Source organism: Scardinius erythrophthalmus (genome assembly GCF_964197995.2).
Source record: "Scardinius erythrophthalmus genome assembly, chromosome: 12".
In the NCBI taxonomy this organism is placed as follows: Eukaryota; Metazoa; Chordata; class Actinopteri; order Cypriniformes; family Leuciscidae; genus Scardinius; species Scardinius erythrophthalmus.
The window spans coordinates 20,615,538-20,759,716 of NC_138232.1; the positions used below are offsets into that span (position 1 = coordinate 20,615,538).

The 144,179-nt window shown below is 38.7% G+C and overlaps 4 protein-coding genes across 35 annotated transcripts; 3 read left to right on the forward strand and 1 right to left on the reverse strand.

Annotated features, from left to right (window-relative positions):
* Positions 1-4,212: 4,212 nt before the first annotated feature.
* pkn2b (protein kinase N2b) lies at positions 4,213-50,512 on the forward strand. 2 transcript variants are annotated; one of them, XM_081381677.1, is made up of 22 exons: positions 4,213-4,648; positions 21,575-21,875; positions 32,312-32,466; positions 35,293-35,416; positions 35,511-35,668; positions 37,284-37,497; positions 38,130-38,315; positions 39,377-39,486; positions 40,965-41,108; positions 41,207-41,282; positions 42,865-43,042; positions 43,296-43,422; positions 44,846-44,967; positions 45,066-45,141; positions 45,340-45,431; positions 47,458-47,634; positions 47,723-47,785; positions 47,871-47,947; positions 48,038-48,180; positions 48,502-48,609; positions 48,794-48,874; positions 48,972-50,512. In XM_081381677.1, the coding sequence occupies exons 1-22, from the start codon at positions 4,628-4,630 to the stop codon at positions 49,173-49,175; spliced, it is 2,937 nt and encodes a 978-aa protein (XP_081237803.1). In that variant the 5' UTR covers positions 4,213-4,627; the 3' UTR covers positions 49,176-50,512. The 2 variants fall into 2 exon arrangements, with proteins under 2 accessions (XP_081237803.1, XP_081237804.1); XM_081381678.1 differs by having other exon boundaries at positions 35,514-35,668; positions 48,972-50,500.
* Positions 50,513-54,050: 3,538 nt separating this feature from the next.
* On the reverse strand, positions 54,051-93,248 carry LOC308699776 (kynurenine--oxoglutarate transaminase 3). 22 transcript variants are annotated; one of them, XM_081380767.1, is made up of 14 exons: positions 91,274-91,398; positions 61,449-61,539; positions 58,434-58,498; positions 58,209-58,353; positions 57,980-58,129; positions 57,020-57,106; positions 56,819-56,944; positions 56,629-56,749; positions 56,454-56,530; positions 55,211-55,300; positions 54,933-55,119; positions 54,753-54,826; positions 54,592-54,678; positions 54,051-54,392 (listed from the first exon to the last, which is right to left on the reverse strand). In XM_081380767.1, exons 2-14 carry the CDS (start codon positions 61,509-61,511, stop codon positions 54,336-54,338), a joined length of 1,329 nt encoding a protein of 442 aa, XP_081236893.1. In that variant the 5' UTR covers positions 61,512-61,539; positions 91,274-91,398; the 3' UTR covers positions 54,051-54,335. The 22 variants fall into 22 exon arrangements, with proteins under 22 accessions (XP_081236893.1, XP_081236894.1, XP_081236892.1 ...); XM_081380768.1 differs by lacking the exon at positions 91,274-91,398 and adding an exon at positions 68,818-68,926; XM_081380766.1 differs by lacking the exon at positions 91,274-91,398 and adding an exon at positions 61,615-61,987.
* On the forward strand, positions 76,013-95,126 carry lrrc8c (leucine rich repeat containing 8 VRAC subunit C). 2 transcript variants are annotated; one of them, XR_014031215.1, is made up of 4 exons: positions 76,013-76,417; positions 82,752-82,893; positions 91,041-93,375; positions 94,147-95,126. XR_014031215.1 is itself a non-coding variant. In XM_081380749.1 (3 exons), exons 2-3 carry the CDS (start codon positions 82,756-82,758, stop codon positions 93,279-93,281), a joined length of 2,379 nt encoding a protein of 792 aa, XP_081236875.1. In that variant the 5' UTR covers positions 76,013-76,417; positions 82,752-82,755; the 3' UTR covers positions 93,282-95,126. The 2 variants fall into 2 exon arrangements, 1 of the variants encoding a protein (XP_081236875.1); XM_081380749.1 differs by having other exon boundaries at positions 91,041-95,126.
* Positions 95,127-98,423: 3,297 nt separating this feature from the next.
* lrrc8db (leucine rich repeat containing 8 VRAC subunit Db) lies at positions 98,424-117,226 on the forward strand. 9 transcript variants are annotated; one of them, XM_081380744.1, is made up of 13 exons: positions 98,510-98,546; positions 111,190-111,268; positions 111,925-111,971; positions 112,091-112,163; positions 112,442-112,805; positions 113,004-113,169; positions 113,325-113,341; positions 113,411-113,456; positions 113,560-113,641; positions 113,971-114,311; positions 114,491-114,621; positions 116,474-116,559; positions 116,658-117,218. In XM_081380744.1, exons 3-13 carry the CDS (start codon positions 111,944-111,946, stop codon positions 116,776-116,778), a joined length of 1,455 nt encoding a protein of 484 aa, XP_081236870.1. In that variant the 5' UTR covers positions 98,510-98,546; positions 111,190-111,268; positions 111,925-111,943; the 3' UTR covers positions 116,779-117,218. The 9 variants fall into 9 exon arrangements, with proteins under 9 accessions (XP_081236866.1, XP_081236867.1, XP_081236869.1 ...); XM_081380743.1 differs by lacking the exon at positions 111,190-111,268 and having other exon boundaries at positions 98,493-98,546; XM_081380746.1 differs by lacking the exons at positions 98,510-98,546; positions 113,325-113,341 and having other exon boundaries at positions 111,028-111,268; positions 113,004-113,173; positions 113,395-113,456; ... (2 more) ...; positions 116,474-116,569; positions 116,658-117,226.
* The last annotated feature ends 26,953 nt before the right edge of the window (positions 117,227-144,179 follow it).

The window sequence follows — 144,179 nt, forward strand, 5'->3', positions numbered from 1 at the left end:
CAGATCCACTCGTGTTCACTCAGAAGGAATCACTCACATTTTCTGTGCACTTGTAATGACACATCAAGGATGTTAAGAGGCTAAAAGCAGGTTTAAACATTGCCCCATTGAAGTCAACAGGGTGCAAATTTTAAAAATAGAATAACTCGGTGTAGGCAACACCGATTTTTGTCGTTGTTCTCTGTATTGACAGCACTCCAAATGCACAAAAAAATGAGCTCAATGTTAAAATTGACCGGAGTTCTCCTTTAAGTGTGCAGAAAAAAAAAAAGAAAAAGAAAAAAAATTATATATAGAGAGAGAGAGAGTATATATATATAGTATACTAGGGGGGGGGAAATTATATCTGGTGTCTGAATAATTTTTGGTTTGACTTTGTGTGTGCGTGTGTGTGTGTGTGTGTGTGTGTGTGTGTGTTTGTGTGTATTCAGTAGAGTTGGTTCTTAGGTGTCTGAATCTTACAGGGAAATTAGTTTATCTATTATGATTGTGCTTCTGTTTCACCAATGAAAATATATAAACATTAAACTCAGGTGATGTTTCCTGACTGAAATTTTTATCAGGAATGAGGAAAATCCGACAGGGCTCCCTCTGGTGTACACAGAAAAAAAAAAAACGTATCTCTAAACTAGAACTGGGGGGGGGGGGGGGTGTGAGTAAAAGGTGGCTAATTTGTACGACCTCACTCATACGAATTCGTACGATTTGTCTAAACCCACGTGATGGGTAGGTTTGGGGGCGGGTCAGGGGTATGGGTCATTGGTAAGAATTCATACAAATAGGGCAACTCGTAAAATATGTAGGCTACGATTTAGCAAAAATCGCATTAATTCATGAGTGAGGTTGTATGAATTCAGTGACCATTATTGTCTAGAGCCATGTAAACTGTTAGCATCTATAGGCCTGTAATGATAACTGTATATGGTTAATTAAAAAAGCATAAAAACATTCCTTTCCCATTTCATTTCAACGTTTTATGGTTTTAGTTTTAGTTAACTATAATAACTGCATGCTCCTGAAAACTCGTTGTCATTAAAGATAGGAGAAAAATCGAGGAAGCATACAATCAATGTCTCATTGCTTAGGCTACATGTCAGATCTACAAATTGTGTTCTTTATGTCACAAATATTGTCACACGTGTTCTTTATGTTTGCGTGATCTGCCCACACATAGATTAAGGAAGGGATAGTTCACCCAAATGAAGCCCATTGAAGTCAATGGTCACCAAAACCGTTTGGTTAATTTACCAACCAACGTTCGTATCTTCTTTGTGTTCTGCAGAATAATTTCTTAGAGATTACAATTTACCACACGATGGCGCAAAACACATGGGAATATATATATATATATATATATATATATATATATATATATATATATATATATATATATATATATATATATATATATATATATATATATATATTATTATTATTATTATTATTATTATTATTTCCAGAGTTATACATTGTATAATACAGCATACACATATTTCGCATATAAGGTTCAAAATGAACCGTGAGCATCATAAGATACAAAGAAGTAACACTTATATCAAAGATGCTAAACAGTCAATTCACATATTAAAGAAAATAAGAAAAATAAAATAAAAAATAAGACATATCAAAATAAAAAAATAAGACATAAAAATAAGACAAATAAAAAATAAGACATAAAATAAGACATAAAATAAGACATAAAAATAAGACATATATATAAAACATTCCTTTTCTCTATGTGGACTCCACTTAATATATTAAATAAATATTCCACATCAATCCAAAAAAAATTCACATACATACATTCAAATAAAATATGCAAAATAGTTTCAGTATCCTTTTTACAAAATACACAAGATTCAGAAAGGTCATTCTTATACCTTTTTAGGAACTGGTTTGTTGGATAAATGTTATGTATAATTAACACATGGGAATATCCAGATAAGAATTGGGTCCATATGACGTTAAAATATAATTAATTCATGGCTAAACGTTCTGATGTCGTTAAAAAAAAAAAAAAAAAAAAAAAGAGAAAAGGTTTGGTTGTCGTTGTTGTTTAAATATCATGAATTATTAATTCATAAATTATGAAACAATAAAAAAATTAGGCCATATGATGGTGTTTTGGTTTGCATGTTGGTCGCACAACATATGACATTGATTTTCTGGATATTGATTTGTTAAAAATGTTTTATATAACAAAAGATTATGCCACACTATTTAATAAGATTTTCTTTTCAGGAATTTCATTCTTCATTCATAGGCCTAATAATAATAATAATGCGAAGAATAACAACTAAGAAGAAGACGATTTTTACTTGTAGCCTACTTTAAAAAAGAGCTAAACCAGATATGTCTCACATTGTAAGTGTTATACAATGTGCCACTAGATGGCGATAAAATACATGGTAAAAGCCAAATGGAAGAATTTTATTTAGAATTTTGTACCAGAAGGACTGCTATTCCCAACACTTAAATTAATACAGTATTCAATAGTATTATACTCAATGCATATGCTTTCTGGAGCCTGACCATAGTGTGTGTGTGTGTGTGTGTGTGTGTGTGTGTGTGTGTGTGTGTGTGTGTGTGTGTGTGTGTGTGTGTGTGTGTGTGTGTGTGTGTGTGTGTGTGTGTGTGTGTGTGTGTGTGTGTGTGTGTGTGTGTGTGTGTGCGTTTGTGTGTGTGTGTCAAACAAACTACTGAGAATGACCAATATCATTTCATTTTTTTAATGATACTAAATTCCATGGTTCTTCAGTGTCCCTTTACTATCAGCTCTGTGTTGAATATTAACCCTATACTGTACTGTCTCTCTCAGGTTTGACGCTAGTGAGAGAATCCCTCCTTCACATATGAGTCACGACTCATGACTCAAAGCCAACCTGCTCCCATTGTAGCATAGGCTAGATAAAAAATAAATAATCAATTGCTATTATTACCCCTATTGCCCCAGAGTCAGGTTTTACTGGTTTTCCCTTGTGAACGCACAGAGCATTATGCTTTTATGGTAATGTTCTCATCTCCATACAGCTAAAAGCAGTTTTAAGGTAATGCTGTGCTTTTAAGGCAACGATTCCTCGTGCAGTACAACAGGGAGTCTTTTTTTCTTAACTGTGCCATAGAAATCCATAATACACTCACTGGCATTCTAAATAAGGAACTCTTGGGATGCTATTGCCATTTCATGCTTTAGTCCGATGTCTAAACCCCTTTACTGAGCATATTGGTGTAACCTATTATAAAAGCAACAGCAGATTATCATATGTGATAGAGAAACACATGGTCTAACACAGGAAGCCCAATTGTTACCACAGGAAGTTTCAAGCTCTTAGCTTTTTAGAAGCTGGGAAGTCAGAAAGCCATGGTGGTTATGAGGTTTCAAACAGGAGATGACTCCTCATGGTATGAACCGAATTCAAACCAAAGATAGCTCCGAAAACAGAGGAAAAGAAGGCTGAACAGATTTATGAACAATGTACAGAGCCATTTTAATGATCTATATAAACTTAAAACATTAAATAATGTAGGGTTCATTAATAAAGAGGAGAGGAAAATTAAGGAAATTTGTGAGAAGATGAATCCGCAAGCTCGCAGTCCTTACAATGGGTGCATTATGCTTTGCTCTCATTTCACTATGCAGCTGTCAAACCAAATGATTTACATACATACTATATTTGTGCCTTGGCTTGGTTAAAACTTGCTGCAGAACAGAAAAACTGTTGTTTTGTCTTTTATAAAAGACATTTAAGAAATAGGATGATAAATACTTATAGGCCAGGCCTAATTCACATGTAAATGTGATATTACAATTTATAACAATAAGCGTTATTATAATGATATACTTTTATATTATATTAAATTATTCTAATAATATAATAGAATGTAATATGTTGTAATTATATTATATTATTATCAAGCCATGTTGTGCTTAACTTAAATCCCTGTATAAATATCATAAATAAACAATAGCCTATTTGTTAACTATTTCTACCTTTCTGACAGGTTAAAGCCTACAGAATACACATAGCCCCACCTAGTATCAGCCTTGTGTAAAAATGTAATTCCACAAATTTGGAATTTTGCCCCTGTTATAGACCTGTGTGTTGTTGTAATTATCAAACATTAAAGCTCTGATGTAATCTGATACGACGCTCTAGTAAATATACAAGAATGATTTAAACTCTATATTTGGCAGTGTGCATGGACACTCATGGGAAAATGCTTGCGAGTTTCTGATCACATGACTGGAAGTGTAGGATTTGACTCCAGCTGGGAGAGCAGGGGAGAGGAGCGTGTTCAACAATACACGCATTCAAAACACTCGCATGTCCACGTTCCTATTCGTGGATCTGTCACGGAAAACTATTGCATCGATTTCTTGAAACTTTTTAAGCTTTTACCCAATTGCTTTTTATACATCATACAAGGATATTTCGGCAGCGTCATGGGAATTGGGAAGTTTACCGGCTGCGCTATGGAATAGCTCAAGTCGTGGATCCGATGTGTTTTCTTCAGTATCAGGAAGAAATACGAGCTAACTTGGAGAGAAGTGGAGAGGTTTAACTTCATACAGACATTCCTCCTTTTTGCTTCCTTTGAGTTTGATTCAAAGTTATTAAGAGGCAAGATGGCGGCCGATTCCGTGCAGGTGAGAGAATTATTTTATCTTTTATTTACTAACCGCGCGCTTCAACATCAACACACTTTTATCTCAACATCCATGTTTTCATCTGTTTACTACTTTAAAATACACTTATCTTAAGGATTAGATAGTGACTTATAACTGTGTCTGAAAGGGTTAAATGTGGCCTAGAAATATTGACACAGAGACCAACTGTTGCTTTAATCCCAGGCCATAACTATAGTTAAACTATCCGTTTTATTGTAAATACAGTGTATTGTATAACGATATTGTATTTTACATAACTCCAGTAGCATTCAGAACAGCAGTTTACTTATAGTTTACAGTGTTATTTGTGTTGGTTCGCATGTAGCTTTTAAATGATGATCTTAACTTAGTTAACGTTAGTTTCTTTCTTTCTTTCTTTCAACGGCATACAGTTATACTATTAACGTTATTTGTATGTTGACTTTGAAAACTAAAGAGTTTTCTGTGTGCATAGCCTACTGTCTAAAATTGACTAATAATGTCTTTTCGTTCTTTCAAAAGCCATAAAAGCTGTTTTCAGGAAGGAAATATTAAATGATTAAAAAGATTTAGCTAAACAAGTGAATTTGTGCGCACAAAATAAATGTAAACTGGAGCAGAACCCCTCTTTCGTGTCTGTGTCGTGAAGGGAAAATCTGGAGTAAAATCTATTATTAGTAACATATCCTGAATTATTCCACCCTGGCAACTCCCTGAAACACTTCTGAATTTACTGTGAGGCTATGTCAGTGTTTGTTTGCCTGCTTTTTATGAAACGCGTTTCTAAAAACGATGGAAGTTACTTCAAGAAAATGTAGTAAAATAAAACTGACGTCAAGAGCAAAACTGAATAATATGCAATGTTTGATTTTTTTGGGAATGAGGGAAAAGTATAAACTGGCTTTTTGCGAATGGAAGGTCAGATGTAAATTAATATTTTGTCTTACGTAAGGGTTTTAGTCTGTCTAGCTGTTGATGGTCTTCATGGTAATCTAACCAGAGTTTGTGTCTGACATAGATTTGTTTAGGCCTATTTCTTGTTGTAAGGCATGTTCCATCAAATATAATGCCATGTTGTGCTGTTTTGGCTTTTTGACTAGGCTAATTAGCTAGCCTAAACCCTTTACATTTATTCATTCAGTTTGTGACACATTGTTTGTACAGCAACTGTCATTGTAATGAGACATAGCCTATGTTTCAAACCTCAAGATAGAATAAAGTACAAACAATTAATAACAATCAGTAAAGTAGTACTATAGAAAGTAAAAATCAGGCACTTGCTAATATGATCCTTTTTAAACTCCAGTCATTTTGTTGATTTGAGAGGGAATAGTTTGATTACTGTGTTTGGGTTGTCTCCTCCCCATCTAATTGCAGTGAGGCACAACTGAACCCCAGCAAGTTAACTGATAGCCTACTCTTAGTATGAATGTTCAGAGGTACTCCGGCGGGTTGGTTTTGGCTGGAGTGTGGGACAGGTATCCTCTTTGGCATGGCCCTTATCTGGAGCCAAATCATCAGTTACTGAAGGAGAGAGGCATTAGCTCAGAAATGCCACAGTCTTTGGGTGGGAAGTTATTTGTAGAGCTGAGGGAAGAGGATGTAAGGATAAGCTATTTATTCAGGCTATAATAATTTTTTTTATTATTTTTTTATACATTTAGCATATTTCAAATGTATTTAAATAGTATTGATTTAGTTACCCGCCAACAAAAACAAGCTGTGCACTGTTTGACACTACAATGGTATTCAGTTTTTTTATTTATTTTTTAAGCGGTTGGGCCATGCACAAAATGTCAGATGAATGTGTTTAGCCATGACGTCTCATTGTTTTGTAGTACCTTTGGTTTTGGTTTCAGTCCGTTGTGCTCTGGCTGCATGCAGTCACGTAATAGGCTGCAATGTAACTGCCCAATATTCCATTGTAATCAATTGCAAAAATAAATATAGCTGTAGGTAACAGTTTACAGAATACAAATGCTATAGGAAGTTACAATAAAGAAGTACATGAAATGGACTTCTGTGTTGAGAAATGTCAGAGCAGTCAAGTTACAGGGTTTATGTTTGTTTTGTTTCATCTGACTATATAACAATCTATATAACAATTTAGCAGTAAACTTAACTTTACCTGACAGAATTTGAGGACTAGATGTGTAGGCCTATTTGTTTCATATAGGCTACTTTTCAGTTGTTGATAATACTGCATCTCAACATTGATACCAATTAATTTATTACAAATTGCTTGTAAAAAAATAAATGTAGTGTGTGTAAAACTTGTATCTTAATTGCATCCATAATATTCAAAAGCTGTAAATATCATTCAGGTTTTTTTTTTAATTATTATTATTATTTTATTTCTTGACTAAAATCTAAAAATCTGTTAAAGTCTAAAATCTGTTAAAATAACAGATCCACTGGGTGACTATTCTTTAAAAGTCAAATGCTGTGAGAAAAAAAAATCAAGGCTTATTATGGGTCAACCTGGTGCCAAATTTGTCCCCTATGAGGAGTATGACTCTCATGTGAATAAGGTAAAGTAAATAAGGTACCAAGGTTGAACTGTTTGAATATTTAATATGAATGATTGATTATTAATTAAATGTTGTTTAAAATTATTATTTTTAATGTGCTTAAAATTGGAAATTTAACCACTAGGCCTAGTTGCTAGGTAAACATGCACCCCATCCATCAATTAGCCTCAGACTGTTTAAGAACCGTGTAAAATGAGCAAATAATTTTTTTGCAATTTAATGAAGAGTCTGTCTGTCCTTTAACCCTCATTTTTACTTGCCAAGTCAGCTGACATAACACCATATTCACTTTGTTTAGGCCAATCTAGTTCTATAAAGCGTGACGTATCCTGAGTGATCCGTGCCGGAGCACAAGGTCTATTGGCTTATGTGTTTGCTGTGAGTGTGAGTTAACTGCTGTGGTAAAGGTAATGGAGCAGATACAGTAGTGGGTTAGAGGAGATTCTTTTCACTGCTGTTGGTCCTGGGGTTCATGGTAAAACCATAATAGGATGAGCTCTGAGATAAAACTAAAAGGGTAATTCTCAAACCCTCATTGGCTGTGAGCTCATTTATGACTCTCCCTTCTGTGGGTGGAGTCTCAAAGAACTGGCCAGTCACCGATGATGTCATGGAGTTCCCAGCATAGTTCTGTGAAGGTCTTCACATATTGGAGCTCTTCTTTCTTCCAGTTTTTAACTTGGTTTTTGAATTTCTGTGCAGTTTTCATAATCACAAAAGTAAATCTGAATATGGACACTAAAACTTTGTGATATTGTAAAATAATAAAAATATATGAAACACATATTTAGGCTATATATTTTTTAAATATCTTTTATATTATAAAATATTTTTAATTGCTATATTTGCAATAATATAACTATAATTGCAATAATATAACAATTATATATAGTAATAGATAGCAATATTAACTTGAACGCAATGCAAAATAATTATTAGATCAGAGCTTTGATTCACTTAATCAGTGAACCAAACTCTAAAGCAAGTATTATTTTTTGTTTTTTTTAAAGAAGACTCGTGCTCGCCAAGGGTGCAAAATTTTAGATGCATTACAATCATTGTAATTTTCTTATAGAGAGGAACTCAGAATGTCAAAAAGAGAATGAATCTTCTGTATAAGTTTCAGGCTTTCTCTCTCTCTGTTAACATCACTATTGTCCAGTATGTGTCTCATTGAAACAACTCTGACCGCACTGAGGAACAGCCGTTTCAGAGATTCTGCTTATTTAGATATTTCTTGTACATAGGCTACATACGGAATATAAAATGTCTAGTTTAAAATGTTAATCTACCCGGTTATAATAAAACAAATAACGTAAACATAAGTGCAATGCAGTAGCAGGTGAGCTACTGAGCAAGTTTACTATATCAGAAGAAAGCCATACATTTGGAGCTGGTTATGTGATATTTTAAACTTATTAGTTTACTAATCATGCACAATGATAGAAGTGTTTTGACTTTTAAGGTCATAACATACCATTCTACAAGAAAGAAAAAGCACGGAAAAAGTCTTTATTAATAATGGATCATCTGCCCCTGTAATCGCAAATGTAGAGTAAATGTTGGTGGTTTTTTTTTGTTTTTCCTGCCACTAGTGTTCATTTCAGCTGGAAACTGCAGTTTATTTATTTATTTTTTAGGTTTGCAAAAAGGCACGTTTTTCCAATGAACCCGGGTTGGAACTCTCCCTTTAACATTGTCAGTGACATAACATTTCTCACACTTTCTCACTTGTCTGAAATCTTTTACAGGTTAATGGTACACTTTCTGCCTCAGTGTGTCACAGGCCATGTGTCAACCTGCTGTTTGCTGTATGGGAGTTTGTTGTGCAGTGTGGCCACTGTGTTCCCTGTGAGTGGATTTGTTCCTCAGCCAGGTTCTTCTCACAGGGTGGGGCATTTGTTACTGGAGAAAAATCCAACCGATAGACATGGCCAATGTCCTTTTATTCTTTATTTCTTCCTTTCTTTTTTCATGTACATTTGTATATGTTATGAGCATATGTCAAACCTCTAGAGCAGATGCTTATGGCTAGTATGGCAGCACAGCTTAATATGGTAGCGTTCATACAGCGTTCTGTTTTTTACGCGTGTGACAACCCCATTCTATAACCAAACTGACACCTGCACATTTGCAGGGCTCACAAACGCATTCTCGTTTGTGAGCCCTGCAAATGTGTAATTCAAAACCATCAAGGCAAACAGTGCACATCTGAAGAGTCTCAGCTGAAGGAAATATATCGGCCATGGCCAACTTTTCTTATCAGGAGGACGATAACATTAAAATGAACCTATGGTGGCCAATATATCGTGCATCCCTGATAATCATGACGGGTTTAGTTTACTCATGGAGACGGATAAATTATTTGCGTTCATCCGCAGATCCACCGAAGCTGCAATGGTGTGACGCCTGCGCCTTAAACGTACTCTGCACTTGGTTACTACGCATTTAAAGTCCTTGTTGGTTGTTTAAAATATCTGATGGATGAACTCGCTCCTCGATTAGACTAATTTATTTAAAGGGGGGGTGAAACACTCAGTTTCAGTCAATCTCATGTTAATCTTGAGTACCTATAGAGTATTATTGCATCCTTCGTATCTCCAAAAAGTCTTAAGTTTTATTATATTTATAAAAGAAAGATATGCTGTACCGAGTCTTTCCGGAAAAAAACGAGCGGCTGGAGGCGTGCCGTGTGGGCAGAGCTAACGCGTCGATAGCTAACAACACACAGACATTTGAAGCAGTTTGTCTATGAGTTTTACTCACCGCCTGCGGTTCCAACGCACGACCGTGAACCTTTATCGTTGGGACTGCTAAATCCGGCGTCGAACTGGGCCTTGTTTATAAAACAATCATCGTCGAAATGCAGGGAACAAACAAAGTCCTGTGACTGCAGCGAGCACAGCGCTGAGGTACTGCTTTCGCTCTCTCGCTTTGGTGGTCTACGGGTGCGCGCGCGCCCTTCCGGGAGAAGAGCCCTTAGGACCCCGGAAATTCCGCCCCATCTGACGTCACACATGCCCATACTTGAAAAAAACTTTCCGAAACTTGTGACAAACCGGAAGGAGTACTTTTGGTACAGAAATACTCCATCAAACGTACAACTTAATTTTTTAAACTTTGTCCATGTTTAGCATGGGAATCCAACTCTTTAGCAGTGTAAAAAACTCAGTATGCATGAAATAGCATTTCACCCCCCCTTTAATAACACTGTCAATTTTGATTAAAACTTCCTGATGTTGTGGACATCACCATTTTTGAAACTTTCTGAATACGTTTGTGAAAATGTGCTGGCTCTTAAGCGGCGCTGCCATACTAGCTATTAGCATATATATAGCATATGCTATAGAGTTTTTTTGTGCAAAACATGACGGGATTATGGATAAACATAAACAGTGCATAAGTAATCAACGTAATCAATTACATTAATGCATCGTTCCAGCCCTACTCATGACCCTTAAGGTCCAGTCACATTTACACTTGTTTAAAAAAAAATTGTAACAGAAATTTCAATGGGAATCCACTTTTAGCTAGGGCTGCACGATTATAGGCTGCATATTTGTAGTGTCTGCGTGAGAGCACCCTCTGGCGTTCAGATGGAGCAGCATTTACTGATCCAGCCGTGCTGCGCATAAAATAATCGCAGCCTTTCGCCAAATCGTGTGCGGTTTCATTGTGATTAATTGTGGAGCCCTAGTGTGAGCTGTGCTACACTGCTGATAATACACAATCAACCTTTTTCCTTGCGAAATTTCAGCCAAATTTGTGACTAATTCCAGGGCTCCAGACTAACTTTTTTTATTAGGAGCGCTGTAGCCCCTGACTTAAAATTTTAGGAGCGCAAGCAGAAAATTTAGGGGCACACCTTCACATTTTCCCCCTAAATAACTATTACAGACAAATGCTTTGATAATAAATAGACTTAACGTACAGAAATTATGGTGCAGTTTTATTTTAAGATCACAGGCTCCAGACTAACATTAGTAGTGCAGCGGCACTAAGTTCTACAGAAAGTGTTTGGTAGCACTGTGGGATGACAAAGCACTGAGCTTAATTTGAGGTGTATAGATAAAGTTAACTTTAATTATTATCATTCATAATGTCTTAATATTAATTCAAAAGCAAAATGAGTGACAAAATAGATATTAGGGAGTGAAAATAGCCAATAAGCGTCCTCAGCAGCTATGTTTACAATGGTAATTTAGTCTTTTTTTTTTAAATAAGTGTGAGTTTTCCTACTTCTTGAAACTTTCAGTTTTATATAGACAATCTTTAAAGGATGAACAAAAATTTGGTCAACACATTAAAAATAACATTTAAATATGATATAGTTTTGAAGTGCTGGAAAAAGATGTGTAGGCTACTTTTATAACCGCAGTATACCATAGTTATAGTTATGCCTGGTTCAAATTACACAATTTTTTTGTATGTTACGATAGTCACTGTGTCAGATTACACGATTTTGACTCCTAAAAATCTTGTCATGTCGTGGACAAGAAACATGTCAGACTACTCGTTGCTACGACCAGTCATCGCGAGCCATCTCTCACACAGACATTCACTCGCACATATGTACACACGCACTCACACACACACATACCACGCTCTCACTCACTTTCGCTTGCGCACGCACACACTCTCACTCACTCACTCGTGCACACACTCTTTCACACTCTCGCTCACTCACTCGCGCGCGCGCGCACACACACTCATTCACTCTTGCCGGAACCCGTCATGGTTGGAGGACCGTTAAAAAATTAAACATGCTAGTCTTTTTGTCTTAAAGCATCGCAGTCGCAGACGCGACGTTGGTTGTCGCCCATTATGACACATGAAATTTACTGGTCGCACATGTGCGACTGGATGTAAAATTCAGTAGCACACTCTCAAATTTTGGTCGCAAAATGCGACCATTTGGTCGCAGTCTGGAGCCCTGAATTCTAAATCTACACGCAAAACAAGCAACTTTCTCATGTGGCCAGATTTAATTGAGTATTTTGTGTGGTTCTGATTGGTTGAATTTGAGGAAGGAAATTTTTAAGGCAGCTGGAACTGCAGCGTGCCCGTTAGTCTTTGACCCTCGTTATTTTAAGACCACCATGACCTCCATCCGAGTTGCCGTCATTTAGCAAAAGCTTAACATAAGGCTTAGGCTATCTGACATCAGCCATACCTTGAATGGAACCCTTCGCTGCCAAAACTATCTTAAACGCTGGATTGGTTTCACATTCCACATTCACAGGCTGTCCTTGTTGGAGCTCTGTGCTGCTTTATAGATTTATATTTGGAGTGGGAATGTATATTCTAAATTATATTTGACTGAGTTCTAAGTCTCTTAAGATTGCTTGAGGGTTTTTTTGCTATTAAGAGGGAACAATGTTGGGGTCTGTGTGCACAGCTGGAATCATCCATTTCTTGGTAAGAACCAGTTCTGTAGGCTATTGTCTGGTTTATGGTCATTAAACTATGCACACGTTTTATTTACTTTTTTTTTTTGTTATGTTTAATGTGTGACAAGTTGATTGAGTTTTGATTGAGGAATCGTTGGCGAGTTGCCTAATTCTGTGTCAAATTCCACTTAAAAACCTAAAATAAAAAGATCAAGCATGTATAATAACTATTAGGGCTGAACGATTAATTGCATTTGCGATAATATCGCAATATGATAAAACGTTATTTAACTGCAAATGCTGCAATTACACTCTGGTCACGTGATACGAGAGTAAAGCAGTCTGTAGTGGAAGCATCAACTTGGCACTTTATGCATATAGGCCTGGCATACAGGAAAGAACAGTTTGTTTAATCTATCTAATATTGTGTTGTTCATACTATACATACAATAGGGGTGGAAGAAAAGATTCTCTCTCCAACGATTCTGGATCGATCCAGCGCTTAGTTTTTAAACCGCAGACGCTGCATAGTATTCAAAACACCCGTATTCTGCTTGCTTCTTATATTAAAATTAGAGTTCGACCGATTCATCGGTTTTACCAATATATCGGTACTGATAGTTGATTGGTGAAAAACTATCGCTATCGTCTAAAGTCCATACCGATAGTTTTTCTGGGATTTTTGCCGTCGAGGCTGAGAGGACTAACATTTATAGCCTAGTGGCTACTGGCTACCTCAAGCAGTTAAACAATGTGACAAAAACACATGCACGCAAACCTCACCCAAATGTTTTATGTCGCAATTGTTACCATCTTTTGCATTAGTTTATATCCAGCTGGTCACTTTTATGCATTCATTAGCCGGCGAAGTTGCAAATTTAAAGCTAGTGACGTGATTTCTCAACATTGATATGTTCATGTAGCCGACAGAAACATAAACGCATCAGAAACGCTTTCGTATTTCAGATCTTTTTTTATCACTACAATACATATTGTTATTTTGATTAAATAATCATCAAGTGTTCTAAAATAGAAGCAAATAAAGTGAGAGACTATGTAATGGTCCATATTTATGAAATTTTAATGGTCATCTTTAAGCATGACTCTTTGGATTTAAATGAAATGGTAACAATTTACAAAAGATTCCATTTTTAGCATTAACTAAGGTTATTAAATGTTTAGACGTATCATTAATTGTTGTTAATTTCAACATTTCCTAATAGATTTGAAATTGAGTTTTATTTTTTATTTTATCTGTCATTACCTTAATGTACTATTAACTAACATGAATGATAAAGGTACAATTGTATTGCTCATATTAATACATGCAGTAAAAACGTATATTGTATATTGCATAATGCATATAGTTCATGAAAGCTAGCTAATAGCCTACATCCTTGTTAACAAATGGGACTTGCAAAGTGTTATCTATGAAATTTACATATATGTTTCTAGGTTATAGCTAAAGAAACACACATTTGACATGTAATATTTTAATGTTTATTTTCTGTAGAGTTCGTTCTGTAGAACTTCTTATTTCAATATATTCATATTTATATATTTATTTAATTAGCATATTTCAGTTCAGCACTGTTTTACTTGGAATGTTGTTTGTTTTTAATCCAGTATCCATTCAAAAAAATATCGGTTGAATAATCAGTTATCGGCTTGTACGGTCAAACCTAAAGATCGGTATCGGTAAAATCCACTATCGTCGACCCACTGACACAAGGCTGCTTTCAAATTTCAAATACTCATGTGCGCTTTGTGAACGCTCACACATGCATTGTGTGTGGTTAAATGTACAGTACTTGCGTTTAAAAATACTTTTATGACGTGAAATTAATGTAAACACAGGTAGTTATGTCTTAAGGGATTAACCAGACAGGACAAACCATATGTTATATTTCAAAAGAGATCTGTGCATTAGTGTGAAATTGAATGCATTTTGTCGGATATCCCGCAACAAATTTTTATAATGATCAATTAGTGCTGGGCGGTATGACCAAAAATTTATAGCACTGTATTTTTCAAAATTATACTCGTTTCACGGTATATGTATTTCAGGTGTAGGCCTATATGTATTTTTTTTTTTTTCAAGTATGACTGGGTGGTGTTAACCACATTTTCTACTGATTGAGAGAGGAAATACTGCTGTAGATTGACTTAGAATGACTTTTAGAATGCCCTATTTTACTGTTATGAGTCAATATTGAAGGACAAATTCCACACTTGTATTAATACAGGTTTGCAAGGATGTTTACAAAGTGGTGCCAACAGGAGTCGCTTTAGGAGCGGCAGAAACAGCGGTTTCCCCGGCAACGTCTGTACACAAACCAGAGCAGTGCTCATAAACGCTGCTTTATCAGGAAAAATAAATTAAGATTTTAAATGAAAATAACATTGAAACTTCTAAAGAGAGTCAGTTCCCTTCAAAGATACATTCATATAAAAACACCCGCGCTGCATTTTGACTTTGAAATAGGGCTGGGCGATATATCGCATGACATTGTTAGGCGCATCTTGTCAGTAAAGCCGGTTCCTTGATTAGTAGTAAATCGCCATCACCTGCTTTCAGATGGAGCGGCATTTACAACACAGAGCCGTAGTTAACTGACAAGCTGAACCATATCGCATTAATTATCGCGGACGCATCGCCTGCCGGCTTTACCGGCTTTACTGACGAGATGCGCCTAACAATGTCATGCGATATATCGCCCAGCCCTATTCATGACAGTAAAATAGGTCAATCTACTGCAGTATTTCCTCTCTCAATCAGTAGAAAATGTGGTCAAACACCCAGTCATGCTTGAAAAAAAAAAAAAAATACCGTCATACAGTATACCGTGAAACCGGTATAATTTTGAAAAATACCGTGATATGGATTTTTGGTCATACCGTCCAGCACTAAGTTTAACCCATCCATCTTCACCGTCACGCTTAGTAACACATACAGCTGTGCCCTCACCACCGTGCAACAGTGAAAAGAGACCCGTCTCAAACAGTGTAGTGTTGCGTTCCGATCGTTGTTAAAGCGACATACACCGGTATTGCGGTATATTAAAAATTCATATCATAACAAAACAAAAAAAACACCCGTATTCCGTATAAACCCGTATACCGCCCAGCACTGTGATCAATGTTAATTATGTCTTCGATTAATCCACAAAAAAAATACACACACACACACACACACACACACACACACACACACACACACACACACACACACACACACACACACGATACTGACATTATTTCTTCCAGATATGGTCTATGGCTTTACGATTTATAGACTGTTGCACTTAAAAGCTTGTGGTGACCTTCCAGACGTTTATACTTCCCTTTTTTTCAGAAAGCCTCTAGTTTAAATCACACCACTTGTTTTTCGCTCTGTGTGGCCACATCTAGTTGATCTGAAGCAGTTGGGCTCCTCGGTCAGTGATCTGTGTGCGCTGACCCCACCCTGCTGATAACACACGCTTTGAATGCCAAACCCCATGTTTGCTGTGTCTCTATAAATCTTTCTCAGGAGGGGTCTTCTTATTCACCGCGCAGGCATGTTTGTGTGAACTCTGAGAATACAGGGCAGGCCATGCTGTTGTGAGAAGGCTGTGAACCGACCTATGGTGGAAAATTATTCTCAGTTGAACTTGTTTTTGATATTGACCATGCAAAAGCAGTTTGATGTCTAGTTGTGTTGGATGGATGCAGACAAACCGCCCTAAAGACTGTAAATGGCTTATAAAGCATTAAAAATTAGGGCTTTCACGGTACCAAGATTTCAGTAGTCGCCGGTACCAAAAACAGTAAAATTTTGGTTCTCTGTACCAATTTAGGTACCAGAGCAAAAACTGTTGAATATTAAGCACTTCCAGTTTCCGATTCCAGTTGTCAATCCAGAAACTTTGAAGTGTACGAAACACTAAACTTGTCAGATTGTGAACGGGTGATAAATAAAAAGCAAGACGAGCCCTACGTTTGTAATCATTAAGTATGTCAATCTCTTAAGTATGTCACTCTTGCAAAAACATTATATAATCAAAAAAGCAGTCGTAAATGGGACCTATTAAGCAAAATTCATTGTGTACGCAACCACCCTATAATGATGATAAATCCACCCGCTCCTTTTTCTTAAAAAAAAATCCCCATAAAACCTCAACAGTCTCATTGCTTGAAAACGGCTTGTTCTATGTGACGTCACATTGCTTAGGCCTACAATAATTTCACTTTGTAATATCATTATATTTGACATTTTTTTTTAATTAACAGCAAGAGAGAATAATAATACAGAATATTAACTTTTCATTTAAATAAACAAAAACATGTAAATATTTTAGTGATGCTTTGGATGAACAATATATAAAAGCGCAAATATAAAACTGCTGTTGATAGCGCCTCACGTCACGAGCTCAGCTTCTTGTTCGTCTTCTCACTGGAACACGCACAGCAGCGGTGTTGCTTGCTCGTTCACAATCGCAGCTTGTGATTCGGTCCGCTGAAGAGGTGCTTTTCTATAGCGAGCAACTTCTATGTTGGGCTTGTGTTCCAACGGTGACAAGTCAACGGTCTGAAGAAGAACGATTCGGTGTAATTGCCGTTCGATGCCGCTTTATTAAAGGAGAACTCCAGTCAATTTTAACATTGAGCTCATTTTTTTGTACATTTGGAGTGCTGTCAATACAGAGAACAACGGCAAAAATCGGTGTTGCCTACACCGAGTTATTCTATTTTTAAAATTTGCACCCTGTTGACTTCAATGGAGCAAGTACTAAACCTGCTTTTAGCCTCTTAACATCCTTGATGTGTCATTACAAGTGCACAGAAAATGTGAGTGATTCCTTCAGAGTGAACACGAGTGAATCTGACTGCAGTAGATGTGAAAGATATGTATAAAAATGATGTTATTTAAGCCAGCGCAAATACCTGTGTTTACATCCTGTTTTTCGGTTGAAGTCCAAAGTAGTCGATTGCCGAGTTCACGCGCATAGGTTTAGTTACCTATGATCACGCGCGTGAACTCGGCAACCGACTACTTTGGACTTCAACCGAAAAACAGGATGTAAACACAGGTATTTGCGCTGGCTTAAAGGAGAACTCGGCAACTCTAGCGAACTCTAGTCACTTCTTCGCTGATTTTCCCTTTTGTTGTCGCATGTTTTCCCCACGAGCTCCCCCTACAGCTGTGGTGGGGCGTATATTTCACAACACGGTCGTATAAAACTCACTTGCGGCCCCTCCTCCCCCTCTCTACTGCTGCTCATGTGCGTTTGTTTTGATCGGAGCAAGCCAGCTGTATCGTGTGGAGCTATGTCTGACTACCGAGGTGGGTAATCTGGTAATACATCATACATGCGTGTGTGTTTATGTCGAATTGCCGTAAAGCAATTCGTGTTTCGCGCTCGTTCTCGTTCTCGTTCTCGTTTCTCACGAGACTTCCTATTTCTATCTTGCCGGGACGGTAGTCCCCAAGTTGCAAGGTTGGTTTTCCGCCTGGGAACGCTGGGGGGAGCGGGGAAAGTCACCAATATCACCAGAACAGGTTGTTTAACCATCCAAATGATTTCTAGACAGTTTTATTAAGTTAAAAAAGTTACCAAGTTCTCCTTTAAATAACATAATTTTATACATATCTTTCACATCTACTGCAGTCAGATTCACTCGTGTTCACTCTGAAGGAATCACTCACATTTTCTGTGCACTTGTAATGACACATCAAGGATGTTAAGAGGCTAAAAGCAGGTTTAGTACTTGCCCCATTGAAGTCAACAGGGTGCAAATTTTAAAAGTAGAATAACTCTGTGTAGGCAACACCGATTTTTGCCGTTGTTCTCTGTATTGACAGCACTCCAAATGTACAAAAAAATGAGCTCAATGTTAAAATTGACCGGAGTTCTCCTTTAAGGCAAGTGCGCTAACCGGTATTCACGCACTTGAGCGCTGTTGCAACGACTTTCTTTTTTTTTTCTTTTTTGCTGCTGATCTCCCGTGTTTCATAAATGAAATCTGTTTACAGAAATTACAACTATAATTAAAATAATACCTCTTCTATCTCCATGCAGCATATATTTTCTATTTCGGTATCCTGTCACTTTGCCACATGAGCACCTGTACAACAATTAATAAGTGAACATGACACAACATGTTTGTTTGTTTGTGTGTGTGTGTTTCATTATAGCGCTTAGCGAACATTGCAACTGTATTTGTGAGTGTGTGTGCTCATCCATCGCTGGAAAACAGCTGAAAAAAACTCAACTAAATAAATGAATCAAAAAACATTCAGAAACTTCCTGGTTTATTCTCAAAGTTGTTGCTTCTGCCGGAGTCTCTCCTTTATCAGTGTCCGACTGTTCAGTGCGTATAGTGCTGAACACCACTATTTCGTTGACAGTCATTGTTTCTCCTGATTTCTTATTGCCACAGTTATCCAAAGCTGAGATGTAAAGGCTCTGCCCTATTCTGGAAATGGGGTGGGGAGCAGCAGCTCATTTACATTTAAAGAGACACACACAAAAACAGCATGTTTTTTTTTTCTCCATGGTATTTTTAATAGGGCTGTACTCAACCAAAGCAAATCTTGGTCGACTGAAGTCCTGAAGTTTTCGACTAAAAATCGACTAAAATCTACTAAAAATGACGTTAGAAAAAAAAACGTTAAATTAATTAGCTGCGCACTGTGCGCAGTACTTGGTAGCCTTGTTGTCCGCCTAAATGAATTATAAATAAACATAAAAAACTAGTAGGCTATTTTCAGTATTAAATCGTTTTTGACGTAATTAATTTGCACTGAAATGAGTCTGACACACGAGTCTGTCGGCTGTCGGCTCTGACAGCGTTGCATCACGTGCACCTGCACAATATCATAGCCTATGATTTCCGAAAATAGTACTATGTTGTCAACTAGTGATATCATCACAAGAACTGTTGAGGAATATGCAACATAATTTAGACAATTGTTTCTGTCATATGTATTATAATAACTGACAGACACTATAATTTCAGCCGCTCTGTGCAGCTCGCACAGAGTGAGGCTGAACCTATTTTTTACAGTCTATGGGCTGAACATAGGAGCTCAGCTTCGCAGCTGAGACACGAATAGACTATTAACTTAAAGCTTTTACTCTTAAACACAAAATGCATGTCCACTTTAATAAAAAAATATTTATTAAACAAACCAGATCAAGTAATATTCAGCAAACCTTCTAGTAGCCTACTTTCTTCAATCTGTCCGTCTTCTCCGGTGAGTTGGGCTAATCCAAAAGAAGTGAAAACAAGGGGGGTGTTCTGAAGACAGACTGTTACCTGTGAAACAGGGGTGATCTGAAAACACCCCCATTAGCAATTAGTGCTTTCCACCTGATGAAATGAACGCGGCTAAACTGATTACCGGTAAATGAACGCGACAAAACTAATGAAATGAACGCGGCAAAAAATCGACCAATCAGAATTTTGGTCAAGCCAGACCGTATCGACCAAATAATCGACTAATCGACTGGGAGAATACAGCCCTAATTTTTAACATGATATAATAAATTATCTGTAGGGAATTTTGAGCTGAAACTTCAGACACATTCTGGGGACACCTGAGACTAATATTACATCTTGTAAAAATGGGCAAAAAAATAAATAAAAATAGGTCCCCTTTAATTGTACAAAGAATCTATTATTTACATTGTGTTTACACTTGGATTCATGAGCATGCGGCTTGCATAGAACAAAACAAAACCTTGTGGGTTTTCAGATGCGTTAAGCAATTTCTAAATAACTTGCTGATTCACACCTTTCTCTGACTTTACATGGCGTTCACGTGCTCAACAGATATGATTTGTGATTGGCTTCAAAACTTACAAAACCTCTAGAAAATAACATTATTTTGTTTATTTGTTAAAATATAAACATTACATTCTAAACCTAAAAACAACTGATTGCTTACCATTTTAAATGCTCATTTACTGAAGTCTGTGAAATTCATGGACACTTGCTTGTTGTCAGAATATGCAAAATGGAAATGTTCTAACATTTACAGATAATTATATAACCGTAAAATGTTAGTTATGCGCTGAGGAAAACTCATCTCAGAAGCATTAAACAGCACACACATCTCTCAAAGCCCAAAAGGGGACGCTGTATTAAACACTTACGCTTTTGTTTGAAGCACTTATAAATATAGGCTAAAGCATTCCCATGTTTTAGATAACTTGGGTCGTGCTCCTTTCCTGCAGCAGCTCACTATGTGACCTCCGCTATTTTCTGTATGCATATTGTCCATACTAGAAATGTGTTACACTACCTTAAAGCGACGTGACTGCAAGGCTTGCAGACGCAACAACTCGATTAATCAAATTCATTGTTGATTTATTTGATTGATTGATTAGCCTAGTTGTTGCAGCCCTAATATCATTATAGGCGATGCGTAACATACAACATTTTTGAGATGGTTAAATTGTGTATGCTCCCTTGTATTTAAGGTGTAATTTATTTTTGCCTTGATGTTTATAACACATGACATTTCTAGAGTTATTAAATGTAAACATTTTGCAAAAAAAATTATAAAATTGTTTTCAAAATCAAATAAAACCAACTCCTCCTCTAACTCCAAACTAGAATTTTATAAAAGTTGGTACATGTATTTTAAACTAGATTTTTTTTTTATCTCAATCATGTACACTCTTGTTTGTCATTGACCCATGTGCTTGTCTGAAGGTGTTTCATTGTTCTTGGGAGCTCTCTGGGCCTCCTCAATCTGATTAGCTAGTGCTTTATTCCATTGCATAACAACCTGAACCGGATCATTACACACCACCGTGTATGTTAAAGTGAATTCCCATCTTTCTGCAGTATAGAAGGATATTACTCAGAGAATGCAAACCACTTATTATTTTGAGAACTTGCCATTACGTTGCATCTTGAGAACGATGCTACATTCCAGGATGCATTCCATGTCTATGAACGCTTCAGATAATTGTAAACATTTCTGCTATCTCTTTCTCTCTCCTGCTCCTCAGGGTGACACTCGGGGTCAGATGGTTTCGGAACGTCTGGGTCTCGGCCATAATCTGGACCTCTCAGACACTATGGTCCAACAAAAGTTGGATGAGATCAAGGATCAGATAAAACGAGAGATCCGCAAAGAGCTGAAGATCAAAGAAGGAGCCGAGAACCTGAGGAAAGTGACCACAGATAAGAAGAGTCTGGCTTATGTGGACAACATGCTTAAAAAGTCCAACAAGAAGGTGGAGGAACTGCATCAGGAGCTTCAGGAACTGAACGCACACATAGTGGTGAAGGACCCAGAGGAGGTTGTAGGTATGGCTGACTTTACTCCATCTCCATCCATGTCTCTTTAGCTTTTGTATACTGTATATTTGTTTTTAATCACTGACAAAAACTTACCAAAATTTTTTTTTGGTCCATATTACTAGGGCTGATTGATCTATCTTGATATTTTCCAGCCATTTAACAATATTAAATGTAAATCCCCATTTTTTTTTTTTTTTTTTGTGCGAAATGGCTTAAAAGTGGAGATTCCTTTTAGTCATTCAATCTGAGGAACCATAAGTTCCAAATAGACTAAAAATGTCTAATGCAAGTAGTAATGTCTAATGCAAGTAGAAGAATATTAAAAATCTATTTAAAGAATACGTTTCCACTAAATGAACATGAAGAGGAACCATATTTAATAATTTTCTTTTGCATGGATGTACTAATATAGCAATCCATAGTAATAAACAGTAGTTACCTGTTTTTTTTTTTTGTACTAAATCTTATAAATTCCATGTGAGAATTTTAAAGGAAAAATGAGTCAGTTGATTTAAACCAATAGACTGAACCAATGCATGGAAATGAATGAAACTTACCAACTCTATCACGATTGTTTGCTACTAAAGTTCAAATAAATCAAAATGCTATTAAATCTCATGTGCGGCAAGGGCAGATTTCAAAACTAGTTTGGCATTGTCTTTAAGAAACCATGTAGCTAACATGGTACCATGGCAATACCATGTTTTTGGGCTGTGGTAATACCATAGCAGTCATTGAACCTTGTTGAGGTTAGGGTTGCAAAATTCTGGGAATTTTCAAAGATGGAAACTTTCCATGGGAATTAATGGGAATTTAAGGGAATTAACAGGAATTTATGGGAATAAACGGGGAATTTTCAAAGTTGAGGGTTGGCTCTTCATAGGGAACTTAAATATAGTTGAGGAAAGTATATTTTCGCATAATCTTGACTAAAACAAACAGATGCCATTCAAATACACTTGAATATCCATGCCATTCCTCAATCACATGCACATAGCACACTGCTTACTGCAGGGCTACTGAGACCACACCCCCTACTGGCACTGTGCATGCCTCCATCACATGTACAGAAGCCCAAAGAACAAGACTATTGAAGGCACACATTTGAGCCTGTGGACTAAACAAAGTGAAGTAAGTTTTGATGATATTATGGGGAAATATATTTATTAAATGTTTAAATTGCAAACATCACATACAAATGTATTCATCTAGTAGATAGCAAGCTGATAAGTTAGATGCTAAATAAGCTAGCATAACTTTATTTACCACATAAGTAGGGCTGGGCGGTATGACGGTATATATCGTTACCGCGGAAGAAAATGTCAACCGTAACAGGTTTTTTTATTCCGTGTATACCGCGACATGTAAATAAGTAGGCGTGGTTAACTCACGTGCAGCGTGCGTGAGACTGAGACACTGATATTTGTCAAAGAAACATGAAGAAAGACCAAGAGGATCCACAAAAGGAATTACGTTTTCAAAATTAACGTGATATTTTCGGGGGGGAAGGTGCAGAAGTCAACTAGAGCAGTGCAGCACACTGAAAGTTTAGAGAGACGCACATGCTCGCAACAGGGCTTACTTGACAACAAGTTCATATATCAATATTCTAACGAATAGAAATAACCTTAAATAATGTATCTATCCGTCTCTTATGTGTACATTTACTTTGCAAGCGGTTGCCGTGGTAATGAATATTTCCAAAATTCCCCAGCTTAACTTCCCATGGAAATTTACCGGAAACTGTCCGGAAATTTACCGGAAATTTTCCGCCCCTTTGCAACCCTAGTTGAGGTACATGTAAATAACATGTTATATAAATATTGTTATCATCAGTATAATGGTATGCATTCAAGTACCATGCTATTACTGTCGAATACTGTCACTGTACCTTGGTACAACAAAATCACTTTTTTTGCTCTACTGTGGTTGTACAACCAAGGGCTTTGTTTCCAAAACAACAGTTATCTATGGATGTTACTCTACACTGTAATATACTCTTGAAAAAACAAAATCACAACAAAGACCAATGTTAATGATTTGCCAGGGGTTTAAGGGATTAACCAAAATAGATGGTTTTATATTTGCCTTTTTGCTTATACAAACAGCTTGCCTTTGAATTTTTATGTTGTTTCTTATTTATACCATCAGCCGCTTACTGAAAGAACACTTTATTTATGCGGCTGTCTTTATTTCCCTTTGAACTTTATTATAGATAATACTACAGTAGTATAATATGACCTGCCAAGTTAATCATAAATGAATTCAAAGAAGCAATATGGCAAGAGTGTCTGTCTTTGCATCTCTGTGTGTTTAAGTGGTAGTGTTGTATTTGGCTCATGGCATTGTGGTGTGACATATTATAGTGTGACTTTTTGTGGACTTGAAATGATGAATGCAGACTCATGATTATAACGTTATACAATTTTTTTTTTTTTTTTTTGCATTGCTTCAGGGGACTTCTGTTGCATTTAGAATCGTGTCTTTAGTTTCTCTGTAGATGCATGCATTTGTTATTGTCTCACCATCTGTATTCCTTGTTCTTGGTTAAGGCCAGCTGTGTTCTTAAGGCCAAAACGATCTATATCTATATACCGTCTACGCCAATGGTAGACTCTTGTTTTTTCTAAGTGAACTTCAGTTAGGCTATGTTCCATGTACATAATTGCATCACATGCTTTTAAAGTAGGAAGTATTTGATTGTTTTTATTGTTCATCTATGAAAGTGATTCCAACAGTATTGTTCCTCTGTATCCTTATTGTTATAGTTTTGGTGTGGACTGAGTGGACTCCCAGTTAGAACCAGAATAGAAAAGTTATAGTTATCTTTATAGATTTTGTTCTTGGTGTGACTGTGAACAGATCAAACCAAAACATTTGTTGACTCTTTTTAGGTTTTTCAAATCAATCTACGTTTATGGTATGGTGTGTTTAAATGCATTTTCTAAATGTTTAAATGCTTTTATTGGTCTGGTAAAAGCAACCTGCCCATCTTCAAGAGGGTGAGGGTGATATAGGGATTAGGGATGGGCATTCGATTAAATTTTCTTAGTCGATCGTCGGGAGAATTAACGATCGACTATCGATTAATCATTAATATTTTTATATTGAAATTCATTATTTCTTCAACTTTTTATAAATTAAAAATGCAATGAAAATACAAAAATACAGTTTGTTTGTCCTCGATGAGATCTTTATTACAAGAAGATCAACTTGTGGCAGTGAAACTGCACGTTCGGTAACGTTAGACTTGAAGATGCCCTGCGGTGCTCTAAAACAGCGGAACAGCGAGCCGGCGTTCTTAAACAGAGACCCATGGCCACTTCATCCGTTTTCTGTGATCGGATAACTATCCGATCGTGAAAAGACCAAATGTAAATGCCCTCCGAAACGCATTCGAGGAGGATTTAAACCCGATCGCTCAAACCACTTCAGGAGGAGATCTGAGACGCATTCCAGACGAAACTGGACAAGAGTAAATGCATCTGGTTGTTGAAACTACATATGTAAATTTGACTTATCCCAAAAATGCTAAGAAATAAACATGTGAGAGCGTTTTATAGGCCTAGGCTATATGTCATGTTATAGCCAGATATGACGGCGTTACTGGAACACGCATCACCACAGATGAGCATCTATTCAAGCCAACGTGCAAACTATCGCAAATCAAAGTGAAAGTCATTCATCAAAACACAATCATCTTCATTAAAAGTAAAGAACCGAAATGATCTTACCAGGGCTGTTGCCGCAATATTGTTGCAGTCTTTGATTTAGAAATTTTCGCTGATGATCAATAAAATGCAGGTCATATCAGTTGCTTTCGGACGTGCAACAATTTAAATATGTAGTGCGGGAATTCAAGATCGGATTTATATCCGTTTTGCAAAAACACATTTATATGACCGGGTGTAAATGGAATCGTTTTGATAACTCAGATAGCTATCCGATCTGAGAAAACGCATGAAGTTCCCATAGAACTTCTGCACCAGTCCACTGATTTCTGTTGAGAAAGATAAGCATGTTGACATGATCTGGGATCAGATGCGACCGCAACCTGGTGACAGCCAGTCAGCCGCTGAAAACACCCGCTCTGAGGGGACTGACGTTGCCGGGATGCACAGGTACCTCCGCGCTAAAATCAATTCCATTGCTTCAAGACTCACACTACGCAACGCAACCTGCATTAGATTAATCGATAACAAATAAACGTGATCGACGAAATTCTTAACGATCGATTATCGATCGTCGATTAATTATGCCCATCCCTAATAGGGATTAGAGTAGAATTAGGACAGGAAGTGTCTCTATTCTGGCACTTAGTAGTGGGGAAACCCATGGCAAATGTGAGACTTTTCCTGGTCAGTTCTACAAATGCTTCATGAAAATCACTGTACTGTATGTTTATAAAAACCACAATATTAGGCTACCTTCTTTCATTTTTAGTCAGATTGCAATAACTTGATTACATGTTTGTTGATGCATTAAATGTCTCATAAGGCCTGTTGCATTAAGCAGGTTCCTACCCAGGTAAGTTTGAGTTTAGTTTGAGCAAACTTTAGTTTTTCAGGCTTAAGAAGGTGGATTGGCTTTAAGCAGTGTTCATTGCTAATTTCCGCTAAACTGCTTTCCTGCTCCGGAGCAGATTTTATTTTGGGTTAGAGATCACCAACCAAAACTGGACCAATCAGCTGTGAGACATGTAGCCTATCTGATGCAATAAAGCATCAAAAAGTGATAAAAGTGACTTTAAACCATTCAAGCGTGAGACGACTCTCGTGCTGTTTTGTGTGCTTGCGTGCATGCGTAAAAGTATAGGTTTAAAATCACCTTTTCTATGAGCGCGCTTTGCTTGTGTGTGCAGAACAGAAAACAGTGCGCAAGTGGTCTCGCGCTTGAATGGTTTAAAATCACATTAGAATCACTTTTTCTGTGCGCATGTTTTGGATGTGTGCAGAGCACAGAAAACAGAGCGTGAGTCATTTGTGATTGAATGGTTTAAATCACATTAAAATGTTCCCAGGAGCCGATAAGCGGAATCGGAATGTCTGTTTCTTATCGAGTAGCCGGTTCTTGCAAATTTGGAACTGGTTCTAAAATGGAACCGGTTCTCGATACCCATTCCTACTTGGCACACATGAACAGAAAACGCATGTTCAACAAATCTGATAACAGACACTTTGACACAGAAGCATATGAAATGATCCACTATTAATCACATTTAATGTAAATGTGCTGGATATGGCTGATAAGAGCTTGCGTTTATTGTTGAGGAGTCTCACACCAGCTCAGCACACGAAGAGAAACCAGCGCACCTTTCACTGAAGTCTTTGTTAGCATATTATTGATCAATGTGTTTGAAACGCAACTGCAAATACAGTTTACATTTGCTTTTCCTAATTTTGCATGCACAACATATAGCCAAACAGTTCAAAATTAATGCATATTTCAAAGATGCTGCTCTTGTGATGTATCATAAAAGGTATGATGAATCACACATCATTATTTGGAATAAAATTTTTTAAAAAGGTGCTCATGAATGGGCATGATGCTTCTGTGTATCTACAATGCATGGTGCGAGATGCACATTCCAGTAACTGTTTACATAATAATCTTAGCACACTAGTAGCTCCAGTAGTAATGAAAAGATTTATCTTGAACTCTTTCTTGGTAACTAGCATGTATAAACCTTATTAAACCATTTAATAGTCAATTAAAAATGAATTTATTATTGATTATTTGGAGATGCGATTGCGACTGTAAACGGCTAAGATAAAAATCAGATATATCAACATCTTTAATAATCTAATAAGCTATTAAGCTTTAAAAAAATGCTGTAATTACATCATCTAATCCTAACTCATGCACACAACATACTAGAGCTGCACGATTAATCGTTAAAAGATCTATTAAACCTTTGACAAAATCACAGCGGAACATTAAAATCTGTGTCCGTGCTGCCGATGAGCCAGAGAGAGCAGTTATCATGTAAAGTATTGGTATAAAACAGCTTCACAAAAAGTCTTTCAACCATAGTTTCGTTATTTCTGTGTAAAAAATATATTCATATTATCACAGAAGTACTGGGAGAAAAGTTTATAGTTTGGATATAAACACGTCTACGGTAGCGATCAAAATAGAGTAAATCACCTTTTGAAAGTAATTTGATGCATTGTTACAGGTGGTGACAACTGACTTAAAGGGGGGGTGAAATGCTATTTCATGCATACTGAGTTTTTTACACTGTAAAGAGTTGGATCCCCATGCTTAACATGGACAAAGTTTCAAAAATAAAGTTGTACATTTGAAGGAGTATTTCTGTGGCAAAAATACTCCTTCCGGTTTGTCACAAGTTTCGGAAAGTTTTTTTCAAGTATGGGCATGTGTGACGTCAGATGGGGCGGAATTTCCTTATATGGGTCCTAAGTGCACTTCTCCCGGAAGGGTGCGCGCGCACCCGTAGACTAGAGCGAGAGAGCGAAAGCAGTACGCCCATCAAAGCGCTGTGCTCGGCTTTAGGGAAGTATTTGCCGGATTTGCAGATCGTCTAATGCTTAAGGATGGAGCAGTCCCAACGATAAAGGTTCACGGTCGTGCGTTTGTCACCGCAGGCGGTGAGTAAAACTGCTTCAAATGTCTGTGTGTTGTTAGCTATCGGCGCGTAAGCACAGCAAGTAAACAGTGAACAGCGCTCGTGATTCTTTAGCACCGCCCACAGCACGCCACCAGCCGCTCGTTTTTTTCCGGAAAGACTCGGTACAGCCTATCTTTCTTTTATAATATAATAAAACTAAAGACTATTTGGAGATATGAAGGATGCAGTACTACTCTATAGGTACTCAAGATTAACATGAGATTGACTGAAACTGAGTGTTTCACCCCCCCTCTAAATGTATTTTATTGAATCATTCATTCAAGAGATTTGTTCATAAGCACTGATTCATCCAGTAATTAGGCTAAACTATTTATGAGTGAGTCATAGAATCATTCATTCAACATTTGAAATACTCTATAGCCAATAACATTTTGTAAGAACCCCTCTAGTAAATTACATGTTATTTTGTTTAGTTGTCTGTTCAGAATCGTGATCTCTGTTTGAAAAACAATGGGATTCTCTGCTACTGTAGGCCTACTAATATCAGGTACCGATTGAATGTTGTTTCAAGCATGTACACAGCAAAAATGCATATAAATAAATCATTTCTTTTGCATATAAAAACTTCTTTAATTTCCTCTTATTTTACAATTTTATATGATTAATATCCACTCTAATGGAATGTTTATAGCTGTGGATGTTTAACCTAAGCAGTTCCTGAGCTATAAAATGCCAAGTTGTTGTGAAATGTCAAGTTCACATTTTGCTCAAAGGATTTTTTTTTTCTTCACATTTTTAAAAGTATAAATCAGTGGACAAAAAATAATGTGAAGGAAGGCATATAAGCCTCTATGCATAAGTTTCTTTCCAGAACATGTAAAATGGGAGAAGTGAAATAAGTATAAATGGTGCAAGTGAGCATATTCAGTAGTTCCAGAAGAGAATAACAAAAAGAATGAGCATGAGTCTTAGTTTATTCAGAAATGTCCCAACCATTTATACAGGAATGTTCTGAATTATTACACTCTCTTGATGAGTTGCTCAGAAATCTGAAATCATCACTTTGTATTCAGGTGCAGTGAGTAAATGCATGGGAATTCCCAACATGTGAATCATGCAGTCAAATGATTTCAGATTGGTGAAAAGATCAGATTTGTGCATTTAATGCTTAATTTAAATTTAATAATTTTTTTTTTTTATGCTTTTAAATAAGACAGCCCTATGAGTATCATTGATTTCTGGTTACATTGGATGTTAATGTTTGTGTATTAGTGCATAGAGATTTAAAGATTTGCATATTTGTGTGGACACTGGGCAGTTTTTAAATCAGCAAGCTCGAGATAAGCGACCATGGATTTTGCTTATTTTAAATGTGTTTTAGTCATTGTGAGTGGCCACCAGTTTTAAAGAAATTTTTGTGTTTAAGGTATTCAGGTTATATAAGCTGCATGGCTAATAATTAGCTTAATGCATTTTAAAACCATAGATTTAGTATTGCATGTCACATTGCATTTCAGCTATCAATTTTTTTAGTGACACTGAATTTTATTTTTATTAATATTAATGTTTTGCTTTAGTCCTCTATATGTCATGACAGAGCTATATGTCAGAAACTGGGCTTCCACCTTACCTTTGCAGGTGTATATCATTTGTGGTTAAGTGTTCTTGTCAGAACATGAGTGGATGATCTTCTCATTCTGAACCTCAACTCGTCATAAAACAAGCCCGTGTGTGTGTGAGAGAGAGAGTTTCAGAAGAAGAAAATGACACAATTAGCCATTTGCCTTTAACTTGATCATGTTTTAAATCGTATGTGAATTTGAGTAGTTTTAGTATTGTTTGTTTAGGTAAAGATGAACCTTTCATACTGACTATCCAGTTTTGCCCCGTTCTTTCAGTTTTTCTCCTAAGGTGTTTTCTGTTCATGTTTATGTTTGCTCAATCTTGTGCAAGTCTTTCCATGATGGCCTAGTTGTTCTCACAGAGAGTCTTTGAGAAACTGGCACACTGTCACCTGAGAGAACATTTACATTTTTCCTGCCTGCACAAGTCCTTCACTGGGTGTCATTACATCATTGTCATTTTTGCTTATTACACAACTCATCAAATGCTAAAGTTAAACAAAAACCACCCTCATAGTATTTGGCTACATGTTTTAACAAGTTGAAATTTTGGCTTGGAGGTAAAATGTTCTTTATCTTATAAAATACCATAATATAAGTATAATAGTATTGTTTCTGTGTTGTCACAACTCTTATCTCCTAAAGTTTTTTTTTTTTTTTCTTCTTCCTCAGATTAAACGCTAACGTCTGAGGTGCTTAGATTGTTTAAAGGATTAGCTTAGTTCACTTCAGAATTAAAATTTCATGAAAATGTACTCGCCCCCACATCATCCAAGATATTCATATCTTTCTTTCTTCAGTCGAAAATAAAATTAAGGTTTTTGAGGAAAACATTCCAGGATTTTTCTCCATATAGTGGACTTCAACGGTTATCAATGGTTTGAAGGTCCAAATTGCAGTTTCAATGCCGCATTAAAGGGCTCTACACAATCCCAGCCAAGGAATAAGGGTCTTATCTAGCAAAACAATCGGTCGGACATGTCACCCATTGAGCATGTTTGGGATGCTCTGCAAAAGTGTTGTTTATAATTTTGTTCAGTGTGTGTATATAAGTTAACCTTTTGTGTTCATGGTTAAGTCCTAGTCTAATTTCAACGTAGTTTATAGGAGATATTTACTAGCCTTGGTCTTGTTAATTTGTTAATTAACACTTTAATTTGTGTGCAGCCTACATTACAATAACTGTCTTGGTTGAAGTGTAGCCTTAATGCATGGGTAAATGTTGTATATTATTGGGAAACCCGCCACAGCAATTATCTGCTTGGAAATGGGCACTAATGTTTGGTCAGAACCAGTTTACACGACTATGTTCTCTGAATCCTCTCAAGCGAAGGACTTCTACATTCCGATTGGTTGTCGCCGAATCGCGCCATAGCTTATTACCATAAAGTTGCCCTGACTTCAACTTTCTTCGATGCCCACACTGTCCAAGACGCGTCGCTCGTAACCAGCTCACATTGAAAATTAATGACTTCCGGTTACTTTGACGCTCTCGCCGGCGGTGGTGTGAAAGCACAGTTATTCCTCGGCTGGGATTGAGTAGAGCCCTTTGAAGCTGCATTGAAACTACAATTTGGACCTTCAACCCGTTGATAACTGTTGAAGTCCATTATTTGGAGAAAAATCCTGGCATGTTTTCCTCAAATACCTTAATTCCTTTTCGACTGAAGAAAGACAGGCATCAATATCTTAGATGACATGGGGGTGAGTAAATTATCAGGATTTTTTAATTCTGAAGTGAACTAATCCTTTAAGGCACTTAAGAGGCAATTAAACAAGATATCCACAAGCAGAACTGTATATTCCATCAGTTAATTTCTTTCTGGATAAGTATGTGGTTCAGGTTGACAGAATTAGCTATAATGTGAACTGGACCTTTTGCCGTTTAAAAGCCTGGCTGTATGAGACTACCCTTTAAAGGGTTTAAAGCAAAAACAGGCAAAAAATTAAGTTAATCATCCTCAGCTACACTTTGTTTGTTTTTCTGTGTAGTTGTTTGTGGCTTACTATCGTAATAAAATTATGTTGTGCTCATGCTAGCTGTCCTGCATTTAGCATTTTCTACCTGCCCTGAAGGATCGAGTGTGGTTTCACTAATCTTGGGTGCATTTCCTGCCCATATGTTTGCAGTCGCTGTAATTTCTACAACATTTCAAACATGCTGTATTTATTGTTGTTTTAGTGCGTTATTAACTCTTTGATGTTGATTTGTGTTTGTTCAATGTCAGAGTACCCACTAACCCCAGACACCCCCAAGAGTGAAGCCCGGACGTCCACCAACAATAGCCGACTGGCTGCTCTGAAGAAACAGGCCGACATCGAGCTCAAAGTGAAACAGGGAGCGGAAAATATGATACAAATGTATTCCAACGGCTCTTCCAAGGTAGTAGCCTGCGTTTAGAGAATCTGTGGTGTGTGGATTGTGTGGTCTAATGTATTTGCTTTTGATAAGAACAATCATTTTGATGGACATAAATTCTCTGGAAAAATGGCCAAGATGGTTTTGTTTTGTTTTGTATGACTGTTACAAAGTGCAGTTGTTAAAAAAAATACCCAATTTTAAACCGGTTTACTGAACATTCCCCCTTTTTAATAGTTCTACAACAAACTCACAGCATTAATTGAGCCAATGTTGCAGTGTTGGTACTGATGGAGCCACTGTGTTTACATTTTTCAGTTAAATCAACCTTCACGTGGCAAACTTGTAACCTAAGCCACATTAGTATTTTTAACAAAAGAAGAAAAATTGGTTTTAAGCCAGTGTTTCACAGTAGGAAATATGGGTAGATTTCAAACATGTCTTTTTCCATCAATTGTAATAATCCAGTCTGACAACAGCCGGTATGCTCTACACAGAGACCTGATCTCACCATCACCGAAGTCCATCTGGGATTACATGAATATGTATGTATCCAATGTATCCAAGACACTTTAAGAAACCTACCTGCAAAGCTACCTGATAAACTATGTGCAAGTGTAGCTAGGGGAAAAAAAACACAAAGGGTGGTCGCGCCAAATATTGATTTGATTTAGTTAATATAAGTTGATTGGTCATATTTATGGCATTATTTTTGAAAGCATCCTCACTTTTGAGCTTTTTCACACAAGTGCCTAAAACATTGCTTAGTACTATAGCTTTGCCGGTGGGTTTCTTCAAGAGTCTTAGAGCAGTTCTTCTGGATTTAGTCTAATTTTTTTCTGTTTCTTCATGTAATCGATTATGGCGAGATCAGATCTCCGTGTGGAGCATACCGGCTGTTGTTACACTGCTTGTGCATACAAAAAATCTCACAGATTATTACAATTAATGGCAAAAAAAAAAATTCTTAACAAATACTAACGTGCCTAAGACTTTTGTACAGTACTGTCTAAATAAAATACATTTCAGGTCTAAATTACACTAAATACTGTACTTCGCTCTTACTCGCAGAGAAGATAAACCGTTTGATCTCTTAAAGATCTTGTGAGAGATTCATCCCAAGAAATGAAAACAGATGTTAGCAAATATGTTCTCTAAAATTAGATGAAATCTCCTTTCCTTTTTCCAAAAGAGGTAAAGGAAGCCAGACCAGACTCATTTATACACATATGCCAATGTCATGGTAGTAACCCCCTAGGGTGCAGCTGACATTAAGGAGAACTGGAATAGAACAGTTCAGTTATGTTTCTCCACCCTCCCCCTCAGGAAATCAGTGCTGGTTACTGTACATGTAGTGTGTCTCATTGCATACATGTTGTATCAGCGGAATCCATGGTTTGATTTGGCTTTGGTGTGGAGTGTCCGGCCCTCCTTTCCTGCCTTTTATCAAGAACGGTTAATTAAAGAGGCTCTATGGCTAAAATTATCATCTTGGACTCACAAAGGAGTTGTTAAATCAGCAGAGTCTTTGTGGGCGAAATATATGGAGTGATAAACACAGGGAGACAGAACAAGGGACTCTGACTCATTTCCAGATGTATGAACAGTTTAGTACCCTCCAAAAAGCTGTCACGAAAACATGCTCAGCACTGCGGCACATGACTTAATTTGACTCGCACTGATTAAGAGATACTCCTACGTTTCTCTTGGCCGGCGAATGCTCTGTTCAAGAACTTTTAAAGTCATTTTTGCTCCACTTGTGGCAACAAATCAAATTGCATGCAAACAAAACTCCCTGTCTTTTAATGCTGGGCCATACGGGTAACCCTGTCCCAAACTCACTCCATTTGTTAAGCTAATATTAGGCCCTGAAAAAAATTACACATTAACCGGTATGTGGGTTTTATCTGGTCAGTCAAAATTAAGTGGTGAGTCCTTCATGCAGGTTCCCAGCTGCTTTAGACATCCGGAGGAAAGGCCTCTAAGGTAACGTCAGCCTTACAGGAAGTTCAGTCCATAGAGACTCCTGACTCACTCACATTCACTAGATTTGAATGCTTGGTGTGACAAGGAAACATCCCTTGACACTCCAGACAAACGGCAAGGTTTTCATTTGTTGGTTTTACTTTAATAACTTTTAAATCATAAAACTAAGACATACTAAGAATATGAATTAATGAAGGTATGGTAGGTCATGTTTCAACTATGATTATATGCACAATACAGCATGGCCTCAGATACTTTTTTTTATTAAACAGTTAATACATAATACAGACATTCAGGACACACATTTTTATTACAACAATTTTTACAGTTGTCCAATCTGACAGGTGTTTAAGAATAAGTTTAAGGGGATTTTCTAGGGCGCCTGAGGTGCAGTTTACATGATACTGTTTTCAACTAAAAACTTTTTGGCTGTTCATTTACATGACAACAGTGTTATGGAGGCCTGAAAATGCAAACTTTTGAAAATGGGTTTTAAAGTGCAAGTTTTTGAAAATGATAAACTATCGTATCTGTGTAAACTACAAAAGTGTGAATTTGTGAAAACGGTGACGTTATGCGCAGTCATATTACGCGTTCAGTCTATAGGCACGTAGTGTTTTTTACTAAGTGACATCGCCAACTACTAGCCTGGTGTGCAAAATACAGTGTTTTTATTTGTTTTCGCTGATCTGTGTGAACGGGGATTATTTGACATTGTTGTCTGAATAGAAATTGAACTCAAGAGCATATTTTCTTTTTTTATTCATATTTGAAGGTTTATAAACTATGGTTGTGCATATTTTATTCCTCCTTTTGTTTCTGAACTCCTCTGTTTTTACTTTTCTGCTGTGGCTACATCTGTAGGACCGCAAACTGCTCGCAGCAGCTCAGCAGATGCTTCAAGACAGCAAGACAAAGATAGAGTTCATTAGAATGCAGATCCTTAAAGCCAGCCAGACCAGCGAGATGAACTATGAGAACAATGATGGTATGTGGTATAGCTGATGTCCTCTCTAATTATATCTATGATTTGCACTTTAAATGGGCAGAAGTGTGGTAAAAAGTCATAAATCTGATGTTAGCAGTAACTTCAAGCAAGCCTATCATCAGTCCCCTGGACCTGAGGATAGAAGAGCTACGACATCACTTCCGGATAGAGTCTGCTGTGGCAGAGGGTGCCAAAAACGTGATGAAACTGCTTGGAACAGGGAAGGTGACGGAGAAGAAAGCTCATTCAGAGGTTGGCTTCATTTCTAAATCATTGTTTTTATAGTTGCTTCTCATTGATTGATCGTTTTCTTGTGCTTATATAAACACTTTCATTTCTGTATCCATTTAATCCAGTTATTCATTTAACTAGATATTTTTAATAGCCTGCATTGCCTCAAGCTCCAAATGTTTACAGCCTTTCTCACTTTACACAGAATGGTTAAATACTTTTAGAATGGTCATGAATTTGTTTCACTCATGTGTGAGTAATACTTTGTCACTTTCCTATCTATTAGAAGGTGAATTTGTATAGTCAAATGTTTTTTTTTTTTTACTACAACACATAAAACGTCATGATCTAGACAGCCCTAGAAAAAGTCATGTTTTTTTTTTAAATTAGTATATTGTAATAATACCAATAAAATGAGTATTAAAAATAAAAATGCAATTTTATAGCAATGAAGATCCTCTTTTATGCCCCTCATGCCAGAAGCATATTTTGATGGACTGTGATAGAGTTGTTCAAAATCTTTCTTTTTAGTAAACTCTTTGTGCACAAACAATGTTCTCAGTGCTCGAGTTCATGTGTAGAGCCCCTGGTGATACTTCGAGCAAAGTTTCATGTTGTCGAACCTTCTTAAAAATAGGGATTTTTGATGCTATCATAAAAGTGCCCCATTCACTCCCATTCACAAAGGCATTTGACCTAAAACGAAAATACTGTCAAACTTAAAAGTGGCGTTTCCATTCAAATTATGCTTTTAAACGAAAGTTTGCCTCGAGTAGATTAACAAAAAGACCCTAGGTTGCCTTTTGGCGAGAGTTACCCTTTAATGAAGACCAGATCTAGTTTTAAATTTTTTTTTTTTTTTTTTTTTTATCTAAGATACATTTCAAAAACCTATTTTAATCTTTCCTTTTTAATATCTTTCTCGCCATGAATATAGCCAGGGTAGCTGGCATGGCGTTAAACAAACAAACAATTTTATAGCACAACTATAATATTACAATACCAATATTTACATACTTTCTTCATTTTCAAATGTAAACCATCAAGTTTTTATTTTGATCACAGGTTTATTAATGCTTCTCATTCACGTTACGTTCACAAATATATGTTATAAGTGACTAACAGCATTTTAGAGTTCATATGAAGCAGTATTTACTGCAAAATATCCAATATAGGGTGATTATATCCAAATTTTACCCATACGATAAATGGCAAAATCACTAGTATTTGGCCATAACTGATTAGGTACCCATATATTGTGCATTCCTATACACAATAATAACTGAATTAAAGCAAATAATTAACACAAAGAAAAAAGTTTAAAAAACAAACATCATCTACAACAATTTCTGTTACACATTCATTTCACAGACAAATTTGAATCCCGAACTTCCACAAGGTAGTGAAGAGTTTATGTGTTCAACTGTGGCATCCGCCCAGACTCTATCCCATAGATTTACCATGCAGTTTTCCACTCACACTGCCAATGTTACGCACATAAAACTGTTTATCTTTGTGACAGGTTCTAAATCTGGTTTGTCTTTCAAAGGTCTTTGGAGGTTTTGTTGACTGCATTTAAAATGTGTGTATTTATGTCTCAACGCATTTGTAAACGCTGTCTAACTTTCTCTTGCAGGCTCAAGCCCGCTTGAATGAGTCCAGTCAGAAGCTAGACTTGCTGAAGTTCTCTCTGGAGCAGAGACTCAGTGAGTTGCCCAGAAATCACCCGAAGGGCAATCTGATTATGGAAGAGTTAGCCATGGTGTCCTCCCCACCTCTCAGTCCCCGCCAAAGCATCATATCCACCAGCAACCAGTACAGCACTGTGGCCAAACCTGCTGCTCTGACTGGTAACAAAACAAAATTCATACAGTCACATGGTACTCAAGGTGTTTTGAACTCGGTTGTTATTTACTGGTCCCATTTTAGCTTGGTTTTAACGATGGCTTTAATTCAAATAAAGATAAGGGGGGTTCAGCTGAGTTTTTGTCTCTTGTGTTCAGATGAATTTTTGTCTACGTTAGAATGCATTGTTTCAATTTATAGTCTTGTTCTCTGCAAATATTCGCTCCCCGTGTGAATGGGCCCTTTAGTCCATTATCACAACACATGTTGCTGTACGTTCAACTCTGTTTGAGGGGCGGAACAGCTGTCTGGGTATAGGCATGTAGGAACTACACTCGACTTTTCGCACAGTGTCCACACACGCGGCCCCCTCCCCCACCCTTGGCTTTATCACACACAACTTTGACCTTCACTCTAAAGGAGAACAAGAGAGCTTACGTTACCATTATAGACTTGTACCATGTAGTGCTTTCCATATAAGGCTCTATAACTACTGCTTGTGTCTTGAAATAGACATTTGTAATTGTTTGCACACTTATTATCTTGTGTTAATCAGAATAGATGTGTTTGGTGATTTACATCTCAAGATCATGCAGCGTTTTTGGCTCTGAGTAGGGTTTCTGTTGTAAATCCGCAGGCACATTAGACGTGAGGCTCATGGGCTGTCAGGACCTCCTGGAGAACGTCCCGGGTCGCTCAAAGACAGCAGCTGTTCCTCTACCCGGCTGGAGCCCCAGTGAGGCACGCTCCTCGTTTATGAGCCGAGGAAACAAGAACAAATCTGGCAGCACCAGAACCCTATCCAAGTCCGATGATCTGTCCAGTTGAGTGGCTTTGTATTTGTTTTAAATGCCCTTTGAAAATCCCATTTAAGATCATTCCTAAGGATCTTGCATTGCCGTTAGGCTTCACCATTTCAAATCGAGTAACCAATATAAATTACACTACATTCACTCACGTACAGTCTGCGTTTAGCGAACTAAGGCTCTTGAGTTTCACTTGATTTCATCTTCAGTCATTGTCTCCCCATCAAAATGACTTTTATTCTATAAATTTGTGTGGAAAATAAGAGAGACTTATTCTGACTTGTATGCAAGTGAATACATTACCATTCAGAAGTTTGAGGCCAGTATTTTTTTTCTTTTTTATCTGATGCATTTAATTGATCAAACATGACAGTAAAGTAATTTATAATGTTATAAATATTAAATATTAAGCTGCACAACTGTTTTCAACTGTGATAATATAAAAATAAATGTTTCTTGAGCAGCAGATCAGAATTTCTGAAGGATCGTGTCACTGAAGACTGGAGTAATGATGCTGAAAGTTTAGCTTTAGAAATCACAGGATTACAATAGTTAAGAAGATATTAAAATAGAAAACAATTATTTTAATTTTGTAATATTTCACAATATTAATGTTTTTACTGTATTTTTGGTCAAATAAATGCAGCCTTGGTTTTCTTTCAAAAACATTAAAAAAACTTGACAATCCCAAACTTTTGAATGGTCTGTCGATTGAATTTATTTGATTTACTTTTTTTTTTTTACATTTAATTCAAATGCTAATGATTCATTACATGATTTGCAGATTAATTAAATCACAAGTAACTGAATATATCAATATTTGCTTCGATAATCTCCATCGAGTTTGTCCAAGAAAGGCAGTTACACAAGATCTGTTCTTGTATTCCATCTGCTTTTTTAAAACTTTTTTTTTTTTTTTTTGGTGCAGACTGATGTCGTTAAGGGATATTTTTATTTTCATCACAGCATTTTTTTTATGAATCACAATAAATCAATGTAAATACAAATCTCTTGTGAATATATTCATGCCTCTATTAAAGACAAATAATTTAAGAGGTATTTTGTGCTGTTATGGCAGATGAAATCAGTGCCGTTCTGAAGCTGGACAACACAGTTGTGGGACAGACCCATTGGAAGCCAGTCAGCAACCAATCTTGGGACCAGAAGTTCACACTGGAACTTGACCGGGTAATGCATGATAAATTGCATAAAAGTCAGTTGCACAGTTGTCAAACCACAGTCTTATCCCATAATCCCCTCAACACATGAGTCGATGGGCACACATATGCACACATGCACACCATTCCAGTCTCTCTCAATTAACTTTGGAAATGTTAATCCCAGATTTGACCCAGTTCTTATGGAAACTCTCAAAAGGCGGATCAGAAGTCATCACTCGTAATCTCTTAATTCTAACATATATAAATGTTCCCTTTCTGCAGTATATTTATTGAGTCACACTGTTGCATAAGCAAACCTCAGTTTACTTTCAATGTTTGTCATTATGTTCACAATCAACATTAGTTCCCTATTTGTTCATCTTTATAATGTATCTCCATTCCTCCACATTAAGAAATTGGTTGATTTCAGACACTTTTTATTTTGATTTTAATGGATTTGCACAGGTTTCTTCTTGACATCTCCCAAAATAAGTGTAAATTAAATTACTCCTTAGTAATAGTAATTAACTATTTTATTACTGAAAATAGTTCATAGTAAGACTGATTTGGAGCCTTACTACTTGCTATGTTATTGTATTCAATTTATATTTAAGGATTGATTATTGAATGAACTTACACATGCATGTCTGTGTGTTTTGACTTGCTTTTGAATGTGTGACGGCATAATCTTTTAATCTCATGGCAGGCAACAAGAGAGCTCTAATTAGTAGTTGTGCTATGGCAGACAGACTCTGAAAAGACCTGTAAAAGGGCTGTAAATGTCAAACCTTTGGCTGTGAACCGTAGTAATACTCATAAGTGGTGCATGCTGGGTTAAGCTTCACTGTTACTGTTGCTCATACTATAGATTCATGCTCACAGCATAAACAGTGAGGTGATAGGCCCTTAAAATTCAGCTTTTGTACTGGACATGCATGATTCACCTCCCATAACTTTCTAGCAATGCCCTGGCAACCATGCACAACACTGTAACGAAACTAGTTTCATTAGTAGTTTTAGCCTAAATGCATGTACACTACCGTTCAGTAGTTTAGGGTTGGTAAGTCTCTTGTGCGCCAAGGCTGTATTTATTTGATAAAAAAAAAAAACAGTAATATTATGAAATATTATTATAATTTAAAATAACTGTTTTCTTTTTTTTATGTAATTTATTCCTGTATGATTACAAAGCAATTGCAATTTTTATATCAGCCATTACTTCTAATATGCGGATTTGGTGGGTTAAGAATAATTTATCACAGTTAAAAATGATTGTGCTGCTTAATATTTATGTGAAAATGTGGTGATACATTTTTTCAGGATTTTTTGATGACTTGAAAGTACACATTTTTGTAACAAATAACAATTTGAAAGTCTTGATTGTCTCTACTATTTTAATTTGTCCTTGCTGAGTAAAAGTATCCATGTCTTTAAAAAAAGAGTGTATACAGTGTGTAATATACTTAATATCATATATTAAATAATTTTTTTCTGTTTGACCTGTAGTCTCGTGAACTGGAGATAGCTGTGTATTGGAGAGACTGGCGCTCACTGTGTGCTGTTAAGTTTTTACGTTTAGAGGACTTCCTGGACAACCAGCGTCATGGCATGTGCCTCTACCTGGAACCACAAGGAACACTGTTTGCTGAGGTAATTAATTTTTTCCACTACACACAGACATGTAATACACAGATTTGATGGCCTTGTTGTGGATATTTTGGAGATTATCTCTGTCTCTTTGGACACAGGTTACATTTTTTAACCCAGTTATTGAGAGGAGACCTAAACTACAAAGGCAAAAGAAAATCTTCTCCAAACAGCAAGGTAAGATTATGAAGTGGCAAATATGCCTCAGTGTTGAGAATGGTTGACATGTTCACTCAAACAGATTAGATTAAGCAGCCTACTCTTAACACTGTTCTGTGGTTCAATATTGCTCTGCTGCGGGACCAGTGTTTGCACAGTGAAGTCAGAATGAACTTTGACCTTCTTTTTGAACTCGCTTGAACCATGTATTTACAAAAAGGGTGAATAGCTGGTTTAAGCTGTGTTCCAAAATCTCATGAACTGTCTGTCTACTGCCTACATAGGCAGCTGCCTTCTAAGAAAGCACTTATCCATCATGGATCCTCATAAAGGATAAATTTGGAACTGGCAGCTTAACTTATAGGTGTCACACAAATAGTGATCTGCATTGGAGACTCAAGTTTTCTGTTAGCATGATGCTAAGCTAACAGTCTATTCACACCAACAAAAATGTTTGGGACGTAATTTTGGTCCGTTAGCTGTTTAGACCAATGCATAAAAACTTAAGACAGGCTGAATGAATGTGTAAAATCACTCTCTGATATTGTGGCGCTTGTAGAAAAGCAGAAATAATGCCCTGGTTACTCTGGTAGATAAGAGTTGCACAACTTTGTTTACATGTTTTTAGACAGCTGTTCAGATTTTAGTATTTGGTATGGTGTTTATAAAAAAAGATACAAATAAATCCAATTTACGGTTCTGGATTCTTCTGCTATTCACTGTCTCTTCACTGTGTACTTTTTTGTAACCTCAGCTACTCTGAGCATGTGAATCTTATTTGGTGGCCAGCTTCATTCAAAGTGCAATAGAAAAGATATTAGAACATCTCTCTGTAAATAAATAGATAAATAACTTTTTTATTATTATTTCTTTTTACACTATTTGAAGGATACAGGCTATATTGTCTCAGTGTAGCTAAAATTAGGTATCTTGGGGTGTTGACTCTTGGCAGGTTTGGTTTGATTAAAACAAACTCTTGTGCGATTGCTCTGTTAGAGACCCCTGAAAAGGTGGGCCTTGGTCCACTTCCAAGTGAACTCTGAAGCGGTTCGACTGAAATATGAATACAACACAGACCACAGACATCGAAACGAACCAAAAATATGACGTGATGTCACAAGATGCGACCCTAAAAAGCACAGAATGCTCAAGCATGTTAAGCCCAATTACAGTTCAGTACAGGCATTGGAAACGTCGGCGTCTTGCATCAGATCTTTGTTTGTGTGTGCAACAGAGGAATTCCTGACTCTTTCAACTCCTTTGCACATTTTATAAGCTCTTTGTGAGCTCTGAGCTGGTCAAATATAATAAATAACATATAATGAGCATCACACAGCATTTTTTTTGTTTTTTATCTTTAGGCTCAGTGTTAAAAATGCCAGTGAACACTAAGCGAACCAGGACTAAATGTATCATTTTCTTTTTTGGTCCAGACCAAAAGAACCAACAAGTGTGAACACACCCTTAGTTGTATAAACCCTGCTAGAAAACATGTCTACGATGCTTTAAAATATTGCCTCCATAAGTAGCGCACTAGGTTTTGGAACTAATGTTATCTGCTGCTCAGAAGTTTCTTCATCTCAAACCTTGTCCCTCTTAGGTAAAACGTTCCCGCGTGCCCCTCAGATGAACATTAACATCGCCACCTGGGGCAGGTTGGTGAGAAGAGCCATTCCGTCAATCAATAACTCCTTCAGTCCTCAGGCGGCTGATCTGGGCTCAGCATTTAGCCCTGAAATGGCACCCATCGGCCACCCAGACGCCCACTCCCTACCCAGGTGCATATGTGTACAAATTCATTCCATCTCATCCACACAGGCTAATTTCCTAAAAGAGCATCAGTAGCGGAAAGCCCTCAAATTATTCTGCAGTCTTTGATAAACAATGACTAATCTGTCTGGAAACATAATTGGTGCTCTATATTTAGATAATGAGATGACTTAACATTCCTGGTCTGTATCCCAGTGTATGCATTCCATAATGTTACTATTGCTATGCGGTAACATTTATGATTTGTCTTCTCTTCATCAGCGACCCCACTGTGACCAAATTAGACTTTGACAAAGCAGCCACCCCTCCTTCAAAACGGCACTCCATCGAAGTGGAGATAGAGGAAACAGCACCACCAGATAAGATCCCAGATAGAAAAGAGGTGCAGGTAAAGGAGGGGTTGTATTAAAGGGATAGTTTGCACAAAGCTGAGATATGTGAAAGATGTCATCATTTACTCACCTTCATGTCGATCCAAACCCATCTGACTTTATTTTTATTCTGTGAGACACAAAAGGAAAATTTTCAGCAAAATGTTGAAGGCACTCTTTTCCATACAATGAAAGTGGATGATGATCACCGAATGTCAAGCCCTCAAAATGACCAAAAGCACCATTAATGTAGTTCATACAACTTTTAAGTAATATGTTTGCTTTGAGTAAGGAAAAGAAATTGAACTCAATATTGTTCACTGATAATCTTCACCTCAGCTCTCAAATCTCATTGACCTTCATGTATATTTAAATATAGCATGCCAAGTCATGTGAATGAAGCGAATGAAGACTTTTTTCCCTTGCAAAAAGCTATCATATGGCATAAGTTTTTTTTTTTTGTCATTTATGGGCTTGACTGCCCCTGTTGTAAGGAAAAGAACAGCGTGAACATCCTGCCCAACATGCTGTTCTGTGTTTAAGCAAAAAATAGTCATGGGTTTGCAACAAAATGATGATGAGTAAACAATGACAGAATCTTCATTTTTGGCAGAACTGTCCCTTAAAGGAGAACTCCGGTCAATTTTAACATTGAGCTCATTTTATTGTACATTTGGAGTGCTGTCAATACAGAGAACAACTACAAAAATCGGTGTTGCCTACACCGAGTTATTCTATATTTAAAATTTGCACCCTGTTGACTTCAATGGGGCAAGTACTAAACCTGCTTTTAGGCTCTTAACATCCTTGATGTGTCATTACAAGTGCACAGAAAATGTAAGTGATTCCTTCTGAGTGAACACGAGTGGATCTGACTGCAGTAGATGTGAAAGATATGTATAAAAATGATGTTATTTAAGCCAGCGCAAATACCTGTTTACATCCTGTTTTTCGGTTGAAGTCCAAAGTAATCGATTGCCGAGTTCACGCGCGTGATCATAGGTAACTAAACCTATGCGCATGAACTCGGCAATCGACTACTTTGGGCTTCAACCGAAAAACAGGATGTAAACAGGTATTTGCGCTGGCTTAAATAACATCATTTTTATACATATCTTTCACATCTACTGCAGTCAGATCCACTCGTGTTCACTCAGAAGGAATCACTCACATTTTCTGTGCACTTGTAATGACACATCAAGGATGTTAAGAGCCTAAAAGCAGGTTTAGTACTTGCCCTATTGAAGTCAACAGGGTGCAAATTTTAAAAATAGAATAACTCGGTGTAGGCAACACCGATTTTTGTCGTTGTTCTCTGTATTGACAGCACTCCAAATGTACAAAAAAATGAGCTCAGTGTTAAAATTGACCGGAGTTCTCCTTTAAGGAGAGTTCTTTTGCAAAGGTTTGGAATGACTCTTAAGTACCTCTTGCCTACAGGATGCCCTAGCGACCTTTGACTTCCTGAACAACACAGTAGCTAAACCAGATTATGACAGTCTGGTTGAAAATGAGCAGCCTGACCTGGAACTGACTGCAATTCAACGAAAAACTGAAATAAGGTAGTCTGTTCCCTATTTCCTGATGACATCATGCCTACATATAAACATGCATTCATTAACTGTAGTCAAAAGCTCAAAGTGTATGTTCATGCTTTTAGGGAAGAAGAGGAAGTTCAATTCAGTTTGACAGACTTCAAATGTATAGCTGTACTGGGGCGTGGCCACTTTGGAAAGGTAAACGTTGTGCTTTCACATGTGCAATAAGGTGAGCTCTGTAAAATTTGCAAATGTGCCATAATGTAATGGTCACAGTGCATTAACCATTTGTATTTGGTAATTGTGTAATGTATTGTAGATTATCACTACACACCACCAGTTTGTGATTTCTGCAGGAGATTGTTTCAGTGTCTCATCTCTTTAATTGTTTAACAGGTTTTACTTGCTGAGTACAAGACCACTGGAGAAATGTTTGCCATTAAAGCTTTGAAAAAAGGTGACATTGTTGCAAGAGATGAAGTTGACAGGTAAAGGCTATGCGTAGTAGTAGTAAAATCTTTATTTGTCCCTTTACAGGGCAATTTAAGTAGCTTCAACCTCACAAACATACAAATGCATGTGTGTTTAAGTGACTTATAACTTATACTTATAACTTCATGTACTTGACGATGCTTGGAAGCATTTGTAGAGACATCAGTAATTGTATACAGTGGGGACTATTCTGCTCCTGTTTTACTTCCTGTTATTATTAAAGGCGAAAAGAGTCAGAGCTGTACTCTAGACATGTTGGAGCCACAGAGCATAGTGTTCTTACAGTTTTTGTCTTTTGACAAACTGTCCTTTTTAAATTGTCTATTCCTACGGAGTCCCTAAAGTGACATTTTGATGGAACAAATATATTTCAATGCTTTTGCATTCTCTCGAGAAACTTTGCATTTGCTAGCAAAACCTTTTGCATTCCCTCAAGAAACTCACTACCAAAGAACTCTAAAGTTTTGCGAGTGGACACAAAGTTTCTCTGGGGAACTTCCGTCCATCTCTTATTTTTTTCCCATCCAATGTTCCTTTAGGGGCTCCACAAAATTTCAGCTTGTCGTATTCATTAATTTTAGTCTTCATTTACTTTGTCTTAAATGTCATAAGTTAATGCAAATTTTAGTGGACATTTTAGTTGATGATATATGCAGAATTGTGAAAATTGTGCCAACTTTAAATCTTTTTTATGCATATTTTTGTGTATATAAATTTTATGTATTTATATTTGTTTTGTCAGTAATTGACTTTAGATTAACATTAAGTTTAGATTGGCACTGAGGAAAAATTCAATAAAATTGTATGCTTCTAATATATCCTACATACATTTGTAATGTAACAAACATTATCATTAGTCGTTGTTACATATTATATGCATTTTGACATGCAATGCTCCATTCCAAAACAGCAGATTTAGCATGTTCTGTTATCATTATTATGCATAGTTAATGTGGCCATGTTAATTAACAGACTACATGAATGTTTCTACTTTTAAAGTCCCTCTTTAGTCAATAGTTGTATCCCTTAAAACTCATCTTTGATCACCAATATTACATATTTAAACGTTTTTTTTTTGTCTTTTTTTGTGTGCCTTAAAATAGCTTTAATGTTACTGTACACCCTTACTTCATTTAGTATATGCAGATCCCTGAATATGCAAATTAGCCCCACTTCAACTCACTCACACCAGCTCAGAATACCTGTTCCTCTCGGACAACTTTACTGTAGTAAATGCTACACGATGGTATCGCTCTTTACAACGTCAGACACAGAACGGTGATTAATATGATTAGTCTTTTGCTTGACTCTGTTATAAAACAGCTAATAATGTGTTGCTAATGTTACACAAACTATGTTCCCGTTCGCCATCTCAGAGTCAGACAACTGCCTTCTAAATAAGAGCATCCTTAGAAACGCTTTGAACAACTTAGATAGTCAGTGGAGAAAGGCGCATAGTTTATCATAGCATCGTAATATACATCATATACATAATTCACCCTCTATATTGCTTAATGTACTCGAATTTTCATATCAACAGAAAAATATACCAGTATAACCTGGCTTCTCTTGAGACTCCCCTGCTTCACAGCAAAGTTTATGATATGCTAAAGCTCACCCGCACGTTGATGGGATTGGTTACAAGGTAGTTTGTGACGTAAGAAACACCGGCAATTTTTCAAACCGCGTTTTGTGTTTCTGTGCAGTCTTTGGTTCAATGGAGTTTTAAAAAGAAAATACTCAGCAATGGTGTTGACTTATGAATTTGCACATGGTTTATCTTAAAGCATATTAAAAACACTACATAGACATATTAACAACATTAAAAACTTGATTTTCACCACAAGGGAGTCTTTAAAAATGCATTTGTTACACTGCAGGACCATTTAATAAAGTTGACCATCTTAAATATAGCACCTATGTAGTATGTATGCCTATGTTAACCAGAAATGTTAAACAAGTAATGGACATTCTTCATCAACTATCCATTTATACTAACTATTAATATATATATATCCACAGCCTCATGTGTGAGAAGAGGATCTTTGAGACCGTGAACAGTGTTCGGCATCCGTTCCTGGTGAACCTCTTCGCTTGTTTCCAGACCAAGGAGCATGTGTGTTTCGTCATGGAGTATGCAGCAGGAGGAGACTTGATGATGCACATTCATGCAGACGTGTTCTCTGAACCTCGTGCTGTGTGAGTGACTGAATTTACCATTGCTGATGTCACTTTGACATGATCATTTCTTACTTAAAATGCTAAAAGTTGTTTTTTATTCCCTCAGTTTTTATGCTGCTTGTGTAGTCTTGGGGCTGCAATTTCTGCATGACCATAAAATTGTGTACAGGTAAGTGTCAGTGCTGAATGTAAAAACTGAAGGCTAATGAATGTTCTGTGAACCACATGTGACTGTCATAAATTTTCTTCTGCAGGGATCTGAAGCTAGATAACCTTTTGGTAGATACTGAGGGATATGTTAAGATTGCGGATTTTGGTCTCTGCAAAGAAGGTAGATAATGTACTTGTATTACTAATGTTTGTGTGATTTATGTGTTTGTCATTACTGTTTGTGTAACTCATTCCATCTCCCATCATGTAGGAATGGGCTTTAAAGATCGTACTAGTACGTTCTGTGGAACTCCTGAGTTCTTAGCACCTGAAGTTTTAACAGAGACGTCGTACACAAGAGCGGTGGACTGGTGGGGTCTGGGAGTTCTCATCTTTGAGATGTTGGTTGGAGAGGTATGATAGATGGATGGATGCTTGAAAATGTATTAAGTGTGTTGTTAATAATTATTTTTAACTATGTATTTATTATAGTGATATAATATTGATAAATTCATGTTAAGTGATATGGAAATAAAAAGCTATATATTCACTTTAAGACACTTTTCAGTTATTTCCATTATTCTATTATCTGAAATAGTACACTGAAATTGTTTCAATTATATCATTATTTAAAAGAATAATTGAAATTGAAGTGCATTATGCGTTGAAGTCATGTAATTGTAAATGACATGGAGAGATTGTGTGGTGATGGGTTATTTCTCATTTTATTCTCAGTCCCCATTTCCTGGCGATGATGAAGAGGAGGTGTTTGACAGTATTGTTAATGATGAAGTTCGCTATCCAAGGTTCCTCTCCACAGAAGCCATTTCCATAATGAGAAGGGTATGTTTGGACATGTCCTGCTTTGGTTTAACTATTGTCCTAGGCTACACCTCATTTTATTGTATAGGGCAATCCTTAAAATCACAACACCGCTTTTTAGAAAGGCAGTTCTCTTTTGTTATGGCACTTAGCATGAATTTACTAGCTATGTTTATAAGCTTAAAACATTCTTCTCTTTATCCAGTTGTTAAGGAGAAATCCAGAGCGGCGCCTTGGTGCAGGGGAAAGAGATGCGGAGGAAGTGAAGAGGCATCCGTTTTTCAGAGTAGGCCATCTGTTTAACCTCTTTTTTTTTTTTTTTTTTTTTACTTTCATGTGTCACCGATAAAGTCCTTACCACACATTTGTTTATTCCCCCCTAGAATATGGATTGGGATGGACTGCTGACAAAGAAGACCCGGCCTCCATTCGTGCCGACCATCAAAAGCCGTGAGGACGTTAGTAACTTCGATGACGAATTCACCTCAGAGGCACCGATACTGACTCCGCCTCGTGAGCCGAGGGTTCTGACAGTCAACGAGCAGGAGCAGTTTGCAGACTTTGACTACATTGCTGACTGGTGTTAACCCAGATCCTCATAAACCCTGATCACACATGCTCAACACTGAACCAGCCGAAAAACTCCTTTTCTATAGGACACATTAGAGAAGAAACCTCTTTTCCTCTATGCTCTTACTCGTGCCATTTAAGGGATTGGTAATAACCTGCTTTAAGAAACAAGAATGAAGTGGTTGAGTCTTGGTAGCCCAATGGGGCGTCTTTTCATTGTCAGAGCACTGGGACACTGATTAGTGACCATTACAAACTTGTGAGGATTCATCAGGATCAACTGCAGCTTCTCTCTCCATTTTCAACACATTTTCTCTGTTTTCAAAGACTAAAATGTGCCTATTGTCTTCAGATTTTGGGGGCCGACACAACTGAGTATCTGAACCTGGCCAAGACCTCAAATTGCAAATTCTTCACTCCATAATGGAAACATCTTACAAGAGGAGAAAGCTCAAGGAGAATTCTATTGAATAATTTATTTTCATGTATTCCCTTTAATGCCTTAAATTCTTTACAGGGCTTCCAAATAATAACTTATCAGGTACAGAAACACCTACCAAAGCGTTCCTGCCAAATGTTCTTCTACCCTTTTTGTTTGATTAAAAAAGACCTTGGGCAAGAGCACAGATTAACTTGAATTTTATTAAGGTAAAATGAGAGAAAGCTGCGATTTAATTAATCTTTCAAGAATTTTTCGTTTCTATAAAAGCATCCTTGTACTCTAATCATCAAAAGAAATGTAAGTTATAGTTTTATACTGTATTTTTAGAATATTAGCCATTTGGATCTGCTGTATGTTATGACAATGGTTGTACACATATATGAATTGTAAGATTATCATTTTGGAGAGGGCAGCTCAAAGTTGAGAGCAATTCTGAACTTTTCAAATGGAATGTAAAAATGTATATTCGTGAATACAAAAAAAATGTATATTTTTGGCATGTGGTCTTGCCAAAGCTGGCTGTATGTTTTATTAGTTGACATTTTTTTTAAAGGAAATTTGTAGTCTATTTCAGATCATTTTACAACGATTTCTCACAATTTAGCCATTTTGTGGTTGTATGTCAACATTAAACCATTTTAATAGAAATGGTTTCATTAGTCTGTGATTACCATTCCTACTTGTTAGACATAATTTGTTCCAGTGAACTCACTCAGCTGTGAGGTAGCTTATGATGGACTCCTGCCAACAATTCCACTCAAGTGTATCACGAAACCTTCCTCAAATACATTCTGTACACCAACTGACACCTGGTTTCTGTCTGTTCCTCTTGGTAAGAACTTCACAGAAGAATGCGTGTGCTCCAAACAAACTAATAAAGACACACCCATACTATCAACTAAGTATGTTTACATCATTGTTTTTACGGTTTACATGCACTTCAGAATTAGACTTAAGGCAGGCTAAAACAATATGTTGTCTTTTAAAAATGTTGTGTAAAAACTTTAGTCCACCTGAAGTCATGTCTGGTTAATTTTTTTTTTTCCTTTAGTGTGTGTGTCTGTGTGTTGGATTAATAGACGCCATAAGCATGCTTGATATCAAATAGGCTATTGTAATGATTGGCTTGCCATAACGAAAGACATGTTTAATAGTTCATATTTGATTAAACATTTGGACAATGTTGCTTAAATATAACTTTGCATTTAAACCTGTTGGTGGGCTGTCTGTTATGAAATAAGAATTGGTGGCTTTACTGCTGAGTGATAGCCTAATGTGATAAATGTAAATCTTACAACAGGTAGAAGATGACTGACGTACCTGTCTGGTCAAACCTGTTGGTCTAGTTTTAGTACTTGCTGTTACAATGGGATTTTGTATCGGTGACAAACGCAAACCGGTCTAGGAGAATTTACCAATAAGCTACTTTTCTTTAAATGTTTGCTGCAGTGCGTGGCATGTGACAAATTCGCAAAAAGCAGAAGCAGTTAATGTTTGAGTCACCTAACTGCTGCAGGGAAGAAACAAACTATCGCTCTGCGGGTCTAACTGGTCCTGTCTGGGTGTGTATTACATGAGTAACTAGGCTTTCCCATTGAAAGCTTCATCCACTCTGTGAACTTTCAAAACTCCCTCCTCTGTGTGCAAGATTAAGGTAGTGTATAATGTGTTTAAACAACCTCCTCTGCACAGTATCATAAACATGTGAAATACTCCCTCTGCAGTATTTGAGAAGCCAACTATTTGGTGCAAAAGGTGTATGAAAACGCACCATGTTATCCAGCATGATTTGAGAATATTCCAAAGAACATCTTGTGATTCAGTGGACGCTAGAACATCTGACCATTTGTTCAAAGAGTTCACAAGGCAAATGTCAAAATGTACTTATTTGATTAGTGTTACGATCCGTTTCAGGTCTAGGGGCAGGAAAGGAAGGTAACAAAAGTGGCAGGGAGAAAGTGAGAGAACTCCTGTCTCCAGGTCCCAGGACAAGCACACATTACAAAGATTTCACAAGTTTTATTTTTACATAATCAGTGGGATATAAAGATAGGACTTCAGGAGGGGAAACGGCCAAAATAACAAAATAAATTATTAAATGTTTTTAGAAATAACTTACCTAACTTCAAAAGTAAAAAAAAAAAAAAAAGACAAACACTTCCCTTACTTCCTCTCTATTTAACACAGGAGAAAACTAATTCTCAAATAAAATGGCATCCACCTCCCTACAAATTATCCCAATAAAAAAACAACCAGACAGTATATTAACTTAAAAGAAAAACACTCCAGTTAGATGACGTTACTATAAACACAAGGTTACCGCACACCTTCTTTTAACCACTATAACTGACACCACAAACACAATGAAACCAACAAGTGCTGGGACCGGAAGATGACAGTCTCTCAGAGGAAAGCCTCAGTCTCTCTCTTTGATTGGAACTCTCTGGGTTCTTATATACACTGCTCCACTCACACCTTAACAAGCTGGAACACAAATCAGGTGGTACTCCTAAACCTGTGAAGTGGATAGTGGGAGGAGCAACAATGAAAGACATGGAATACACAGAGACAAGCACTACAACTGCAATAAAACACACATAAGTCCCTTGGGATGTAACAATTGGTGACAGATCTTAAATATTTATTTTGTATCATCCGGAACATATTAGTATAATAAGAAAAGGGCAAGTCTGACCCCTTTCAAACTTAATTTTAAGGTTTAAATTAGATTAAACCAGATTTTCAAACCTGATCAGACTTTTGAACAGTGCTGTAAATCTGATTTTTCTGTCTGATAGTCAGTGACCAGACGCTATCTTGAAAAACTGTCATAGCAATAGGCCACATGCTCTCCAGGGGATAGTCAGGACATGGGACAGATTTACAGACAGGAAGAGGAAAGGGAAACTGGGAAATAGGTTGGAGAGGAGAGGCTGCGCCCTTTACTTGCTGGTGCTTCAGAGATTTTTTTTATCTGCTGAAAGGAAGTGAACAAAAATATAGGAGGAAATTAGGGTATCACTGATAAAAGACTTTAAAGTCCCCCTGTGGTAAAAATCTTTTGTCAATGTGGTGTTTTTAACATGCTTTAAGACAAATGCATGTCAACACCATTGCTGAGTATTTTCTCTTTAAAACTGCAGTGAACCAAAGAGTCTCAAAAACGCGGTTTGAAATCACTGGTGTTTCTGACGTCACAAACTACCAAGAAACGTCAATCACGTCAGCGTGTGATTGTCAGAGTGGATCGCTGAGTTGGTGTGAGTGAGTGGAGGCGGGGCTAATTTGAATATTCATTGAACCCCGTACACTAAATGAGGCACAGCATGCATATATTTTTAAGGAAAATAAAAACGTTTAAATATGTTATTTTTGTGATCAAAGATGAATTTTAAGGGATACAATTATTGACTACAGGGGGACTTTAACTTCATTGAACATTTGCTGCTAACAAAAAAAGAGCCAAGAAGTCAAATAGCTACAAATTAATTGTCTAATAATATATATTTTTATCACTCAGGCCTGGTTTCTAGACAGGGCTTAGATTAAGCCAGGATTAGGCTTTAGTTCAATTAAGACATTTAAGTAGCTTTTATAAATGTGCCCTAAAATCAGGCGAAACAATGGTACTGACATATTTTAAGATTTTTTAATCTCTGTGCAAGTTGCTTTTAAAACAGCTCAATCATGCATTTTAGTCTGAGACTAGGCAGTTTAATGTTCAAACAGGTTAATGTTCCACCTATATGAAATATTTTTGGTTGAATAATGCCATCTTGAGGTTGACCAATGAAATTGTCTTAAAAAAAGAAAGAAAAAAAAGTTTGTTCTTAAAAAAAAAAAACTAAGACATTGGAGAATAAAAGAAAAATATTGATCCAAGAGAAATGGGACCAGGACATGTTGCAGGTCAGACTCAAACCTGACTCTCTCATATGAGCACCATAACTCAAAATGCTAGAAGTATGTTTTCTAACTGCTGTACTAGTTATGATACGAGTTGTACTCTGTGGGTAAATGCAATTTACTGTAAACATTGTAAAATAATGCAAACACTGGGACTACATAATTCCTGACTTCTGCATGGAGGGTCACAGATATTGTGATATATACTGATGGGAACTGATATCAGAAATGCAACTAAATTAGATACTGTACAACATGCTGTTTCCATCTCACAAGCCCTGAACTAACAGCACATTCTACACTACACTTCCCTTGAAACGTGTGGGGTAAGAATACAATTTTTTTAAAATGAAAAGTCTGTTATGCTCACTCAGGCTACATTTCAATATTTTCTTTTAAAATGTAATGTATTTATGTGTTCCAAAGCTAAATTTTCAGCAATGGATCAACTGCAGTCTTCAATATTGAAAAATGTTGAACGGCAGTGTATGTGTGCAATCTTTTTTATATGTAGACAAGGTACCTTAAAAAAATCCAGACATAAATTGTGATTTCCCACATAGAGAGGATTTTATTTATACAAGAATTAAATTCAGAAAATGTAATACAACTAGTAGCCTGTGACAAAATATCAATTTAAAATTGAACCATAATCCCACCAAGTTTTAAAAATGACTGATCCAGAAAACTGTCAACACAAGCTCTAAAATACACTTCAGCCACTGTTTAGTCATTGTAAGAGGATGTAACAATATACAATTCAAGTAAAATATGTTATAAATCTGACAGGTGCTGCATATTTATTACTGGATTATGAGGCTTTCAGAAATCAGCTTTTGTTCCAGCTCTTCAGAATGGCTTCTGCTGCATCCAAGGTACTGTCTTGCTGTAGTGAAGAAAAAAAAAATCCATTACATACTATTAGCACTGGCAAGGCATTTAATGTAATTTGTTATAAGAAAATAATCTCTGCAACATTCAGACAGATTCAGAAAGGGAATACAGCTAAATATAGATTTGGCAGTCTGTAGATAGCCAAATTATCTTTTGGATTTACTGTAAAAGCCTGTAAACCCATTCCTTACCTTGATAAAGCACAAACGAATGTATTTCTCGAACTGCTTCACTGAATCTTCCCCCACAAAAGCTGTTACAGGAATTGCAGCCAGTTTCTTAAAAAAAAAAAAATAATAATAATAATGCTTTTGTTCTGTTATATATATTCCTAAAATAAAAAAGAGAGTACCTTCTCTTTTATCATCCATTTGACAAACTTGTAGTCATAAGGTTCTTCGTCTCCCATATGTGACAGGTCCTGATCTATATTTAGCAGACAACATCAATCAGATTAAACCGGCCACAACCAATGTCACCTTTGCCTCTGTAAATATAATCTTATAAACATACATGACTTCAACCCACTTACTGAGTGCTGTGACATCCACTATCATGAAGTATCCTCCCTCAGGGACCACTGGAGTCATGCCAATCTGTCTCAACATGGCTGCCATACGGTCTCTTTTGCCTTCCAGCTCTAATGCTAGAGAGGAAAAGTAGCAGTCGGGTTGACCCATCAGCTCATAGTCCCGAAGAAGACCCTGGCCAACAGCCTCCTATTGTGTGGTACAATTATGTCACAAACCCATAGAATGCATAGAATAGTGCATTGCAACACCGTAAAAACCAATAACAGACAAAACTTGCCTGTAATGGTGTCGGACATGTATAGAGACTGTTTTGCATAACAGTCTGCAGGTGTTTGATCAAGTGTTCAGGCCCAATTGACCAACCCAACTGAAAAAAAAAAAAGCATTGTTGTATTGTACATAAACTGCACACACACACACACCAAATGTTATTATCTAGTTACTTATTGCAAATATATATATATATATATTTTAATGACGATAGCTTTAAAATTCAAGTTTTTGATCATTTACGCTGCAGAGCAAAGTTTCATCAAGTTTACCACAGACCTTATTTTACTCGTAAATTGAAGAAAAAAAAAAACACATCATGAAAACCCATGGGAAAATCACGAGGGAACCACTGTCGAATTAGGGTATGTTTACACGACAACAATGTATTAAACCAGGAAAGTGTTTCCTTTGCATTTTTCATGTACAGACGACAACGTTGTCAAAAATGATCACCGTTTACACGGATCCACAAAAAAAAAAAAAAAAAGCTTTATTTTGCATGCCATGCCACTCTACGCACCTATAGAATAATATAATACGCATGCGCATGACATCACAGTTTTCACTAATTCGTGTTTTTGGAGTTTATACCGAGACGATAACAGTATAGTTTTCAAAAACTTGCACTTTGGGTATGTTTACACGACAATGATGTACTATATCATAAATGGAAAAGGTTTTAATTTTCACGTATAGAAGACAATGTCGTTTGAAAAGTTGGCATTTTCAGGCCCCCAAAACGCCATTGCCTATAATTTGCTTGTTTTGATTCTTTGATTGATGGAGATTCTGTGGGTAATGTAGTTTTTCACCAAGAACAATTAAACATTGTGTTGATGGCTTTAACAAAAGCATATATCACCATTTACCAACTCATAGCTCACAATAGGTCTGTTTTTAAATGTTTAAAAGTTATTCTTAAAAATCATTCCCCTATAGAGAAAAATAATGGGAACTTGCACTCTAACGTGCTTTGGCATCAAATTTGCCATGATGCATATTTTTTTATAGCTCTTTTCAACATTGTATGTTGTTTTTATGGAGTTTTTTGTACTTTTTTGGAGACTGGAGTTAAAAATCTAAAGTCTAAAAATCTCTATTTATTTCAGAGAGAAAAATAACAGGGGGTGGGTTAAAATTGACAGGAGGAGGGTTAGTAAATAGTGACAGTTCTAATTTTTGGGAAGAATTATTCCTTTAAAGTAAAGCCAGACATAATATGAACAATGAAGATAATGGTCAAATACCTTCCATCCAGTCACGCTGAATGTTTTCCCTGCACTGCCGATAGTGATGGTTCTGTCCCACATTCCAGGGAGGGTTGCTGTTCAGAGAGAATACTGCAGAATCATCATCTCTTAATAGCACATGTAATCCAATGACACAAAAGATAAGATGCACAGCTGGAGAAATATCACATACCTATCTTTACATGCTCATGGCCTTTATATATGAGCCATTCATATACCTCATCACTGAAGCACAGGGTGTCGTGTTTGATGCAGAGATCTGCAATCGCTTGCAACTCGGTCCTACTGAATATCTGGGAGTGGAAGAGAGCTTTAGGATATTAATATGCCATTTTGGAACTAAAAGCAATACGTCACCTTACTTTTCCAATAGGGTTATTAGGAGTGTTGATGATGATAGCCTTGGTCTTGGAGTTGAATTTACTAGCAAGTTCTTCCAGGTCCAGAACCCAGTCAGCACTATTTATACTGGTTGTTGCGGGTGACTTCTACAGAACAGGTCAATCAAAGTGTTATGTTTCATAGAAATATGACAATCACTTTAATAGAGAAGGCAAACCTACCAGTCGCAAAGGTATGAAAACAGGTTTGGCTCCTGCCATTTTCACCATAGGAACATAGCAGTCAAAAAAAGGTTCTATAATAATAACCTGAATGGAGAAAATTGAGAGTGAGTGAACCATAATCTACTGGAATGCTATCCACCTTACTCCTACGCCCCATGGCGCTTTGCGCGAATTATGAGTGTAACTTCCATTAAGCTGAAACCAATCAGTGAAGCGCTCGCTCTATGAACGCAATATGTTAAAAAAATGTCACAATGAGATGACATTAATCTACTCACCCTTCAACCATCGAACATTAAAAGGAAATTTAAAAGTGTAAAAGCATCAAGGTATTTCAACAGACCAAATAACCCCAAAAGCAAACTTATGTTGCCTTAATCAAAAATGTTCATTAACTTCAGCATTACGTGATACTATTTCATAGTGATTTCATTTACATTTTAAATTGCATTTACCTGTGAAAACAAACCTGGAAAGAGACATGAGGATTTGAGGAGAATAACGAGAGATTATTCGTGCATTCCAGTGAATTATTAATGGATTATATCGTAAATTAAATTCCGGAGAACAGACCACAAATGTGCAGTGTATGTTGTCCTTTTTCATACTTTTACAGCGGATTGCAAAGGGAAAAAATAAAATAATCACGAGAAAAAGAAAGCAGCGACTGAAAAGAGCTCTTGCCAGATATTCTTGTTATAACGTCACGTTAAAATACCAATTATAACGTTATTCTCATGATGTCTGAAAATAAATCATGAAGGAAAATTGACACCTCATCCCGTCAAACTGACGGATCAGCTTTATTTGTAGGGCAACCTTATGATTTGAAATGATTCGTTTCAGCCTTTTTGAATGGAAGTTCCCCAAACCGGAAGTGCCACCCGTAATTCAAATCGCAGTAAGGTCGTCAGGAATAAGGTGGATAAGTATAATGAGTACTAAATATGTTTTCACCTCATCTCCCTCCTCAACCAGAGCCTGCATAGCGCTGAACAAAGATCCATATCCACCCACTGTTACCAGGATCTCTTTAAATGGGTCGAGCTGACGGTCATAGACTTTTCCATATACTTTTGACAGGGCTTTAACCAGTGTTGGATGGCCCTGAAAACAGAAAAATAACCATTTGAGTGCTTTTTCAACACATAATACAGGATGATGATGAAGTGTGGATAGAACATACAAAGCCACGTGTGTACTGGTTCAGCCTGTCTACCATTGCTGCCTGAGCGAGACCCTCTTTCACATAGGAGGGAGGAGGGATGTCTGGGAAACCCTGTCCAAGATTAACAATGGAAGGGTCTGCTGCCACTGATGTAAAGGCCACCCTAAACAACACATGAAACACTATTAAGAACATTTAACATGTCTGTACGAAAGTTTTTTGCAAATAAAGCTTGATTCTTACCATACATTCTTGTCCAGACCTTCTATTCTTTTCGTATTCTTGTGTTTCATGGATGCCATCTTACACTAAAAAAGTGAAAGAACTAAATAAAGGAATGTCAAAGAGAAATGAGTAATTCAGTCAAACTTACACTCACTTTGCAGGACGATAAAGTTCTAAATCTATTAGTTTGTAATATGCGTGGAGCAGATCTGAAAATAGGGAGTAGATTCATTTCTGCCCCCCAAAAATAAGTCGAAATCGTATCAAATATTCATTGCTCACTTCAAAACATTGCGGTCACAGATATAAGACTCCTTCAGTTCATTGGTTGGTGTTTTTGTAAATCTATTTTGTGTTTGACGGGAGCAGATTCTGTCTGACGCAAGCGTCCCACGCCTCTAAAACGGACCAATCGGATTGCTTTTTTTAAAGATCCGATACAGTTCTGTGTGTTTTGGTCTGGAATGGTAAGGGTTAATTAAACTACTTGACCTTTCTCTTTCTCGCCCGCATAACCTGTTTAAATATGTATGAACTATCTATCTTCTTCGCAGTGATGGGAAGTCCGAATCAATCCCAAAGAACCGAGTCAAAAACGGTTCAGTGACTCTACGTTTCCAAGCGACGCGGCTCCAGATCTCACAGCGTGGACTATTATTCACCTCCAGAGTGGAATACCATTCCTCAAATATTGTACGTTTTTATTCAGGCCTATTTTTTTTTTTTTTTTTTTTTTTTTTTACCGATTAAAGTTTAAGCCTGGGTGCTTATTTTAAAACCCAGTGTGTCCGTTTTGCGGTAGTTCACAAAAACGTCACTTTTTTTAAAACCTTAGACACTGGTACATGCTAAAGGATGCATGAACTAAAAATGACTTCCAGTTTGGTAGAAGTAATAATTTTATACTCACGTTTGTGATTGTCTCACTTGTTAACGCCTCTATATACCTTTTAGACACTGGCACAGCGATACTTGAACTAAAAATGACTTCAAATTTGCTCGCAGTAACAATTTTCTTTGTGATTGTCTCTCTTGTTAACGCCTCTATTAAAAAGTAGAAGCTCCTGCTGGAAAAGCAAGAACGTGCCTTGGGACAGAGACAGAGTTTTGTGTTTTTTTTTTTTTTTTTTTTTTTTTTGTTGTAGGCTAGTCAGGGTTAAATTAATCGTTAATGGTGGTATCCTCACCTAGACAATGTATTACTTATTGCATAATGTCACCGACTGTCGACATAAAGTCCATATTTTCTCGGAAAACTGAATGACAGTGAGATTATCTTAGCTTTTAGCATTTTACATAATTCGTCATCATGAAATTTTACTCAGCAGGTGGCGCTGTAACCACAGAGACATGACACTCAGTTGCCTTCTGCATAGTAATCGATTAGTATTAATAATCCAGTAAATAAATTAACATTATACATCTCAGGCTCAGCACATTAAAGCTGTAAAAAGTTTTAGTATCAAGTCAAGAATACATACTTTCCTTCTTTGACTTGGAATGTAGTGTTATTTCTCATTTTATAAGGCCTATTTATTTACAGGTTCACTGAAGTAGAGGCTAATCCTGCTAATGTTGTAAAGTAAAGAAGAGTTGAAAAGTTTCTCTTCACACTTCACTGTTTATATAAACATCCTTTCAAGTCATTGAAATTTATTATTTTGAAATAAACTTCCCTGCGACTGCAAGAGGGGCTCTGATCTATTCTTAAACTGCCTGTCTAGCTCATCCAAATATTTCTAATTTCTCTGCTAATCTTTTAGCTATCATATTTCAACTTTGAATAGAACTGTCTATGAATCGCCAGTGTATGCTAACTCTAGCAGTCTAGCTCATACAAAGATTTCTAATTTCTCTGCTAATCTTTCAGCTATTAAATTTCAACTTTTCTTGTAATTTAAATTAGGGCTGGGCGATATATCAGATGACATTGTTATGCGCATCTCGTCAGTAAAGCCGGTTCCTTGATTAGTAGTAAATCGCCATCACCTGCCTTCAGATGGAGCGGCATTTAGGCCTACAGAGCCGTAGTTCACTAACAACCGGGGTAATTTCCCCTTCATTATCACGGACGTATCGCCTGCGGCTGCGATAATTAATGCGATATGGCTCAGCTTGTTAGTGAACTACGGCTATGTGTAGTAAATGCCGCTCCATCTGAAGGCAGGTGATGGCGATTTACTACTAATCAAGGAACCGGCTTTACTGACGAGATGCGCATAACAATGTCATCCGATATATCGCCCAGCCCTAATTTAAATTCACAATACATTTTTATATACCTTAGAATTATTTTCCAGTCAAATCACCAACTTTGCTTACTTTGTTTAGTTAATTCATGGCTCTACATTAAATCAGAGTTCCCTTGTCATAGCTGATGCTATGGGAAATCCCTTTCTCTGAAAATACTGAAGCCTAATTGAATAAAGTCTGTGCAACTGCACAGACCAATGGCGTCTCAGCACTGCCAAATGGGCGGGCACATTTGCCTACATAAGCCGCAGCTGATTGCAATTTCATCAGAAAAAAGCAAAATAAGTCTCAATATAAGTAGAAGAGAACAAATTATTTTTACACATTTACGAACAGGACATTCTAATTTAAATTACACTTTATACATTATAGGAAAGCACAACACAGGTTTATGTGAGGTTTGTTTGTTAGATGAGACGGTAGAACATGTTTTTAAGGAATGTAAAGCATATGAAGAAGAAAGGAGGATTCTTAAGGAAGATCTTCAAGCAGTAGGGTGCCGGGAATTCAATATAACTAATATATTAAATGATAGTCCAAATTCAAGGAAACAGATAAATGTAGTTATAAAATTCATCAAGAATTGTGGGTTATATTATAGGATTTAGAAATTAGATCATTCTCTTCACACTCCATCACAGTAGGTGGCGGTATGCGCCTTTGAAGTTGGTTCGCAACCCGCCATAAAACCAAAAGAAGAAGAATTTCATCAGAATCTTTCCCAAGTGTGCAGAACATCTCACTGATCTCAGGAAGAAGAATCAAGAAAAAAAAGCCTACCTGCTTGCCGTTTTGAAGAGCCCAGCAGCGATAGCAATCTCGGCTGAGAGGCGTCTCTCCCATGTGGCCACCTGGCGAGTGATCGAGCGATCTTGATAAAAGAGCATATTTGAAGTTGTGTTTGTTGCAAATTATTGCACCACAAATGTCTCACCTCGCTGCACACCTGAATAACTTTCTTTAAAGGAAGTAATCCCGCCCCTCATGCTCCTTTCTCTACCCCCTCCTCTCACAAGTCCAGAATGTGCCAGATGATTCCCTGCCCTGGCTAGGCTCTCCTGCCCTGGCTGGCTAGTCCTCTCAAAGGCCGCAGAGGAGCTGGGGTTAGAGTGGTTCCTGCAGCCCGGGTACTGCCAGTGAGCCCACCCGCCAGAGACCCGCCCCATTTTTTCCAGAGGCGCACAAGAAGTTGTGGCATGCCCCCAACACCTGCCCAGCCCCACCCCAAGGCAGAGCCTGAGATCAGTCAGAGCTCCCGGAGTGGCCACTGTCACGCTGGCCACTTTTGAGCCCCCCCGGATCAGAGCCATCCCTGGGCCAGAATCGCAGGGCCTGTCCTGCGCTTATAACAGCGTGCTGTTGGAGTGCATTCCCCTCGCATTAGCTATCGATGCAATGTGAGTGAACAGTTATCGAAAGGGAATGTTTCGGTTACTAACGTAACATTGGTTCCATGAGAAAAACGAGAACGAACACCGTGTGAGCTCGTGTTTACAGTCGCTTGGCGCTACCTCAGTTGAAAGGCTTTCAGTTGACCCAAGAACCCCTAAATGTTCAAAATAAAAAAATAACATTATTGCATAATTCAATCCTTTATGCTGTACCTTCTCCCTATGCAGTACTTTCAAAGACCCCCAGGGGTCAATAAAACCCTGATATTAAATAATAGATGATCTCTAGTGTGTGCCCTTTGGGGAACACATTTTAACATGTTGACTATCATTTGACATAAATGGGTGAACCCTAAATATATATATATATGTATATATATGTATATGTATATATATGAAATCTTTACAAAGCATTTCAACCATCTGAAAGCAATTTGTTGATTGTTTTGAATTACCAGCTGTGCATGCTGCTAGAACAGGGAAGCTAAGGACATTTGTCAGTCTGTCAGTCTACCATGTTTTTTAGCCCTGATGAGATGTCTCCTGTCATTATCTCACATTTTACATGTTTGCAATTGTCGTGCTTAGAGGAAAACTTCATATGACAATCTACAAGATCATACAGTATGTTTCCAAAACAACCCTTGGGAAAGAGGCACGTCCTTAAACATATTTAGCCTACATATCAGTAGCACTGACCAACCATTTAGGTATTAATATATTTGTTTCATGGGTTTATAAGCTTGACTTGGAGCAGTATGCTAATGTCAGCAATGTAGGTACAGTCATCAACCAAACTGTTTTTTTGTTGCTGATATAAGCATTGATAAATGTGAATATATTTTGGCTTGCTTACCCAAGCACATATCTAAACCACCTCTGGCCAAATATTCTCCATCGTAAGTGTCGTGGCTCATCATGGAAGATCATTGTCAAAGGGGACCCGGTTGTTCAAAGGGAGGACACAAAAGAAATGTAGTGAAGCTGCGGGGTGTTTTGGACAGTATATGCAAAGGCCAAACTAGCATTTATAGTTTCTTGTGGATGATCAAAAACTCTCATAGGCAGTATCCTTTGACCTAATGTGGGATGAGAGTAGCTATAGTGGTACTGCTGATTTCAAGAATGACTTTGCTTTCATATTTCATCCACTGGATCAGCACAATTCATTGTTCTTAAGAGACTCTCAGTGGTTCCTGTTTGGGATCAATCAAAAAAGCAGCTGAAACCGCTGTGCTTCAGCCTCTGGCGAAGTTCATTCAGAAGTTAGTGAAATTCTAAGTGTCAAGAAGACATCAACCTTATGTTCAGAAATGCTGTTTTTGAACTAAGGGAACCAGTAGAGATAAAATAATAGTTCCCAGAAGAAATACTGATAGACTTGCATCTGCAGACCAAATGGTCTTGGCCTGGAGATCCAGATAATCTTTAGCCTGCAGAACTTTTGAGAGCTCTATACATTTATGGAAACATCTAGTCAGTGTCATCTTGTCAAGTATATTCCCCTTCACAGTTTATTTTTTATTTTATTTTTTATGGAAAATTCGAGGACTTTTTAATCTTTTGCATTATGCTTCATCTTCTGAGCTACAATGTTATCAAAAAATATATAAGGTAATGTCACATTTAAAAAAAAAGTTTAATAATGCAAGCTAATCAACAAGGCCAGTTTTAGGAGTCAGTTCATTGAGTGCATTAAAAGTATATTTTAAGGGATAGTTTAAAGGGATATGTGTGTGTGTGTGTGTGTGTGTATGTATATGGGTCAGTGACGTTTTAGAATTTCAAAACAGTAAAAAAATAAAAATGAAAAGACAAATTAAATATAGAATTTTTTGTGTAAATCTATGTGTATATTTTTTGTTTTTATTAGTGCTCTTTATAAAAAATAACAATATATGGCATTTTAATGTGTTTCTTTGTATACAGTCCTTGAAAATGTCATACGGTAAAACAAAGTGATTTTTAGAAATAAATTCAATTTGATATTCATGACACATGTAATAGTTGATCTGTAAGTATTCTATAACAAGTTGCAAAATATAAACACCTACACCACAAATACTACATATTTTGTTTTTTAACGACTACAGCATGTCATCTATGGACATTTGTTCTATTTTTTTGCTAGACATTAGTCAAAAATGCCTTGAAGTTATATATATATATATATATATATATATATCATACTAGCTCTCCTCCATTATTTTCATGAACCATGTAAACAAACAAAGTATTTATTTTTATTTCTTTTAAAATTCAATGTTTTACCATATGACATATTTTGTTTTACCGTATGACATAGTACAATTTCAATGTTTCATTGCATTTTTAATGTAATAAATTGATGTAGGCCAATTCAGAATGATTTCAAAGAAGCACAAGGCATCTTAAGTGAACCTTTATTAACAGTAGAATATATTTCCCAACACTTGAACATTTCTTTTAGTCAACTCAACTCTCTTTCAGTACAAGGAACACATAGGACGTGCTATATGTAATACATGACAATATCAGTCAGATTTACAACAGTGAGATAACTTGTGAAAAATTCAGTTTTTAACATTCAGTTAAAAAAGAACAGTAACATTCATGTCTGCTATCAAAAGGTTATGAACAACCTAATCTCATATAATTTACAGTAATAGCTCATATCAAAAGATTCATCACTTTTTCACAAAAAACGTATAACAAATAACAGTAACATTGTGGAGACAAACAGACGAGTATATCTGAGACGTGTATATCTGAGATGAGGAAGTCTGAGATGAGTATATCTCAAGACGAGTATGTCTGAGACGAGTATGCCAGACAATTATTTCTGAGATGAGTATTTCCGAGATGAGTATTTCTGATACGAGTATATCTCAGACGAGTATGTCTGAGACGAGTACGCCAGACAATTATTTCTATGACGAGTACTTCTGAGACGAGTACTTCTGAGACGAGTATTTCTGATACGAGTATATCTGAGACGAGTATATCTCAGACGAGTATTTCTGAGACGAGTATTTCTGAGACGAGTATTTCTCAGATGAGTATATCTGAGACAAGTATTTCCGAGACGAGTATTTCTGATACGAGTATATCTCAGATGAGTATATCTAAGACGAGAATATCTGAGATGAGTATTTCTGAGACGAGTATTTCTGAGACGAGTATATCTGAGACGAGAATATCTGAGACGAGTACATCTGAGACGAGTACATCTGAGACGAGACGAGTACTTCTGAGACGAGTACTTCTGAGACGAGTATATCTCAGACGAGTATATCTGAGATGAGTATGTCTGAGATGAGTATGCCAGACAATTATTTCTGAGACGAGTACATCTGAGACGAGACGAGTACATCTGAGACGAGTATATCTAAGATGAGTATGTCTGAGACGAGTATGCCCAGACAATTATTTCTGAGACAAGTACATCTCAGACAATTATTTCTGAGACGAGTACATCTGAGACGAGTACATCTGAGACGAGTACATCTGAGACGAGTACATCTCAGACGAGTACATCTCAGACGAGTATATCTCAGACGAGTATATCTGAGACGAGTATGCCAGACAATTATTTCTGAGACGAGTACATCTGAGACGAGTACATCTGAGACGAGTACATCTCAGACGAGTACATCTTATGCCGAGTTCAGACTGCATGATTTTAGCCCCGATTTTGGCTCGCCGACAGGTTTTGAGAAATCGCCGACAAATGCCCGAAATCACAGGCAAATCGGTGCTCGTTCACGCGAGTGACAATCACGCAGTGTGAATGAGCAAAGACGCGATCTGAGAGAATCACAGACGAGTCGCCGACGCCCGTGAGATATTTGGCATGCTAAATATCTGGACCTGTCGGCGATTCAAAATCCTGCTATGTGAAAGTGTTCTGACTGAAAACTACATCGGCGATGACCGACAGCCAATGAGAGAGCCAGATACAGAGCAGCGGGGAGTTCGGGGAGGAGTTATAGACCACAATATTAGTATTTTAATAGATATATTTACAATTATATCAAACAGAAACAAAGCACAAACATTTGCTTGACCAGCAGCAACAGCAGCACATTGCAACATTATTTATTTACCCCCAACTCTCTTTGCAGAACACACAGTCCTTGCTCCCCTTGTCTTCCCAGCCATTTCCTCACGCATAATGTTTTTCTTTTTCTCCTTTTCGCTGCAAATCAGTGCACAGACAATTTGGATCGCAAGCTTCTTGCAGGCTATTATTTTTAATAACAATTTTAAACTCGCGCGAGAACTGCGGTCTTACGCACGTGGATTTTGCGTTATTTCCTTATCACTTCTCGCGTGTGTTTGGTTGCGAAACGTAGTTTGCGGGCCAGACAGGAGTTGTCGGCGATTCTTCCTCCTGAAAGTCATGCAGTGTGAAACCTCCTGTCGCCGATGCATCGTGCAGTGTGAACACACCAGCAACTGAATGTTACCCTGGATAGTCATGCAGTGTGAAAAGAACAGTGACCCGACTACTTTGAAAATCGTGCAGTCTGAACTCGGCATTAGACGAGTACATCTGAGACGAGTATATCTGAAACGAGTATGCCAGACAATTATTTCTGAGACGAGTATTTCCGAGACGAGTATTTTCGAGACAAGTATATCTGAGACAAGTATATCTGAGATGAGTATATCTGAGACGAGTATATCTCAGACGAGTATATCTGAGACGAGTATGCCAGACAATTATTTCTGAGACGAGTACATCTGAGACGAGTACATCTGAGACGAGTACATCTGAGACAAGTACATCTGAGATGAGTACATCTCAGACGAGTACATCTCAGACGAGTACATCTCAGACGAGTACATCTCAGACGAGTATGCCAGACAATTATTTCTGAGACGAGTATTTCCGAGACGAGTATTTCTGATAAGAGTATATCTCAGACGAGTATGTCTGAGACGAGTACGCCAGACAATTATTTCTAAAACGAGTATATTTGAGACGAGTATATCTGAGACGTATCATATACTCTCACAGTTATACCTTTCCCTCCTCTTGGCTAGGTTCTCCTCTCTAGCTGCAGGATCTGCCCTTAGCTTTGCACGGAAACGTGTACCCCTCTCCTTACTAGAAAGAGGCATCTGTAATAATGTGAAAAAATGCTTGAAATAGGCAGAAATATATTATATATGTTAATATTAATTCATAGTAGTTGTACAAACTATATATGTGATAAAACAATTAAGAAATAACTAAATAATTCAGTGTCATATGGTATAACAACATGTCATACAGTAAAATCATTTGTCCGTATGACATTTTTTGTTTGCCCTTATGAGTTTCATGCTTTGTCATTTATAACAGGCAGTTGCTTGGCCACCTTCCACCTTTGCCCTTGACCTTGACTTTTAAACTTTATATTTCACCTGTAAATCAATATTTTTTCAAATTTTAAATGTATTAAACCCTTTTTTGACGTTTGACCATATGACACCCAAATCTGTGACACATGGTAACACACTTGGAAAAGGTGAAATTACCTGAAATTTAGGAGCAAAATCTTGATTGACAAGTTGATTAACTTCAACTTGGCTGGTCTTCAGGGGTCCTCTGAGTGATGTCATCACATGTCACATGACTTAAGTCATTAATATTCAGTTCCAAAATGGCTTCCAAACTTTGTTTTACCGTATGACATAGGGAAAATGTGTCTTTGCGGAACAATTTGTTTTAGATACTAATGACATTTCTTAAAGGTATATCTTACTGATACTTTAATATGCTTATCTTAAGACTTGAAAAAATATGCCAAATGAAAAATTTGATCATTTAAAAAAAAAAAAAAAAAAATTAAATGCAATTGTCTTAAATAATTTTAAGTGAATTCCGTTTGACCGTATGACATTTGACCACATTAATAGTCTAAAAGTTACCTATTTTTGAATTTTTCACACAATTATGAACAGTGAGGAGGACAAATGATGTGAGATTAAAGCATATATATAATTTTAAACCTATTTTATATAAATATATAATATTTATTGCTCTTGGAAGTGCAAATCAGTGCGGCACGTCACTGACCCATATATATATATATATATATATATATATATATATATATATATATATAAATATAATGTGTGTGTGTGTGTGTGTGTGTGTGTGTGTGTGTGTGTGTGTGTGTGTGTAACCCTTGACCACAAAACCAGAGAGAGAGGAAAAAGAATAGTAGCTACCACACTGAATTTTGGTTACCACTGACTTGCAGAAACAAAACAAAACAAAACATTGATACATTTTTCAAAATATATTTTGTATATATCTATGTTCCACAAGAAGAGAGAAAGTAGTTTGGAATGATGGGGTGATAAATATTGTTTTGGGGGTGAACTATCGCTTTACAAAGCACAGCATAAACCTTTTGTCACATGCAAGTATAGCACTCACGAGGACGATTCAAATGACAGGCTTTAGACTCTGAAGATCAAGATAAACTCAAACCAATCCATACATTAATGAGAACTAACAGAGAACTGAACAGTAACAACACTCTCAGAAAAAAGGTACAAAAGCTGTCACTGTGGCAAGTACCTTTTCAAAAGGTACACCTTTGTACCTAAAGAGTGCATTTAAGTCCCTCAAAGGTACATATTGGTACCAAACGTGTACATATTAGTACCTAAATGGTACATATTAGAACCCTTTTGAAGGGTACTGCCCCAGTGACAGCTTTTGTACCTTTTTTCTGAGAGTGAAGATAATTAAATTAGACACAGGTGGTGATAATCAGTACCTAAGGAAACGTTTTGGTTACTCACGTAACCTCTGTTCTCTCTAGAAGAGGGAACGAGTATTGCGTAGTTGCTTACGCTACGGGAAAGCCTTTCTTTCTCGAGATACTGAAGCCAAAAATTATCCTTAATTTTTATAATCTTGTCAACGCAGTGCGGCAGCCTGCAGACCTAGGGCAAGCTTACTAGCGTGCCCATTGGCTGCCCTGCGGCAACTGCAGCAGCCTACCGCTGAGCCCTTGGCGTGACGTCACGACCAATGAGCGCGCTTGGCGCGCTTAATGCGTCACAGCCCGCGAAAAGGGGTGTGGCTTAGCGTATATAAACAGGGCTCGGAGGCTGCTTCTCTGGTTTCTGTCGCATGAAGCGAAATGAGCTCGTGGTGCGAGCACGGCGGGCTACGCAATACTCGTTCCCTCTTCTAGAGAGAACAGAGGTTACGTGAGTAACCGAAACGTTCTCTTACGAGAGGTTCTCTCGTATTGCGTAGTTGCTTACGCTACGGGAACGCCCTTGTCAACGCCGTGCGCGCCCAGCATCCACTGAATGAGTCCCAGGGAGAGCCCGGGGAACGTGATAGCAGAGAGCCGGGCGGCCCGAAGAGGGCTAGCGCCGTACATAAGCACACACTAGGGGGGGGTTAGGAGCGGCACGGCCGGTCCGAACTGACAATTCCCTGCATAGTGCAGCTCAACCAGTAGAGCTAAATCACACAACGTAGCCCGCGCACAGATAGTGGGCTGGCATACGCGAGACTTAGACTGATAACACTTTCGCCTGCAAGGCGGGAACATCCAGGTTGTAAAACCTAACAAATGTGGAGGGGGAGGCCCAGCCTGCCGCTGCACAAATGTCATGAATGGGAATCCCGCTGGACCACGCCCACGACGAGGCCATGCCTCTGGTGGAGTGAGCTTGAATGCCCAATGGGCACTGCAGGTCTTTAGACGCATAAGCAGCAGCAATAGCGTCCACTATCCATCTGGACAGGCTGTGTTTCGAGGCGGCGAGACCCTTGGTGCGCCCGCCAAACGAAACAAAGAGCTGTTCCACCACTCGTTTGACTGAAGACAGTGCTATCAGAAAAACGGTTTTGAGCGTGAGGTATTTCATATCCACAGTTTCCAAGGGTTCGAAGGGATGCGCTTTCAGGGCCTCCAAGACCAGTGAAAGATCCCACATAGGAACCGAGGGGGGTCGCGGGGGGTTCATCCTCCTGGCTCCTCTAAGGAAGCGGATGACGAACTCGTTCCTTCCTAATGCGCGGCCCAGCTCTGAACAGAGAGCGCTGAAATGGCCGTGACATAGACTTTGAGCGTGGAGGGGGACCTGCCCGCGTCCAGTAACTCTTGAAGGAAACACAGTACTCGCGATACCCCACATGTCTGTGGATCGAGCCCCTTAGCAGTGCACCATCTGTTAAACACTGACCATTTCGACATGTAGAGCCGCCTCGTAGAGGGGGCTCTAGATTGTATGATCGTGTTCATGACCCCGTCTGGCAGATCAGCGTGTAATCGTTGAGGCTCCACGCATGCAGAGACAGCGCTCTGGATGGGGATGCCATATCGAGCCGCGGGCTTGAGAGAAAAGGTCTCTCTTCACCGGTATCGGCCAGGGGGCTGAGTCTGCCAGCTGTATTAGATCCGGGAACCAAGCTTGGTTCTCCCAGTATGGGGCTAAGAGGAGCACTGTGTGGCGCGCTTCCCTGATTCTCTTGATGACCTGAGGCAGCAGAGAGACCGGGGGAAAAGCATACAGCGGGCCGCTGGGCCGGGTCTGGGCCAGCGCGTCCTCGTTCTTCGAGAAGAACTCTGGGCAATGAGCGTTGTCTTTTGACGCAAAAAGGTCGACTTTCGCTTTGCCGAAACGGCGCCACAGTGACTGGACTGTTTGGGGGTGTTGAGACCACTCCCCAGGGGGAACGCTGTCCCTGGACAGTCTGTCGGGGCCCTCGTTCAGGTGGCCAGGCACATGCGCGGCTCTTAGCGAGCGCAGAGAGTGCTGAGCCCACACGAGGAGGCGTTCCGCCAGGGTGCAGAGCGTCTGATCTGACACCGCCCTGGCGATTCACATAGGCCACTACCGATGTATTGTCCGTGCGGACTAGAACATGGTGACCGTGGAGGAATGGGAGGAAGTGTTTGAGCGCTTTCTCGACCGCGAGAATCTCTAGACAGTTTATGTGTAGTAGATTCTCCTGGTCTGACCAGCGGCCATAGACCGGTCTGCCTTCGAAGAGCGCTCCCCAACCTAGGTTGGAAGCGTCTGTCGAGACAACTTTCCGGTGTGAAATCACTCCCATAGTCACTCCTGTGTGATACCATTCGGCTGCCAGCCAGGGCTGCAGGGCTGAAATGCAGCTCTGATTCACTCTGACTCGCAAGCCGCCGGCCGCCCAGGCTCGGTGGGGCACGCGCGCTTTCAGCCAGCGTTGAAGCGGGCGCATGCACAGTAAGCCCAGCTGGAGCGCTGCTGCAGCTGAGGCAATATGCCCCAGGATACGCTGGAATGTCCTCAGCGGAACCCGGCTGCCTATTTGGAGGGATGCGGCGAGGAGGCGGATGCGGCGCGCGCGCTGCTCCGACAGTCTAGCCGTCATAGCCACCGAGTCCAGTTCTATTCCAAGAAGGAAATTGACTGACGGGGCGATAGCGAGCTCTTGGTCCAGTGACCGAGAGACCCAGATCCTCCAGATGGCTGAGAAGCGCTGTTCTGTGAGACACAAGTTCCGTCTCTGACAGCGCTAGAATAAGCCAATCGTCCAGATAATTCAGTATTCGCATTCCCTGTTTTCTCAGGGGAGCGAGAGCCGTGTCCATGCATTTCGTAATGTACGGGGTGCCAAAGACAGGCCGAAGGGCAGGATTGTGTACTGATATACTCGACCGTTGAAGGCGAATCTCAAGAATGGCCTGTGACGGGGAGTTATCTGGATCTGAAAATATGCGTCTTTTAGATCGAGAGAGATAAACCAGTCTCCTGGGCGAATCTTCGCAAGGATTTTTCTGGTTGTGATCATTTTGAACGGCCGTCTCATGAGGGCTTTGTTCAGATGTCTCAGATCTAAAATAGGTCTTAACGCTCCGTCCTTCTTGGGTACGAGGAAGTAGCGGCTGTAAAGGCTCGACTTGATTAGAGAAGGATGAACCTGTTCTATAGCCCTTTTGCGCAGTAGCTTCGCTATTTCGGCTTGAAGCAGGTGCGCAGCTTCTGAACTCACTTTCGTCTCCGTCTGTGCTAGAAAGCGCGGAGGGCGACGAGCGAATTGAAGCGAATAGCCGTGTTTTATAGTACTCAGCACCCATTCTGACGCGCCCTGAAAAGCTTCCCATGCTTCCGCATGCATAGCTAGGGGTCGAATGGTCTCTGGGTTCAGATCGCCGCGCTGCGCGGGATTGGGGAACCTGTATCAGAGAGGATGGAGCGGCGTGCGCGCCGCTGGTGCTCGAACACGGGGGCTGGTAAACAGTATTGGCCGGCTGTACAGCGTTCGGTAGCTCGGTCCCAGAGGATGGAGCGCGATTTGCTGACAAACACCCCTGGCGCGAAAGCGGCGTGGGGATTGTAATGTCTAAAAGTGAGTGCGCGTGCACCTGAGCGGGCGCAGAGTTTACACTTATGACACGGCCAGAGTTTGGGAGCTTAGAGGGTGTGCGACCCGAGGTAACTGAATGGCAGTGCGAGCAGCGGGTAGGTGTGAGCACAAAGTTGTGGGCACATTTACTACACTTAGTACTCGAGCGGCTTGTGTCCGCTTTATGAGAGAGCGCTCTATGCGCGTTACCATGGGGACCATGTTTGTGTGAAGCAGTGAGCACATGGGAGTGGGCACATTTTCTACACTTAAGACACCTTTGGCCAGAGCCGGAATGTTTGTGAGCTTTAGAGGATCTGCAACCCGGGGTAACTGTGTGATAGAGCGGGCAGCAGCTAGGTGTGAGCACAGAGTTGTGGGCACATTTACTACACTTAGTACTCAGGCGGCATGTGTCCGCTTTATGAGAGTGCGCTCTGTGAGCGTTACCGGGGAGACCGTGTTTTGTGTGTAGCAGTGAGCACATGGGAGTGGGCACATTTTCTACACTTGTAACACCATCGGCGTTATAGAGCAAATGCTTTGATGGCTCATATGTTTAGACGCTCATAAATACTCAAGCACCATCCTGTGAGATGCGGGTTCGCTTTCTGTATGTAAGAAAGCTGGCCGCGAGCTCGGAGAAGCCAGCAGAAAAAATATTTTCTGCCGCCAGAGCCGGATTTGAACACGGTTCTCCAGTGCAGAAGCGTAATATTCTGCCACTGAGCCACAGGGGCACACATGAGCTTCCAGTTGGTGCGAGCATATGACCGAGCGTCGTGTTTCGGCGTTTGTTTGCAGGCGCGCGTGTATTAAAACAGGCCCGTTTACTGCAGCATTAGTATTTCCAGCCGCCTAAACTTAGAGGGGACTGAGAAATATGTATCCCGTGAGATGCGGGTTTGCTTTCTGTATGTAAGAAAGCTGGCCGCGAGCTCGAGAGAAGCAAGCAGAAAAAAGTTTTTCTGCTGCCAGAGCCGGATTCGAACACGGGTCTCTGGTGCGGAAGCCTAATGTTCTGCCACTGAGCCACAGGGGCACACATGAGCTTCCAGTCAGTGCGAGCATATGACCGAGCGTTTGTTTGCAGGCGCGCGTGTATTAAAACAGGCTCGTTTACTGCAGTAATAGTATTTCCAGCCGCCTGAACTTAGAGGGGACTGAGAAATATGCGAGGATTGGAGGAAGTCCGGCCTAAGCGGGACGAAAACACTCTCTCTTCCTCCTTTCGCCGGTGCTCGTGACGTCCGCTCTGATATCTCTTGAGAACGGCGCAGTTGCGCGGCTCGAACAAAGGGAGAGAGAGCGGGAAGATGTCATTATGTGCTGTGACATCGTTTGTTTGCAGGCGTGCGTGTATAACAGGCTCGTTTACTGCAATATAGATATTTCTAGTCGCCTGAGCTAGGAGGGGACTGAGAAATGTGTGAGAAACGGAGGTGGCCGGAGAGTGACGCGCGCGACCGAGACGCGGGGTAGCTTTCTTATAACGTAAAGGAAGCCAGCCCGTGACCGTCTACTTCTGACATGCCTTGTGAGCGGCGCCTTGCGCGGCTCGAACAGAGGGGGAGAGGGCGTGCGTCATCCGGGGGGGGTAGCTTCCTTGTAACGTAAAGGAAGCTATAGCCCGTGACCGTCCGTTCTGACATCCCTTGTGAGCGGCGCCGTTTGCGCGGCTTGACAGAGGGGAGTAACCAGCTGGTCTGCTTCATCCCCTGAGGCGACGGCAGTGCGGGCAGAGGCCGGCCGCTGCGCGTCGGTGAAGGGCGGGGGAGAAGGAGAGAGCGAGGCTCGCGGGAGGGGCTCCGGCGAGCGCTCAGCTATAACCACCGGCTCGGAAGGCCTTTGAGAGCGGCGTTTTTTCTTACGCGGCCCGGAAGAGGCAGCCGGAGAAGGTGGAGGATCGTGAAACATGGCGAGTCGAGCCCGCAGGGTCGACATCGGCAAGTCCTCACACTGTTCGCAGCCGCCCGTGAAGGGCGCGGGCTGCGTGGTCGAAACCCAGGCAGAGAGCGCAGATCAGGTGGCGGTCTCCGTCGCTGAGCGCGGCTCTGCACGAGCCACAGGATGAGCGAGGCATTTGCAACAACGCCTCGCGCTCTTTTAGATGCAAAGTGTGTCGCGGGGCGAACACACAAACACATACAACACAGAGCAGTAAAAGGATATATTCGCCGGATAGCGAAGCAGGCAGGGAAAGCTGAAGGCGGCGAAGGCGGCCGGCGTCCTCAGGCTGAGATCCTCGGCGTGCTGGTCGCTTGATTCGACGGCGGCTTCCTCAGAGAGCAGCGATGCGTAGAGCTTCGCTGAAAAGACAGAAATCAGAGAAACAGCCTCCGAGCCCTGTTTATATACGCTAAGCCACACCCCTTTTCGCGGGCTGTGACGCATTAAGCGCGCCAAGCGCGCTCATTGGTCGTGACGTCACGCCAAGGGCTCAGCGGTAGGCTGCTGCAGTTGCCGCAGGGCAGCCAATGGGCACGCTAGTAAGCTTGCCCTAGGTCTGCAGGCTGCCGCACTGCGTTGACAAGATTATAAAAATTAAGGATAATTTTTGGCATCAGTATCTCGAGAAAGAAAGGCTTTCCCGTAGCGTAAGCAACTACGCAATACGAGAGAACCTCTCGTAAGAGAACCTAATAAGAAACACAGACAAACAAGAACACAAAACAAAATCAGAGCATACATTAGGCTACACATTTTACAATGGCCCTCAATTACCCTGGGTAATTAATTAAATTTTTTTAATTTTTTTTAATTGGGTAATTTACCCAAATAAATTTTTAAAAAAAAAAATTAAATTAAATTCTCTCTGCCTTTATCCTTTATGATTTTGCAAAACCTTAGCTGGTTAAAGAAAACCCACTTTAATGTTCTAGACTGGACTTCTATGTAGGCGTAAAGCAACATTACAAGACTATATTTGGAATTTCCCACTTGCAAGAAATAAATCACTTTGAAACAACTATTTGGTGGGTCATGAATTCTGTCCTTGACAGGACACTCTTCTTTGAAACGTTGTCTGAGCATATGCCTTTTAAAATACATTTTAGTCATATATTTAGTCCACACTCCACATATATTCCACCACAGATCAGTAAGTGTTCTAACCCAACTCTATACTGCATTTCTAAGATACCAGTCTTTTAGCAGAGCTTATAAAATGTCAGCCTAACAGTGAATAGGCTTTTAGTTGAGGAAGACCTTTTAAAGTCTGCAGCCCAATGTCAAAGAGGGTTTCTGTAGAACAAAGAGGGAGCGTGCAAGGAAGCCTGAGGCAGATGGTGCAGCCAATCAGACATGCTGTAAACATATGATCTAAAAGGGCTATGGAGACAGTGGGATGACAAAGTTAATGTCTGCTATGCTTGGTGTGGAGGAGTCTGGCAGTAGGCTAGCTAATGAATAGTTTTTGGACACTTGCATGATTATTGCTTTTAGTTTCCATTTATGATATATAGGCCACTAAAAAATGCATAGGCCTACTTTTAAAAGTTCCGTTACTCTATTTTACAATGTCTATTAAAAAAAAAAAACATTTCAGGAATTGTTGTTCATGTGGTCAGAAACCCTGTGTGAATTACAGTGTTTTACAATTACCACTGCCTTGCCATAATCTCTCCAGCCCGTTCTCACAGCTTTTTGGTTAAACAAGGACCATAAACCATAATTAACTTTAGCGTGACGCATAGGAAAGGTCTTTATTTAGTTAATTAAAATGGTGGGCAACTGGGGATGTGGAGCCGAGGAAATGTCCTTGAGAATTCCTGTAACAATGAGCTGCTGCGTATAAGTCATTGACAGATAGCGCGACATAACACACGTGAAATCTAAACGGAAAGTGAGAAAGGCGGTTCTGGGAACGCTATTGTGTCTCTCATTTTCCCCCATGTACTGAAGTCCCGCCCAGGCAGCTCAGCCTATAGCACTTGGAGGACAGAAGAGACTGAGAACCGCAGCCACAAGGACATGCTGTAGTCCCCGCTAGAATCTTCATCTAGACACCTTCAACCCATTTAAAGGTGAGAGAAAACTGGGACCGTTTGTTTCACGTTATCGGTGTTTTGCGACCAAACATTAAAATTGCAAATGTTTATGCTGAATTATTCTATCTTCGTGACGTAACGTGGGACAGTCGTTGAAGCAGTGAAACGCGCTCGGGACAGCGTTTAACTTTTCAAACCCCCTCAGTGAGGAAACGTGGTAGGCTACAATTATTGTTCCAAAGGCGTTGTTTGTTGAAACTACTAAAACAGACACGTGAGACGAAAGAAAACTGAGGACCGTGAGGAAAGTGTCGATGTAGATTCATAGCCTAGAATATCAATAAGAATTTTGCGTCACTGAAATTCACGAATGATTCTTTGTTTAGTTTATATTTATTTTACATTAGGCCTGTTATATTAGCCTACCCATTGTAGTCTTTATACAGGCCTCCATTTAAAATACTCAAAATAACTTCATGTCTCTTGAGATCTCAATCAGATGGGCGGATTTTAAATGAAATTAATATCGCATTGAATGAACGTGCACTGTTTTTGTTTTGTCCCGTGAGAGTAAATTAATGTTGTTTATTTCGGTTTCCGTAATTAGCAGTCGAGGAAATCAGCTCCAGTTATCATTACAAAACATCTTTCTTCCGAGCTCATGCTTTTACTGCTCTCTGAAAGTGAGCTCTTCTTCGTCCTGCTGCTGACTGGATGTGATTCAGTAGTGTAGGCTACTGTTATTTTCCACGACTATATTTGAGAACCACCCCATTTCCTGGCAGGAAGAGCTGCTCCAGGAGATGGTACAGATCTGAGTTTTGTAGGATACTTAAAGCTAGCCTATTAGTTTAAATAAGCAGGTCTGCAGGAACATGCATACTCCCATCCATTTCTGCACTGCTTATTTCTTGTCTACCAGAACACGTTGGATTTTTCCTTTCAGTCTGCCAACATTTTATTATTGTCTGTCTTTCTTGTAGTGTGTGAACACTGGATAGTTTTGCATTTAAGTCATGACATTTTATCCTTTAACATTTATTGAATATTATTGATCCGTTATTTGCTTGTGTGTGAGTGTGTCAAACACATGAGTGTGTGTGGAAAATATCTTGTAACAAATCAGCTATAGTAATCAGGAGTTCCAGATACTTGAACTGCTGCAGCTGTTCACAAATGTCCAAATATTTTGCCCTGCCTGAAGAAGGCTGCCTGTTGAAGCATGTTGCATACAAATGAAGATCTTGTAGCCCTGGGTTTCTTTCTTTTTTTTGGTTACTCATTCTGTGCACAGTACACACGCAGATTGCATCTAAATATGCAAGCTTTTATGTTGTCTTTTTTTCTTGAGAAATATTTATAAAAGTACAAACAGTATGTGGATACTTGTGTTTAACCTGCAGAAGACTGATTGTGTTTACTCTAATGTAAGCACCATTGAATGACTAACATTTTCAGCAAGTACACAACTTCTAGGATTTATGGTCAGCTGAGGTTGGGTTTGTCTAATTCATTTGCTGACTGTTTTTTGATGATTAAGCTACTAGAGTTGTTGTACACTTTCCTGTAATTTTGTGTGTACACGTTTTGCTATAGGCCTACTTGTAAAGGACATTTGTGTGTGTGTGAGAATTCCCTTGACAACTGGCTTGTGAAGACACTATTTAAATAGACTCATAAATCAGTCAAATTGTGTTTAGCTTTAAATGTTAGATTTGAATATCAATATATCAGTATAAGGATTAGAGTTTAGCGACAGACATTTGAAGTAGCGATGCTGGGAGCAGGGAAATCTACTTAGAGCACTTTATTTTATTAATTAAAATATCAATATTTGTCGCTGATATTTTGTCCCACCCTTATACACAATGGTGTATTTTAAGTGTTCATTTTACTTTGGTGCAATCACATTTTGACTCTGGGTCCTTTTACAGACTGTGAAGTGTTTTCTTTGGTTTTGTCTTGAATGTAAATTATATGAGGGATGTTTTAGTTTATCTGACATTTTGATGTGATTTAGGCTGCCTGACTTAAAATGGATTTCAGGTGTGTTACATCAAGTGCAGGACTACAACTGGGTACTTGTCTGCATTTTGTGAAAGGTGCATTGTACTCATTAATGGTGTTTAAAGTCCCCCTGTAGTGAAAATCACTGGTGTTTCTTACGTCACAAACTAGCCTACCTTGTAACCACGTAGTAATCACGTCAATGTGTGATCGACAAGGAGTGGATCTCTGCGCTGGTGTGAGTGAGTGGAGGCGGGGATAATTTGCATATTCATGGAACCGCTTATACTAAATGAGGCAAGGTGTAAAGTTACATTTAAGCTATTTTAAGGCATGTACATTTTTTTTTCAAGGAAAAAACATTTTAATATGTGATCAAAAGTGAGATTTATGGAACAAATGATTGACTTTTAGATGATGAACATGTCTAATACTACTCCCCTTCCTCGTTGCATTTTATGTTTCACTACTGTGTTTGTTGTCATTGCTTTCCATCTGTGCAGGCCTTTTATAGGTACATCAATGTAAACCCTTTTATTTTTTGACTGGCTGACTGCTGCAAAGTGAAGCCAATGCAGCACTAATCTCAATAATTAATAAGATCAGTGGAATATGCATTGTGTACGGCATGATGCAAGAAGTGCATCAAAAGATATTAGATTAAGTCTGCTGGACTGGCTTCGTTAGGAATCAGTATGAGCGTTTTATGCTAGCCTTCATGATGGTGTCTTCAATACTTAAGATGACCTAAATTCTTATCCGGTGTCTTTCAGGATCGATAGAACATTTTTAATTGCGACTTTTGCATTTTTTTTTTGTTTTGCAATAAAACATCAAGGTATTAATATCCTAGTTAGGTACATTTGATCCCGACTAAAGAGATATTTGCTTTGTGCAATTTTATTTTGCTTATTACCTGGAATTTTGCCAAATAAATAAATTCATGGATTTGAATTTAAATTAATTTACTAGTAGAGACCATTGAGGGAAAGGACATTAAGCATAGCTCATAGATGAGCAGCCAGTTATAAGGTGTTGACCTGGGGTGCGTTTCCCGAAAGCATCTTTGGCCAACTATGGTCGCAAGTTCATCGCAATGTCCATTGAACTCTATTGGTAACGACGGAACTTGCGACCATAGTTGGCCAACGATGCTTTCGGGAAACGCACCCCTGGACATAGGGCTGGGTGCCGAGTTTCGATACTTTTTAGGTACCGATCGAAGTGCCTCGATACTATCAAGTATCGAAAAATGACTTGTTGTTCGGTACCAGATTTCGATACCTAAGGGGTTAACTCGTCAACGTCAGTGCTCAAACAAATACATATGAAATGCACAACGACACGTGTGTACATAAAGTCGCTCACGCACATGTGTAGATTTTGCATAACTCTCTAAGCGCGGAACTCTCCGCGTACATACTCAAATGAGACGCGCGCGCGCACGCACAAACTCTCCTCGCGCATACGAGACGCGAGCACACACAAAACTCGCGCACATACTCAATGAGACGCGAGCACACACACACAAACTCTACGCGCACATATTCATGAGACGCGAGCACACACACATAATACCTTAAAGATGTGGAAAACTCGATAAAAAAAGTGTGGGTACATTTCTCCAGGCTCGATGCCAACAGCGCGCGATGCAGTATTTGCGGTAAAATAATTGCTGCAAAGACCGGTACCGCGACAGATATGATGAAGACAGTGCGCGGCCACGGAGTAAACATAATAGCAGACAGTTGCTTCGCCTTCGACTGGTAAATGAAGAGGTACCTTGTTGATCACTCTGACAGTGTTTATATTGCAATAATGACCTACTGAGTGTACACATCCGTTCAAAAATGTGTTGGTTAGTCAGAATAGTTTTTTTCAGTAAGGATGCACTGAAGTTATCAAAAGTGACATTAAAACGTGTAATGTTACAAAATAATTCGTTTTTAAATAAATGCTGTTCTTTTGACATTTTTATTCATCAAAGAATCATGAAAAAAATCTATCATAGTTTCCAAAATATTAAGCAGCAAACTGTTTTCATATTTCTGAGGGATCATGTGACACTGAAGTAATGATTTTGAAAATTCAGCTTTGACATCACAGGAATAAATTACATTTTGAAATATATTCAAATAAGATTTAAAATTGTAATACTATTTCACAATATTACAAGTTTTACTGTATTTTCTATTTAAAAAAAATCAGCTTTGGAGAGCATGATCTCTTTATAAAACATTTTTTGTTCCTTTGTGCACTGGCTAAGGAGCATGAGTCAAACTGAAAAAATAAAACCAACATTTTCTGAGGTAATGTGTTAAATCTTGTTAAAATGGATTTCATAAAATTGGTAGCCTATCGAAAAAAGTATTGTTAGGAACCGGTATTGAAACTGAGGTATCGAAAATGGCACCGGATCGAAAGATTTTGAACGATACCCAGCCCTACCTGGACAAGTCTTTTTTTTAGAAATATTTGATTGCTGAATGTAGCAAGTGAATCAAGAATCAACCATAGAGCCAGACGACACATACCAGCAAGGCCGTAACCACCATAGACATTGAGGGGGACAAGTCCCCCCGCTCCCCACCATAAATTAGACGTGGCTAAATTGTCCCCCTCAATTTGATATTCTTGATGCTGCTCTGCTGCACTCTATTACGCACCACTCTGTTTGTTGTTAGGGTGACAAAATGTTTTAAGTTACTTTTTTTTAGGCTGGTCTGCCTCAGCGGTCTAAAATTATTGAGATGGCCAATCAGATCAAAGAAGGCGGGCCTTACTGTTCACAGAAGACGAGTGTGAAATCCAACGCGACGCTTTAGCAGTGAAAGGGTGTGAGGCAAGAAATGTTTTGCCCCACAATGTTCAAGACATGGTTACGGCCTTACATATTAGTGATGGTTGGATCGTGGTGGGATTATCACAAAGTGAAATTATTATTGAAATACAAATGGGCTGCTCCTGTGTAAACATGTTTATTGTTGGTCTGAGAATTATTTGGCTACTGCAAAAATTTTGTAGAACAATACATTTTTTTTTTTTACAGTGGCTTTTATTCTAGTGCATATATTTTATCAGGCCATGCATTCCCTGGGAATTAAACCCATGTCTTTTCCGTCTTGCTTTACCAGTTGAGCTACAATAACTATATTTTTTTTCTTTTTGTACAGAATATGAGAATAATATTAACTAATTTAAAAATGCTTTCAATCTGCTTGATACTGTAATTCTGGTAGGCTGTCATTCCAGAGCTTATTTTTTTTAAACATCCATCAATTTATATTTAGACTAGTGCAGTCTTGTCAAAAGTCAAAAGCTATTTGTGTGCATGCTTTGTGAAGCGTGTCAAAGGTTTTTATTTACAATGTGTTTTTTGAAGCGTTTCACATTGTAGCCAATCACAGACATGAATGTTGAGCTCAATAACACAGTGGCAAATCAGAGGGTTTGTTCAAAGTTTTCACAAGAAGTGATTGACAATTTAGAACAGGGGTGTCAAACTCAGTTCCTGGAGGGCCACAACCCTGCAGAGTTTAGCTCCAACCCTAATTAAACACACCTGATCAGCTAATCAAGGTCTTCAGGATTACTAGAAACTTCCAGGCAGGTGTTTTTGGAGCTGGTTGGAGCTAAACTCTGCAGGACAGTGGCCCTCCAGGAACTGAGTTTGACACCCCTGATTTAGAATATGAATAAAAGCTTTATTTTTCTTACTCCTGACAAAACACTGCAAAGTTGTCGCTTCGTAGTGAAAACCGTATTTACATGCAAGACTGAAACAAAATTGATAACCTGCATTAAAGGATTAGTTCACTTCAAAATGAAAGGTTTGAAAAAACTCGAGGGTGAGTAAATGATGATAGTTTTCATTTTTAAGTGATCCTAATCCTTTAAGTCCTGGAATGTAAATGCTGACTAATGAATAATGTGTTTATTTGTTCTTCATTTATTAAGTTTTTACTTAACTTTTATAGAATTGTTTACTAAATTGTATAAATATTGTAATTGAAGTCAAAACATTTTTCCATCTAGTTATTTATTAGGCTAATTGATGACACTAATAATAGTTATAACTCATTTAATTTAATATATATTTTTAAATAATTAAAAATTAAATAATTATAATAGTTTTTGCTATAGTACTGACATTTTTATGAGAACCACTGATATTTTGGTATTGTGACAACTCTAGCTAGCATATCAGCTGTCTTTAGTGAGGATGTATTGTGCTGTAATTTGATCAATTCCGGCTAGTCATTGAAGTCATTAAGCAAAAACCTCACAATAAACCCTACAGTATAATATGTTATTCAAAATATTCATAGCTCATAATTCATAATTATTTTTTGTGCCTTTACAGGAGCATGATTCCAGTGACTGAATTCCGGCAGTTCACGGAACAGCAGCCGGCTTTCCGGGTTTTGAAGCCATGGTGGGATGTGTTCACAGACTACCTTTCTGTGGTCATGCTCATGATAGGTGTGTTTGGATGCACTCTGCAGGTAAATATTACTGTTCTTCTCTTTAAACCAAATTTAAACCCTCTTTAAACTACTATTTTTATTTTTATTATTGTTATAGCTGAAAAATGAGTCTTAAAGTCGAAATGAAGCATTCAGTCAAGATCATTATAGTCAGGTCCGAATCTTCAAGATTGTGTAACCCTGTAGGCATTTTTGAGGAAAAGTTGTTATACCACATTTTTAGAAAGTTCAATGTCTCCTGAATAAGGATCCATCGTATAACATTGAAATAAGGGTCCCATTTTCTTGTAATTGTCATTGAAACAATAGGTGCATTATTCAAAGCCAAAACACTACAGGTGGATAGGGTAAAAATTTTAAGTTATAGATATCACCATAAAACCTTTCCAGTTTTTCACTTACATAGAGACAGACATTTTTTGTATTACAAGTTTTCTGAAATGTCATGTTTACATATGCAAATGAGGCATACCAGTATATATATATATATATATATATAATTCGAGGGGCAGGCATACCAGTGCGCGGTTCCCCCTTTCGGGCTAGCCCTGTCTCTTCGCGTCTTCACAAAGGTTGTCGAGGCAGCCCTTGTTCCTCTCGACGACTGGCTGATCCTAGCTCACTCTCGAGACAAGGTTTGCGAACACAGGGACCTAGTGCTGCGGCACCTAGCTTGTCTGGGCCTTCGAGTCAACTGGGAGAAGAGCAAACTCTGCTCCGTGCAGAGGATCTCTTTTCTCGGTATGGAAATCGACTCGGTCGCCATGTGCGTGCGCGCGCAGTCACTGCTAATTTGCCTTCGTCAGTTCGAGGGCAAGAGTGCGTTTCCACTGAAACTATTTCAGAGGCTCCTGGGGCATATGGCATCCGCAGCCGCAGTAACGTCGCTCGTCTTGCTTCATATGAGACCGCTTCAGCTTTGGCTTCGCGATCAAGTCCCGAGGTGGGCATGGCAACAAGGCACGCTCCGAGTCCCAGTGACTGCCTTCAGACCTTCACCCCGTGGACGAACCTCAGTTTTCTATGGGCTGGAGTGCCCATAGAACGAGTTTCCTGGCATGTTGTTGTATCAACAGATGCCTCCATAATGGGCTAGGGCGCCATGTGCAATGGACATGCTGCCGCAGGCTCCTGGACAAGACCCCAGCGCCTTTGGCATGTCAATTGCCTCGAGTTGCTGGCTGTACGTCTCACCCTGCACTGCTTCTGTGCGTTGCTCAGGGGTCAGCACGTATTAGTCCGATCAGACAATACCGCCACAGTAGCGTACATCAACCGACAAGGTGGTCTGCGCTCCCGCCGTATGTCGCAACTCGCCTGCCACCTCCTCATATTGAGTCAGAAGCATCTGAGGTCGCTTCGAGCCATTTATATCCCGGGAGACCTGAACCGTGCAGCTGATATGTCTCGGTTTCGGCCTCTCGCTGGAGAATGGGGACTCCATCCCCAGTCGGTTCATCTGATTTGGGATCAGTTCGGGGACGCACAGGTAGATCTGTTTGCCTCCCACGACTCTTGCCACTGTGACCTGTTTTATTCCCTGACCGAGGGCACGCTCGGCACGGATGCACTGGCGCACAGCTGGCCGCGGGGCCTCTGCAAGTATGCGTTTTCCCCCAGTGAGCCTTCTTACGTAGACTTTGCGCAAGATCAGGGAGGACGAGGAGCAGGTAATTTTGGTTGCCCCGTATTGGCTCAACCACACCTGGTTCCAAGAACTAGTACTCTTCGCGACAGCACCTCCCTGGCCAATTCCTCTGAGAAAGAACCTGCTTTCTCAGGGACGGGGCACCCTATGGCACCCTCGTCCCGATCTTTGAAACCTCCATGTGTGGTTCCTGGATGGGACGAGGCAGGTTTGAGTACCCTACCACCAGCGGTGGTGGCTACCATCACTTCCGCTAGACTAGAGCATCGTCCACGAGACATGCCTATGCGTTGAAGTGGAACCTCTTTGTCAACTGGTGTTCTTCTAAACTTAAAGAACCCACGAAAGGCCCGATCAGTGTCGTGCTTTCCTTCTTGCAAGAAGGGTTGGAGCGAAGGTTGTCTCCCTCCACCCTGAAAGTGTATGGTGCCGCCATTGCCACACATCATGATGCAGTTGATGGTAAGTGCATTGGAAAGCACGACCTGATCATCAGTTTCCTGAGAGGAGCGAGGAGACTGAATCCTCCTCGCCCTCCTCTCGTTCCCTCTTTGGACCTCTCTGTGGTTTTAACTGCCCTGCAGAGTGCTCCCTTTGAGCCTCTGCAATCAGTGGAGCTTAAGTTCCTGTCAATGAAAACAGTGCTCCTGGTTGCATTGGCCTCCATCAAGAGGGTAGGGGACCTGCAGGCATTTTCGGGTGACGAAGCGTGCCTGGAATTTGGACCGGCTAACTCTTACGTGATCCTGAGACCCCTGCCTGGATATGTGCCCAAGGTTCCCACCACACCCTTTCGAGACCAGGTGGTGAACCTGCAAGCGCTGCCCTTGGAGGACGCAGACCCAGCCTTGGCACAGCTCTGTCCAGTACGCACCCTCCATACTTACATAGACAGGATGCATTGTTTCAGGACTTCAGACCAGCTCTTTGTCTGTCATGGTGGGAAGCTGAAGGGAAAGGCTCTCTCCAAGCAAAGGTTGTCTCACTGGATAGTGGACACCATTGCTTTGGCTTACCAGCAGCAAGGTCGACCATGCCCCCTTGATGTGACGGCCTGCTCCACCCGGAGTGTGGCATCCTCTTGGGCTCTAGCGCATGGCGCCTCGCCAACAGACATATGTAGATCTGCAGGCTGGGCGACACCTAACACGGCCTCTGGGCAACCCCCACGTGTGTAGTCCACTGTAAGCCTCTCTGAGCATGTGTCTTTCCCTCGGCAAGCTACCTTGCCACCCCTGGGTTTGAAATATTCCACCTGCAGCTGGACACCCCAGTGATTCTCAATATGCAGCCCCCTGGGGTCATGTGTATTCCAAGTCCCCCCCTTCGGGCTGGGCATAATTGCATATTTCCACTGATATATGCTTCCCAGTGTACCTTGGCATAATTCCAGCAGCCATTAAAAACTATCCCTTTCATGTTAATGTTGTTTTTTCATTGTTTACATGTTTAAATATTCTGAGAATGCATAGTTTTAGTTCTAATGTTTAATGTTTAAACTGCAACAAATGCATTAAAACTTTTTTTTTTTGGCAGCCATTTTGTTTTTATTGTTTATGCCAAAACAGTGATGTTTACAACTTGTTATACGGCAGAAATGGATTCAGCACCTAAAAATCATATAGAAACAACACTTGAAGTACTTTTCCTCAAAAATGCCTACTGCATCTTATCCAGGGCTATTTATCTATTTTGGGACCTGACTAATGGATTTAAACTAAAATCAAATTATATTACTATGTAACCATTTAAAAGAAATGAATATGTTTTGTTATAGCTTTTGTAGCAAGAGCAGTGCTATCTTACAGTACTACACTTGCTGTGATGTCACAGGGTTTGTTGTCTTGCTCATCAGAAACAATGGTAGAGAGACAGTTAAAGAAGACAGTGGAGGACAGATAGTGAAGGATAAAGATAGACCGTGAAAGATGGAAACTGGACCACTATTGCATTAGTCCTGGATGTAAAAATTAGTACAAAAGAGTACATATTCATAAACTGCCGCTGAAAGAGAGAATAGTTGCTTCGTTTCCTGATACACATTCAGACACAAAGTCCCACCGCCACAAGATTTCAATAGTTACACTTGGAAATACATCATGTTGCCGAAAGACTGTCAGAAATGAAAATGAACCACAACCATAATAAACACCCATCTGACAGCAAAATAAATATTTCTTACCGCAACTCCACGTTTATCAATCAGGACTCCATACTTTGGATAGTCTCCAAAGGTTATCCCTAATCCCGTCATCTCCCTTGCCATTATCTTTTTTTTAATCATTTTGCATTCCATGCAATAGTTTTTAACCAACCTTTTCTTCACTACTGGAGTCTGAATTTTTTTTTTTTTTTTATCAGCCCAGAATTGCCTTGCAAATAGTACTGGAGCCCTCTATTGGTCATCTTCTTGGTGACAGATATTATGACTTTATCTAGTAATGATTACAGCAACTAAGCAGAAAAATCAAAGACCAGAATCAAAACTATAATAATCTTCATTAATCCAACAGAGCCTACCTACACCATGTCACAGGTTGTAGTACTGCAAGATGGCGGTTACCTTGCTACAAAAGCTATAACAAATATGGTTACATTTAATGTGTTTGTTAAATATAATTTGATTAGAGTGGAAATCTATTTATTAAATAATATTAACTTGACAGACTGCTTCATTTCCACTTTAAGCAGTACCAAAACATACAGGCCTGGTTTTACAGACAGGGCTTATATTAAGCCCGGGTTAAGCCTTAGTTCAATTAGGAAATTTAAGTAGTTTTTATAAACATAGCTTAGAGAAAAAAAAAAGCACTACTGATGTGCATCTTGAGACAAACCAATGGCACTGACATAATTCTAAGATATGCCAGTGCGAGTTTCTTTCTGTTAACACGGCTCAAACATGCATTTTAGTCTGGCACTAGGTTTAAGCCTTGTCTGTGACACCAGGGGGACTGTCTTCCTTGATCAACGGCAATGGAATAATAAATGACTTCACACCATAGATGTATTTCCTCTGTGCATGAACAGCCCACTGTTGGGCAGTGCATACTACATAAAGAAGTGGGAGTTTGCTAACGGAAAATTGCTAAATTCCAGTCACCCCACACGAAAAGATTACCCCTTCTTCCCCTCATGGTGGCCCCTCTATAAACACAAAATGACTCCTGTAGTCTAGCTGCTCGGCCTCGTAAACTAGTGGGTGGAGCTTCAAGCAGCAAGTTTGCCCTTCAGTTACAATTCCTCTAGATGATCCGGAATTATTTTTAGTTTCAACAAACAACATTAACAGGAACCCATTGTTAGGACAGGGATATCCCCCACTGTCCCTGGAGGTGTGCATCAAAGAATGGCACAGCTGTATGATGAATTGCAATTTGTAAATTGCAACTGTATGTTCATGATGATCTCAGTGAGGCAGTAAATTTTTTCCTAATTAATTATTTTACTAATGCCACTGCATAATCCCATGGTTTGCTAAATGACCATGTGTGACTGGGGGCACTTTGAGTGGCCTGTAGTGCATAATGGACATTTTATTAGCCACTTGGGGCTGCTGCGCCTCACATCCATTTTAATGCAGAGAAGCCATGTTCAGAGCTGCTGATGCTTCATTAGCAGACTTTACTTTGCTGTCTGCCTTTTGTGCTTGTACTACACTATAGTGCTGTATAGAGCTCTCACAATTCTCTTTCCCTCTCTTTTTAGCTGATTTTTCTTATTTCTCGTTGCCTTTGCAGGCAGAAACCACACGGCAATTACCAGACAAACTAAACTGTTTTGCAGGAAAAGGGGGGAAGGGCACACATCTTGAAATGAATACAGAATGCTTTTGTTTACTGCTTTTCACTTCTAGTGAACATACTTTCTTTTATTTTTTTCTGCCTAGTGTGTCCTTTAAAAATATTTTATGCAAAACTGAGTAGTTGTTGAGCACCTTTTTCTTCCAACTCAAAGGTATTTCACCTCCCTCGAGAATTCAAGTGGCCAGTGCAATGATTTCTCATTTCCTGTCTGAGTCACAACACTTATGTCAGAGCACCAAAATGGTTATCTTAAAAGATATTCTCCTCATCAGATACTGTTACACTGTTTCCGGCAATCTAAAGGTGGTGTGGGATTGGAAGTTCAAACCATAAAATGAGCCTCATCTACCGTTTTTACACACTGGAGGTTTATCTCTCTGATGTGTTTGAGGTTTATTAGCTTTCATCTTTATTTTTTATATTTAGAATGACTGTACATGGATGAATGCTACTTTTATGTGAAGCAAGCTCTTAATCTGTGTGTAAATTCTCAAAGGTATAGCTTTTCAGGATTACCCAAAGTATGGTCCATAAACAGGGTTTACTGACTCTGGTGGGGAGCAACTTGACTGGCCTGCACAAAAACCTGACCTGAACACCTCTCCAAGCTGTAGCAAAGTAAAAAAAAAAACACACAGTTCACCAGAATGCTATTGTGTGACATAGCATTAAGATTTGTCCACACAGAAAATACTGGAATAACAAAACCTATTAATTATAAGTGGGTATGCAATAGGGGTGTAACGGTACACAATAATGACGGTTCGAAGTCACGGTTCAGTATGTCAGTGGTACAGCAGGGGGAAAACAAACCCTGTTTTTTTGTAATTAAACCATGTTTACTGGACAAACTATGTCTGTCTTTAAATAAAAAAGTCCTTAAATATTGGGAGGGGGCGTGGGAGATCAGTAGAAAAAAACAAAACAGAAAACGGATGTCCCAGTAGTGTTCAAGTGCGTGAATAGCGGTTGTCGTTCTGCCATTATAAAGAGGCAACAAACAACAATTCCACTGAATCGTTCTTATTCAGACTTGTCACTGTCTAAACAAGCCTGGCATAGAAGTTCCCCACCATAGAAGCATATGGGGAGGGGGGGATTTAAACCTTAAAAAAATAAAAAAAGGTTTAAATAAGGGTGTGACCAAATAATTTTAAGAGCCACTGCTGTACGGCAAGCCATGCAGGTTTATGACTTAGTTTGAAGTGCTTTATATAAGGCATGTCTCATGTTTAAGACAACTTGTATTGTACACTTATCCGGCTGCAGATCACTCTTTGTCTTTAGTTATTTTTTAGATGTGTTCGCAATATCAAAGTATATAAATATTAACGATATTGTTCCATCCTGGGGGGACACATGGAGTTTGAAATGAAGTTCCACATACAGCGATTAAAACAACACTATTTATTCGGTACACATGCATACCGAACCAAAAGACCTGTTCTGAAAATGTTCAGTACAAATATGTATACCATTACACTCCTAGTATCGACATAAATTCTGATGTCTGATGGCATTCATTATATATGAGCTAATGCTCTCGTATGATTCGGCATATCTCCTGGCGGCATTTTATAACACTATGTAGCATGGGTGTCGGAACCATTGTATATTTTAAGACCCACCCACTTTTAAGACCAATGATATTGGACCCACTCAAATTTACCGTCTCTAATTCAGTGCATATGTCTGTTCACTTTTCAGAGCGCCTTCAGTCAAATCCATTCCACTTGAGGAATGCCCTAATAAATTAAACTCCATTCCGCGTTTTAGCTATAGCATTGATTTCCACGCTGCTGCTCAAATCCATTCCACTTGGCTCATTCAAAGTCCCACCAAACCCTTACTTTTCAGGCTAGACGAGCCAATGAGCATGTGCTGTCCTAAGTGCGAGTCTCAGGTTCCTATGGGAACCGGAGCTTCTAACAGATCAATGGAGTAACAATGACTTTACCAATAAGCGATTGGCCCTTTTACTTACAAGGCGGGACAGTTTCTCCCATTTTTAATTAATAGTGAACTGTCTTTCTAGTCTTTGATATCTAGCTCAGGTGGGTCTGGCTGTGTGCTCACATACTATCACTAAACAAGCTTGTATTTTAAGTGAATGTTCGTTAAAAATAATTTGTCAGTTTGCAGGCCAGTCTAGTACCTGAACTCTTTTACTATGAAGCCACACTGTTGTAACGTGCAGAATGAATCTTGGCATTGTCTTGCTGAAATAAGTCTCTTAAAGAAAAATTGAGTATCAGATTGTACTAGACTTAAATCATTTAAATATACATACAATAATATACAATATCATATATCGTAGAACATTTATATGATGTATTTGAGTTGATGATACTCTTGCCAAGCTCTGATTTCTGAGAGATGCACACATAGATGGATTTGTGCTCGTTTCATTTTTACTCTCACTCACTCATTCACTTTACTCATTATTGCATAGAGATTTTAGATAAGGTATTTGGCTTCGGGAACACCTCTAGTCTACTCCAGTAAAAAAATTCTGGATGATGACCCACCCACATTTTTTTCATGCTATGTAGTATTGCTCCAGAATGGCAATGTTGCATTCTCTTCTTTAGTCAGATTTCAGAAATGTGCTATAAAAATGCTAACCATTTGGATATAATATCAGCAATAGTCTAAGTATGTCTTAATTTCATTGTGTTGATTCTGATAGCTACACTCTTTTATCCTTTTAGGTGATGCAAGACAAAATCATATGCCTTCCTCAAAGGACATTCTCTCCAAACCAGACCGAGCTGATGTGCCCACCACCTTCCACAAATCATGTAGTGTTAGTGCCTGTCCATGAGTTGAAAGGACTGAAGACCAACTTGGATATTCAGCAGTATAACTACATAAACCAGATGTGCTACGAAAAGGCACTGCATTGGTATGCCAAGTACTTCCCTTACCTGGTTCTCATACATACCTTAATTTTCATGGTGTGCAGCAATTTCTGGTTCAAGTTTCCTGGCTCCAGCTCTAAAATTGAGCACTTCATATCCATCCTGGGAAAGTGTTTCGACTCTCCATGGACTACCAGAGCACTGTCAGAAGTGTCTGGGGAGAATCCTGAAGAGAAGGACAACAAGAAGAGCAGTGCCAGTAGGTCAAACCTTGATACTCCGATTGGAGAGGGCAACCTGGAGAAGACTTCGTCTTTAAGATCAATACCTGAAAAGATTGTCGTTGACAAGCCAGCAGCAAGTGTCCTTGACAAGAAGGAAGGAGAACAAGCCAAAGCCTTGTTTGAGAAGGTCAAAAAATTCCGCCTGCATGTGGAGGAGGGTGATATATTATATATGATGTATGTCCGTCAGACTGTTGTAAAAGTGCTCAAGTTTATCCTTATAATTGCATACAACAGTGCTCTGGTGTCAAAGGTTAGGTTCAATGTTACCTGCACTGAGAACATGCAGGACATGACAGGTTACCGGTACTTCTGTTGCAATCATACCATGGCCCACTTGTTCTCAAAGCTCTCCTACTGTTATTTGTGTTTTGTTGGTGTTTATGGACTCACATGCCTTTATACATCTTACTGGCTGTTCTATATTTCTCTCAAGGAGTATTCCTTTGAATATGTTAGGCAAGAGACTGGAATTGATGACATCCCAGATGTAAAGAACGATTTTGCTTTCATGTTGCACATGATTGATCAGTATGATCCCCTATATTCCAAGAGATTTGCAGTATTTCTGTCAGAGGTGAGCGAAAACAAGCTGAAACAGCTCAACCTTAACCACGAGTGGACAGCTGACAAGCTTCGACAGAAGCTGCAAACCAACAGCAATAACAGGCTAGAACTTCAACTCTTTATGCTGTCTGGACTCCCAGATACCATCTTTGAAGTGACAGAGCTGCAGTCTTTGAAGCTTGAGATCATTAATAATGTTACCATACCAGCAGCCATTGCCCAACTAGAGGATCTACAGGAGCTTTCGCTTTACCAGTGCTCGCTCAAGATCCACAGTGCAGCAACCTCATTCCTCAAGGAGAACTTGAAGGTGCTGCGAGTGAAGTTTGATGATGGCCGTGAACTTCCACAGTGGTTGTATGTGTTGCGGAATTTGGAAGAGCTCCATCTGATTGGCTCTTTAAGTTCTGATGCATCAAAGAACGTAACCTTGGACTCTTTACGAGAGCTCAAAGCGCTGAAGACCCTGACACTCAAGAGCAACTTCACCAAGATCCCTCAGTCCATCGTGGATGTGGCCAGCCATCTACAACGCCTCTCTATTTGCAATGATGGCACCAAGCTGGTCATGCTTAACAACCTGAAAAAGATGGTGAATCTAATAGAACTTGAGTTGGTGCACTGCGACCTCGAACGCATACCACATGCCATTTTCAGCCTGTCTAATCTACAAATGTTGGATCTGAAGGAGAACAATCTACGCTCCATTGAAGAGATCCTCAGCTTCCAGCACCTCCGTAAACTGACCAGTCTGAAGCTTTGGCACAATGGCATCACTTTTATACCTGAACACATCAAAAAACTCGGGAGCTTGGAGCGCCTCTACTTAAGCCATAACAAGATTGAGATCCTACCTTCACACTTGTTCCTCTGCAACAAACTGCGCTACCTCGATCTTTCCTACAACGACATCCGTTTTATCCCACCGGAGATAGGCGTTCTCCAGAGCCTTCAATACTTCTCTGTTAGTTGCAACAAAATCGAAAATATTCCTGATGAGCTCTTCTTCTGTAAGAAGCTCAAGACACTGAAGCTTGGCAGAAACACGCTGTCTGTCCTTTCACCAAAGATTTCTTTCCTAAGTGTACTGACTCACTTGGAGTTAAAGGGTAATCACTTTGAGAGCTTACCAGCTGAACTTGGCTCTTGTCGCGCCTTAAAGAGCAGTGGACTTGTTGTAGAAGACGTTCTGTTTGAGACGCTGCCTTCAGACATCAAGGAGCAAATGCAAGCAGAGTGATTGCTTAGCTTTAATGCCAAATGTTGTAATCTGACTCCTTAGGAGACAAGACTCCAAGTGTTACGTCCTGTAGTATGTATTGCGATCTATATGGGTGAGTACCTGCAATTTCATGTTTAAAGCTGGACTTGAGCTTAATGGTATTTTAATGCAAAAAAAGAAAATCTAAATATCTAGGGATGAACACCTTTTAATGCCTTATATTGTATTTTATGAAAATGTAAAACACATTTAAAAACTCTTTTATCTTAATTTTCTAAGATAATGTAAATCTGTAAGTCATAAAAGACAACTTACGACAGGGATTCATTTACAGACAGTGGCATGCAATTCCATTGTATGCTTTCACTGCTTATGACTGACATTTGCTTTCACAATCCATTAAGCTTTTACAGGTCAAGTACTGTACCACATGTTTTGCACTGGAAATGGCGATGTTAGAATTTGCACTGGAAACTTTACCATTCCTTTCATTTTTCTTTTTAATGTGTATATAGGACTTTGCAATGATTTGAAGTAGCCTATATATAATAGGAACATATACAGTTCATGTAATCATTCATACTAGTAGTGTTTTTTTCTCTGCATATTTACTCAAATAATTATAAAGCTTTTGGAGAGCAGGATCCTTGTGCATTTGTTTCTCAGGTAGACTTAACACGTTTTTCCTTGCATCACTGTTTTAAGGTTAAAGTTTTACAGCTGTTGGTAGTGGATCCTGGGCAGATAAAGATAACCGCATTTCAGTATACATCTTATAAACTAGTGGTACCAGCTTCAACGGTCATATAGTTTTTTTTAAATGGTTATGTATCCTGCTGTGGTTTGCCTAGTTTAAACAATTACTCTGATTTGATTTCTCCAGTGCAAGACAGAATCCAGATGCAGAAGGGATTTCTCTTACCTTATCTTGGCCTTTCTTACAAACATTTTTCTCAGAAATCAACAATGTACTCTAATAGACATTTTAATCATCATATTAGTCAACAGTATTTGTCCATCTTGTATTGTACGGTGTAATTGTAAATTTCATGCAAACTTAAGGAAAACATTTGTCAGAAACAAAGCTTTAAGATTATATGCAAATGCATTTTAAGAAATGTATTATTTTATAATGTCCTTTATGCAAAAATAAATAAATAGTCAAAGATCTCTCAAGGTGCACCAAGATAAATCAGGTAGACTTTAGCTTCCTTAGTATTTTCTCTCAGATACTTGGAGGAGATAGATTATGAGTGTCTTTAGGTCATGTACATGGCAATTACATTGTATTTGATCTGATATTGCCTTGAGTGAGGTGACTCGTCTGATGTACTGAGATCAGCATGTGGCCTTTTTCTACAGACTGCCAGTTACATTGCCATCATAAAGAGGTATTGAATCAGTGTTTCACGTGTATTACCAGTGTCTTGGATTTCATACATCTTTAGGCGCTTTAAGAAGTTAAGACTGAATACTTGAGTTACATGGCCTTTTTGTGTGGTTTTCATGTTGTATTTCAGTAATATTATCTACATGAATAGCTTTGGATCATGCATAGTAATTTGTTGTTGTTTTGTAATGTTTTTTTGTTTGTTTTTTAACAGTATACCTGTCTATGGTTAGGAAGGTCAGTTGCTGTTCTGGTCTTGTGTCTGCATGTTAAAGGTTATAGTGATGTTGATGCCAAAGTGCAAATCTGTGCATAAAATGAAGGATGTTGTTTCTTGCCATTAGATATAAGTGCTGACATAATGTAGTGCTGACCATATGCCTTATTTTCCTGTTTTGTATAATTTGCATTCTACCAAAGTGTTTTTAATTTGTAAAACGGCATAAATAAAATGCATGTTTTTTTGTCCCTTGCGTTGAGTTCAGTTAATGTTTTGTAATTCTCAAGGGAGAGTTGTCACCCAGGTGGCAGTATTGTGCAGTAAATGCAACACACAGAGTCTGTGCTATTTTTTAAGGATAATTTGCTGACCTCAAATGCATGCATACACCGGATAGTCTGAAACGTTGCCGGCATTAAAAAAATGCAATTGCAAACAAGATGGCAATTTCAGAATTTATATTTTTGGAGAGAGGGCAGTATGATGACGACATTATTCGAATAAGTTTGGGTCTTATGTTTAAACACTGAAAATTAATTGTCAAATGGACAAAAAAATCACATGCTAGTACATAATTTAAATAATCCCATGAACAGTGTAACATTATGCCCTTAGAATAATTTGTATGTGGGTGTTGTCTCCTGTCATATCTCATGTTTCAGTCACATGATCAGCGGTGATGGATATGGCTATTGATAGCTGAATCATGGCCTGGGAGAGGGAACATACTATAGCTACAGGCCTACAGCCACTTTCAAAGGCATTACCTCTGCTTTGCATGTGGCTATTTGATACAAATTATCATACATTTTAAGGTAAAAACAAACTCTTCTATTTTCTCTACAATATGTTCTCCAAATTAGGCCAAGTTTTTTATGCATGAGCAGAGGGCAGCTAGCTATAACTATAAGCATACTAATTGGATACTAATATTGTTACAGCTTTCAGTTTTTTTTGTGGCATGTCTTCTAACTATGACTGAAAGTGAACAGCGCATGCCTTTATTTAGAACACATCTTGTATAATTACCATCCTGAAACACAATACTATGAAAAGATCGGCAGGCGGCTAAGTACTTGCACCCTAAAATAGAGAGTACAACACTATTTTTCCAACGAGATGGAGATGTTTAACTCTTGCCTGATCCCTTGTCACCACTTAGTATGCAGAATTCCATGGACCAAGGCTGCGTCCGAAATCGGAGACTCTCTTGAGTAGGTACTTATTTTGAATAAGTAATTACTTCATGACCACTAAAAAAAGTATGTTCAATATTGAATGAATGTATGTAATATGAATGTAATCCGGATGTACTACATTCGCCATGTTGCCCTTATCACGCGACCTACCAGTGTCTGTTGCGTCGCTTCACTGACATTCAAAAATCCTCTCCCGTGGCCTCATGGGATAGAAAAGTGTCCATCGTATGCACAATTCAGAATCGCACTGGAAGAAGTAGGTCAACTGGGTATTTCGAACACTACTTTTGTCACATACTGTTTTTCACATACTAGGGAGAAAAAATAGGGAAGTATGTGATTTCAGATGCAATCCGAATGTAGTAAGATCTCTAAGGGCCTTCTAAGGGGACCACGTCGGTATTGCTGGGAGTGAATCAATTATTATTATTAATAACTTAATATTTTAGCAAGTTTTTTTAGTGCAAAATAGAGCATGTTGCAATAGCAATGAGTAAGTTCATTAATCTGTTGTCTGGAAATTTTTTGCAGGTCTGTGATTCGCGTTGCGTTAAGGAATGAGAAAGTTCTGCAGCAGACCTCAAGCCTTTATAAACTTGACAAGCTGATGACCTTGGACAGTGTGATCTTGAAAATTTACCCTGAAGAGAAGATGGCTCTCCGTTCAACCATGAAAAGGCAAGGTGCAGCAGCTGTCAACGTGGAGCTGTGAATAGAAGCAAAAGGACACTTGCAAAGTTGTGATTAGAGGAAAACTGATTTGAATGCAAAATAAACATAAACATAACTAAAATCTTAATTGCTGTTCCACAGTCTATCATTTTTTCACAGACAGGTCTTAGACTAAGCCAGGACTAGGCCTTAGTTAAATTACGACATTAAAGTAGCTTAAAAAAACATTACTGGTGTGCATCTTGAGACAAAACAATGGCACTGACATATTTGAAGATATGTCAGTGCATGTAGCTTTCAGTTAACACGGCTCAAACATGCATTTTAGTCTGGGACTAGGCTTAAGACTTGTCTGTGAAACTGGGCATTAAATTGTCATTTAAAGACGAGTCATCAAAGCTAAAGCCAAGTCAGTCTTTCACAGTGTAACAAGTAGTCTTTCACAGTAGCTGAGAAGGCAAGAGCTTGAGTGCCAAGAAACGTCCTCATACCCAGAATCTGCCTGCAGCACAAATTGGAATGTGGGATTCACCTTGTCACCCTCTGTTTCGATCAAACTCTAAGACTAGATCTGTGAGGTTTTCTGATATCTGTCTTTTGTCTCCATCTGTGTGTACGCAGGTGCTTAGTCAAACAAAACATCCACAACCACCTGCACTTTAATGTTAAATATGACCCACACCAAAGGTTCATGTGGAAATTAAATACAACCGTTCAGCAGGACCTGGCTGCCCAGTGGGCTGGGGGAGGCAAAGTCTCTTTAATCTTATTTGCAACCATATGGTTCATTTGTAAAACATAAAGGATTTCATTTACATATAAACAACACAGAATGCATGCAAAGGCATGTATTTACCTGCATAAGGTGAGTTTTTCCCCTATTATTCTGGTGTCTGGTAATAACTAGGCTTTATATTCGCTTCATGTTTACATTTTTTTTATAATATAATTGTATATTTTAAATATTATCCGTTCTATGCATCTAAGGTGACAAACTCAAAAAGTATACAGAGTTTAACATTTAGCTGATATACCATAAACATTATGTTCAGCCACCTTTATTTTAGAACTATGCTTAATCTGTAACATAATCTCTGATAATCATTTTAATAATAATTAAAAAATGCTAAAGTCTGTAATCTGCCACAAAAAATATGAAAATTATAAAAGGAGAATTATCTATTATCTTTTCTCAAATTTTTTCTTACATGTTTTAGTACTGACTGCTTAATCAGTTTCAATCATTCAAACCAATTGCCCAAGTCACTATAACAAATAATAATATTAATAATTATATATCAGCCAAATAATAAGCACTTTCTGAGCGACAGCTTAAGTTAGAATAAATGCACAGCCTTGTTGCCAATTTTGACATAGCCTATCGTTTTTTTACATTTTTATTTTATTTTATATATTTTACATTTAATAAAGTGTTTACTTGTTTTATAAGTCCTATAGAAAATACACGAAAAATACAATCTTATGTCAGATTTACATAATAGTCTATAATTCACAGAATTGAACATTTTTCTGATGACCCAATTTTGTAACACTATTCGTGGAAAGTGACTTCAACCTTTAACAGTTCAAGTGTAACATACTGGGTTTGGTTGCTTAGTAACTTCAGAAAACCGGTCAGGTGTTTCGCGCGTAAATCCCCCCGTAAACTTTAGCTCCGCCCCCACACACTTCCTCTATTTGACAGCATATATGTGTTTATTACAGACATTTCTCATTCATATCGCACGCATGGACATAGTACAACCTTTGACGTTTTTTTAAAATGACTGCTTTGGTTTGAGGTATGTATCAGCATGTGAATGTGTCTTTGTGTGGGGTTTAAATGTGACGGATATGCAGTGTAGAGAACTGGTGCAGACTGGTTGATTCTGCTGCTGTGCGCGCGGCACTGAATGTACCATAATAATGAGATGAGCGGGGACCCTTACATGTTCATTAAGCCCTCTCGGGTAAATGATTAGTAAATTGTCCTTTTGTACCGATACTTTTTCCGCTTTAACACAACAGTCTCATCAGACCTCCAATGGTTTCCTGCCTGAGCGGCGTTAATCTGCACAGAACCACGAAGACGTGACAGGACACCGGATTGCGTTCATAGGGAATATTTCCAGCCTGTCCCTGTAAATCGCGTTCTGCTCGCAATTTACGTGTCATTGGAAAATAAAGCCATTGTCGTTTACATATCGTGACCCGGTATAGAAACACAATGGCGTGACGTCTCCCATGCGAACGGACAGTCACCATTACTGCAAGGACAAGTGGATGAAATGTTTCAGATTCTCAGGAATTAAAGTGGTGATGGATGACGTTTGATGACGTTTATATGAGACAGTAAGTATAAACGTTATGTTAAGCATACATTTCTGAAATATTACAATTAGTCGAGTATCTTGTCTTAAGGTTGTGTTAGTGAAGGTTGTCAGAGTAGTTCATAGCACACAAAGCAAGATGTTTTGGACACTTTTGGATGAGACTCAACAAATTGTACAGTTGCTCAGGCTAATATTACATTAAATGGATTTTAGGTCTCTTATAAGAAGTTACCATGCACAAACTGTACATAATACACATTACATAATTTGTTTTATTATATTGTACACTTATTTTTGGCAAATGACAAAAGGTTATCCAGCAGGACTACAGTGTGCTTGACACAGCAAATGTTGTCAAGTCAGTTAAAAAAAAAAAAAGTGTGAATTTAGCCTGTTTAGATTTACTAGTTTCTTTTGATGTCTTTTTGAGACATATTTGTTGATATCAAATTGCCATATTTATGAGCAGAAGATATTCATAATTTTTGAATGAACTTGATTCTATTCTAGATTAACTGATTTTGATTTCTTACACTTGACTTGGCAGATGTGAACATAGTCAATTTAAGTTTCAGCCTTTCATCCTTTTTTTTCTACACATATGCATACACTATGTTTGCTTCTATTTAATTACCACATAAGCCTTTTTGGTGTGGGTCATATTTAGCATTAAATACATAAGCTACACTATTGCACAACACTTTATTTTAACTCACTGAACTACAGCAACCTATACGTGTGTTTGTGTGTGTATATATATATATATAGGTCATAAATGGTTACTCCAACACTGAAATTTGCAGGATAACGTGAAAAGACATGATTGGTTAGTAGCATTGTCATTTAAAAAAAGCAAATGAAAATATCAGCGGCAGCCATGACCTAGTTACGGGGTAAAAGCTCAGACGAAGGTTAAATAAGGCTAGCCGTTATGGTAATTGTGTTTTTTGTGGTTTAGGGTTATGTTACCAAGGTGAGGCTAAAAACTGAGGCTTCTTATCACCATAGACTGGTAAAAATTAGTGAAAGCCCTCAATTAGTTATGCATTTCTGATTTATTAGACTAAATCTATTGGCTCATCCAAAGTGATCCATACTGATTGAATAGCATAATAAAGAGTAATGTTATATTTTCAAGGAATGTTCTGAAATAAGGAATTATTTTACTATTTTCAAATAAGTAAATTAATTGTTATTTTGGCGTGTTTTGTTTTAGAAAATTAATTAATTCATTCATTTTCAGATGAAAGCATTTGTTTACCTCAAATTGTCTTAAAAATGAAGTGAGTAATTTCTGTGCTGAATGAAATGGCAAATCGTTCCAAACAGGTTTACTAAACACTCCAACATATCATTGTTTGGACAAACAGGTTGTCTCATCCTGAACTCAGAATATTGGTTAATATAATCAATCACAGCTGTTTTGTAGGTGCCACAGAACCTTTAGCCTTATGCTTTTGGGAAGTCAACTTATAATAATTAATTTCTATTTAATTGTTGTGGTTAAGGTTAGAGTATGTAAAGTTCACTGGTGTGTTGAGCATGTTGAATGATGAGAGTAGTTAAGGAAATTGACAATTACTTGTTGGATCTGTACCAGTGATAAGGATATATTACATTTCCTGTCTGAATGCAAGTATAGTGATGGCTACAATAGTCTGATATATAATCATAATAGTCTTATATATAATATATTACTGCATTTCTGCTGTGGAGCAGAAAAGGCCTATTGTAGACTCTTCAAAAAATAGGGTTAGTGTGCGTAACCTTCCAGCTGTAGATCTTGGGAACTGGTGTATAGCAACTTAATTTGGGTATGCAGTGGGAAAAGCAATTCTCAGATGTTCTCTGAAGTCTTGTTGAGCCCTACTTTGCCAGTCTTTGAGCATTAAATTTATTAGGTGACTCAATATTTTTCACAGTCTCGCTGGTGGCTGTGCTCTTAATTTCTACTTTATTTGATATACTTATAAGGATTGACTCTACAGATGTTCACACTTGTAAAATGACAAATCTGCCAAAATAGATCAACATGTTGGAATATCCAGCCAGAATTTGGGTTTTTTATTCGAATGTACTCTACAGTATCTCTATGCTGTCATGTAATATGCATCAGTACATAATTATGTTGTGCCTTTTGAGAAATCATGAGTGTTTTTGTTAACCCAAGGCAACGCACGAAATAAAGTAATAATTGTTGTTTACGGCAATCTGACTACTAAATTAGAGACTAATTAGAGGAAAATACATGGTGAGTTCTGCATTTACAGCTAACTGAAGCTTTGACTGGATTGCACCCCTTTAAAGATGTTCATCTGTGATACACTGAATTTGCATGTTAATCGACTGAAATACAAACTAAAATGTATTTTAAACTTAAACAGTTTTCTTATCCTTCTTAAATTCTTATATATTCCTTACAGTTGACATGTTGACATCAAAGCCTGTGTAAGGCTTGAACGAAAGATCTGTAGGACAGGCAAAGCCCAAGAACAAAGTGCTTGTGACTTGAATAGTTGGTGTGATGAATGGAAGGAATGTGATTGTCTTGTGAAGCAAGTCTAGACTTTGTTTTATTAGTAGACCATAGAGGCTGTAAATTAAGTGCTTAAGGCCTCATGGTAGAAAAATTAAAAGTTTTAAGTAATACTACATGTAATCTGATAACACTGTTTCAATGAGAATAACTCAATCATCCAGCAATGAATTCATCTTACTTAAAACATCGACATTTATAATTTATATAAATAACAGCTTGATTAGCCAAGTGAAATACAAGTTAATTAATCATTATGACATTCAGCCAATTGTTTTTTGACAGTGAGAAGGTCATTTGGTTTTGCCGATTGGATGTTTATGGTTATGTCTTAGCAATGTGAAAGTCGAGCTCCACTCGTCAATATTACCCCTGCAAAATGCATGTATGTTAGAGCAGTCTTGCAACTTGATATCAAAGACAATATTGTCTTTGGCAAGACTCACCACTGCAGTACTATTGTCTTCATGCAGTACATTATGCACCCACTAAGGCTGATAATCTAATAAGGATGTCTAATGCTGTGCTTTAGTGCCTCAGCACTGATCAAGCCTTGTGCAGAGGAAAGTGATACAGGGCAGAGACAGGGTGTCTCCCCAAGCGATGGGACCATTTGTTATCTTTAGTGGTGTATTAGGCCACTCCTTATATTTGTACATTGATTTAATGGAATTTGAGAATGAGACTTATGTTTTGTCAAGCCTGTATTTCACATAGAAATGAGTGTAACCTTGAGACACTTGATTTGTTTATTCAAGTCATTATTGTCTTAAAATGTCAAATAATTTGTCCTCTTTGACAAAGCAAGAGTAGTTCAGTTTATAAAATATAATGTTGTGCGACTCCCCCAAAATTACATTTATTAATTAGTCTAATCCATAATATTTGAAAAAAAAAAAAAAAAGTTTACCTTGAAAAATGTTTTTAATGACTCTTTTAATATTATTTTTATAAATAAGGTGTAAATAAAATAAAAAGGTGTAAATAAAAAGTGTATACTTTTTAAATGTTTAATATGTGTATACTCCCATTCAAGGTATTCAAAGCCACATTCTAAGAGTTTATAAAATGCTGATTTCATGTGTTTTTAACTAGATTTTTTAAAGATTTGTCATTCATGGAAAGGATTTGTCATTTTCATGGACACTCTTATTTGTCATTGATAATACTATTTAATAAATACTTGTTTTTATGTTTTCATGTAGGAATGTTTACCCTCACAGAAGTTGCCTCTCTAAATGACATCCAGCCAACTTATCGGATACTGAAACCATGGTGGGACGTCTTTATGGATTACCTGGGTGTGGTCATGCTTATGCTGGCCATATTTGCCGGGACCATGCAGTTAACCAAAGATCAGGTGGTTTGTCTTCCTGTTCTGGAATCGCTGGAGGACCGAACCCCTGTGCCCACGGAAAGGACACCAGAGAAAGCTCTTGGCTCAGGGACAGGAGGAGGCCATATGACATTAGCAGCTGCACCTATCGCAAGCAAAGAACAAACCGACAGTGTTGTCCAACACTTCCCACAGTCGTCTGCTGTCAGGCAACCTCAGCCTACGGGTTTACGAACAAATCTGGATTTTCAGCAGTATGTCTTTGTTAATCAGATGTGCTACCATGTTGCCCTCCCATGGTATTCAAAGTACTTTCCATATCTAGCTCTCATTCACACTATTGTTCTTATGGTAAGCAGTAACTTTTGGTTCAAGTATCCAAAGACCAGTTCCAAAATTGAGCATTTTGTGTCTATTTTGGGGAAGTGTTTTGAGTCCCCTTGGACAACCAAGGCATTGTCTGAGACGGCCTGTGAAGACTCAGAAGAGAATAAGCAGAGATTGACGGGAGCCTCCACATTACCAAAGCATTTTTCAACCAGCAGTGAAGAGGGAAGTCCAAATCAGTCCACACCCATGCTTGTAAAATCTAGTATTAAGTTTTCTGCAGAGAAGCCAGTCATCGAAGTTCCAAGCATGACTATACTTGATAAGAAAGATGGAGAGCAAGCTAAAGCACTTTTTGAGAAAGTGAGGAAATTCCGCACACATGTCGAAGATAGTGACTTGATCTACAAACTTTATGTTGCTCAGACTATAATTAAAACTGTCAAATTCATTCTGATTCTGTGTTACACCATGACCTTTGTCACCTCCATTAAATTCGACCATGATTGTGAGCCAGACATTAAGCATTTAACTGGATACTCCAAATTTAAGTGCACCCACAACATGGCTTTCATGTTGAAAAAGCTTCTCGTTAGCTACATTGTCCTCATTTTTGTTTATGGCTTGGTTTGCATTTACACTCTTTTTTGGCTGTTTAGACGGCCTCTTAAGGAGTATTCCTTTGAAAAAGTTAGAGAAGAAAGCAGTTTTAGTGACATCCCAGATGTGAAGAATGACTTTGCTTTCCTCCTTCACATGGTGGACCAGTATGACCAGTTGTACTCAAAACGTTTTGGTGTCTTTCTCTCAGAGGTAAGTGAGAACAAACTGCGGGAAATAAGCTTAAACCACGAGTGGACATTTGAGAAACTACGGCAACACGTGACTCGTAATGCACAGGATAAGCTTGAGCTGCACCTTTTCATGCTCTCAGGTGTTCCTGATGTTGTCTTTGACCTGACTGATTTAGAGGTCCTGAAACTAGAACTCATCCCAGAGGCACGTATCACAGCAAAAATTTCCCAGATGATCAATCTCCATGAGTTGCACTTTTACCACTGCCCCGCCAAAGTTGAACAGACTGCATTCAGTTTCCTCCGCGATCACCTCCGGTGCCTTCACGTCAAGTTTACGGATGTAGCAGAAATTCCCACTTGGGTTTACATGCTGAAGAACCTGAGAGAGCTCTACTTGGTGGGAAACTTGAACTCCGAGAATAACAAAATGATAGGATTAGAGTCCCTCAGGGACTTGAGGCATCTAAAGATCCTACATCTGAAGAGCAACCTTACCAAGATCCCAACTAACATTACGGACTTATCACCCCACCTGATCAAACTTGTGGTTCACAACGATGGTACTAAACTCTTGGTGTTAAATAGCTTGAAAAAGATGATGAATCTTGCTGAGCTCGAGCTGCACAATTGTGAGCTGGAGAGGATACCGCATGCAATTTTTAGTTTGACCAACCTGCAGGAGTTGGACTTGAAATCGAACAATATCCGTACCATTGAAGAGGTCATCAGCTTCCAGCACCTCAAAAGGCTTAACTGCCTCAAACTGTGGCACAATAAAATAATTTCCATTCCATTGTCCATAAGTCACGTAAAAAACCTAGAGTTCCTCTATCTGTCACATAACAAACTTGAGACCTTGCCTACCACTCTATTCAATCTTCTCAAACTGAGATACCTGGATGTTAGTAACAACTCCATTGTAGTGATTCCTCCAGAGGTGGGGTTTCTCCAAAATCTACAGCACTTTGCCATCACAGGAAACAAGGTGGAAGTGGTGCCCAAGCAGCTGTTCAAATGCACAAAGTTGCGTAACCTATCCCTTGGACACAACTGCATCACGTCGCTACCAGAGAAAATCGGACAGTTGTTGCAGCTGACTCATCTTGAGCTGAAGGGGAACTGCCTGGATCGCCTACCCGCACAGCTTGGCCAGTGCCGACTCTTGCGCAGAAATGGTCTCATTGTGGAGGACCACCTTTTTGATTCACTGCCCCTAGAGGTCAAAGAGAGCATAAGTCAGGAAATCACTGCTACTTTTGCTAATGGGGTGTGATTGTGAATCGGGAAGAAATGTTTAGACCTAAAACCCAGTCGTGGTTTTTTAAGTGGAACAGAATTAGAGAGCTCAAGAGGCAATGTTTCAATACTTCTGTTTATTTTTTTAAGGCTGCTTCTTCTTTCTTTCTTTTTTCTTTTTTTAATTGAAATAAATTTTATCCAGGACTGCTGGCATGAATGGATGTTCCAGGTGTAAAGAATGAGTCCAGTATCAAAGCTTATGTTAACATTTATTATCATTTTCTGCACAGGTTAAAACAAATTGCCAGTAAGCCAATATAAAACTTTTTGGACATGAACTATGCATAGTGCATAGAATTCTTAAGAATTATTCAAATCTTTGAGATTATTATGCCTGTTTGCATGGGTTTTTGTTCTTCTTCTTTATTAGGGGCCAAGCACTGAAAGTGCGTAGGCACCTCTTGAAATCATTGGCGTTCTTCTTATTCTTCTTTTGTTTCTTCTTCTTTCGTATTGAAGTCCATGGCAGCCCATAGAACTGCTTGCGGGAAAGTTATGAAATTTGGCACACTGTGGACAGTCGGAACAGACACCATAGCAAATTTGGAGTCTCTAACTCAATCCCTGTAGTGCCACCAACTGTCCAAAGTTGCACTCATGTTTATGCTAATAACTTTTGAACCTTAATGGCTAGAAACAAAATTATTTCCCCCTCTGATTCCTTGGCTGAATCCGATTCAATTGCACCCTATGACGTCATTTTCCGTCACTTAAATCTTTCCGCCATTTTGAATTTTTTTAAAAACATACTTTTTCGAACTTGTCTTAGATGGTTTCTCCGATTTTCCGAAAATGTATTTAAATCATCTTTAGACCATGGCGACAAAAAATTATGAAATTCAAGTTGATTCGTCAAACCGTTCTCGAATACCGCGCAAACAAATTTTATGTAGCGCTTGCAAAAACAGACTTAAGGCTGTATCTCCGCAATTTTTTATCGCATTCAGACCAAACTTGGCACAAGTCATCACAAGAATGACTTGGCTACATGCTGTGTTTCGGCACAGCGCCACCTACTGGTCCGGGGATACGAAAAATGGCTGTTTTTGCTTATAACTTCTGAAAGATTTGTCCAAAAATCATAAAAGTCTCGTTAGATTCAGGGCGTCATGCCGAGTCGACTGATATCCAATTTTCCCATATCGACCATTTTAGGTGTTGGCCATTTTGAATTTCGTACCACAATGCTGTATTTTATGAATGCATGAACGTATCGTTACGAAACTCCGTTTGGGTCATCAATACGATGCCCTGAAGGAGCCTGAGAAGTTTTGAACCAACGCCACCTAGTGGCAAAAAATATGTTTCAAATGCTTATAACTCTGGGTGTGCTTGACTTATTTTCATGGTACTCATCTCATTAGGTTCCTGAATCCTTTCCGAGTTCAACAATACCAAACATGCTAGGTTTGGCGTCAATGTTTATGTAACGTTGTGATTGAGCGCTTAAAAAACATTTGCCAATATCTTCGAAACCGTTTGACTAATCGAGACGAAACCACTGTAGGAAGTTCAGGAAAATAGGTCGTTGGCTATACGCTAATGCCCAAATGACAAAATATCAATAGTAAGTGGAAAGAAAATACAAACAAAATCAGATGTGGGTCGTTTTTTATGTATTTATACATATAAATATCTATAACTCCAAAACGAAATGAGTATATTTTCACCAAATTTGACACACATGTATGGGCTCACTCTGAAGACACATGAAAAAAAATTGTGGGATTGTGCCTCTTGTTGGCGCTATTATAGAACAAAACAAGGAAATTGCCATTAATTACAATATAATTTCATGATATTAAATGCTACACTTTACGAATACATTGTGAAACACGGTATGTTTCTTCGGCACCATGCTGAAGGTACTCAAAAAGTTTTGGGGCAGCGCCACCTTGTGGTAAAAAGTTATAACAAAATTTCAAAAAATTAACTTTTGAATAATTTTGCCTATTTTATTAGGCAAAATTTTGCCTAATCTATTAATTTCTTAATAGATTCCCTGGGTTATGCCAAAAGCATAGATACCAATTTTGGCATAGTAAGCCAAACTTCCTGTCCGCCATCTTTATTTTCTTTTAAAACATACTTTTTCAAACTTCTCCTAGACCGTTTGTCCGATTTTCGCCAAAATCGAATCGTATCATCTCCAGACCGGGCCAGCAAAACAATATGGATTTCGTGTCGATAGACAAATTCGTTTTTGTATACCGCAGCAGCAAAGTTGAGGTATGATGCCAAAATTACTATTCAGGCTTTATCTTTGCAATGCCTTGACATTATGACACCAAACTTTTTATGTGTCATTTTCACCTCACTCTGACCAGACCACATCACGTAACTGCGTTTTTACGTAACTGCACTTTCGGCCTATTGGCCGAAAGTGATAAACCGTTAAATCATATTTTTAATTACTGTATATATGATTATTCAGCTATTTTGCCTAAAATCATCTTTAAATGTTTAAATTGCTCATTGTTGCAGTTGGTCTGACACTCCCTGCCATGTTGGCATGTCTTATCGTCTTCTTGTGCTTGGCCCCGATAATTGCTGCTTGCAGCTATATTTATTATTATTTTTATTATTTGCCCATGTTACAGTGTAGATATAATTCAGATCTTTTTTTTCTGTTACTTTCCATTAGCATTTATGTTAATTGTTTTCACCTGCTGTTTTACACACAGTCTGCATCACATGCATTGTGCATTGTGGTGCCATTAACGATTGTATACATTGTTTGGAAGAACCCAGAACAACTGACATTTATTACAAAGTTAATCACAACTACTGTATTTGAGTATAAGTGGTAAAAGAGTCTACCTGGAATTCCTCAAAAATAAATTCTTATTTGAGTTTAGTGAAAAGTGCACTAAAGTAATTTAAAATGAGGACTGAATGTTTGTGTTGATACAAAATTATCATATCCATCTAGCTCGATCAAACTGTATATTTTATACTTTCGTTACAGTCTGTTCCATCTTTCTCTAATGAGTTTGTGTCCACCTATTCAATTACTATAAACAAACTATTTTGAACTGTAATAACAGTGTTCAGCATTGAAAATGTATCGATGCTTTTGCAGCAACATGTAATTTGGATTTGATGATGTACAAACTAATGGTAATAATGTGCATTGCAATGCAAGTCTTGGCAACAAAATAGTCTTGTCCTGCTAACATCATCTTTTTATGTGGCTTAGAGAAGTAATGCATAAGTTACAGTGACCTCATTTGACTTGTGCATGTTTTGTATATAACACTATATTATGATGGGACAGACCTGTAATGTGTACACTGCATGGTCCTTGCTGCTCAAAAACTCCCAAAAGACATATAGTTGTAAACATGCCCTGATATATATTCTAAAATCATATCTTAGTCAGTAAATGTGTACAACTACCATCTGCTTAACTGTTAGCCCTTACTGGCTAGTAAAAGTAACGGAAATGCTTGCATTGTGTGAATCAGTGTTTTAAGTTACCTTGCAATTGACATTCTCTGTGCTGTGAATGCCCATGCATTCAGCTTTTGAGGTAAATGCACAAAAAGGTGACTTGTCAGATGTTAGTTACCGATATTCACTCCAGTGATTGGATTTCCTATCCTGAACCTTCGTTGATTTGTTAAAGTTTTCTTGATTGAAATGATTGAAACATGGTCAAGATATAAAGGGATAGTTCAATCAAAAATAAATATGGTCATCATTTACTCACCTTAATGTCCTTCCAGACAACCTATATGACTATTTATTTTGTGGAACATAAAAAGTAGTTGAAAGTTGTTTGGACCCTTTGAGTTGTTTCGACATGAGGGTAAATGATGACAGAATTTTATTTTTTGGGTAAACTATAGTTAAGTTTAAGATAACAAGCTATTATAACTAAAATGGTTTCACTGTTGCACCCAAATATTCCTTAACCATTTTCTATTTTTAAGCCATTGATTTGTGAAGAGGAGGTGCAACTATGTGCTCAATCTGTGGAAACAAAATTTATTGACGTACAAAATGTTGACAGCAGAGTAAGTGGTGTTTGCTTCAAGCCATTCAGCTGCTAATGAAATATTTCAATTGATTTTAACATGAATTGAATAATTTGGAATAAAGTGCATTGTGTTTTCCTTATTTTAAAACCAAACCAAACCAAAAGGAGTTCAAAAGGACACAAACTTCACATTTTTATTTTTTGTCCTATTCACATTTCAAAGAAGACTTGTCCAGTTTTGTGGAATTATTCTTCCCACACTGTGTTATATTTGTCCCTCTGAAATGCTGCAGGGTCTGATCTGTAATTGGTATCTTTCTGACCCCTCAAGAATCTTCAGACTTGTTGATGTCTTGCCAGATGAGGCTTGAAAATCATTTTTGATACATGTGTGACTAACAATAATCATAACCACATGTGAATCTAAAGATGGGTTTCAATGTTTTGCGCGAGTTGAAATTAGATTACTTTGTAGGTTTTGTAAAATGTAACTATGTTGCACTGTTAAAATGGTTCTGTTTGATGTTTTGAATGAAAGATTGTTTTCATTTATGTAGAGATTTATGTATGTTCCATTTCTATAGCCTACAAAAAGTTTAACTTTGAAATACCTGATTTGTGTCCAAATAGGTACACTTATTGTTCATTCCAACTGAGTACTTATTTTCAGAATGCAGGCAATTTTGTTTTTATTTTTCAGAAGCTACTCTTCAGCCTTGAATGTAGCCTGATACTGCACCCCTTCATGGTTTAGCCTGTCTGTTTTTGATGGAAAGGAGAGTGAAGTTAGTCTGCTTTACTCCTAATCAGAGATGTTTTGTTTTATAGGACGTTCAATTTGCAACTTGCAATTTTTAATATAATAAATATATTGAAAATAAATACATTGTGTCTGTGCTGTTTCAAACATTTAAATTTGAATTACAGCTTAAAGAAAGTATAACCCATATGTATACGAGGAGGTAAAGCCAAGACTCAAAGTTAAAGCTTTCTAATATATACAGGACCTCACTATCAAAACATACAGGAATGTTTTTTTCCAAATAAGCATAATTTGGGTTATTTAGGTTAGGTCACCTACAGGTTAAACAAATATATGGTCTTGGAAAATTCAACCGAATCCTTGCACAGTCGTTAAGCTCCCTCTAGAGGTGAATAACAATAACGTCTTTGTTACAAACATTGTTTTGTTGCTCTTTGCAAAAATAAACAATATTTGATAACAAGATGAATACTATTTTATATTATGATATATGAATTAATTCGTAACTATATTTATTCATGAATATATTTGTGTGAATAATCTAGAAAGCAGAGGCTAATAGCCTACCACAACAGGACGGAATTTGGTGGGCCTGATGTTCTCGAATTGGTTATGTACCTTATAACAGCAATTCTCACATTTAACTGTTTTGTTACTCTGTGATGGGTGTAAATTATTGTCCAGCTCCAGCGTCTAGCGAGGGGGAACTACATGTAAGCGCCAGATACGGTCTTGTCACGTGGTAACAGTAACCTTTCACCGCGCTGCTCAGGTGTGTAAACTGGAAACGTCCTGTATTTAATCATTTTTTATAGAGATTTCTATGGCAGTTTTACACTTATAAATTCTATTTTACCTTTATTATATTGCAAGTCTGTATCAATCCGTGCATTTAGAAGATTAAAATGGCATGTTTTATAAAACGTCTTAGTGAGACTAAAGCAGCAACGATTTGAATGAGGCAGTCTCAAATCTGTTTGTGAACGACAAGCGCCCTCTAGAGGAAGACAACTTGAAATGGTTATGAAGTAGTTGTTGCCATGGCTCGAAGCTGCCTGACACTTTTGTTTAGTTTGTTTCCAGGGGGAAATGATTTCAGTGACACCTGCTTTAATTTAGCGCAGTAGGACTGATTGACCCTCGTTTATGTGGTAAGTGTGCATTTGAAAATAACTTTGCTTTCGTTAAAAATAAAATAATTATAAATAATTGAAACGAAAGGATTCGTACGTTTTAAATTGGGACCGGGCTCAGTATTTACGGCAACTTGCACATGTATTTAGAACTTGAACTAAGATATTTGTATTTAATTACTAAACGTGATGCCTTTGGTTTAAGTAGCCTATACTTACATGTTTGAGAAACTTTAGCAAAATAAGCCATTATTCAAAAAGTTTCAAATCGACTGTATGCCTGGAGTTAGCCAAGAAACACAATGTAACATTTCACACACACCACAAAACACATTCTGCTCAAATAGAAATAATGGTGCAAAATGCATTGGCCAGTTTCAATTGATCTGACAAGTAAATCTTTATCAGAGGACCCAAACACAAGGGCAAAATTCACACAAGGCCCATTCAAAATCTGAATCTTATGGAAGTTTACACTGCTCAATCATTATTTATGGCCCATTTACATTTTTTTTTTTTTAAATAACATTGAATTAAAAGCTTACATTTTGGAGGTAACACACTGCTTAGGCTAATTGACAGTAGCAGTCAGCTAATATGCTGTGTCTTCCTGCTGGTAATAATCTATATTTAAGGAGGGCAGTAATTATGACATTATGCAATCTGTTTTAAAGGACTTGAGATAAAGAAGATATGTTCCCGGCCTCAGCTGAAAATCCAGGTAATTACATAAATCTCTCACTCTTAAGTTGCTATAATGTTGTATACAGTTGTCTCGTATTTATTTTTTCTGAATGAGGTACATTCTCGAATAATCACTTTCACTTGTCAAATGTCCAGGGAAATGCTACAGTCAGACATTATTTGGATCGTTTGCATCCTCTGAGTCCTTTGAGACCAATAGCTCTGACAGGTAAGAACTGTCAGAAGATCTTCCTTGTGCTTTTCTTAGCAGGCAATAGAAATCGCTTTCCTATATAAACTGTTGAAGATCTTAAAAAAAAATCTTAAAAAATTATAAACAAAAAGGTTTGGAAAAACTAAATAAAATAAATAAATACAAAAAATTATATTGAAGTTGAAATTTTAAATTAAACATTTAAAATTTATATAGATATATAGTGAAAAAAAAACCCATATATATATATATATATGCATATTGTAATGTGCTACCATTTGTTTTGTCCTCAGATATGGTGCCTATGAGTCTTTTGAACAAAGGGCATTGAGCACTGAAGATGCAGATAGCGTTTTTGATCATTCTAATGGAGGGTACAGTGACTCCTGTTCATCCACCTGGAATGCAGACCTCTTGTCAAACTGGGAAAGGCCCTATGCCATGTCTTCCCAGAGGTCGAGGTCTCCATTCTCAGACAGCGACAGAGAGAGTCAATACTTCACTTCCAATCTCTCTGATTCCTCCAGCCTGTACTCTCCCTCACACTCTTGGCCTGCGCCGATTGGCTCACGGGGCAGAGACATGCACCCATACGTGCACAGAAATTACCGGGGAAGAGGTGCTGTTGTACCTGAGGCTGAAGGACAAGGTGTAAGGGTACGTCTGGTATCTAGTTTATCATTTGAACAAAATCAATGACATTTAGTGTTGAATTGGGTACTATACGGTTATCCGGACCACACGTGACCACAACCGCTCTTGGTTGGTCGTAACCCCAGTGACGGGTAGGTTTAGGGGCGGGGTTGGGGTCCGGATAACCATATAGTACCTTGAATTGTCTCTTCTCTTCTGCAGTGCTCAAGTCTGAACCCATCTATTTGCATAGAGAGATACCACTCAACATCAGCTGCTCTAGTGTTTCGAGGGACCAAGAGGAAGATGATGGAACCAGTGCCTCCTTGCAAGTTGGTTAAAAAAAAGAGGATTGTCAAAGCAGGTCCCAGCATCAGCAGCATTGTGGGTATGTGATGTGCTGCTTTGATAGACCAAACATGGTTTAAAAAATGGCAAAACAAAGTTTCCACTGCTAAATTGTTGCACGTTCTTTACTGTAATTTTCAAAAATGCTGCTCTGCATTGATGCTTATGATGCTTTACTTTGTTTACTTTTCTTAGGACCACACATTTCAGAGGTAAGAATCTACAATCAAAGGTGCATTATAGAATCAGTCCTGTGATACTACAGTTTTTATTTTCCACAGGACCGTTGCTTTTCTTCCAATAGCAAGGAAACAACTGGAGAGCATGGTATATAACACCTTTAATATTTTCATTGTTTATTATTTTGGGGAAAAAAAGTTGTATATAACACCATAATTGAATGCAAGCATGGGTTAATATTTGTGTGCAGACCTTGGCAAAAAAGTTCGAACCAGAGAGAAGCGCAGAAGACGACGAGAGAAGAATCATGAAAAATATGGAGATAAGCACAGGTGAACACTGACATTTCTAGTGAGGCATCACTTGTTTTTAAACCGCATCTACATTCATTGGTTGTATATTAATTAAATTATTTAAATATAAAAATATTTTAAAAAATATTTATTATTTAAGGTAGGAATTGAGGATTGCTGCTGTATTCCTTTTAGAGGCAGTGAAATGTTGAATTGTGACATCTGTAGAAAGGCTAAAGAATTTAAATTCACTTGCTTATACAAAATAGTTCAAATTGTACATTTACATTAGTAGTTGTACAAATACATTAAATGTCAAGGTAAATGCAAATTTATGTCAGCTTAGTGTTCACAATGTGTTTTTTTAGGTGGGCTTTTACATGTGCTTTTTGTAAATTCCACACGTTTGAAGACAAAGACATTGAGAAACACTTTGAAAGCACGTATCACAGAGAGACTCTTGACTATATAAGACGGCAAGCCAAATTTGATGACAAGGTCATACATTTTTTGCATGTAAGACTTTTAAAATGTTCTTTTTTTAATTGTTTGAGGTTTATTTGTATTATAGTTGTTGATGTACATTTACCCTGTTTTAATATTGCACAGGATTGCATGGTTCACAAATTTCATAAAACTGTCTCTACTCTACACAAACTAAAGTTTTCCTGTGGACGAAGCAAAGATGAGTGGGTGAAAATAATGGAAGGTATGATGTAACGTTATAAATACGCATAATATGAAATTAATAAATACATTGTATTATATTGTTAAATATATTGCAACGCATACAGGTATTTTCCCCCACTTAATGGAAATAGGCTTTATTAGCCTACACAACTACAAAGATGATTATTAACACTTTATTCAAACTTCATAATCTTACAGGGGTGACAGAAGATGATTACATGAGAAGGATGGAGGTGGTTTACTGTGTTGCATGTGACAGTCATATTCCTGTGGTTTTCAGCTCTGTACAGCAACATCTTCATTCACTCACTCACCTCAAGAGCAAAATGGTAAGGTATCTTTGTTCTGTCTCTTCTAAATTCCCGAACCTTAATGTTTATTCATATATATATATATATATATATATATATATATATATATATATATATATATATATATATATATATATATATATATATATATATATGCATATACCGTTGTATTCTCCTCTTGTGTTTTTGACCCACCCGAGCTACCGTTTGCGCACCAATCCTCTGCATGCTTTCATTTAGTTTCAAAATGGATGGTATCTAACGAAAAAAATAACATACACACACTCTTGGGCAAAAAACAACAACAACAACAACAACAACAACAACAACAAAAAAAAGCTTTTGATTGTCTTAACCACAAATTATTGTTCAGGAAATTAGCTAAATGTAACCAAATCCACTACTTGAAAAGCAATTACATCAAAGACAGAATAAAGTTTTTTGGCAGAATATGGGAAGTTGTGTGTGGAGTGATGAATCACAATGAAACACGAGTTGCATTATGATGTTCTAGAGCGATGTCTTCAAAAATCTGCTGAGAAATATTATAATAAATGCATCTCTACCACAGTAAAGCATGGAGGAAGAGGTGTCATTGTGTGGGGAGCCTTTTAAGCTGCTGGTATTGGTGAACTACTTCACTGTGAAAAGTCGTTTAATGCTCACATCAAGCAGTAAACTCAAAAAATCTCACATTAAACTCAAACAAACTGGGAGACTTTTTTTATAGTTTAGAAAATGGTAATAAAATATGACAATAACTCAAGAGTTATTTCTATTAGACTTTCTGTTAGACTGTCTCACAAATGAATTAGGTTGAATAGCTGTCAGCTGTTAAATGAAATACGCAATTAGATAATACCAATTTAGGTCAACCATTGCCAAGCAATGGTTAATTTTGTTCAGTCTGTGGTGTAAAAAGGTCACATTAACAATTAAAGAAAAAACACTTACACAAAACGTGGTCAGGTCAAAGTGTGAATCATTTTTGGTCCCACATTTTTAATTAATTTTACTGGTAGTCCACTGTATGAAGAATTTTTGGGTATAATATGTCACAGTTTACTTTATTTTGCTATCCTCACTTACATAAATGAACTATAGTGTCCTGCACTCACTAGTAAAAAAATATCAAAAGTTATATCTGGTGTCTGAATAATTTTTGGTTTGACTGTATATTTGTATATTTATATTATTATTTTAATATATTTATTTATTTATTTTAGAGCTGCACGATTCTGGTTAAATTGTGAATCACTTTTTTATTTGTTTAAAATAGAGATCACGATTCTGAACATACAACTAAACAAAATATAATTTACTAGAGGTTCTGACAAAATAGTAATTGCCGCAGTCTATTTTAAAAATATTTAAATTGAATGAATAATTAATTAAATCGATTGTTTAAAAAAATAGTTCAATGACTCACTCATAAACACTTCACCTGTTTAATTATTGGATGAATCAGATTTTTCTGTTTCTGCTCCATTCACGAGTAACATTGGTTTTGCTATGTTTCACAGAACTAAGATATGCTGTTGTTCTAGTGTTAGCTATAGTAACAGGACAGTTTTGAGTGTCATTGTTTGTCTTGAGCTGGTGTGCTATTGGTGGCTAACAACAAACATTTGCTTGTATACTGTTGTGCACTGTATGTTCTTTTTTTGTTCTCCTTGTTGTTTGTTCGTCGTCTTCGCATTGTTTTGCATATCATTTTGCTTCGCTTCAGTTATGATAAGGGACATCGACTCTTGTATTGCATTTTTGTGCATTTTGGGGCAGAGCAATGACATGAGGGGTGTGTTTGTTTGGGTTGTATATATTATAATAGCGTATATATCTTGTTTATCATGTTTTTCCCCCCTCAAAGGCTTACAAGGAGCAGTTAAAAAGAGACAGCGTGGTCACAGCCAAAGCCATAATAAATAATGATAATGTGAAAGTGCGCTATGAGAGGTACATGAAGGTAACAACATTTGTGGCATGTACAAAATAAGGTTTTAATTTTTTTAAAGAATATTTGAAGTTATTTCTCTTCTCTTCTAATTTGACAGGGAGAAGATCCATTTGCAACAGATGCCAAAGACACAAGTTCTGATTCTCAGGACCCCGAGAGATCTGATGAAGCAGGGGAAGACGAAGAGAACAGTGACTCATAAGAATGGATATAAGTAATGAATGGAGAAAAAGAGAAAATAGGGAAAGGCTCGTTCTACGGTAGTTTCTTGTTCTATAACTTCAAATGCTCAGATGAACTTGTAATGTAAGAGGCTTGAGATTAATTTTTCATCATTTTGATTTCATAATTCAGTCCATATTGATTCATGCTAATAAGTGTAGGCTAGTTTTTCCTCTTAGTGTAGGCATTTTCTTTCTATCTTTAAAAAAAAATACTCTTCACAGTGCAGTCTGAGATTAATTTTTACTGTCTCTGTAGTATATGTATTTTTGGAGTAAAAATATTTTGCCACTGTTCTGAATGCCATTAAACTTTACAGTATTATATTTGAATGCAGGTGTTAGATTCTGTTGCTTCCGATAATTTTTGGGATTGGAAATTTGCCTTTTCACTGTTTGTTCTGAGATTAGATCTGTTGACCATTAAATGTTCACTGTACACCAGATGTGATTGCTGTGAAAATATATTTAACAGCGCGGAGCATTACAACTGCTTAGAGCACTGGATGTCCCTCTACTGTAGGAAACAAACTAATGGCAGCTCTATAAGCAACTTTTTGGAGTGCGTTTTGGGGTCAATTATCACCTCAACTCTCTTTGTTTCAATGATGAAAACATCAGACAGTTTGGAATGAAATGTACAGGTAGGTGGAACACCAGCTAGGCATTGCTGCCGGGGTCAGCTGCAGGGTCATCAGCTAGGAACCACCATTCACCAAAGTTTAGCTCCTTTAATCCTGGAACGTCTCCTGGTGGCGGAGCAGTGACAGGGACGTCTCCCTGTCACCCCCTGCAGCTGATAGGTGTTACCCTCTGCGGCTGTTGTCGGGGTTAGTTGTTCTTTCCCAAGCTCTTGTCTTTCCTCCTCAGCCAGAGCCAAAAGCTCCCCTTTTCAGCCTCCTTCGCTAGCTCTTTGGTTGACTTCTTTAGGTTCCCTTCGGTCACTCCTGCATCCCTCAGAAGGTGTGTGGTTGACAGCCCCACGTTGCCTCAGCATCCAACCTCCACTGGACAGATGGTGGTCTTCCAACCAGCCTCCCGGCACTCAGCAGCCAGCTCTGAGTATTTGGCCTTCTTGCGTTCGTAGGCGTCCTCCATCCCCTCCTCCGCTGGTATTGTGAGCTCAATGAGGAGCACAGATTTTGTCTTGGTAGACCACACCACTATTTCGGGGCAGAGAGATGTAGCAGTGATCTCGACCAGGAAACGGAGCTGCCTGTCGAGATCGACTCTCATGTTCTACTCCTGGTCAGGGGAAAATGGCCTAGATGTTTCTCTTGGCCTGAGGTTTCTTCTCCCCCCATCTTCTGTGGCAAAGCTGATGTGGTTGTGGTTCTCTGCTCGTGGTACCCCTTTGCTACCTTGTCGATGCCCCTTTATCACCTCGGCTAGCTTTCTCAGGACCTGGTTGTGGCGCCATCTGTAGCGTCCCTGGGAGAGCACGATCTTACAGCCTGACAAGATGTGCTGGAGGTTTGCGTTTGGGGTATTGCAGAGTGTGCAGCCTTCCTCACTCCCAAACCACTGGTGAAGTTTCCGAGGACAGGGATGCATGTCGTAGGTTTAGCGGATGAGGAAGCTGAGCCTTGCCTGTGGGATCTTCAACAGGTCTGCCCAGGTGATGTTTCGGTTGACAACTCCCTCCCAGGTTATCAACCTTCCCTGTCGGCCCTGTGACACGGCCTTGATCTTGTAGCGCTCTTCCTCCATGCTTGTCATCTCCGCCACCACCATCTCCTTCCTCTCTTAGTGGTTGGCCTTGGACCAGAACCGTGGCGCTCTCCCCACCCTAGCCCTGCTCTTCCTGCCTGTACTCTGCCAACAATCTCTTGATGTTGCAGACGACTGACGGCTTGGTCGACCTCAGTTTGGGCGTTCCACTTTCGGCCTGTCAGAACCTTAGGGTTCGCGTTCCTTACAGCCTGGTCAGCAGACTCTCTCAACTCGAGAACAAGCCTTTTCCTGCTTGTAGCCCAAACTGATTGAAGTGGCAGCTGCAGGGTGTTCCTTCTGAAGAGGCCCGTTTCAGAGATAATTTTGAGCAGAGTTGGCATCTCTTCCTTTGTTTGGGCCTACTGCATCTGAAATCACATATTTAGTAGGTTTGACTTGACTTCACCATGACTTCATCAGTTCGTCATGAACTTCAGGGAAGAACAGCACTGATCGCTGATGAGGGGCCTGTTGACGCCCCGGCAGGAACCATTCGTCAAGGCGGCTTCTAGTGGGCTCTTCCGGTGAAGAGTTGAGGCCGAGCTCTTCAACCGCCCTGGCAAGAACGCGGAGAAGCTTGGCGTCTGTGCTTGCCCTGGCGTCACTTTTGCTAGACTGAGACGGGGTGGCAGGGTCAATGACTAAGCCCGACCAATCCTCTCCTTCAGAGGCCGTCAATGACAGGCTGTCATCAGGCTGAGACGAGGCCGGCCTCTTCAAAGGAGGGGCGCTGGTCTGCTTTGGTCATGAGCACCTGCGAAATCTCTCTCTGTGGAGAGAGTGAGGCATGCGGGGTCTGAGCCGGCGTGAGCTCACTCGTCTCCATGCGCTCATGTGTCCTCTGACCCCACCGTTTTTTCCTCCGAGGTTCTTAGGAGGCAGGAAACGGGAGGGCGTGAGGGGCAGGGTCGCTATCTAAAAAGAAAGCTAGCTGTGAGCGCAGAGAGGATATCATGTGAGCTATAGAGTGAGTTGTGTAATTTACCTGTATTCATGACTCCTCTCCCATGGCCTATGTATACTGGATAGTAAAGTGTCTATTGGTTGTGAACTTAAGAATTATGGCAGAAGTAGTAGGTCATGCTATGTGTGTGGGCTCGTTTGAATCAAGAACAACCTGCTCTAAACAAAAATGAGCAATTTCTTATGGTTTACTGATGTTTTTTAAAGTTAAAAAGCAGAACGGGGCACAAAAGCCTCATTTGATTCTGTATACTGTTTACATGCGTAAAGTCAGTGGTGACTTTTTACAGTTTTAATGTCATCAAATTGCAATCGGTTACTGAGATCATCCAAATTTAGTGACTACCGATCAAGTCATAGGCGCCGGTCCAAATGGCACACTTCATGTGCACTTATGGTCTTGTGGACTTACAATTGTCGCTGTACGCACATGTCTGTTAAGTCCACATGTTGTGTAGGTTTCAGAAGGGTGGCCAAGATGTGCCCTTGGATGCGCACTTTTGCTGAGCCCACGAAAGTGCCATTATGTCACAAAAGTGGGGTCTTAGAGGAAGATTGCAAGGGTTTAGGGTTCCATTTGGGACAGTGCCATAGAATGCGATTATCGGCCGATACCGATCTGTGGACGATCGATCGGAGCATCCCTACTTTTTATTAAATATTTATAATAGATTTTGTATCATTTGTCATGATGCAATGTAACATACTGAATTGTGTGGACGTCATTTTTGGCCAAGTGGTCATCTTGCACTCATTATTCCAAGCCTATAATTTAATACATGATTATGTGGGAAGTATTAGCTGTATTATAAGATGTTATTTTGTGGGTATTAATGAAATACTTTTAAACTTTTTTTTTTAAAGCAGAAGTTAAATTCACTAAACTAGAAGTGAAAATTAATAAAAGCAAAAGCGCAGACTTATGTTAACCGGTAAGAGAAACATGCATTCACTCATCTGAGCTTAGTAATTAATTATATTAGCCTACATCATAACAATACACTTAAATGTAGGTTTAAAATTGTACATATGGCACATTTAATGTCTAACAAATATTTTAGCAAAATGTATATTTTGCACTTAGGAAAAAACTACATCTCATACACATTAAACAGCACAATAATAAAATATATTTTTAAAATTATTATTATTTTTTACCTTTGTATAATTCTTAACAAATGGTGCAAATCTAATTGGTAGTGGAGAGCAAGCTGCTGCTTCCATATTATTACCAGATAAAATTGGTCCTCTCACAGCACCAACTAATCATACACTGCTCAAAAAAATAAAGGGAACACTTAAACAACACAATGTAACTCCAAGTCAATCACACTTCTGTGAAATCAAACTGTCCACTTAGGAAGCAACACTGATTGACAATCAATTTCACATGCTGTTGTGCAAATGGAATAGACAACAGGTTGAAATTATAGGCAATTAGCAAGACACCCCCAATAAAGGAGTGGTTCTGCAGGTGGTGACCACAGACCACTTCTCAGTTCCTATGCTTCCTGGCTGATGTTTTGGTCACTTTTGAATGCTGGCGGTGCTTTCACTGGTAGCATGAGACGGAGTCTACAACCCACACAAGTGGCTCAGGTAGTGCAGCTCATCCAGGATGGCACATCAATGCGAGCTGTGGCTAGAAGGTTTGCTGTGTCTGTCAGCGTAGTGTCCAGAGCATGGAGGCGCTACCAGGAGACAGGCCAGTACATCAGGAGACGTGGAGAAGGCCGTAGGAGGGCAACAACCCAGCAGCAGGACCGCTACCTCCGCCTTTGTGCAAGGAGGAGCAGGAGGAGCACTGCCAGAGCCCTGCAAAATGACCTCCAGCAGGCCAAAAATGTGCATGTGTCTGCTCAAACGGTCAGAAACCGACTCCATGAGGGTGGTATGAGGGCCCAACGTCCAAAGGTGGGGGTTGTGCTTACAGCCCAACACCGTGCAGGACGTTTGGCATTTGCCAGAGAACACCAAGATTGGCAAAATCGCCACTGGGGCCCTGTGCTCCAAAAGTTTCAAACAAAATGTCCCACTCAACTCTGTCAAAAGCTTTTTTAGCATCAAGGGAGAGAACAAGTCTGCAACAAGTATCTTGCCTTTCCTTTTAAAATTAACAGTTAAGAGTCTGCATATTTCATAAGTGCTGTAACCAGGGCTCAACAATAAATATTTTTTCTACTGGCATGGTCAGCCTTTCAACAACACTCTGCCCCCTGAAACTCAGGGCCTTCAATGCTGATGAATAGGAGTTTGTGGAGTGAGTCCACTGAGAGGCTGCTTCTCCAGTTATTTTTAATTCATTTCATTGAACTGAAGCCCCTCTCACAAGCAGCCGTAGAAAGAGGTAATACTAGTAATAGTTCAATAATCAGCAAGAGGTTTCTGTATTCATTTCCACGGTGGTCAACCATGAAGAAATCTCTCCAGGCATCTACCTGAAGGCCTGGAAATAAAGATTTTATAAGCACCTTAGCCACTCCATGTGTTGAGCAGTGTCGTGGTCACAGCCCATATGATCCAGGACTTGAGCAAATGGTTTGTTAGCAACAGAAGTTCTTTGCTTCCAAAGCTAGCTAATGCTTCTGCACCCTTTAGCCACTCTCTTGGATCCAGGATGCAGCATGCTGCCTGGAGGACTTTCTCTAATTCAGCACATTTAAACCACCTCTGCAGGCTGACCACCACTGCACTCAGGAGCTCTGTTTTCACTCTAAGAAAATAATAATATTTTAACTAATCTACCTATTAAATCTCCCTTTGCCATCTTCATTGAAATTGGAAAGCTGCACTGCCTGGAACTTGCTCTCATCTTTCGTGTGATCAAGAAATAGCTCAAGATTCTCCCCTGGTGTTGTTTGCATGCTGACAAGTGTAAGTACTGCTACCTCAAAAGCTTGCAAAAGCCTGTGGGAGGGTCAGGCCATTCTCCTGGATTTTGAGACTAAAGCTGCAGAAAGTGACATTCAAGTGACATTTAACCTAAACTACAATACTAAAAGGAATTGTTTGGCTCGACCAATCATGTCAGCACTTGCAGATCTAGAGAGGAAGGGTAATACCCAGGGGGCAAAACACCTGTTTTTTAGGAAATCAGACATGGGCTGCTGTAAAAGGTTGTCATATAAAAATGAAATCTATGATGTCTGAGGATCACAACCTGGGTGGCCAACCCGGTCAACAAGCTGATGGAAACTTGTAATCAGGGTCAAAACAATGCTACCTCAAATTCGGCTTTAACTCCCAGAATCACCCAAACATGCTAAAACGGTTTAATTATATTCATGAATCGTGAGCCATATCTCCCTGATACTTTATGCTTTTATGATGGATAGACGCACTTTTATGATGGATAGACGCACTTTTATGATTGACACATGCACTTTTATGATGGATAGATGCACTTTTATGATGGACAGATGCACTTTTATGATGGATAGATGTACTTTTATGATGGATAGATGCACTTTTATGATGGATAGATGTACTTTGATGATGGATAGATATGCTTTTATGATGGACAGATGCACTTTTATGATGGACAGATGCACTTTTATGATGGATAGATGTACTTTTATGATGGATAGATGCACTTTTATGATGGATAGATGCACTTTTATGATGGATAGATGTACTTTTATGATGGATAGATGCATTTTTATGATGGATAGATGCACTTTTATGATGGATAGATGTACTTTTATGATGGATAGATGTACTTTTATGATGGATAGATATGCTTTTATGATGGACAGATGCACTTTTATGATGGATAGATGCACTTTTATGATGGATAAATGTGCTTTTATGATGCATACAGTAGATGCACTTTTATGATGGATAGACGCACTTTAATGATTGACACATGCACTTTTATGATGGACAGATGCACTTTTATGATGGACAGATGCACTTTTATGATGGACAGATGCACTTTTATGATGGATAGATGCACTTTTATGATGGATAGATGCACTTTTATGATGGACAGATGTACTTTTATGATTGACACATGCACTTTTATGATGGATAGATGCACTTTTATGATGGATAGATGCACTTTTATGATGGATAGATGCACTTTTGTGATGGATAGATGCACTTTTATGATGGATAGATGCACTTTTATAATGGACAGATGCACTTTTATGATGGATAGATGCACTTTTATGATGGATAGATGCACTTTTATGATGGACAGATGCAGTTTTATGATGGATAGATGTACTTTTATGATGGATAGATACGCTTTTATGATGGACAGATGCACTTTTATGATGTACAGATGCACTTTTATGATGGATAGATGCACTTTGATGAAAAATATACCCATTGACTGTCATTATAAAGCTTGGAAGAGCCACGACACTTTTTAATATAACTCTGATTGTATTCTTCTGAAAGAAGAAAGTAATATACACCTAGGATGACGTCAGGGTGAGTAAATCATGGGCTAATTTTCCTTTTTGGGTGAACTATCCCTAGGACCATAGACATAAAATACAAATAGGACTACCAAATTGCCTATCACAGTTTTTGGCAAGTAAATCACGTGATGTGACACATCCTATTGACCCTGTTCACATTTCTGGGTTTCTCAGAAGTGTAAGGCATCATAGTTGGGTTAACTTCTATAGCAGTGAATGAAAGACTACGTTAAATATATATTTTTTTGTTCCAATTTGCTCAAATAGCAAAAGAAAAACGCCACAACAGTGTTTTCACAACTTTCAAAAAGAGTAAGAAAATAGATGATGGCAGTCGGAAGAGAGAAAGTTGTCAACTTTGTCACAGCCGCGCTATTAGAAACACCCTCACAGCAGCGTTAACTAGTTTTTGTGTAAATAATACAAATATAGTGTTATATGCGTAATTATATTTTATTATGACAGTATGTGGCAACATGTACGTTAAAAGCGCATCTTCTGCACTAAACAATAATATTGCAATATTCTAGACTCTTACATGTACCTAACGCCACACTTACACTACAGAAGACTGTAAAAAAATATATTTTTGTATTTTCAAATTACAAATTACTTATGAATTAGTATTTTAATTAAATACTTTTTGATGTATGTGTGCCCATCTCTGGTTAAAGGTTGTCAGAAGAACTGCTCCATGCTACATAGGATGCCGTTGTTAGGGGTTGGCAACCAAATGTAGTAGGACACAGCATGCTGAAACACTAGAGAGCAGCGACAGCAGCGGTGATTCCGAAACAGCTAAACAAATTGTATAAACATTATTACAGAAATTAATTATCACCCTGAATTGTAATCTGTTTGTCTGTTTCGTTTTTTTTTTTTTTTTTTTTTTGGTACAAATTGCTACTTAATGTAACAGTTTTAATCAGTACATACTTTTAAACCTACTCCACACATGACTCCTGTGTGTTTTAGTCTTTCAGCATTTAGTTGTCAGTACATTTGTCCCACACTCCAAACACAAGGATTGAACACTAACCAGCCTAACCCAAAATCCTCAAATCCCTTTTTTTTTATTTCAATAGAATAAATAAAGCTATCCCACTTGTGAAAGAATATTAGAAATAGACATTGCAATACAAAAATTGATATTGCATAAATATGCAAACGATATACTGTACATGCAGAAACAGAGCAGTATACAATTAACACCAGTTAATGGTAAACTTCTTTCTTGGATCTTGTTTGAATTGACAGGCTATTATTGAATTATTGAATTATTATTGAAATTGAATTCCCTCTAAATGTGTTATGGGCCATGAGGACTGTCTGGTTAGTTAAAAAAAATCTAAATATGATTTCATCCAGTAAAAGTTAACTTTACATGGTAATTTGTTTATTGTAACAACAAAAAAGGGAAAAGAATGCTACCGATTACAAATGGAATGTTCAATATTTTTTTCTTTTTTTTTTGCCTACCTATGAATTAAGAGGCATTGTTAACTCTTACATTCTAATTACATGTACAATCAAGGCATCAGATGAAAGCTTATCTTCCACTCTTTCTAAAGGTGTGCTCAGTTTGTTTCTAGCATAAAGTATCAGGGAGATATGGCTCACGATTCATGAATATAATTAAACCGTTTTAGCATGTTTGGGTGATTCTGGGAGTTAAAGCCGAATTTGAGGTAGCATTGTTTTGACCCTGATTACAAGTTTCCAGCAGCTTGTTGACCGGGTTGGCCACCCAGGTTGTGATCCTCAGACATCATAGATTTCATTTTTATATGACAACCTTTTACAGCAGCCCATGTCTGCTAAACCCCCTTTGCCCCCTGGGTAAAGAGGAAAGCAATGAAAATGTTTTATAATTTGATAAATTTAAAATCTTACAACCAATAGGAATAGATAAGAATGTTTAATTTTTGGTCAACTGTCCATTTAGTATAATTATTTGCTTTTTGCGTTATGCATGTTAATAAGACTTGCCTTGTTGCTACTGTGTTCTCCATGTCTGTCAATACTCTGTAGTTTTTCATCACTGTGTTAAGAGCTCTCTTCATGTGGGGTAGCCACCTTGTTCATTCTAAATTGGTGGGCTTCCATACCTTTTGTTCTAGCATATTCCCCACCTCCTTTAACTCTTTCCAAGCTTTTGGAGAATAATGATACTGCTTAGCCCTTTCAGCATATCTGTCACCTGCAATATGTAATATTTGTTAGTCAGAGTCAATTGATATAAGAGAGTGATTAAACAAAATGAGACCCAAGATTAAGTTATTTACTCTCTTAATTTTTTTTCATGGGCATTGATTGTATCAAGAGCAGTCAGCTCTAATCCATGTCCTAAACTGTGGATATTAATAAGGTGCAGAACATCCTGCCTCAGCAATTTTGCAACACCTCCATGCTTCCCCACCATAACAGCTGCACCATCTGAACCAAATCCAACCAACTGTTCATTCCAGTCAAGAATATCTGCTTTCTGAAGAGCTGAATCAAGACAAGAGGTCAATTATATGCATTGCATCATTATAACACTTTTCTTGCAATATATGTTTACATATCACCTTTTTTGATGGCAGTGTATTGTCCAGGTGCAGTGGCATTTGGAGGTTCTTCCACTCCAATAAAGATGTTTTTGGGAATACCTGTGTGGAGGATTCGAACATACACACCCTCCAACTCTCTTACACTTGAATCTGTAGAATAATCTGCCAGCACACTAATGAAGTGGACTGCCTTAATGTAATTTAGGACATCTTCCCAAAGACCCTTAAAAATAACGTCTGCGATTCTAGAATTAAAATATTTAAAACATTTTGGGTATAATTGAAAGTGTAATACAAACAAATAACAGTATGGAAAATGTGCAGATATTTTAATGCAGTTCTAAATTATTTAACAAAAGGTGGCTCACTTAACTGACATTGTAATTATTTGTAATTTCGTTAAATTATCCAAACTAGACTTGCTGCTGGTTGGAAGCAAGGTAGTGCTATGGGCTCAATTTTTGTACAATAGTCTAAAAATAAGGTAAAAAAAATATATATAATCTGAAATAATCTGATTTCAGTCTTTGAATTTGACTGACTTTTTTTTATTTTTTTTTATTACTATACATTATATATGGCTATTATATCGTTCCTTGTACTGTGGCAAGCCTTTATGTAAATGGTCTGAGGCTCTCTTTTTTTTTTACAAGTCAGTACTCTGGGCTGTTCATTCTTGAGGATGTATGAATCATGAATTGATGAGTCTCTCGATGCGATTATAATTCTCTTCGTTTATACGTCTCGCCGTCAAGTTCAGTGGACCAGATAAAGGGTTATCGGCAACCCTTTTAGCCACCATGCACACGCTGTCGGCTTTTATCATGAGCTTCGAGGTTTTGCTTGCGGTAATTGCTTGTTCCAACGAAAAAAGGCTCCTGACTTGTCTGCTTTTCCTGGAAACTGACGGCAAAATGAGCAAAACATCAAATATTTTTTTTTTGTCGTGTTGAACCCATGTAAATGTCTGTTTACAAGACATTAGAGACGTTTTCTTTTAGCCTCATAATTTGAAGCTGCCCTAAAAATGTTGCTGTCTCTTCACTTTACTGGTTGTTACCAGGTGGCGTAAGTAACAGTGCTAACAACATCCAATAAGGTAAGAGAAACCGAGAAGCATAACAATGATAACTATGATGTTCGTGACATCACAGACGTTTTTTAACGTTTAAAAGGCTTAAAACACAAGCTGTTTCTTGATTCTAAGATTGCATACGCACTCACATTGTCAAACGGTCGTAGGCAAATTATAAACTTTAGTGACGGAGCAACACTGTTAACACTAGAAGTGCCAGAATTCCATAACTAGAACTGCCGCAAGCAGTCATTTTGACCGCTATATTCCAAACTCTATATCTTTAATGATAAATACCCAATTGAGAGATTAATGCATTTATTGTGTTAATATGTCTTTAAAAAACAAAACAACACCAAACTGTACATTTAAACAAGTTTAATTATACATTTATAAATAAATAATATCCGTAGATATATTTGTTTACACAGTTCGATCGCGTCCGCGTCCGCACCCGCCGACACACACACACACACACACACACACACACACACACACACACACACACACACACACACACACACACACACACACACACACACACACACACACACACACACACACACACACACACACACACACACACACACACACACACACACACACACACACCCACCAACCAACCATATTCCAGTAGCCTATTGCATCTTGACATTGCAGCCTGTTCATTATAGCCACAATAAAATATAATGAAATAGGGTGGATTGCCCTAATGTGGGACATTTTTTGCTTTTCAGACTTTTCTAGAATATTACGATGTGAAGACAATACATTAAATCCACATCCAATACCTTTTTGGAATCCTCAGGGGGTTTTCTAATCAAATCAAAAGAGAAAATTCAGATAACCCATTCATAAGAGAAATTATAGACATATTAGTGCTCTTATTGAAAGTCGTCTGAGAAAATCTGCAGCTTCCTAATGTGGGACAGTTGTGTCCCCCAATGTGGGACACTGAAAAATCTATGATAAAAGACCAAAAATCACATTGATACATGTAGAATAGTAAAATCTTATTTTATTTTAGATTCACTGGAGAGTAGATTTAGGGACATTCCCTGCCCTGGCCAACAGTCTCATCTGAGGGACCCCACCATCCTCAACAATCTGCCTGTACTCCTCTATGGCTCTTTTCATCCTTTCCTGCCTCCACTGATTAAGTTTTTTTCTCTTATCCTTTCCCTGTTTCTGCATCTCTTTCTGCATCTGTCAATCTGTCCCTGTCTTTCTCACCTTTGCCATTCTGATCTGAAATACATTTCATTGAATTAATCAGATGCATAAAATAAAGTGGAATGGCTTTATTGGTTTTCTGTGCTCAGATTCAGAGCTATTTTTCATGTTAAGTCAACTACCTACCTTTTACACACACATGACACACAAACACAAACACAAACACACAAACACACACACACACACACACACACACACACACACACACACACACACACACACACACACACACACACACACACACACACACACACACACACACACACACACACACACGTACGTATGCATGCACATGCACACATACACACAAAAAAGAGCCTTCAAACCGCCCTCCAAGAATAAAAAATTTCACATGACTGTAAAAATCTGCATTAACATTATTGTAATATTGCATTACAAGACTAAAAGCATGTAAATAACCATGTTTGTCCCACAAACCATGCCCCACCACACATTTTTGACTCATTTAAGTACTGTCCCACATTATGCTGATCATGCTGTCCCGGATTTGGAAACCACATTTCCTAATGTGGGACACTAGGAAATTTGATAAAAATATAAAATATATAGTTTATACACACAAAGTTAGACTATTTTTTGATGGACAAACATTTCATAAGCATATAAGGCTAAAAAGTAGCAGGATTGCTTTGTTTAAAATGTATTTAACTCCTTAATATCAAATTTGTTAAAACTCTATGTCACTGGCCTTTGGATGGTCTTCACTCAAGATGCCTCCTGTTTGATGATTGCTCCACCCTCAAATATGATTGGACATTTGATAGGTCATGTGATTTTGATCACATGACACCACAGCTCTGTCTTACCGATAGCTTCACTGTCATTCATTTATTTATGGGGGACCTACAAACACTAGACCTTAGGTGTCCCACATTAGGCAGTGTCCCACATTAGGGCAATCCACCCTAGTCAACCTAACATATAAAAATTCCACTGCTCTGTTTGTAGCCTATAGTAGACTATACCTACAATTCGTACCATTTTGCGCATGTGAAGAGGATGATTTTTTCCGTCGATATTGGATCGTGAGTTAAGTACAAAGCCTATAATAAAGAAATAGTTTAAAATCCAAATACATCGCAAATGTTGAAACATTTTGATTCTAATTAGAGAGTTACGTGAGCCTATAACGCCGCTTACTTTCACTTTCGCTTATAACGCATTTCATTTTGGCTTGTTTATAGTTATTTATTTTTTTTCATTCTTGTTCTGTTCTGAATATCATTACATTTAAATGATTTGTTGTTGAATATGTTTAGTGTATTTTTAACCACATTTTATTGTTGTGTATATTGGTTTAGCCTATAATAATACCGCGAAATTCCGTGCGGTCAATATGACCGTCTATGGCCGAAATAGGTAAATATGTTCATTTATTTTTTTGCCTTATGTGTAATTTAAATGAAAAACATTTTAAATGAAAATACAGACACTTTTAGGAAAAGTCAGGTACCAGCAGCATCCCACTGCGCATAGACAGGTCGAAACGACGTATTTTCTACGTCGTTTTTGCACGTCCAATTTTGCTCCCCTTGAAGGTGCAGACTGTGACGCCAGATGACGTCTTTTTCCGACGTCTTCCGCACGTCTAATGTTGACGTCCGTCCAAAGTTCGTTTGTGGGAAGAAGGAAGGAGACGGGGTTGGCTTGCTGTGGATCGTGTGTTTTATTAGATACTGTGCGTCTTTTCCAAACAATAATCGCGCTCAGTGCGCTCAATCAAAACGCGCTCAAAAAAAAAGAAAAAAGAGGCTTCTCCACAACACACACACACACACACACACACACACACACACACACACACACACACACACACACACACACACACACACACACACACACACACACACACACACACAACCCTTACTCTTGCTTTCCCTGGGAATCGAACTCGTGATCTTAGCGTTACAAACGCCAATGCACTACTGTTTGAGCTACAATCTGTAGGCCTATATGTATTGATCATGTTGATAATGCGCGAATGGGGCGTTTTGAGCGTCTGGCGCGATACGCGCGAGTGATTTGAGGGTGAGAGAGCGAGAGAGAGTGAGATAATTCTGATTAGTCCAGAGGATCTATTTCGACCTCACTCAGACCGTCACCACGGTCTTACCTTGAATGACGCCATTCCTCCGCCTATCCTCGAGACCTAATATCAACAATGTCAGGTGACTGACCTTAGGGGTTGGCTATATAACATCCAGGTGAACCAACCACTTCCTCTTGCCTTGCTCGCCTCATCTGAGACCGACGCGGTAGAGCGTATTGTTTTGATTACAGGAGAGATTTGTTTCAATCCGTTACGTTTTCGTGCAGGTGCTTCACGTCCCTGTAGGATTGCAGTGTTTTTTTCTCCTCATTTAAAATATATCGACGCGTCGTTGGAACGCACGTCGGTGAGTATTTCTTTATTTTTCTGTTTGTTTACAGGTATTTGTTGATTGTTCTCAGGTCGGCTGTTCGCAGCAGACGAGAGTTTTTTCCATTTACTGCGTGTGCGCACGTTGAATGATGGATAATTTTCTATGATTTTCAAGTGGTTCTGTTCGCAGACTTATTTTGAAAGATGAATATGAAGAGTGATTCGTCACAGTCTTTATATTAATTGTACCTGGTTAATTGTATTTAACTAATACCAGGCAGATTTTTGTTTTTGTTTTGTTTTTTGAAGAATTACAGATTAAGGAAGTGTTTTGATTTGATTAATGATCTGTGATTCGTCACAATCTATTTGTTTACGGCATTATTGTTTTTGTTTCAATTAAATGCTGAGTTATTTGGGAATCTTGCAGTTCAACTTCAAGAATTAGTCAAAATACTGTGATTCATTACAGTTAATCTTTTGATAATTGTTATTTTTCATAGACCATTATTATATGAGTGATCTGGCTTGTTGTCATGAGTCACTCAAAATGTCGTTTTTGCCAAACTAGCATACACCCAAGAGATGGGCATCGCGAATGTCCCTCTTGTTTGGGTATGCAACATGTCTTAGACGATATCGAAAATCCTTGTGCAGCTGCAATAGAGTTATCTTTGCAGGAAAGAGTGCAAAGAGCAAAGTTTCTAACTGGTGGCAATAAACAAATTATTCCCAATAGTTCCTCTCATAAACGCAAGAAGCCTGATGAGCCCATCAGGTCTTCAGGTTCTGACATGCCTCCGGATAAACGGGAGAGGCCCACGGTAGTTCAAGAGCCCAAGGATGACACTCAGTTGCAAATCTTGGCAGCATTACGTAACTTAGCTGATAAGCTTGAAACATGTAATTCTTCAGTAAGCCCACAGCCATCTGCATTCCGGGCTGCACCTTCTCCTGGAGATGAGTTAACATCACATCAGGAAGAGAGGGATGATTATGCGGATGCCGTGTCACTGCATGCAAATAACTCCCTTTATGGTAGTGAGGAGAATGCAGATGAAAACGAGGAAGATGAATCCAGGTCTGAGGTTTCAGAAGGAAGCCTGCATTCTGATGTTCTTTCACGCATTTTAAGTGCAGCAAGAATCCTGGGCCTTGATGCTCAGGGAGAAGCTCCAGCTCCAGCCCCCACACAAGGTGTATGGGCGAGTATTTCCCCTGCACAGCCTACTGTGTCAATTCCTGTAGCTGAGGATTATTCCCAGATGCTGAGGAAATCCTGGAATAATCCAAAAGCCGCACCCCAGTTTAATGCAGGTTGTAGACGGTTTGTTAAGTTGGATTACCCCCCTGAGAGTGGTATGGGGAACATGCCATCAGTGGAGCGAGAGATCGCAGCTTTAACTGCTTTGGGACCTGATAAGGTTACTGACAATCCTCGTTGTCCCGGTAAGGAGTGCCAAAAGACAGACCGGCTAATGAGCCAAGCATATAACGCAGCTACTCGGGCAGCCCGTTCAGGAAATGCTTTAGCAATAGTTTTGGCTGCTTTAAGAAAAGTCGTTAATAAAGAAGAGCGTGATGTGATGAGTTTGATCGACACAGCACTCATCACACACTCACAGCTTACCAGGGACATAGGGGCATCTATGTCTTCAGCAATTTTGGCTAGAAGACAAATCTGGTTGGCTCAGACATCTTTACCTGACGCTATTAGGAAAGATCTGACTAATATGCCAGTAGTTCCAGGTCGGATATTTCACACTGATTCACAGGCTTTACTGGATACGGCTGATCAGGCAAGACGCAGAAGGGAGTCAGTTCAGCAAACATTTGGTGGCCCTACCAAGTATGGCCATAGGGCTGCTCATTCTTTTCAGCCCCCACACTTTCCTCGTTCAGAAAATTGGGGGTATGGCAGAGGACGATCTAGGGGTTACCAGTTTCATGATCGAGGAACCAGACCTTTTTACCAGGCTCCCCAAACCGACCAGGCTCATAATCCAGTCAGGGGAGGACCACTTAAGAGGCGTACTTCCAGGGGTTTCAAACCCCGGGGAGGCCAGGCATAGCAGTCTCGGAGTCGTCGGAGAATGCTCCCAACTGTGCCTGGACAGTTGGGAGAAGGTAACATCAGATCCTTGGGTTCTAGACACCATCAAGATAGGATACAGGATACAGTTCCGGCGGCGTCCTCCTACTTTTTCAGGGGTTCATATGACCATAGTCAGAGACCCAGTCCAGGCACAAATTTTGGCCAACGAGATCACGGTCTTACTTCAAAAAAAAGCGATTGTACAGATAAGCACCAGCAAACAGCGCACTGGGTTCTATTCGAAGTATTTCCTAGTGCCAAAGAAGGATGGGGGACTTCGACCCATTCTGGACTTACGAAACCTGAACAAATTCATAAAGGTATTGCCTTTCAAAATGCTGACTACAACACAAATTCTGGAATCCATAGAACTGGGAGAATGGTTCACTTCCATAGACTTAAAGGATGCCTATTTCCACATACGCATCTGTCAGGATCACCGCCCGTTTCTTCTCTTTGCCTTTCAAGATCGAGTTTATCAGTTCAGGGTCCTTCCATTTGGCCTGTCTCTGTCTCCAAGGGTCTTCACCAGGGTGGTTTCAGCAGCCCTTCGTCCTCTTCAGTGTGCAGGTCTGAAAATTCTATCATACCTGGACGACTGGCTAATCTGTGCTCCTCGCAGTCAAGTCATGAAGGACACAGAAATGGTGCTTCAACATGTACAGTCTCTCGGGTTCAAAGTGAACTGGGAAAAGAGCAATCTAAGTCCCAGACAACAGACCGTGTTTGTGGGAATTTCGCTAGATTCCCAACTGATGACTGCAACTTTATCACCCCAGAGAAGGGTACAGTTGGTCAATCTAACTCAGTCATTCCGTCTGAACAAGAGAATGAAATTAATTCAATTTCAGCGATTGTTGGGCATGATTGCAGCAGCAGCAACTGTGGTCCCACTCGGCCTTCTCAGAGCCCGTCCGCTACAGCGTTGGTTGAACAACTTTCACTTACATCCCAAATTTCACAGACATGTAAAGATAAAGGTTACACGAAGGTGTATCCAAATGCTACACCATTGGAAGACATTACCATCAAAAGGGGTTGCTCTAGGCAACATCCCAGCGAGGCGGTCTGTGATAACGACAGATGCCTCTCTAACAGGGTGGGGAGCAGTCTGGGAAGGCAGGTCCATCAGGGGACACTGGAAATTCCCCTGGACCACAGAGCACATCAACGTGCTGGAACTCAGGGCAGTCCATCTCTCCCTGAGGGCTTTTCTTCCGTTGTTGCAGAACAAACACGTTTTGGTGAGAACGGACAACATGTCTGCAGTGTACCACATCAATCACCAGGGTGGCACCAGATCACTGCGGTGTCTCCAGGTGACAAAGGAACTACTTTCTTGGGCGTTTCCGAAGCTCTCATCACTCAGAGCAGTATACATACCGGGAGTAGCAAACAGCGCAGCAGACCTACTGTCTCGAACTGGGCCTCTCCCGGGAGAGTGGCGTCTTCATCCCGAAGTGGTGAGATTAATATGGAGACATTTTGGTATGGCAAAGGTCGATTTGTTTGCAACCACAGAGACAACTCATTGCGATCTATGGTATTCTCTGAACAGCCAGGGAGGCCCCTTGGGGATCGATGCACTATCTCAAGAATGGCCGGAAGAATTGTTGTACGCTTTTCCTCCCCTACCCTTGATCCACCTTGTGCTCAACAGGGTAGCTTTGGGCCGTCACAAGGTTTTACTTGTGGCCCCGAGATGGCCAAAGAAACATTGGTTTCCAAACCTTGTACGTTTGGTCCAAGGTTACCCTTGGCAGTTACCGAGGAGAGCAGATCTCCTCTCTCAAGCGGAAGGCCAAATCTGGCACCCAAGTCCAGAGACACTTCAACTATGGGTATGGCCCTTGCTCAGTCCCTCTCTGTAGACTTGGATGAAGGTGTGTTAAGGACAATAGGTAGTTCTAAGGCACCGTCTACTTGGAGTAACTACGCTAGCAAGTGGCGAATTTTCTCAGAATGGTGTCAAGACCAAAAACTAGATCCGGCCAAGTGTGACACCAGTTTGGTTCTTCGGTTTCTTCAAACATTGATGGATTCTGAGAAATCATTGAGTACCATAAAAGTCTACATTGCAGCCATCTCACACTTTCATGTGTTAGTGGATGGTGCAAATATTGGTAAACACCCTTTGGTGTCTCAATTTCTCAAGGGTGCAAAACGTTTGCGACCAGGGAGAATTATGAGATCACCTGCTTGGGACCTTTCTATTGTCTTACACTCACTAGCCAAGGCACCTTTTGAACCTTTGGAGCAAGCAGATCTCAAGTTCTTGACATGGAAAACAGTATTCCTACTGGCGATATGTTCAGCTAAGAGAGTTGGTGAATTGCACTCTTTATCAGTCAGTGAAGACTGTTTGAGATGGAAGGCAGAAAAAACAGGGGTTTTTCTCTGGCCAAACCCATCATTTCTACCCAAGGTCCTTAAACCTAGCACAATAAATCAGGTAATTGAGCTTGATGCTTTCCATCCGGATCCCCTTTGTTCAGGTGAAGAGCTGGATCATTTTTCTCTATGTCCTATTAGAGCATTGCACACATATATTGAGCGTACTCATCAGTTACGACAGTCACACACACAACTATTTGTATGTTTTGACAAGAGGTGTGCAGGCAAACCTGTGTCTAAGCAACGATTATCTCATTGGATAGTGGATACAATTTCACAAGCTTATGTCAACCGAAATCTACCTATCCCTGGTGATCTGGTTGCTCACTCTACCAGGAGCATGGCCACTTCCTGGGCGGCACTGAAGGGGGTACCGCTCTCAGACATCTGTGCTGCAGCCTCTTGGAGCAACCCATGCACGTTTACAAGATTTTATAGGATTAATGTTGCAAATCCAAATTCTTTGGGGTCTGCTGTTTTATCTGTCTCTAAGTAAACAGGGGAGGGAAAATATGCTAGTCCCTCGTGACCCTGGTGATATAAGTCATCCAAGGTAAGACCGTGGTGACGGTCTGAGTGAGGTCGAAATAGATCGTAAGTTATGACTATAACTATGGATCTATGAGACCGAACGATGACCGTCACCATCCCTTGTCACTCGGGACGAACTGGGCGTTCCAGGCAAGAGGAAGTGGTTGGTTCACCTGGATGTTATATAGCCAACCCCTAAGGTCAGTCACCTGACATTGTTGATATTAGGTCTCGAGGATAGGCGGAGGAATGGCGTCATTCAAGGTAAGACCGTGGTGACGGTCATCGTTCGGTCTCATAGATCCATAGTTATAGTCATAACTTACGATATATCGCGTTTAGGCTAAAAATAGGTTCGGCGCATTTTAAACAAGGAAATAGAGATTTGGCATGAAACGTGGATGGAGCGAATAGGTTCAGTACACAGCAAAATGACATGACAAACTCTTTTTTTTTTTTTTAAATGGCGTTTATTGCGTTAAAAAAAAAATAATCATGTAAATTTCCTGCACCTGTCATAGACGTCCAAATGACGTCCAAAAAAAATACCCAGTTCAAAGGTCCAATGTTGAACGTCAATATAACATCCAAGTTGGGTCATGGTTGGACGTCCAAATAGTGGACCTAGTTTGGACGTCGAAAAAAATTACCCAGTTCAAAGGTCCAATGTTGAACGTCAAAATGACGTCCAAGTTAGGTCATGGTTGGACGTTCAAATAGTGGACCTAGTTTGGACGACGAATAGATGTCCAGAATTGGTCATGGACCAACGGACCCAATATAGACATGATCTGCACGTCTATCCGACGTCCAATGTTTAGTGGGATTGTATTTATTTTTTCAACAAAGTTATTGCAGATATAAAATTCAAAACGGTCAAAATGACCGCCATGGCCGTTCTAGTGTTAACCCCCCGGAGCCGTGTGGAGTTCGTTTATGATGGATGGATACACTTTTTTGAGCTCTAAACTGATGGTTGCAATCCACTGCCATTATAAAGCGTCAGGGTGTTTATTAATATAAGTCCGATTGTATTCGTCTCAAAGAAGAAAAGTCATACACCTAGGATGGCTCGAGGATGAGTAAATTATGGGGTAATTTTCATTATAAAGTGAACTACTCCTTTAAAGGTACACTGTGCAGGAATTTCTCCCATCTAGCAGTGAAATTGTATTTTGCATTCAAACGAATAGTGCTTTCTAGCGCCTCGCTTTTTCAAATGCGTGTTGCACTACAGTAGCCACCAAGAAGCTATGAAAACATGTCTTCCAATCAGGGGTGAGGCCAGAAATGTTAAAGTGGATGGGCCTTCATAAAACAGGGTTTTAAATCACCAAAAAATTTTAAAGCACGCCAAATCACCAAAAAATAAAAAAAACAACACAGCATAACGTTCCATAACAGCAAATAGCATTTAATATAATAGCGAATAACAACATATATATATATATATATACTCACTATATGCACATATACACTGTAACAAACATAATAACAGTTATATTTTCTGTCAAGTAGGCCTATAAATATTAGCCTATATGAATTATTGTTAGATTTTCTTTACTAAAAATATTGAGAACATTTTTGTATTTACATACATTTACATCTACCTTCCTTTACATGTCCTCCACTCCAGCTCCTACAATATTATGAGACGACAGGGTTTTCGATTAAAAACGGAGATGATCTCATCGTAATCAAGTGTCTCTGTCAGTTCACATTCAAAGGAGAGAAGAGACAAATTGTTTAGGCTTCCAGTAAGCATTGAGGACCGTAGACATGTTTTTATGTGGTTTGTAGTGGAGAACATTCTGTCAACACTGCATGATGTCATTGGCAGAGTAATCAGTGCTCGTATCATTTTGTTAACATTTGGAAAGATGTCCTCAGGACTGTTATCCAATACGCCCATAAGTGATGTGAAGCCCTGTCCAGCATCCGCCTTCCGTTTTAGTTGCTGCATGAACACTGCAAGCTCAGCATCACCAATGTCTATGCTATAATGTTTGCATCCAACTGTTAGTGAGTCTATGTCTCCAAAAGTGTTCGCACCAGGTAAACAGCCAACAGCAGCACGCATGAAGCCATAGGTGTCGTCATTGAAACGGCTGTTTAGCTCCATGATTTGTCGATCCAACACCTCATTCCACAGATGCCTCAGATCTTCATCACTTTTAATGTTGCCACCTTTTCCAAGAGAGCTTGTGACTATGGAGGGCAGGAAGACAGTTTAGCAGGAAGTTTCCTTTCTCGCAAGGCAGTGATGTCCCATTTGCGTATGTGTTGTTTTTCCACCAGGTCTTTTCTTAATTTAAGCACTTTTTCAAAATCGTGCTTTGTGTTGTCCCTGAACACTTTTAAATTTTATTTTAGTCCCTCAATTAAATTTCAGTTTGTGACCGATGCAGCTGGTGATTGTAAACCTTTCTGCTAATCTAAAAAAAAAAAAAAATCCAAATGTTACTAGAAGAAACCAGAACTTTTTTGTTTGCATCTGTTGCAAATGAGAGTCAGCTTCTAGTTTAGTTAGACCATGGCTAGTTTTGGAATACCCAGCAAATGTTTCTTGGATTGCATCGAGTAGTGTCAAGATCTTGGTGACTGAGCCTGACTTAGAGCCCCATCTCATGTCCACGGACCATTCTAACTCCAAGCACTGCTTTCCATAAATCGTGCATGATGGCTGCTTCCAGTCATGAAGCTATGAACAGAATTCAGTGTTCCAAAGAACGTATTTATGTGTCTAGATGCTTTTGCAACACTGCTGAGAACAAGATTGAGGCGATGTTAACAATATTGTACATAAACACCATGAGGAAAAGTACGTTTAAGGATGACATGTACTCTGCCTTTTGCACCTGACATCACAGAGGTGCCGTCAAAACAAAATCCCACGCACAATTCAGGGTCCAGGTGCTAAAAATATAAATATTTTCTCTGAAATCGCATCAGCTGTCAGGTCACATGTATCAAAAAATCCAATGGCCCTTTCTTTCACGAATCCTCCATGCAAGTATCGAATGCAAACTGCAACAAGCTCTCTTTTCGAGAGATCTTTACACTCGTCTGCCATAATGGCATAATATGTGTTCGGTGTTGCATGCAACTCTGTTCTTATCTTGCGCAGCAGCAAGGAAGCGGCAGACTCAAGTAAATCATTCTGAATATCTGAGGTAGTAATCGTCGCATTATTAGGCAGCTGGTCAAGGCGCTTTTGAATTTCCTGATCATAGTTTCAAAGCGAATGGAACAATTCCAAAAAAATTCCCCTGTTTAATGCTTCCTCACTTTCTCTGAGACCACGCAATGGGATATCTTGCTTAGCACAAAAAAGTACAATATCAAGCACCACTTTAATGTGTTCCCGATTTCTCTCCATAAAAGATACGTTTACTTTGTCTCTGTTTAGCTGATCGAGCACTGTACCTTTGCCATCGGGCTGTTGACTTTGTCTGTAATCGGCCAGTTTAGCTTGTGAATGCAGGTGTCCTTTGCTGTTCTGATGCTTCAAACAGGCTTGGCTCAGGTGGGCCCACCTTCGCCACTGCTTCTGCCACTGCTCCAAGTAAATAAAGATAAGAAATTTTTCGCTTAAGAGGATAGGTCAGATCATTGGCAGTGGTAATTTTACACCAATGAGGACATATTTATGAATAAAGACATTGATTATAACTAATAAAATACTTAAAAAACTACACCGTGTAATCTCGGTCTTCATCTGAAATAACTGGGAAATATTATTTTAAAAGTTTCAAATTCTAATTGTGAAGCACTGTTTTGTGAACAATATACTGAAGTGATTCATAATAGGATTGAAATGCATTGTTTATAAGTGCAGGATCATTATGTAGTGATACCATCCGACATCTTTAGAGACTAAATTGTTCTCTCAGAATGATTCTTTTTTTATCTAATACAGTATGTTAACAGTCAACTACATTTGTTTGGGTGCTCATAATAATATTGTTTGGAAAGAAATGTTTTAATATTGGTGTGATCAAGATTGAGTTCGGGTCTAGAACCAGTTAACAGACCAGTTAGTTTGAGTGGGTGTTGTGCTATGTAGATGCTCTAATCTTTTAATCTCCCTTTCCAATTCTTGGTGTTTAGATATCAGGGCCTTTTTATGTGCAGCATTATAAGAAATAGGCTAATGTATCCCGGATTGTCTCTGCATCCCTCATTTTTTGGGGTCTGACAACGATTCAGTTTCCATACCTTGCTTCTTGTTGTCGGAGGCCCTAATGTAATATCTACAGTATCTGAACCGGAGCATGATCTGAAATGACAATTGAGCCAATTTGACTAAAAGATGTAAGATTAAATTAATTATTTTGGATAAAAATATAATCAATTCTTGAGTATGAACGATGGGGATTGGAATAAAATGTATAGTCTTTACTAAGAGGGTTCATTTCTCTCCAGCTATCAATTAAACCACTCTCTTTGCATAGTATTTCTAAGAACCAAAGAGGATCTAGGATTGACTAGAGTGCCTGACGAGGATTTGTCCAATCTTTCATCCATCACGCAATTCTCTGGCGCAGACTCCTAGTCCTTTGCAGTGTTCATTGAATATCAAAATCATTTTGGATATGAATTTGAGAGAGTCTTCATTTGGCGCATAAACATTTAACAGTAATATGATGGCCAAATATTAGGCCAGTGATCAAAGTAAATCTACCCTCTGGGTTTTTTAATTAGATTTTCAAGAATGAATGGCAAGTGTTTGATAATTAAAATAACCGTACTTCTTTTCCTTGGGTTAGCTGCGCATGAAGAATAATATACTTGACCCACCCAATCCCGATTCAATTTCAGATGCTCACTATCCGATAGATGCATTTCTTGAAGCATGGCAACTGTGGCTATTTTTTTTTTAAGTCATTATTTTTTTCCTTTTTACCACGTGTCCTAATCCCTTGACATGTAGGGCTGAATGATTTATGAAAATAATCTAATTGCGATATTTTTTTTTTACCAATATTGTGATTGTGATTTAATATGCGATTATTTTTTAAATCATTTTTTCCACATTGCTTTCCCTCTAAGGAGACCGCAATTCCACGTCAGGTGGGGACAGTACATACCCAAACATGGCAAAACCTTATTATTTTAATGATTGTTCACACTGAATTATCATGACTCATTATGTGGTCTGAAATGACAGAAGTTTCAAATGGAACACATATGCTTTACAGAAAAAAAAGAAATAAAAACTTCTATAAAAATCGTTAGCCTCATAGCATAATTGCCTAAGTCCTTTTTTTTAAATAGGACATAGGCAATTATGCTACGAGGCTAACGAAATCATAAAACTATCACTTTGCTAAGCTAAATTTATTAGCACATGCTTTAACTATACAGACAAGTGGCAGACTGTGCAATAAATGTATGTTGATATTCTATTAGAAAAGACCAAAAAGAACTACTGATATACAAAGAAAGAAAAAAAAAGTCTGTTCTAGATGCTGAAGCTCCCATTTTAATTGGGCATTAAACCCAGTGAGAGATTGATTGTAAAACTTTTATCTAGGGTATGGCCTTGAATTTATTTGTGTCTGTGTGTATGTTTATGTGTGTGTGCTGCCCAAAGGAAAAGAGCACAAATCCAGAACTGGCACTTTGTAAGCACTTGCAGAGATGATAAGCAGTAATTATGCTTTAATGATTTCTTTAGGGCATCTCCCCCTCCCTCTCTTACAATCTCTCTCTCAGTGTCTTTCTTCTTACTACTACCTCTAAATTAAGACTTATTTTGAAAACATTTGGTGATGAAATGCAGCTTACGTCCTCTAATTGCCACACAAACCTCACGCGGGCATTTTCACTTGGCATCTTTGATGTCAGATGCCCCCGCCTGGGTGTTCCGGGCACCATTTGGTGCTTATTGGCTGTAATTGGGACAAGTTGTTTTAAAAAGGGCATCCTCTGCATGACTTTGATGGATGCAGTGGCCTCTCTATTGCTCAGAGTGGAGGAACCCTCCCCCAGCATGCACCCACGAGCACTAAGGCCCTGTCACTTATTAAAGGAGGTTGTCACCACAAAGTGACAGATGTCCTGATAGGATCTGGCTGAGTCTTTGGCCCCCGCCTGGCTTGTTAGTACACATGGTTCAAGGGAAGAGAACTGTTGGTTTTTTTAATAACTGTTACTTGTATTCTTCGGAGGCCTCCATCTTTCCCACCCTCTGTTACTTGCTCATTCTTCGTCATATATCCATTTCCGTCTCTCTTCTTTTTCTCCTGCTAGGCGGTGTTTTAAACTCCACGTAGCTGCTATCAGATTCTGAGCTGTGTTCTCGTTATCTCCCTCAGGTGCTGGCCTTGTCATGCCAAGGGTTCAGTGCCATCCGAATGTTTTTAAAGCTCCATTTTCGCTCTTGCCTCCCCCCTTCTTATCACATGAAGATGAGGCTGGTTTCCTGGGGTACACACCTGGCACTCTCAGTCCCTCACAATCCCCAATCAACCCTAAGCAGCCCTCTCGAGAGTGGCCCGTCCTTTTAGGTTTTTTCCACAGGTAAAATTGTGAAAAACCTTGCAAGGCCTCTGGTTCCCCCGGAGGTAAAATCTATAATGGAGTTTTGAGTTGAGCTACAAGGGCCTTGGAAATTGACTGCTTTAACCACACAGCTGCCTTTCAGAAGGTCAGTGCTACACAGAGACAAGAGAAAATCATTGGCCCAAAAGAGGCTGGAAAAGGCCAGAACACCTCACCACAAATTACACACTAGCAGGGCACCCCCATATATATAAAATAACTTTTATTTGTGCAGTATGGCTTCTTAAACTTTCACATTTTTCATCATAAAATATTCAAAATGTAAACTTATTGAATTATGGAACTTCAAAACTAGTAACAGTTTTCATGCATGTGCACTCCAGTGGTAAGTTTGCTATCCTTTGATGATTGTGTGAGGTCAGAAAGCTGGAGCAGCTATAAAGAGGATATTTTCATTGGTATCAAAATGTGATTTGAAATTTACTTTGGTCTCTATTAGCCAGAAGATTTGTGTACTAGTTGCAAAAGACAGAGGGCGCTATAGTATAGCTTTGCAGTGTTCAGCAGAATAGTTTTTTGAACATATTCAAAGATTCATTTCAGTGTCAGTCAGGCTTTTGTCTTTTGATGTCAACTGACACATAACTGTTCTCTTTTGTAAAGCTCTTGTTATATTCCATTGTATGTCACTGTCATAGCAGGAGGGAATTGTATCCATTTACCCACAATTACTAATCTAATCATCAAACTAGCACAATGTTAGTTTTTAATAAATTCAATTTAATCTATTTCATTTTCAAATTGCTATATTTAAAGATGTTGAACCTAAACAATATGAATTACATCTGTATGTGAAACCCTAAATTATATACTTCAACTTAATATTTCACGCCTGAAAACATTTAATAATTCATCCTTCCTCTTATAAAAAAATGAAGAATCAAACAAGGCTTTCAATTTCCATTTTTTGAAATATTTGGCAATACACACCAATGGTACCAATGGCAATGGTACCACCGCACCAATGGTAATTGCATGTTTATTAGAAGAAATAAAATAATAATAAAAAATAAACACCTGCCAATAGTCATTACTTGTGTCGGGACCCTTTGAATGTAAATCTACCTGACAGTTATATTCAGCTTCTGACAGAACCAAACTTGATGAATTCCCACAGAAGTTAATACTCTAAATACTTATTGTTGCAATCAGTTAAACATCCCCGGGAGGCTCAGTGGAGTTTCCCTTTGAACAAATACCCGATGGAAGCCAGCCTGGGACAGCGCCAGAACCTACAGGTCTTAACGGCAGGTACTTCTGGGAGTTTATATAATGAAACAATTGGTAATTTCTCCTGCGACTGTTGGGAGAAAAGATGTAGAAAACTAGAGTTGAGGGTGTGTTTTAAGTAAGAATCTTTATCTGGGCTTAATTTCCCGTGCTTGAGCAGAGTGGAGGATTTTTTTCCTCCTTACAGATCTTTTTGTCAGATCCTGCCTACCCAAGATAGACCCAGGGGCACTCT

Coding starts and splice junctions, on each gene's coding strand:
- lrrc8db (XM_081380740.1), top strand. CDS start 102,821: ATGTTTACCCTCACAGAAGTTGCCTCTCTAAATGACATCCAGCCAACT.
- LOC308699776 (XM_081380750.1), bottom strand. CDS start 61,834: ATGGGGCGGGTCTCTGGCGGGTGGGCTCACTGGCAGTACCCGGGCTGC. Junction 61,520..61,602: donor TTATTCAGGTGTGCAGCGAG/GTGAGACATTTG, acceptor ATCACTCGCCAG/GTGGCCACATGGGAGAGACG. Junction 58,130..58,208: donor ACCAGTACACACGTGGCTTT/GTATGTTCTATC, acceptor TTCTGTTTTCAG/GGCCATCCAACACTGGTTAA.
- pkn2b (XM_081381677.1), top strand. CDS start 4,628: ATGGCGGCCGATTCCGTGCAG. Junction 43,043..43,295: donor GACGCCCACTCCCTACCCAG/GTGCATATGTGT, acceptor TCTCTTCATCAG/CGACCCCACTGTGACCAAAT. Junction 48,875..48,971: donor AGAGGCATCCGTTTTTCAGA/GTAGGCCATCTG, acceptor ATTCCCCCCTAG/AATATGGATTGGGATGGACT.
- lrrc8c (XM_081380749.1), top strand. CDS start 82,756: ATGATTCCAGTGACTGAATTCCGGCAGTTCACGGAACAGCAGCCGGCT. Junction 82,894..91,040: donor TGTTTGGATGCACTCTGCAG/GTAAATATTACT, acceptor TTATCCTTTTAG/GTGATGCAAGACAAAATCAT.